At 43.4% G+C, this 104,444-nt stretch overlaps 1 protein-coding gene across 2 annotated transcripts; it reads left to right on the top strand.

Annotated features, from left to right (window-relative positions):
* Positions 1–33,388: 33,388 nt before the first annotated feature.
* ZNF366 (zinc finger protein 366) lies at positions 33,389–95,350 on the top strand (the record flags this gene model as incomplete). Of its 2 annotated transcripts, none has more annotated exons than XM_081088580.1 (5): positions 33,389–33,444; positions 75,252–76,603; positions 79,920–80,111; positions 88,470–88,644; positions 91,348–95,350. In XM_081088580.1, 4 exons carry the CDS (start codon positions 75,266–75,268, stop codon positions 91,923–91,925), a joined length of 2,283 nt encoding a protein of 760 aa, XP_080944706.1. In that variant the 3' UTR covers positions 91,926–95,350. The 2 variants fall into 2 exon arrangements, with proteins under 2 accessions (XP_080944706.1, XP_080944705.1); XM_081088579.1 differs by lacking the exon at positions 33,389–33,444 and adding an exon at positions 39,435–39,582.
* Positions 95,351–104,444: the final 9,094 nt, after the last annotated feature.

Below are 104,444 nucleotides of genomic sequence, written 5' to 3'. Positions count from 1 at the left end.
CATCTCAGTTGATCGACTGAAGTGAAAAACTAAATGTTTGTTGATTTCCAAAACAAGGTTTCCACTCTGGGTTCCCATTGCTCGTATGTGATCACATGCCTTGTTGTGAAATTAAACTAAAAAAGAGAGTTCCTACTCTCTGGATGAATTCCAAAAGATAATGTATCCATGGTAGCCTCCTAGTCATCACTTTGTTAGCCACACAACTTGGAATAATTGCTTCCGCGTTCACTTATTAAACCTATACCTCTGTTTCCATAATGGATCTGAGGCAGCCCTTTGGAAAATCAATAAACATCTATCTCCACCTCACACCTGGAACAAAGCTTACAGTGGTACTAATGTTTTTATTTAGAAGGTACCTAAGTGATTTTATCTAAAGCTAAAAAATTACCTTTTTAATACATTTTAAATAATTTAAAACTAGAGGCCTGGTGCACGAGATTAGTGCACTTGGGGGAAGGGGCTCCCTGTGCCCTCCTCACAATCCAGGAGCCCTTGGGCCTATGCCGTCAGTCGGACATCCTTAGCACTGCCACGGAAGTGGAAGAGGCTCCCACCACCACCACTGTGCTCTCCAGCTGTGAGTCCAGCTTCTGGGCTTCTGGTTGAGTGGTGCTCCCGCTGTGGGAGAGCACTGACCTCCAGGGAGCAGCTCCTGCATTGAGCGTCTGCCCTCTGGTGGTCAGTGCACATCATAGCGACCGGTCATTCTGCCGTTCGGTCAGTTTGCATATTAGCTTTTTATTATATAGGATAATCAAGTATAATTTTGTATAATGTTATGTTTCTGAATATTATAATTCCACAGAACTTGAAGTTCACAATTTTTGAACTTCACATTATCATGAATGAGTTGACCACATGGTTCAGTTCTATGTGAAAGCCAGCCAAGGTCACGGTCGCCACTCCTTCCCCTATTGACTTGTGTAGCAGGTGTCACTTTGCATCTCACTCATAAGCATCAAGTACTGAGGAGAAGCTTATCAGTTGTCTTTCTAGTCAGCTGGTTGGCATGGATTCTACTTTAATTGGGACTCCATCATTATATTCTCTACAAGCCAGCTTTCTTTCTCATCAATCCTCCCTTTTTTGGGATATTTTCCCCAAACTTACCTTTAGCCCACCTATCTCTTTCTATGTGATGAACTATCTCTGAAGTTTTGTCACAGTTTTCCACTGCAGCTTCCAAGGTCATTTGAGATCTGTGTGCTAGTGACTATTACCATTCTGCTATCAATTGTAACTCCTTTTATATTGGCCTTTCTCAAACCATATTCCACACAACACTAGTTCCTCCAAATGTTAACATGTATTATAAAGAAAGAATCCATTGTTAATATGATTTGCAAAACGCTGGTGATTATTACACACATTAGTATTTTAAAGGCTCAAAGAAGTCCTACAGTAAAGAAATTTGCTTAATTGGCTTAATCCAGCATTTCCCAAAGTTATTTGTCACAGACACTCCCCCTCCCCCAATACCCCCCCCACACACACACATACTGCTTTAATGAAATACAGTTTGGGATATGAATATTTATGAGTCCTGCACGGGGTAGACAGCTATTATCCAGATAACATAGCTGTGGATATATTTACATGCTGAGATAATTTCTATTATGACCCCAACTTTGGCTGGAGGTTGGAGAATATTTTCCCAAGGATGTCACTCTTTTGCTGAGACCTGAATGGTGAAGGAGCTGGCTACCTGCTGGTGGGGTGGAGAGGGGTGAGGAGCTTTCCCTAGGCCATGCAGTCCATCCTTCCGTCTCAGTGCACTGGCTTCTAGGCTTATAGGTCTGCCCAGAAGACAAGGATTCAGAAAAGATGTTTTATTCTCTGACATATGGCCATCCATTTTAATCGCTGGTAACACTGAGATTTCCTTAGAGAGAGAAAAAGAAAGAATAGAAAAGCCACTAAAGCTTTTGGGGGAAACAAAAACCCTCATAGGATTAGGAGACAGCTGGGGTGTGGGAGGTATAGTTGGAGGCAGTGAGGAGGGAGACGCCAAAGATAACACCCATTTTTATAACAAGACTTGGTTATTTTTGCAAATAATTGTATAGATTGTTCAACTGTGGTCTATGAAACAGAGAATTCACTCATCACTAGTTATAGGATATCATATAGTATAAACTTCAAGAGTTTAGCATATTTCCCATCATACATTTGTTAAATGAATGCTGAAATTATCTACCTTCACACATGAATGGACTAAACTTAGTTTGAAAGGATTGAGACCAGGTGCAGGAGGCATTCATAATTAGGGAAGCGATTATGGGTTTATTTAAAGACCATAAATTTGAGTCTTCTTTCTTTGATTAAAAAAATATTTTCTAGCAGAGAAAGCACGAGAGAGAGAGAGAGAGAGAGAGAGAGAGAGAAAGAGAGAGAGAGAGAGAGAGAGAGAGAGAGAGAGAGAGAGAGAGAACAAGCATGCAAGAGAAAGTGCACAAACAAAATACTTAGACCTTGTGTGTAAGTGGAATGGATTATCATGAAAGGATGGGGTCTCCAAGGGTTGAAGCTGAAAGGACCTGGAGCACTGGGAAGAGGCTGTATTGCTCTCAGGCATTGGCACCCCATTGAGCAACATGGGATTCCAGCCTGTACACTCAGTGCCATAGATTTTTCTCATCTCATAGCAAATCCAGTTCTACTAGATTGGCCCTGGGGGCTGAGGAAGCAGAGTCAAAACAGAGTAATGGTTTGCATGGTCAGAGGCAGCCCTTAGAAATGAACTCTCCCATCCCGTTTTGATCGGCGGGTTGGCGGCATGGTAAAGTTAACTCATGACTGTGGGTGGTGACAACACGAAGTGGTAATCATTCTCATGGGCTTGCTCTGGGGGAAACAAGCATCACTAATTTGTAGTTGAAGTTCAAAGAATCTCTGTGTGACTTAACTGTCAATAAAATAGGTCTTCAGAGTGTGGGTTCTGGAATCAAATGGACTAAACTTCCAATTCTTACTCAGCCCCTTAGTAAATGCTCTGTCAGTTAGGATCTGTTCAAGAAAACAGAGCCATTTACTAGGTGAAATTTAATATGGAGAACTAATTACAAATGGAATGAAAGAGCTAAAAAGCTACACAGGAGACAGCGAGAACACCCAAACACTAGCAAAGGAAGGAAGCTGTTTCACCCCTAGGACTGGAGGGTGCAAGGGAGGACGGGGCTTCCTGGTTGGTACCGGGGGAACATGGGAGAAAGGCACTCTTGTGGGATCTGAGACACGAAGAAGAGGCAGTTATTGCCAGAGATATGAAGCATGGGGGAGCTTTTCTCCCTTTATTCTGCTATTAAATTTCCTTCCAATGAACCTCTTGGTGAGTCAGAAGCCAGTTGGCAAAGGAGCCTGGGAAATATAGTTTGCACAGCTGGCAAAGCAAAGAAAGGCTGGAAAATAAATGTGAGAGCAAATAAGCAAATGACCAGCCCGGAGCTATGCAATTTTGCTTCTTAATGTCCTGTAGCCTCAGTTTCCCCATTTGTAAAATGGGAATATTATTCCTACCTCTTAGAGTTGTCGGGAGGATTAAGTGACGTTGTTAACATATGTTTCAGCTGGGTTTTCTTGGTTGTAAAGAACAGTCTCATTCAAAGAACCTCAAGAATTGGGGTTGTAGCCCTGACCGGTTTGGCTCAGTGGATGGAGCATCGGCCTACGGACTGAAGGGTTCCGGGTTCTATTCCAGTCAAGAGCGTGTGCCTTGGTTGTGGGCACATCCCCGGTGGGGGGTGTGCAGGAGGCAGCTGGTCGATGTTTCTCTCTCATCCATGTTTCTAACTCTCTATCCCTCTTTCTTCCTCTCTGTAAAAAATCAATAAAATATATATATATAAAAAAAGAATTGGGGTTGTAGAGGGGAGACAATTATAAAGATCCCTGTGAAACCAAGGAGCTTGAGGTCCAAGCCCAGGACCAAGCTTAGTAGTAATTGATGAGGAGCCAAATCAGGAGCTCTGGGAGGAGGAGCAGGAATGAGTGCAGAGCTGGGTCTCCCAGAGGCTGAAATCAGAAATACCTTCGGAATCCGGAGCACTCCTCTGGATCTCAGTGGGGGGAGATGTAGAATTTCACTTTTCTTGTCCACATTAATGCGACTCCAAATTTCTCTATGGGTCTGGTTTCCTCTTGTGGATGTCAAGTGGTATCTTCATCCTCCACTCTAAAGCTTACACATTTTGTGATCTCAGAGTTTCTGCTTCCTCAGGACTGTGTCTTGATGATGATTCATCAGAGACCTTTGCCCCTCTCTGCCTCCAGATCATTCAGCTTTAGTTTACATAGAAAATTGTTTACTTCTTCACATATTTCCTGATCTAATTTCATTGGAACAAGAGTCATTTGGGGTCAGTTCTTTTGCATTTGGTAGAAATTTTCATTCCAGGCCCCTCCTAGGAGCCCCATGACTTGGATGCCTTGGCCCTCGGTCCTGTGAGCAGTTTTGAAGGAAGTAGGACAGGGTGATATGGTCCAAAAATATTGCTGTCCACCACGGTCCCATTAGATGGGGCTGTGGATGAGTAACAGCCTGCGGTTTCACTTCTGTCCCCACCTTCTATGGGGCCTTTTGGTTCCCACAGCCCCACAGGAGTTAGAACGCCTGGTCCCCTCTGCTTACTTATGGATCAGACCCAGTGGTCCCACTCTCCATTTTTTTTCTCTTTCTACTGTAGTACATAGAGATATTTGTCTTGTTCTGAACATGGCCATGCTTTTTTTCTGTTTTACAAATCACAGCAATGCTTTTGGAACAAAACAAAGCCTCATATTTTGAACTTGCAACACCATCTTGACTAGAAATTATGCCAATAATTTCTAAATTTTATGACTAATACAAAGCTGGAAGCTATCAAAATTAAGTTCTTACAAGAAACTCTGTTAAGAAGGATGGGCAACCAAGTGGAGAAAAGAGGAAAGAGTTGAAGATAATCTAGCTCACAGATTGAGAGAACATGAAGATGTTGATATCATGAAGGCAACTGAAAAATTAAATTCGAGTGTGGTGAGGAATATAACTCAGGCACAGGCAGTTTTGGAGACAGAGGTAAATGTGGGCTGCTTATCTTAAAATCAATAACCTTCTCACAAACCAAACCAAAAACAAAAACTCATAAACAACAGTAAAATCAATAAACAAGTGGATGAGTGGATGTGCTGAGTGATGAAGGGAAAATGAGCTCAAAAACAATTTTAGAATTGAGATGAGGTTGAGATATTTTGTCTTAAAATATCAAATCCTACTTGCTTCTACCCATCATGCACTGGCCAGAGATCCCAAAGCAATCAACATAAAAGTCAAGAATAAACCAGGACAAGAAATATATGGAACCATGTGAAAAAATGGACGTGTACATGGAATTTATTGCTAAGTGAATAGGGTCTCTAGGGAGGAAAGGACCACAGCAAAGCATTTCTCAGCGCATCTCAGTTTCTGCAGGGAAGGTGGACAGAGAGGAGAGAGAGGCAGACCTAATCCATTCAGCTCTGTCCCCCACACTTCAGGGTCTACGCAGGTCCAAAGCAGTGCCCCAGACTGGCTGTGAATGAGGACACGGTTTTCCTGCAACCTCGCTATGGCCTGTCAGGACCTTCACCTATTGCTTTCTCCACCAAAGCATTTTGGGGCCCTCTCTTTCTGGAGTTGAGGATAGAACAAAAGAGAAACGAGAAAGGTCTGGCCTTGACAGTCTCAGAGAGAGAAAAGCAAAGCTTTCTAAGGATTAGCATGTGCACTGTGGTGCTTTCCCTAGCCTCACACCTATTTCCACTGCTTGTCAGACTTATGGAATGAACCCAGTTGATTAAGGAGTGAAGTTACTGTCTTCAGGGATAGAAGATTTCTCTCATTGGAAATATTCTGGCTGGACTTGCTGAGTGGAGAAAGAAAGGCTCATTTAGTGCTGCCAGAAAAGAAAGGTCTTGGCTGACATCTATGGGATTATTCTTGTCTTCAGACCAGACCGGAGTATTGACTAGCTGCCTCCTGAACTATTGTCCTGGGGCTGAAGAGTGGGTGGGGCCCTAGTGAACCAGAAGGGACAATCAAAGTGAGTTGGATTTAACATGGAGGAGTTAGCTGAAGAGTCAAGGGTCCTGGAACCCCTTCAGGGTCCCGAGATCCTCTCACAGTGTGGCCTGGATTTCTCTTTCCTTGTCAGCAAAAGGAAGGATTGGACAATATTATTTTCAAAGTCTTTCCAACTCTAGTACTCAATCACATAGGTGGGGTGAGGAATGGGGACACACAGGGCACAGGTTCAGTTGGAAGCTGAGGGTACAATTTAAGTTTAAACATCAAAATGACAAAAATGGTAAAGAGAAGAAAGAACCCAATTCCTCTCCTCTCAGAAAGATCAGGAGATTTTAGATCTGATCTCATCAAAGTTTTTTCCTCTTTTCTCTCTCTCAGGAAAAAAAAAATCACACTGGTTTTCGCATTTAAGGTGGGAGATCTTTATTTAATAATCTTAAAAGTGTTGGTATGAAGCTCACTAATGGCCACACTGGGATATTACAGATACTGGGTGGCTGATCAAATATCTGAGTGATCTGAAAGCCAGCTCCATCATAGTGTAGATCTGGCCCCATGATGCCCTTCCACTGCCAACACCACACCCTCAGTGTTGTAGCCCACACCCCAGTGCCCTCTGGTAGAACCACTGCTTAATGTCATCACATGCCACTTCTGATTACTGACTGAGCTTCTAATTCTAGGTCTGGAGCTTACCTGTGGTTGGTGGAGCCAAGGTCAGGTAGCGATGTCCATGCCCTCGCTACAAGGGCGACAGGCTCAATGAGTGTATGACACTCTTAGCTTCTATGGAGGAGAGTGAGTGATTCCCACCTATAGGACAGGGATTCAAAATGTTAATTTGTCCAAAGGAATGACAAGTCCAACACTCCTGTCCCTTAACCCTTGCATTTCTGCCTGGTTGTGCACCAAATGGCAGTTTGGGGTAAGTCTTCTCATGATTTTTCAATAATGTCAGCAGCAATGGATTATCATTGTTCCCATAGTTATCCACACTACATCCTATTTCCATTGTTCTGTAACACTTTACCTGTTTTATCATTTGAGGCATATTGATCGCCTCCTTCTGCTCCTTTCTTATCACTGTAATTGACAGTTCAGAATGGTGAATAGATGGGGATATTGAAGAGATATGTGGACTCAGGGATGAGTAATAAACACCCTGGTTTTCTCACAGCTGTCAATATTGTGAGATGATTCATGTTATTGAGTGAACCAAATATTTGAGATAAACAGAATTTAGAATCTGTCATTCCTCACTTATTTTAGAGACTGAACAACAAGGCATTGTCACATCCCTTAAAGATCCCTTCTCTCCCCCCCCCTTTTCTATTTAAATTCAGTATTAATAGGTATACAATAACTTAGGAGAAATTCATATGACTTTCAAACTCAGAAGCTAAAATGGACCAAAATCTAATTTGTCATTCCTACTTGCAAAACTGTTAAAAGTTTATATTTGCAGATAGTTATTAGGGATTGGGGTATAGTACCCTCTCCCACGTTTGTTTGATATTATGCTTTCAATTTTTGCTTCTTCCTTAAACCTTTAAAATCTTGTTGAGCTTTTAAAAGACAGTTTCTCCGATAAACTAAACTGGGGAGCTATTAAAAATGCCTAAACCTGGACACACTCAAAATCAATTAAATCAGACTCCTACCCACCCTTCATTCTAATATGCAGCCAGGAGCCAAGAACTGGTAGTCTAGACCTTGGAAACATTTGGATATTGAATCAAAGAATATCCAGGTGGTGGCTCAGCTGGTAACTGAACTTGACTCAGACCAGACATGGGAATATACCAGATGGCCTAAAGATAGTGTAGGCTTTACAGCAGGGAGGGAGAAGGTACTGACTTGGGGCTGTGAGGGGTGAAGTGGTGAGGTTGCAGGGAAAGCTGGCGATTCCTGCCAAGGTCACACAGTTCTATTCCCAAAGAAGAGTTAGAAAGCTCAATTTCACCCAAGGGTGGAATCAACCTTAAACACAGGCAGATAATTGTCTCAAATAAATTAAACAAGATAGAGGAAAGTGAGTCAAAGGGTGGGCTGCCATGACCAGAGAGAGACCGACAGGGAGGATAACAGAGGGAACTGCTAGGTTGTGCGAGACTTTGGTTCCGACGGCAGTGCTGAGAAGGTGGGGTCCTGAGAAGCCTAACTCTCAGAAGCAGCAGCAGAAGCCCTAGTGAGGCATGGCTGCCCAGGACTAGTGGGATCAGCTCTGGGGCCCCGGCCAGCTGCTGCAGCAGGAGGATCTCCCAAGAGCACGTGGTGGTGTAATTTGGGAAGCCTTCCTGGCTTCCTTCCCTCCAGGCCCGATTCCCCAGCCTTCCTAGGATTGAGGTCCCTCAGCATCCCTTAATAAATCACTGTTGTGCTTAAGCCAACAGGGTAAGTCTGTGTTTACAATGAAGGACTCTGAGTGATACACATATGTTCTTATTTAATACTCATTTAATTCAATGGGATAAAAGTAAAAGATATTATTCCTATTTAGTAAAAAGGTAAGTGTGTTTCAATACACATGGATTCTTTCAGTAACTCCCCCCACCCTCCGCCACCCCCAAGATCATGAGTGGATCTCTGTTCTTTAAAGTAAAAAAAGTGGGTACAGAATAAAGACCCTTACTGAGTACTGTGTAGGTCGTCAGAGGCCCGAGGGCTGCAGGGCAGGGGGCCAACTCTGCAGGTCTCCAATCTGCTCTGCTCTTCGGGCTGCACTGCCTTTCCTTGGTTGTTCTCCACGTTTCCCAAGTTCCCTCTCCTCACTCTTAGGGGGTCTATTTCTCCCCGAATCATCAACATTTCTAGGCTTTGCTCTGGCTTCTCTCTTTTTTTGCCACTTGCTTCTCATTTTTTCATCACTTTTTTTCTGTTTTTCTCCCACTTAATTCTCCTGGACTACCAGGTTATGATATTCTCAATGGTTGGTTTTTATAACCTTCAGAGTGTGCCCTGTTGTCTGGGGCAAGAAATGGTTGCCTTGTGTCTTCTGTGACCTTCATGGTTTTAATCTTACCAGAGAGCTTGCTCCCAGAGGCCTTTGGGGATATTTTCAGGTTTGCAGCTGTTGTGGAGAATAGGATGTGCCAGATGTCAGAGTAATATCAGTTGACTCTTAATGCATTATTATTATTATTTTGGAAGTAAAATCTTGCCTTTGGAATCCCTCGCCTATTTTTAAATTAGTTTGCATTCCATGAGCTCAAACTAGTTGAGCAGTGGGGGGCAAATGAGCCAAGGTGTTTGTTGTGCTAAATTCAGGAAAAAGCCAACTTGAATTAAAAATTGACCTCAGGTAATGAACAGCATAAATATTGTTAGATAATTAAGGAATGATAACAGTGCTGATCCTAAAACTAGCAAGAAAACACCTGAACACAGTATAAATAAGCAAAATAGAATAATCCAGAGAGAGAGAGTTTTTAACTTTCCCAAAGCCAGGTAAGCAAATATCCTATCAGGAAATTTCTTACAATTCCCTTTCTTGAGAGATTGGAAAACCTATTATTTGTCTAGTTTTTAGATTCCCATTGGGTCTTTTACATCTGAAATAAAGACCACAGTTTGCCTAATAGCATGAGAAAGTAAAGTGACCCAACTTCTTCAAAACACCATTGTGCATGGTTTTAGAAAGTGTGGAGCAAATGGATCTAGACAGAGCACAGCTCTCTTCCCTTTCCCTTCTCCCACTGAAAACGTAGAAAGACAGCTCTCTCGCCCATCCTGGATCTTACCATGGAGCATTGTTACCCTGGAGTGTAAGAGATTCTGGGCACCAAACAAACAATTCAAGAATGGAGCCTTTCTGAGACAGAGCCACATGACGCAGAGCAAAGAAAACATTGGGGGGAAATATTGAAGGTGCAGCACTTTGCTTTATTCAGAGGAAAAGGTCATCCATGAATCCATCCATCCATCCATCCATCCATCCATCCATCCATGTAGCTTAGAACTAAAATTTAGATGTGTACATGCAAAGAAATGAAACTAGACCACCAACTTACACCATACACAAGAATAAACTTAAAAAGGATAAAAGACTTAAATGTAAGTCGTGAAACTATAAAAATCTTAGAAGAAACCATAGGCAGCAAAATCTCAGACATCGCTCATAGCAATATGTTTACTGATACATCTCCTAGGGCAAAGGAAACTAAGGAGAAAATAAGCAAATGGGACTACATCAAAATAAAAAGCTTCTGCACCGCAAAAGAAACTACCAACAAAAGGAAAAGAGAGCTCACTGCATGGGAGAAGATAGTTGCCAATGTTACATCTGATAAGGGGTTAATTTCCAAAATACATAAAGTACTCATACAACTCAACAAAAAGGAAGACAAACAATCCAATCAAAATATGGGCAGAGGACCTAAATAGACATTTTTCCAAAGAGGACATACAAATGGCCAAGAGACTTTTGGATCAGAATGTTTCTTAACCCAGAGTCTTTGTAATGGTGAAAATGGGCTTCAGTACTTGAGTTCTGGCTAAGAAAGAATTCAAAGCCAAAATTCCAACTCGCAAGAGAAAGTTTATTTATCAAGCAAAGCAAAAGTACACGTGGAGTTTCCAGGGGCCGGCTTTAAGAGCTGCCTCGGGTGTGGGCCAGGGCTCCTTTCAACCTTTCGGAGTGGGTAACTGCTTTCTTCTTGGAGCTGACCTGTAGGGGCCTGTCTGGTCATGTCCGTCCTTGTATGGATTCAGATGAGGCTTTTCTCCGGCCCCCTTGTTCAGGAGGAGGATCTGACCCACAGGACCAAGGACCGGCTAGGGGAGGAAAGGGTGCCCCAGGGATGAGGTCCTTGTTTTCTCAGTTTTGCCCGTAGATAGGCACCTGGGGCTTTCTGCCTTGGTGGCCTTCTGAACCTGGCCCATCGTCCTTGCTCTGCTCATGGCTGTCTAATTGCCAAACACGCCCTTAGTAGTTCCTTGCTGTCAGGTGTTTATTTTTCAAAATTTGGTGAAATGAAGATATTAACTCAAGGCTGATTTTTTTTTCTGCCATAAATGTCCATGTTATGACTGGATCATCTTTTTCAAAAATCCCTAAAATGGATGGAGATAATAATTATACCAACCTAATAGGCTCTTTGTCAAGATTGAATGAGGAAAACAAACAAATATATATATTTCACGGATTTATTATAGTGCCTCTTTAAATATTAGCAATTACTCCATTTTTTGCTTTTCTTAGAAATCATTTACCACTGTTTTTTTTGTTTTGTTTTGTTAATCCTCACCTGAGGATGTTTTTCCATTGATTTTTAGGGAGACTGGAAGAGAGAGGGAAAGACAGAGGAGCATCTATATGAGAGAAATACATTGATTGGTTGTCTCCTGCACAAACCCCGACCAGGGCCCAGGCAGGGGAAGAGCCTGCAGCCAAGGTACCTGCCCTTGACTAGAATCAAACCTGGGACCCATTGGTCTGCAGACCGACGCTCTATCCACTGAGCCAAACCGGCTAAGGCTATTGTTGTTTTTGTTTGTTTGTTTGTTTGTTTATTTTTTTATTGCTTAAAGTATTACAACGGGTATTACATATGTGTCCTTTTTTCCCCCCGCCCTTGACAATCCCCTGGCCTCCCTTACCCCCCAGTGTCTTATGCCCATTTGTTATGCTTTATTTTATTTTATTTTATTTTATTTTATTTTATTTTATTTTATTGCTTACAGTCTTACAAAGGGTATTACATATGTGTCCCTTTTTTCCCCCCACCCTTGACAATCCCCTGGCCTCCCCTACCCCCCAGTGTCTTATGTCCATTGGTTATGCTTATATGCATGCATACAAGTCCTTTGGTTGATCTCTTACACCCCTCCCTCCTGCCCCCCACCCCTCCCCGGCCTTCCCGCTACAGTTTGACAATCTGTTTGAGGCTGCTCTGCCTCTGTATCTATTATTGTTCAAAAGTTTATAATGGTCTTTATTATCCATGAATGAGTGAGATCATGTGGTATTTTTCCTTCATTGACTGGCTTATTTCACTTAGCATAATGCTCTTCAGTTCCATCCATGCCATTGCAAATGGTAAGAGTTCCTTCTTTTTTACAGCAGCATAGTATTCCATTGTGTAGGTGTACCACAGTTTTCTAATCCATTCATCTACTGATGGGCACTTAGGCTGTTTCCAGATCTCAGCTATGGTGAATTTGTGCTGCTATGAACATAGGGGTGCATATATCCTTTCTGATTGGTGTTTCTGGTTTCTTGGGATATATTCCTAGAAGTGGGATCACAGGGTCAAATGGGAGTTCCATTTTTAGTTTTTTGAGGAAACTCCATACTGTCTTTCATAGTGGCTGCACCAGTCTGCATTCCCACCAGCAGTGCACGAGTGTTCCTTTTTCTCCACATCCTCTCCAGCACTTGTCGTTTGCTGATTTGTTGATGATAGCCAGTCTGACAGGTGTGAGATGGTACCTCATTGTTGTTTTGATTTGCATCTCTCGGATGATTAGTGACTTTGAGCATGTTTTCATATGTCTCTTGGCTTTCTGAATGTCCTCTTTTGAAAGGTGTCTATTTAGGTCCTTTGCCCATTTTTTGATTGGATTGTTTATCTTCATTTTGTTAAGTTATATGAGTTCCCTATAAATTTTGGAGATTAGGCCCTTATCAGATATGACATTGGCAAATATATTTTCCCACGCAGTGGGCTTTCTTGTTGTTTTGTTGATGGTTTCTTTTGCTGTGCAGAAGCTTTTTATTTTGATGTAGTCCCATTTGTTCATTTTCTCTTTAGTTTCAAGTGCCCTAGGAGCTGTATCAGTGAAGAAATTGCTTCAGCATATGTCTGAGATTTTGTTGCCTTTGGATTCTTCCAGGATTTTTATGGTTTCTCGTCGTACATTTAAGTCCTTTATCCATTTTGAGTTTATTTTTGTGTATGGTGTAAGTTGGCGGTCTAGTTTCATTTTCTTGCATATATCTGTCAAATTTTCCCAACACCATTTATTGATGTTTGTTTTTAACTTCATTGGCTTAATTCATTTTTTAAAGTTCTTTTGAATATGATTTGCATATAATAAAATATACCCACCCACAATGTATTAGAGCAGTGGTTCTCAACCTTTCTAATGCCACGACCCTTTAATACAGTTCCTCATGTTGTGGTGACCCCCAATTTCATTGTTACAAATTGAACATAATTAAAGTATAGTGATTAATCACAAAAACAATATGTAATTATATATGTGTTTTCTGATGGTTTTAGGCGACCCCTGTGAAAGGGTCGTTCTACCCCCAAAGGGGTCGCGAACCACAGGTTGAGAGGTTTAGTTGCTTCACATTCCTACCAATACACAGTATTTTTCCATCTTTATTTTAGCCATTCTAGAGGGTATGTAGTTATATTTCCTCATGGTTTTAATTTGCATTTCCCTGAAGATCAGCATTGTTGAGAATCTTTTCATGTGCTTATTTGCTGTTTATGTCTTCTTTTGTCAAGTGATTACTCAAATCTGCCTATAATTAGCTGATTACTTGCCTTTTTATTATTGAGCTGTAAGAGTTCTTTATTCTGGTCCTACATCAGACATATGTAAAATGAATATTTTCTCCCAGTCTGTGACTTGTCTTTTCATTTTCTTAGTAATATTTCCTAAAATAACTTGAAGTTTTAATGTTGATGAAATCCAATTTAATACATTTTTTTCTTGCCATAGCCGGTTTGGCTCACTGAATAGAGCATTGGCCTGGGGATTGAAGGGTCCCAGGTTCGATTCCAGTCAAGGGCATGTACCTTGGTTGCAGGCACATCCCCAGTAGGGGGTGTGCAGGAGGCAGCTGATTGATGCTTCTCTCTCATCGATGTTTCTAACTCTCTATCCCTCTCCCTTCCTCTCTGTAAAAAACAATAAAATTTATTTAAAAAAAATTTTTTCTTATGGTTTGTTTTTTTGAGTCCTAAGAAATCTTTGCGTACTCCAAATGTGCAAAGGTGCACTTGTGTTTTATCCTAGTTTTATAGGTTTTGCTCTTCTATTTAAATCCATGATTCCTTTTGAGTTAATTTTCGTGTATAATGTGAAGTTAGGGTTGAGGTTCATATTTTGCCTATCCAGTGGGTTTAATACCACTTATTGAAAATATTATCCTTTCCCCATTGAATTGCCATGGCACCTTTAAAAAAATCTATTTGTCATCTATGTGTGGGCCTATGCCTGATTCTGTATTGGCCTATATGCCTGTTGTTTCACAGATACCAGACTTGATTACTGTAGCTTTACAGTGAGTCTTAAAATAAAGCAGTGTAAATCCTCCAGCAGTGTTCTTTTTCAAAATTGTTCTGGTTCATCTAGGTTCTTTGTATGAATCACCTTGTCAATTTGTACAAAAAAAAGAAAAAAGAAATAATAAAGCCTGCTGGGAGTTTGATAGGAGTTGCAGTGAATCTATATATCAATTCAGGGGAAGTCACATTTCAACAAAGTTGAATCTTGCAATATTGGGTATGGCACATTGCTCTATTTATCTGGCTTTTTAATTTTTCTCAGCAATGTTTTCTAGATTTCAGTGTAGAGCTATTGCATGTATTTTGTGTTTTTTCAAGCCCTCTCTTAGATCTCTGGGGCTTTACTTATTCTTCAGTGCCCTCAGGTAGTGGGTTTTTAATATGCTGTCTGGTGTTTGCAGTTATTTGCAGGAGTGCTGATTCAGTTGGAGCTCCTCGGACATTGCTGGAAGTGGGAGATGTCCAGTTTCTCCAACAATCCAGAGGGCCTGAGAGGAGACATGACGTTAGTCTTTCTTACAGATCATATGATAACTCGTGTACATGTGTGTCTCTAGAATGGCTTCCCTGTTAATTTTTAAAGAGGTTTGAACAAGCTAGTTTCCTCTCAGAGGTCATTTGCCAGGACTCCTTGCTTAATTACAGAAGAATGCCCAGGGATTCCTCCCACAGGCGAGGGCGGGGCCGGCCGAGCCAGCCTTCCAGAACAGCAATCCTTTGAAAGTGTGTCCCCCGAGGCAGAACCAAAAGCTGCCTCTCCTGTATGCTGCGCTGGACTCTCCAGTGGCTGAGAGGCTCCCCGGGAAGCCTGTCTCTCTGGGCCTATTTTCTTGGCCTGGTGATTGGCTCACCCTGCTGGCAGACGCATCCAAACTCTCTCCAAGTGGCAGGAATTCAAAGCAGCTCTCCTGATTAAGGAATGTTACCAGCCATCACAGACATCAGAGAGGGAAAGAAGGACAAAGCTAATGTTCTCAGAATCCTGTACGCTGCTGCGTTGAGATGGATTCTTATCTCCAATATCATTAGACTGAGAAGAGCCCACTTGGAGTGCCGTATTGGCATCTTTCCACCCACAATGAGCAGTGTGACACTTCCTTCTCCCAACCGTCTCCTTTGCCTCTGTTGTAAGAGTATTATTTGTCTTTTAATAAAGGCCAGGCCGCAGGAAGTACACTGAGGGATGGCATCCCCATTTCCAATGTGTAACGCCCAGTCCTTCCATCCTAGTGACACAGGAAAGGCGACCATGATTTACTCCTTGAAGCACACGGCCACTCAGAGGAGGCCGAACGAAACAGGGCTCTTTTGGAAAAGACGAAGGGGGAAAAATTATTGAGCAGACAGTCAACAGCATCAACTTCACCTGGAGATTGGTTATTAAACCGATTTAGATATGAATATGCTTTAATCTTTGTTAAAAACAGACACCATGCATTTCATGACCCACTTGTTCTCAAGGCTGACTGCAGGACGAGATCCTCTGGGGAACTTTAAAAAATGCTCATGGTCGAGCCCCTCCTCCAAAGTCTGGTTTAATTGGTCTGGGCACAGCCTGAGCCCTGGGACGTTTAAATGCTCTGTAGTTGATTCTATAAACAGGAAAATATGAGAACAATCATCATAGTCCATCATTATTTTACACATTCCACATAGAAAAGAAAACTAGAAATGTGGTTGCAATTAAAAGCTAATGTCAATAGCTCCAGACTGTCAGTAACTGATGCTTTTTATCTGCCGTAACTGATATGGCCTACCATGAGTACAAGCAAGGTTAAAACTCAATTTACTCATTGGACAAAATACTCACTAGAGCCCTCCCTCCCATCTGACCTCCCATCCTAACCAGCACGAATTCATAGAAAATGCATATTCCTCTGTAGACCTCCCCGCTTTTTCTGACCTTGGGATTGTCCAAGAAGACCTCCATGGTTTACTCAGCCCAAAGGGTCAGTCCTGGTTTAAGTATCCCACAGAGAAAGAAACGCGGAATTTGTTCACTCCTCCATCATTTCCTGTCATTACTTCTGTTATTGGCACCTGATACCCCTTATGTAAGGGAGGTGTTCGTGCACTGTCTGCTGCTACGTGGATGCCTTTGCTGGAAGCAACAGCAGTAGCTTTTCAGCTATTATAAAAATAATAAAGTTACACTCCCCAGGCACCCCCATGTCTATTTATTCACTCTTCCAAATGTCTGACTGGAAGAAAACATGAAAGGTTTTTTTGGTTGTTGTTAGTTTGCTTTTACTTTTGTTAGCTGGTTAGATGGAACTTAAGCCAGAAAATCTTCCTTTTAAAAGCTGCTGCTGACTTCTTTGCCTTTCTGGGACTCAAGTGCCCCTTCTCAATTATCCAAACATAAGGTGAGTATCTACCCTGGAAACTAAAATGGCATTTATGGCCTAAAAAAGAGGGTGGGGGGAGATCTTACTGCTCATCCCTTTAGCCTTTGTTATGTAGCGGTAGAAGTCCATTAAAGTATTATGCAGTGGTCCATAAAGAGTTAAAAAAAAGTTATAGGGAGGGAGGTGAAGATGCCTTTCCTTCCAGGAAGAGAGAGATAAGATCATCTACATTTTAAAGTTCATTGTGGTCCTGCCTGAACTACAGCAGCAGGGAGAGAATGAGGCCCCCCTCAGGGTAACCACAGGGAGGGAGGGCATCTGGCCCCGCCTGGGCTGAGCAGTAGGCCTGGGTGTCCCTGCGGGCAGAGCTAGCGCAGCTCAGCATGAGGCTCAGGCAGGCTTGAATACCATACCCCCAAGACCTCAGGCAGAAGGGGCTCAAAGACAAGGCTTATCTCAGGAGCCCCAGCAGGGGGCCCTACCTGGTCCATTTCCAACCCTGAACCCAGCAGTGAAGGGCAATGGCAGTCTCCAACACAGCCTGCTGTTGAACCCTCTAGGTCTGCAACCACTAGTACACATGGCTTTTGAGCTCTTGAAATGTGGCTTGTCTACACAGAGATATGTGCTGTGAGTATAAACTGCACAATGGATTTTTGAAGATTTCACATCAAAAAAGAGATTGTAAAACATCTTAATTTTTTTTGTTGGCTGCATGTCGAAATGATAATTAATATTTTGCATGTACTAGGTTAAAAATATATTACTGAAATTAAGTTCATCTTAATGTGGCTACTAAACTTGTTAAATACCATATTTGGCTTATATTGTGGCTTGCATTGATCAACGCTGGTCTACGTGATCCTGTTCTCACTGCCGGAGCCATTTTGAAGCGGTTATTGTCAGTTAGGATGCTTTCATGTTCAGGTAACAGAAACTTCAACTCAAAGTGGTGTAAATAACAAAGAAATGTATTATCTCACAGAGAAAACCGGCAGAGGCTGGGAAGAATCAGGCTTGTTAACGCACTGGCTCAACGGCATCCTTAGGACCTGGTGCGTCTCACTTTTCCACTCTCCTCTCACCTGGCTCAGCTCAAGGTCGATATATATCTGTGGAAGCCCCCAAAGTCACATGCAGACATTTTCAATGTCCAGAAGAAACAACAGGGGAGTTGCTTTTTATTATCTCTCTCATTAGGAGTGGAGAAATCTTTTCCAGAAGTATCCCGCCTGCTCTCATGTCCACTTGGCCAGAATTGGCTCACATAGTTCATGCTGTGCCACTCATTGGCTAAGTAATTGGACACTGAATGGCTTGGTGTTAGCTGGAGTGAGAAATCTGTTAGGGGGAGAAGATCCAGGATAGGAGGAATGGCTATTTTGGACCAAATAACCGCTGATGTTCTTGGACAATTCAGGGAGAGGGCTCAGGTCTTGCAAGGGCCACTCCACATGCCACTACTGCAACTGATTTAGTTTGAAACACAAACATACTGTATATGTTTGTATCCCCAGGCTACTGGAGCTTAATAAAGAAATAACTTTACGTAAACAGACAACCAAAGCAAATAAAATCTCATATCTCAGTGTGGGGAATGGAGAGAACACTGTATTCCAATCAAGAGACTGGGCTTTACTAACACCTTGTTTTGGCACCTGTGGAGCCTAACCTGGGCCTCAGCTGGTTAACCTTTTAAATGAATGTCCAACGATTTTGAGTCAAGATGGCAAAGTGATCACATGAATACATCTCCCTACTGTAATACAAACAGGAATGGTGATATTTATGGAATATAAAACATTAAAAATACATGTCACATTCAGAATCAGAAGGAAAAAAATCTCTTTTTACAATTAAAAATAGCAAATATTTGGAAAGTTGAAGTCATGAGGTATATGGAAAATAAGTTCCGTCAAAGTTCCTTTGGAAATGGAGGCCAGTGGGCTCTATGCCTGTGGCAGGCCGGTTCTCTGCGTTAAGCAGGGAGCTGGGATAGCACTCCAATCAGGGAACTGGGACTGAAATAACTACCTGGTCACCCAGGGTGACTAGACATGTTGCACTTGCCCAGAGAGGCACGGACTGGACCTGGAGCCTGTCTGCCTTCGGAGCCTCTCCACCACAGTGCCCAACCTTTCTTGTCCAAGGACCTTCGGCTGCTCAGTCCCTGGTAGCCTAGGATTCATGCCACCCCCAAGTCACCCCAGAGATCTGGTTTTTAATGCACTGGTTCAACGGCATGCCCAGGGCCTCCAGATATTTCTGTTTGTGTAATGTACCCCCGCTGCTGTCATTTGAGTCAACAGCTCCAAAATATTTGTCTAATTGTTTTTTTATTAATTATATACACAAGCTATCATATTAGTTCATTATAGGACAAATTTTTTTAAATAATGGAAAAAATGTAATAAACCATACTCTTCAAGTTTCCTGCTAATTACGATGAGCCCGTTCTATCATGAGCTAATATCAGCTGGTATTGAGGTTTTCATTAATGAGATAGGGCAGGGGTCCTCAAACTACGGCCCGCGGGCCACATGCAAATACAAATGTTGTATTTGTTCCCGTTTTGTTTTTTTACTTCAAAATAAGATACATGCAGTGTGCATAGGAATTTGTTCATAGTTTTTTTTTTAAACTATAGTCCGGCCCTCCAACGGTCTGAGGGACAGTGAACTGGCCCCCTGTTTAAAAAGTTTGAGGACCCCTGATATAGGGTATAAATCTATATTTCAAAAAAACCTTTCTTGAATTTATTTTTTTCAATTACAGTTGACACTCACTATTATATAAAGTAGTATAATTGCTAAATTACAGAAGAATTAAGTAGTAGACATAGGTATGAAGGGATCCCCCCGTAAGTCCGGCACTCACCTGCCACCATACACAGTTATTACAATGTTACTGCCTATATTCCCTATGCTGTACTTTATATACCAGAGACTATTCTGTAATTACCAATTTGTACTTCTTAATCCCTTCACCTTTTTCACTCAGCTCCTAACACCTCCCCCGCCTTTTATCTGGCAACCTCCAGTCTGTTCTCTATGAGTCTGTCTCTGTTTTGTTTATTCATTTATCAAAAAGCCTTCTTGATAGTGGTTAGTACTTTTAGCAGACTTCTCTGCAGATCTGATTACATTATAATTGTTTTTGCTTTGTAATATGGTTAAAGGAATAGCAAAAATGTCAGGTCTGCTATCTTCGTGTTCTTTGCTTGAGCTTGCATTATTGATACTCTAATTTGTAGTTATTTTGGCAGGAATCTTTTTAAGTCAATTGTCCAAATTGTTAGTTGGCAAAATATAAGCTGTATTCCATTGCAGTACAATGAGAGCCAATGAAGAAATGACAGTATGAGGGTCAACCCCTTCACAGTGTAGAATTCTCCTTTTTCCCTCAGGATAACTTCAGCTCTGTTAGTGACCTGTGGCCATCTTACATATGGACCAAGGAGGGCAACAGTGTCCTTAGGTGTATTAGAAGTTGATAAATCTAAATTTCTTATGGGGGAAGATACATATAAATAGCTTTGAAAGTTCTGCCCATCTTTCTTTAGAGACCAATGAGTTGCATTTTTTATTTGCTAACTCAAATAAATCATTGTTGAAAATTCTGGCATGAGTATACGATGTTTAAGTACGTCCTCTCCACCTCTAATATCTACCTTTTCCATATTCCATATGCCATCTCAGGTATCTTGCCCAGTAGCAGACCCAGGCTTAACAGAATTCAATTTTATCTCAGCAGAGGGCGTCACTTCCTTCTAGGAATGTGACAAGCCCTTAGCAACAAGAGACTATCTTAAGACCTGGGACCTATGGAAAGAGGTCATGAGAGCAGTCTCTATGTCAGTGAGGACTGAATGAAGCTCATATGCTCACTCATTCTCCAACTTAATGTGCTCATTTCCTGGGAAGCTGAAGTGCAGAGAATTGTTCAGAATTCCATGGTTAGCTGAGGACTAAACCAACACCTGAATTCAGGGCTCCTCCCCTCACCCTGTGCACTCTCTCACATTCCTTACCGCTGTCTGATGTACAAGTGTTAAGCAATAGTAAGGCTTAACATCCATTCCCATTTAATGCAATTACTGATATACTTGAGTTTTAATCTATCATCTTGTTTCATGATTTCAATCTCTTCTATGTCCTACCTCTTCTATGATGTTTTTTCTTTTGTTTTCTGACTTCTTTTGGATTGACTAAGATTTGTTTATCATTACTTTTCACCTTCCCTATTTTGAAAGATTTATACTAATTATCTCTCTTTTTTTTAGTGGCTAGCTTACAAACTATTTTTTCTATTAATTTATTTTTAACCTTGCATTGTTAACTTATCCAAATCTAATATAAAGACTGATCTTTATCATTGGCCTATATTATAAACACTTTAATTCCATGTACCCACTATCCAACTCATTTGCTACTGTTGTCAAAATTTAAAATTCTATGTAACTTTTAAGTTCCACAATGTACTTTTTCTTGTTCTTTATTTCTTCTTGCTTCTCAGACTTTCCACCTCGGTCATTTTACTTCATCCTGAAATATATCTTTTAAAATTTCCCAAACATTCTCATTTAAAAAAGTTTTTATTCATCTTTATTATTGATAATATATATGGAATAGAATTCTCAGCAGGCATTTGTTTTCTTTCAGCATGCTGACAATATTTTACTGTCATTTAACATACATTATTGACTTTTAGAAATCAGATGTCAGTCTAACTCTGCATCTCTGAAGGTAATATGTACTTTTCCTTATGGTTGCTTTTAATATATGGTGTATATACAGTTCAATTTCTTTGGGTTTTTGTGGTTTTACTATGATGTGTTTGAGAGTGTTGTATGGCCATACTATATAGAATCTTTGGATTGATGTCTTTCATTAGTTCTAAATATTCTGTTGTTACATATTAAACATTACCTTGGGATATCTCTTTTCTTCAAACAAGAGTCTCTCTCTTCTCCAATCATAGCAAGGTGGTTTTATAATTTGTGGCTAATAATTCCAGCAGACATTATCTCCACTTCTTACAGCCCTATTTAAATTGTCTGTTGTTTCTGCTGGTTCTTACTTACTATGTTTTGTTTCTCTGTATGACTGACAGTTTCTGACAGTGTGTTGGACATTGTATTTTAAATGCTATTTCTTAGAATAATTTGAGGATCAGAATGATAGTATCTTCTTCCAAGGAGGATTTTTATTTGCCTCTGCTAGATGCCTAAAGTGCTACCAGTCTGGATCCATCTCAAACCAAGTTCAAGGCTTGAGGTTCCCTGAACCACTCAATGACATAAAACAGAAGAAACATTTTTTCAGGGATTGATTTATTAGTGACTCACCTTACTTGAAGCTGTAACTCTTTAGATCCCACTTCTGGTAGGTTTGAAGTAGAGGTGGTTTATTAGAATCTCCTCTTCTGGTAGGTTGCAGGTCTTGCCTTCTGCCCCCTGGCCATAGGAATTTGTCTAAAGTACAGCTCAGTTTTGCAGCTATTTCTTTAGGAGTGGCAAATGCCCTAAAGATTTGAATATCAGTCTTCTTCTCTGGGTTCTCCTCTTCTATATTTTGGCTTTCAAACTTGACAGTACCTTTTTAACACTTTGATGCTTTTAAGAAGATGTTTTTGTGTATTTTGTCTAGTTCTTTAGGTTTTCTTAATGGGAGGGTTGGTCTAAATTTCCTAGTCATCAATTATTGGGAATAGAAGTTATAATTTATATAGTTATCAGAGGAAAGGGAATTTTTCATAGTCTTCTATTTCTACTTCCTGCTTATCAATTGTTAGTCCCTATAGAGCACGTTACATATGCCAACGATGTAATATATCCCACAGAACCAAAAGTTATTATGCAACAATCATCAAGTCCTTTTAAAGGACCCCATCTGGTCTGATATGAAATAGTTCATAAGGTAATTTTAAGTCATGACTACTTCTGGCTTTAGGGATTCAATATAATAAATTTGTACCCCCTCATAAAAATATAATAGAAGATCCCGCGATCCATATACAGCCTACATACATAATATCACATCCTACTAAGGGCCCTTGCTTTTCCTACTGAATGAAAGCTTCTTTCCCTTCCTTTGCTTCTTTCAGATGTTTTCTCTATTCTCACCTTCTCAATGAGGCCTTCCCTAAACATCCTGTTTGAAATAGTGAACTACCCCTAATTCTCACACTTCTTAATTTCCTCCCATCCTTGTCTTCACATCCTCTACTACCTTACATATTATATATTATATATCCTGGATCCATTTATCACTGCCTCTCTGATCTTAATAAATCATCTTCACTTCTCACTTCCTTGGTTTCTTTAGATATAAAATTGGATTAAGAAAAGTAGCCCACCATTCTTCATATGGATGTTTCACAGCTGAGTGGGGTGATAGATTAGAAAGTGATTCTAAAAAGCTGTTTTAAAAACAAGAAAGAGCTAAATGAAAATTCTATAACTGAAAGTTATAATATCAAAAAACTTACTGGTTGGGCTTAACAGTAAAATAGAAAGAACAGGAAAAAAATAGTGAACTTTAAAATAGGTCAATATAAATGATCCAATATGGAGGACAGAGAGAAGGGAGATGAGAGAGGGGGGGGAGAGAGAGAGAGAGAGAGAGAGAGAGAGAGAGATCCTTAGAAACCTGTGGACAAGATCAAAATTTCACATTTATGTTCAATGGGAGTCACTGAAGGAGAAGAGAGAAAAATGGGGCAAGAAAGAATATTTGGGAAAAAAGGAAGTTTGGAGAAAGAGAGAAACTTACAGATTTAGGAAGGAGAGCAATCCCCATACAGCACAGATTTACACACACACACACACACACACGCACACGCACACACGCGCGCACGCCCATGCATATTAGCGTCCAACTGCTAAAAATCAATGCTAGGGAGAACAATCTGAAAGAATCCAAAAGGATTTTTTTATAGACTCATTCCACACCAAGTAAAATAATGCAGCCAAAGTGAACTTGAAATATTGGGGGAAATCTTTCAGTGGAGGGAAATTGCTGTTTCTCTACATAGCACATCCTATATGCAAGGAGACAGTGAGTGCTGGGTAAAAGGAGGTGGGTGGCTGGATGGGAGGTTAGCAGCCTGTTGTTTTCACTTCGGTTGGGCAAGGTCTTCTGGAAGAGACAAGATGCTGTAGGCTCTCAGAAAGGCAGAAAGATTTTGATACAAATAGTTCTAAAATCAGGGAAAGAGAGAAGTGAGATCCTCATGGTAAACTTGAAAATGGCCTAACCAGAAAGTATATTGCTTCTTGGAGCCAGGGGATTTTCTGAAGTGGAATTAGAGGGAAGAAATTTGGGAGGAATGGGGAAGACCCAGAAGATTTTGATTATTTGACAGCGTTTGTTTCCTCAGCACGATTTTCTTCCTTTCTCTCACCATCTAGTCCAGTGGTTCTCAACCTTCCTAATGCCGCGACCCTTTAATACAGTTCCTCATGTTGTGGTGACCCCCAATTTCATTGTTACAAATTGAACATAATTAAAGCATAGTGATTAATCACAAAAACAATATGTACTTATGTATGTGTTTTCTGATGATCATAGGCGACCCCTGTGAAAGGGTTGTTCAACCCCCAAAGGGTCGCGACCCACAGGTTGAGAACCGCTGATTCTCAGGGTGGGTAGGCCTCAGGGTGGGTAGGCCTCATGAGCAAGGGCTTTGAAACGTAAGAAGGCAGATACTTTCCCTTCCCTTCACAAGGAAATCGTAGGGTTCTAGGGGCAGCTATCAGTAAGTTGGTTTTCTGGGGGCAGAGTTGTGGTTCTGTTTTGGCGTATGCGGCCTCTTTAGCTGATGGCAGATAATTCTAATGGTCGAAAACAAATAAAATTCCCAAAGGTAAACCCAAAGTTTGCTACTTGTTGTATTTATATTTTCTATACTAGCCTGAAAATGAGGTCATGGTGGTTTTGTTTTTAATGTAAGTCTCTTTTCCTCTTTTTGTTCCCCCTTCCCTGCCCACTTACCCTCCATCCCTCACCATCTTTATGCCTTAGGATTAATATCCTCAAGGGAAGGGAGGAGTAAGTGCAGTACGAGAGAGAGCTGAGGGCAGGTTGCCTGCCGCGGAGGCCAGGGCCCAGTGTCAGTCCGAGGGCTGCTCACCCGCGGGAAAAGGTACAACCACCCGCAGCATCTCAGCAAGTCTTCCAGCCCGTCTGCAACTCTTCCTGTAACCAGAGGCCTTTTCCTGTGTTTGAACTCTGCCAGCAATGGCTGTCCTACCAAAGGTAAACAGCGGCAGTCTGAGCAAACTACCCTTTTTCCAAAAGAAAGCTTTTAACTTTTCTTTTGGAGGAGGCGAGAGGGGGTTGTTTGAGGACGGGATGGAGGAGGAGAGGGTGGTGGTGAGACCAGAGGAAACACAAGTGACCCTGAGCCCTGCCCTGCGTGGCTTTTCTTTCTTTTTTTCTTTTCGCCTCCCTCATTATTTTTGGCTGGCTCCTTTGTGCAGGCCGCCTTCTATTCCCTGACAGCTGCTTTGAACACCAGTCACAACAGGTCATCTGCCAAGCTGTGCGCTTCAGGTCACATCGCGCCGAGGCCTCCCACTTGTCAGCTTCAAAGTGCCTCACAAATGGTGACTTCTCTCCTTCGGGTTGAATATTAAAAGGAGGGGAAGCCTGGACGGCTCATGGCACCTCTGGGATTAAGACTGGAAGCTTCTATCTTATTTCGCAGAAGCAGCAATCAGAACCAAAGAAGATCTGTGAAGCCTACTGCCAGGCTTTGTGGCCAGTAGGTGGAAGGACAGGGGCCAGGTCTGCTCCTGCTTAGCCCCAAAGGGCTCTTCCTGGTCTTTGCACTTAAAACTGTGTTTCTCAAGGAGTCTTCGCCTCCTTGAAGGTGCCTCAGAGATGTTGACATTTGAGAAGGGATGGGGGAACGGAGGGGGAAGGAAGATGCCCAGTGAATAGTACTTCACCCTCCTCCTCCAATGGAGCCTCTTCTCTTTGGTTTCATTCTTTCATTCATTCACTTACTCATTCATTCATTCAACCATGTCTATTGAGCAACTTCCATGTGCTAAGTGACTTTCAGATACTGGAGATACAGCAATGAATCAGCTAAGTCTAGCTTCCTGTGCAACTTATGTTCTATTGTCTGTAGTAGTTTCTAAGTAGGATTATTTTTTTGGTAAAAGGTTTCTGTTATTTTTTTTCCCTTTTAACTAAAATCCAATTTTTAGCTTTCAAAGGATTAACTGGTATTCATCAAACACTCACAACACTAAGTGGAGATTTTATCACCACATTAAGCAGTTTAGCTACTGATCTTACAATCCTTGGCAATTTAAAATCTATCAAGTAAAGATACCTAAAAAGAGAACTTGCCCCAGACAGCATCACCTTCACTCACTGACAAATATGGGAGAGAAATAAGAAATTGATGGTATAGGCGGTGAGCTGAACTCTGGTATATATGTGCCAGGGGTCACTAATGCATTTTCCTCACAGGTGTTCCAGGTAAGAGAGGCTAGGTTTGGGAATACTCTAAAGTTGACCCCCTTTGTTTGATGGTGGTGTGAAGGTGGGTATAGCAGTTAACAGTCTTGTTGAGTTTCAGGGTCAAACTGTGATGGCTACCAGCAAATATTCCCACCTAGGATTTTTCATTTGAAAAATTAAGATCAAAAGTTGTGGATTAGCCTCCCCAGTGCTAACGTATTCATAATCTTTTGGGGGCATAACAAACTACCCCAAAACCTAGTGGCTTAAAAAATTATTATCTCACCGTTTCTATGGTTCAGAAGTTCAAGAACAGCTCAGGATCTCTCATGAGGTTACCTTCAGGATGTGGGAGGGGGTGCAGTCGTCTGAAGGCTTGACTGGGCTGGATGATCCATTACCAGGATGCACTGACAGGGCTGTTACAGGAGCGGTCAGTTTTCCACAGGTTGCTGAAGTGTTCTCATGACATGGCAGCTAATGTCCCCCAGAGCAAGCCATCTGAGAGAGTGAATGAGGAGGAACCCTATGACCTGGTCTCCTCAGTCACTCCCCATTACTCCTACCTTATTCTATTTTTAGGAATAAATCACTAAGTCTAAGTCATTAGATCTCAAGGGATGGGGAATTGGGGAGGAATATCAAAGAATTTAAAATATGTACATGTATTTTTAAACCATCAAATTTAGATTCTCTTTGCATATAAAATTTATTTTTTTTCCTGTAGAACTGTAAAACAAATCACATTTCAGCTGGTAATACTCCCCTATGTATTTTTAGAGCAAAGCCATCACACCATTATCATGCCTCTTCAAATTAATAATTCCTTAATATCTTTTAAAAAGTCTTTTTTAATTCTAAAATTTTAAAATCAAGAGATTTCATATAAAAATCAAGATTTCTGCCTTTTTAAAAAATAAGATAATCTGGTCACCCTCGACCTATGTTCTCACATGGTCACAAGCCACTTCACATGAGACACGGACTCTGATTTGCCATGTTCCCCACCATACCCTCTTTATTAAACATGGGGAGCTGAGTTCTACTTCATTTAATATTTAATTCTACCATTGGTCGAGGTACAAAGAAACTGAAAGTTGTGGCAATGGGGTTGAAGAAGGGAAAACCTAACCCCCTGTGTGGGCTGGATCCTAAAACATTGGGAAATGAGACAAATTGTGGTTTTTTCATAGAGTAGCAGTAACCTTGAGTCTCACCAATATAAGGCTGTAGAGATGACAAGGATAAGGGTAGAGGTCTGGGCACTAGTCAACATGGTCTTAGAAGATTTGGTGGATGCTCCTAAGACAGAAGCTGGCACTGAGGGTGAGCCATGAGCAGAACCAGCCACCTCTGAGGAGACCATGAATCAGCCAACCTTGGTCAATGCTCAGGGCTAATGTCTAGGACTGTGAAAAGAACCAGTGAGCGCCATGAAAAATAATAATATATACTAGTAACTGTTAGCTAACTTTACCAAGGAGCGAGAACTCTAATCATATAGAATTTAATGATATAAAATAGAATTTAATCATATAAAATAAAGTTATTTCCTGTCCTTTTTCTTTGCCACAGACACATACTATCTTAGGATGCTTGGAGAAAACCTGTAAGAAAAAGCCACTCTGGAGGAAGAGTGGAAAAGATGAGCTCTACTGAATTATGAAAGTGAATACCGGAGGAAAATGCTCGCTCACCTCTGACCTGGTAATAAACACACAGCTGCTTTTTAATGCAACTACTGCCATTCCCCAACTTAAAAATACTCATTTGCTTCTATGAGATATTTGGAGCTTAGAAAGCATTTTCTTGTAGAAATTACACAATCCTTGGTGATTAAGTCCACAGGCCAGTCCTTAAGACCCATAATATGCTATAACTAAATTGTAACACTACCAGTTCACCACGGTTAAGAGACTTTCCTTAGAAAATCTCTGCCTGCCTAGCTTCTAACATGGAATGCCGAGGGTACATTTCCTTCAAGCTCTACTCCATCCCGCAAATTCTTCACTCTTGGGCCAGCTTTGAGGATGCCATCAGCTTTTCGGTAATAGTACTGGGTATGTGATAGAGGGAAGCAAACTCTGTTGGGTGACTGTTAAGAAGTGTAGGCATGGGGATACATCTTAGGAGAGTAATAGCAGGGCAAGTAGACCAGGAGGTTGGGATGGGGTGAAGGGAGATAGGTACTCAGTTTTGGAGACTCTGGGACTTGGGGATGGGGTGGGGGCATGGTAGAGATGCTGCCATTCAAAAGTATGAACTTTCATAAGCTAGCTGTTTGTGTACCAGGCACTGCCTATATTCATTCTTCATCAGATTCTTGTCGTACAACATATCCGCGTAGCTCGCAAACTGTATCATCCCATGATCTCTCTAGGCAACTAACATGTCCACCTGCGTCTCCCAAGAGTCCTTACTGGCATGATCAAACTTAGACTAGACTTTACAACTCTTCATCTGATTCTACTCTTGTCTTCCACAATACATTTTTTACATAATTATCAAAATCAGCTTTTTGAAATACATATCTGATCATATCCTATTCATGTGTAAAATATTGAATGATTTCTCATGCATCTTAAGATCAAGTTCAGAATCTGAACTTGGACTCACCAGGCTGCCCCTTGTGTAAACTGCTGCCTCCCCTTCGTTGCCTGGAGCATGCCTACTCATTCTTCAGGTTCCAGTTTGCATGTCCTTTACTTAGAAAGATATTTTCTGATCGTTTGTCCAGATCCTATACCTGACTATAAGTGTTCTCAACTCCAAGATTTCCTCTTCAGAGCACTGGCCACATTGCTTAGATATCCAGGTGTGATTTGTTTAGTGTGTCTCTCCACTACCTGGCAATCAAATCCAGAAGCACGTTGACCACACCTAGATGTGTGCACTGAATGGTTGCAGAATGAGCCTCTGTGCCATACATTTTTCTCTTTTGTTTTATAGAGGATGTTGTTCTTCAATTTGAAGGACAATTTATTGAGTTTTTACTGTGTGACAGGCAGTGTTTGTTTAGAGGGCAGGGCAAATTAGCTTCACAGTTAAAAATTAGGGCTCCAAGCCAGAATACAGTGGGTTTGAAATTTTACTAAATTGTATGGTATTGGGGAAGTATTATAGCTTCTCCATGCTCAGGTGCCTCATCTGTAAAGAAGGGGAGGTACAGGACAATAATCACAGCTGCTTCGTAGGGCCGTTGTGATGATTAAAGAAGGTACGACATGTAGAGTGTTTAGCACAGTGCCTGGCCCATGGTGAGTATATGAAATGTTAGCTATTCTTCTTACTCTTTACTCCTAATACTGTGAAAAATAGGTGTTATGTTATCCCCATTTGCCAAATGAGGAAATTAGATGCAGAAAACAGACTTTCTTCAAAAACTTGTCTAAGTAAATTCTTCATATCATCTTTTCATGCTAAAAAAAAAAAGCTACAAAGGAAGAAAGAAATGAATGTTCTCACGTTTTGAGGGTTGGGACTTGGAAAATATTGGGGTTTGGCAAAGTGAAGAGAATAAATCAAAGAAACAAAGGAAATGTCAAAGCAGTTTCAGGCCTGAGACTTGGCCATCTTTTCTGCACATTAATGTAATGAAACTTAGCCTGTCCGTGAGAAGCCTAGAGGAGGGGGAGAAACCCCTCCCCCCAGAATCAGGAGGGAGCTGGAGAGTCGGTGGAGGGTGACTCGAAGCAGCATCTCCAGGTTGCAGCCAGAGGTGAGAGCAGTGGCTCCCAACTTTTTCCAAAGCTCCACAGGAACTCTGCCGACATCGCCATGTCCTCAAACCAAAGCCATTTGAATTAAAAAGAAAAAAATCCATGTATGCCACGCATCAATGTGAGAGGAAATATGTGCCAAAGGAAATCAAACAAAAGGTTTGAACCACTGGAGTGGGCATCTTCCTGGAGAGAGGTGAGCCCTGCATCAGACTTAAAAAAGACATCGGCAGGAACAGGAATATTCCTGGCAGCCCATTAGAAACAGCCTTGAACTAGAAACAACCCAAATGCCCATCTTCAGTAGAGCAGGTGCATAAACTGCGATATTGCCACAACATGCAGTATTCTCCAGCCACTACACTCAACAAGAGGGGTGACTCTCACAAATATAACACTGAGGCAGGGACCCGGAACACAAAGTCCAGTCCGATGTCATTTGTGTGTGAATTTAATACTAGGCAATCCACATCTAGGTCAGGTGTAGGAGTTAGGATTCCTGTGACCCGAGGGGAGGTAGTGGCTAGAGGGCTGCAGGGGATATTCTGTTCTGTGTCTGTTACACAGACATGGCCATTTTGTGACAGGTCACTGACATGTACACTGTTCAGAACAGATGTTATATTTCAATCCACCCTCGCTCCATGGTCAAGGTCAACTTAGTCCCGGGTGGACAGGTGGAGTTCTGGTTAGTCAGAAGCTGGACCAGTACCAATTAGGATGCTTCGGAAGCGAGGAGCCATGTTGAGTAGAGCTTGTGTTTCTGTGGTTCTGAGTCCGGCCATTGCTTTGGTCGCACTGAATTTTACAGCTGGGTGTTTCTCCTGTCCCCGATCCAGACCCAGGGTCTTGCAGCTCCCTTTCTCCACTCAAATGATCTCTAATACCCACCGCAATGTGTGGCTTCCCTGCTGGGTCAGAGGGGCAGCTATATTCTGTTTCTACCCATGGTATCCTCCGTTGTCCGCATCCATGCCCATGAGGTAGCTGCGGAGGAAGCGCCCAGCTGGAGTAGCCTGATGGAAACCTCTCCTGTGAAACCCAGGGAGGAGTTTTAGGTTCTGGACCCCCAGTGGGTGAGCTGACAAGTATGAGGGGCTGACTGTTCATGTGATGGCAGAACAGGAAGGAGGGAGAAACCGGGTGACAGGCTGTATGAAGGGAACAGCTTGGCACAGGCAGGGCCGAGGCTCCCTTTGGAAAAACTGTGGCTGAATGTCTGAGACCCGAGCTGCTTCCCAGCGGTATTTTGAAAACATGAGACGTCGCCTTCCAGTGTGTGCAGAGGTGATGTCCCCAGGCCCCAACCGGACGCCACTCCGTGACATCGAAGCTGCGCAGCCCAGATGGCATAGGCCCCTTGCAGGCCTCCTTTGGGCGGTCAGCTGGCTGGGAGAAAACAACGCGCCTCAGCGTGACAGCCCCCACATTCTACAGATGTAAAAGGGAATCCTCTGGACTCTGTCTGGGTTCCTGGGGCTCAGCCTGGCCAGCCCTGAGGCTGCAGGAAGAAAAGAACATGGAAGGGGCTGCATGCTGCTGTCACCGATTCTTCAGGTGACCAGGGACTTTTCTGTCCTGCAAGGATTTTGTAGCCCGAGCATCTTTGTTCCTCACATCCCCTCATTGTCACTGCTGGTGCTGCCACAGCACCCAGAGCAGCCTCTCCCTGCTTCTCCCTCCCTCTCCCTTACTCCACCTACTTCCACATTTTATGCTACATTTCAGCCTTTACCTGAATTTGCTTCTCTAACCTCACAATTACTCCATGGGTTGTCCCAGTATTGCTACTCTTTTAAAAAGGCTTCCTTGCTGTCCCTTCCCCAGTTCACTCCATTCTCTCATGCTCTTCTCTTGCTTTCTTGGGTTTTCATTTTCATTTTCCTTCCATGTCTACAGAGGCAGGATATAGAGAAAGGCCAGCAGAGGGCAAAGAGCGCTGAGCTGCACCCGGAGACAGAGGAGCATTTTGGTTTTTGTCCCTGTTGTGTGACCTTGGGCAAACCCTACAGACTCTTCTCAGGGCGTCAGCTTTCTCATCGGCAGATGGGGTTGGGTCAGCCACGCCAGAAACCCATGTGTTGTGCCAGTATAGGTGCCATGGGGAATGCAAAGAATAAGACTCTGTCCTGGCTCTTACTAACCTTCTGTTCTCTCTGATACATAGACTAAATCAGCGCATAGAGAGATAGATAGATAGATAGATAGATAGATAGATAGATAGATAGATGAATATAATTAATAGGGGGAGTAAACTGTTGTGATAAAAGAATAATCTTATAAGACCATGGGACCCAATAAAAGTCCCACAGAGAGACTGAATCAGAGTCCCTCTCTCCCTGCTATTACTTTAATTGCATTTTGTGATCAGGTGTAACTCTCCACTCCCTTTTTTCACAACTGAGTGAAATAGGGAACTACCTTAAAGCTGGTTTTTCTTTTGCTGCCACAGAGGTGCACATAACTGCTGGTTCCTGTTGGCGGTGAAAATGGTCTTGAGCAAATGAATGAAGGGCACAAGACACACAGCACAAGTCAGAGAATTTTAAGCCAAGCTCATTCCTACTCGCCTAACCCTGGTTGGAGCTCATGCCTGCCCCCTGAACTCCCAAGCGCCCCTAACTTGGTAAAGGATGTTCCCTCCATTTTCTCTCTCCTCCTGTCCAGCCTTCCCACCCCTGAGGCTGGCGGGGCTAAGGCCTACGCTGCTTCAGGGTATGTTGTGAATCCAAGAAGCATTAAGAATGTCAAGGCTAGGACAACATAAACAACACTTCTGAGAAAACTATGTCCAGTACCCGTGTGGTAAGTTGCTTTTTAAATGCTTTTTTTTTTTTTTAACTATCAGCAGAGACGGAAGCCTGGCTTGTCCAGGGCATGAAGCTCAGTGAGGTGCAGACTGTGCTCTTCGGTCCCGGGGGGAACGCTGCGGGTCCGAGTCAGCTGCGGTTTGCAGCAGCGCTGGTGTTTGCAAGGGCCTGGGAAGGGCCGTCCATCCGGCTGACGGGCCGCCCGGCTCTTCCAGGCTGCAGGTCTGCCTCAGTTAGCACAGAAGACACAGCTTTCCTTTGCTCCAAGTCACCGGGGGACGATTTGTTCCTCTTTGGCTGTGTCAGTTCTGCAAACCAGATATCAGACCGGCAAGCTCAGGAGAGCCTCCTTCTGGAACCCCCTTTGTTTGGACAGGCCAGGCCTGTGAGGCTTTTCATCTCTTTCAACCTCCCAGGGCCCAGAGCATTTTTGAGGAATTCCTTTTTTCAAAGGTTTTTTTTTTCTCTTCTTTTTTTGCCCCTTCCAACATTTTGTTTAAGAGAAAATGAGATGTCTATCTTCTGTTTCCTTATTTTTTTTCAGGAAAGCAAAGGGTTGTTGACTTCCTCCCTCTCCCCTCCCTTCCTTCCTTCTTCCCGAAGGTACTCATCTGAGAAAAAGAGAACGAAGTATTGTTCCTGTTCTCTTTCTTAAGTCATTCGAAACACTGTCCCTGCGAGTTCTTTAAGTTCCCTGCACTCTGCACACGAGAAAAGGAGGGAGAGAGAGGGAGAGGCACAGAGGGAGCAGGGGACCAGGTAAAGCCCGGGGGCTGCTGCAGCCACTCAGACTCAGGAGCCGGTAAGTTACCCATGCAACCCTTTCTGCTTCCATTTCAGCGCCCCTGGGATGGCACTGCCGTGGGCGTCTCCCCAGAAAATACCTTACTGGGTGTGATCTGTAATCAAGGGGACGGCTGATGGATGGCCCAGGATTTAAACTTATATACGTATATATTTTTTTTTTTAAAAAAAGAGAAAACTGATTCATTGCAGAGAGGAGGCTGGCCGAACTGGAAAGAGAAGTGCATGGGGCTCAGCAGGACAGTGTGTTCAATCTGAATTTGGGCGTAGGTAACGTGGCTGGATTAAGCAGGAGCCACTGGAACGTGCGAGGTGGCTCATTGGAGAATTCAGCTCCTCCTCGGTGCTGTGCGTCGGGAACCTCACCATGCTGTCTGCTAAGAATTGTGGTTTGCTCTGGGGCTTCTGTGACCCGTTGTCTAGGTTGAGGTGCCCTCCTCTTGTTCTTTTCTTTCCACTCAGCACCCTCCAGAAGAGAAATGCTAATTCATGACTGTTATTCTGCATCACCGAGGTAGGAGGGAGAAAAGAAGGGGATGCCACTTGAATTGCACAGTGTGTGGGGGCTGCTTCTGTATTCGGGCTCCACATGCGGGATGGGTGTAAATTGATCATCCGCTGTCAGTGGAAGATGTCATCTGCCACACAAAAGGAGACAAAGATGTGGGGGCATATGGCTGTAGTTTTGGAAAACACCAGGTAACTGGGATGGGAGGACTGAGATTGATCGCTTGTGTCAGTAGCAGTGAAGAACCAAGCTATAGATGTAACTGAGACATATTCACCCAGAGCCTGGTTTTCCAAACTCCAAATAGGATGACATAGCAAGCCAGTCAAGCTTAAAAACATATACCTTGTTTTTTAAAGTCTAGATTGTTTTAATTAAGTTTGTCAGAGAGGATAATGTTACCAAGAACTCATCATGGTAAAAGCCAGGAGGGAAGCAAGATCACATTGTCAAAAATAGGCCAGCAAGGTCCCTCGGAAAGACTGTGTAAATTTACTAATATTAATCATTTAATTCAGAGTTGTTGAATGGTTGAAAGACAAAAACCATGCAGAGTATATATATATATATATACTCATTTCCATGAAATTTACTGGTTGAAGTCACCTGGGATGTGAAGAGTGTAATAAAAATAGCCAGTCTCTCATTTATAAATTAATTTGGCCAGACTATACATTAACCACAATCAAGTAATTAATCTTTATTCTAAACTTTACTCAAGCCCTAACCGCTTTGGCTCAGTGGATAGAACATTGGCCTGCGGACTCAAGGGTCCCGGGTTCGATTCTGGTCAAGGGCATGTACCTTGGTTGCAGGCACATCCCCAGGGGGGAGTGTGCAGGAGGCAGCTGATCGATGTTTCTCTCTCATCGATGTTTCTAACTATCCCTCTCCCCCCCTCTCTGTAAAAAATCAATAAAATATATTTTTTTAAAAAAACTTTACTCAAAATTTTTATTCAAGAGCCATCCTCTTAATAAGAGTGAGAAAATATGATAGAACTGGATTGTTATGTAGGTCTTGTTCCACTAGCAGCCTTTTTTCTTCTTCTCCTTTCTTCAAGAGACTTTCCTTAGGAGCACTATAAAATGAGCAACGTCAAAGAGACGTGATGAGTGAGTGCCGGCTTGAGGACGCAGAATCATTCTCATCACAGTTGGAAGTGGTTTCCAGCTCCCCTACCACCTGCCCTAGGCTCCCATCTCATAGATCTGCTGGTCAGAAGGTAGCAGGAACTGATTGGATCGGGCACTTTGCATCTTTTATCAGCAATTGTGACCCCAGTGGAAAACTCAGGGCTGCGATCTTGACTTGCTTCTTTCAGTTTCGCTTTTCCTTGATAATGTATTTAATTTTGTGCCCAATTAAAACAACATCACAGAATGCTCTCCAGTTTGGGTTACTGGATAAACACATAAAATGCAACACACTATTTTTAAAAGGTGACAGCAGAGGTGCATTGACTAAAGACGAGGAAGGCAAAAGGTGATATGCCACTGGCACCCACAACAGCCCCCCTTCTAGATGGGTCTCCACTGCGGCCTGAGGTTATGGAGCTCAGGAGATCTTCTTTTCTCTTAAAGAAAAAGATATATTCAATATTTCCGTTTTGTTAAGTCATTTGCCATGAGAATATTTGATGGGGCAAACAAATTCAGCTACTGACAGAGAAAAAGCCACTGACTAGTTTAGTCTGGTTAGTGCCAATCTGTGTTCACTCCATTCCAAGGAGTGAGCTGGCATTTGTGGAAACTTCCAGTGTGTGATTCTTCTCTGGGGTCATCAGAGGCTCTTTTGTGATATCATCAGGGGAACTCCAGCCTGGAATGGTCCAGAATTTGACACACAGAACATGTTATTAATTAATTGGCGCCAAAACTGTACACATACTCTAATTAAATTACAAATATGTCGCATAAATGTGATGTTAGGCTGTGTCCTGTAGGTCTGTGTGCTGGGATGTGGCTCAGAACAACTAAAGCATGGGCTTTGTTGTTACACAAATTGGGGTGTGAATTCCAGTTTTGTGACTTTCTGACTGTGGGCCTTACTCCAGGTGATTCCTAACCCCTTTAAGTCTCAGTTTTCCCAAATGTAGAATTGCACCAACAGAATAGACTTGTTGTGAAGATTAAGTAAGATTATTTGTGCAACGCATTGAACAATGTGTGGCAAGTAGTGGGAGTCAATGTCAGTTGTAACTTTTTAAGAGTCGTGTTATTACTTAAGGGCACTGTATTTTTTTAATGTAGGAATAGAATACACCTATTGTAATTTGTGTCATACTTCTTGATCAATACTATGCCAAGGGTCTATCAGAACAAAAATTATTCCTCATAGGTTTCAAGTTGGGCACACAGTGAGTGAAGATTATTATCCTGAACCCCAAATTCTTGTAAAATAAAGGAAGGTAGAGGCAAATGTTTTGATATTTCCTTTGATAATGGCGGAAATGCCAGATTTAGCCTCATTAAAATGCCATCTGTGTTCAGCAGAGCTCTGAGCAGGGGAAAGTTTGTCTTGGAATAAAAGTTTTCAATTCAGATGAATGTTGGAAGAGACTGCAGTCATGCTGTAGACCTTTCATTCTCCCTTTCACCCACTTCCCAAGCTCTCAAGCTCTGTGCCATTGGTGACCTGGCCGGGGAGGGTTGCAAACACTTCTGTTGGAGACCATCGTGGCAGTTCCATGACAACCAGAGAGAAAAGGACTTGAAGTAACATGTTGCCCCACCCACCAAGGGTTCAGCGCCCTCAGAGATCCTGCCTCAAACATTTTAGTATTGAGCCAGTTACCTTCACACCCATAAACAGAACACAGGTGTCACCATTGTGTGTGTGTGTGTGTGTGTGTTTGGGGGGTTATCCAGCTGCTATTTTTCTCTCACTCTAAACTTTAAAACAAACATGCTGGTTAGTTTGTCAAGTAATAATGGTTCTTTAACTTAGATCTTCGTTCAACTTCCCTCTCCACTTTCCAAAAGCAAAACATACAACTGCAATACCCACCCAAATCGACCACCAATAACCCAAACCCATGAGGTTCTTGAGTTCGAATTAGAGGCTCTGATACAATAGAGATTTGTGTGGACAACTTAACCTTCAGAGAGCAAATGGAAGCTGGGTTGTTCTAGCACAGCGGTTCTCAACCTGTGGGTCGCGACCCCTTTGGGGGTCGAACGACCCTTTCACAGGGTCACCTAAGACCATCAGAAAACACATATAGCATATCAGATATTTACATTACCATATATAACAGTAGCAAAATTACAGTTATGAAGTAGCAATGAAAATAATTTTATGGTTGGGGGCCACCACAACATGAGGAACTGTGTTAAAGGGTCGCGGCATTAGGAAGGTTGAGAACCACTGTTCTAGCAGAAGGTGTCTTCCACCGCAGCTCAGTGCCGGAGACAAAGGCCAGACGGAGTCAGACGTTTCAGTTCTGTTCTGCCACCTCCTGTGTGGGAGACTTGACAGGTTTCTTAACTTGCTTGGACTTCAGTATTCTCACCTATGAAATGATGGGATTGGACCAAACCAGTGATTCCTAAGGTGGTGTGTGTGTGTGTGTGTGTGTGTGTGTGTGTGTGTGTGTGTGTGTGAATGTACCAGAGCTCACCTTCGGGCTTGTTTACACCCTTCTCTCCTGCCCCCTGCACTAGAAGATTTATGAGATTCTGACGCTGACATCCTGCGATTCTCTCAAACGGATGGTCAGTGTCTTGTTGTCGTCTTCAGTGTTGCACTGACAATAAATAAAAGCATATGTTTTAAGACCCATGCTTTTAAGTGGAATTACTATTCTGTTTTGGATGTTCTCTCTAGAAATTAGTTTTAAATATATCAATAGTTATTCTAGAAATCGCATAAAGTAAGGAATGTGCTAGTCAGTCAAGCAATCTGATGAGACTGATCAATGCTCTTTAGCCAGACATATATAAATTGTAAAAAAGCAAGTACTGAGATCTATAAATATTGTGGTTCTGTATGCATGGCTTTTTTTGATTTATACATTTCTGTATTATTTATATCTTATAGTGAGGTTGCCTTCTTTCGGGGATCCAGGATAACACAGATACTACATTTTTCTATTCACTATTTGAAAAATATTGGTAGAGTCAATCTCATAAGTTTCTTTTGGTTTTCCTTTGTCTCTGCTTTGGAAGGGCAAACTGATTATAGTGTTTACTGAAACAACACTCAGAAGTCCTGTTGAGTCTGTTTTAATTATAAGAAAAATCTGTAACTTATAGAGAAAAAGTTTTGATTTTCCTGATTTTATTTCTGCCTAAATCACTTGATATTTTTCCTCCTATGTTTATACGGCCAATAAAGTAAACCACCAACAGACACAGGTCTCCAGCTGACAGGAACAGAGAGGCAACACATATTTTGATGTACACTTTCAGAAACAGCTAGCCAAATGCCAGCTACATCTAGACGAAAGAACGACCTCTAGAGAAAAGAATAAGAACACATCTTCATCCAAAGTTATGTGTAATCTGTAAGCTCACGAGAAAGCAAGTATCATGAGGACAGGGACTTCGTGTGTTCTCCTGAATGCCCAGAGCCTCGTACAACACATGGCATATAGATATAGTAGATGCACAACAAATATTTGTTGAATAGATGACTTAATAAGTAAGTGGGCTGGAGAGTACAATATACTGCCTTTATATACTGACAAATGCAGCAGTTAATAAGTGAAACAGTTAGTCAGACTTTTTTGGGGGTCTGGACAATGCCACGCCAGCTTGCCATATTGGCCCCTCCTCTACAATGACTGGAACTGTGGCTGGTTCCACCATTCTGTGCATGGGCTGCTCCATGCAGATACCGTGCCAGCTTGGGGAGGGTGCCACCCACTTGCTCGTGGAGATAAACATTTATCAGATACACATGAAACACTGTTGGTTGCATTTTATTTTTCATGTGTTTTCTGGGCAGATGATGGGCTAGCAGATTATTTCTGGCACGGGAGACAGAATGGTCATTTTTTTTTTTCCATGGCTAAAAGAGCCGTGAGCCAGGATTCAGCCTTGTAGGAAATGCTCAGCGCTCCCTGTTTTTTTCGGCAGGGCTGTAAACCCAAGTTAAAGGGATGCCACTTGGGCTGAGTTTATACAAACACGAGGGGGTGAGTTCAGGGAGGGAAGTGTGACATCCTTGTGGAGCACAATGCCCTTTCCTTTATGTAATTAGGCCATGGAGACAGCCAAATGACCAGGTCCTGGGTGGAGGCAGTTCTGCACTTATTTGGCAAATTTAAAGTGATAAATATAAATACAATAATAACTTTGGGGGGGGGTGTCTAAGGTTTCTGTTATTTGTGGTAGAAACAAAAGAAGCTGTCTCTCTGTTCACATCGATAAAACCTGTCTCTTTAGTGCCAGGTACCAGGGCGCACACAGGCAATTCTGACCCATTCTCCTATTTTCCTTTGCTACGTTAAGGCCTCACTTAAACCTCATTCTCTGATGGCGACGGGTCATAAGTGTGAGAATGAGATAACCAGACAAGCACCACCACCTTCAATGGCAGCATTTATGGAGGAGTCACTATCACGTGTGGGGCCTGCCGAGAGCTCTGCAGACATCCTTCCACTTAATCCTCCCATTCTAAGAAGTAGGTGCTTTCTTACCCCCATTGTAGAGATGAAGAAAGGCAACCACCTTGCTTAACAGAGAAACTACAAGTGAGTGATGTGTTCAAGGTCACCAGATTGATTTGCTTGCTTGCCGGTTGCTTGTTAAGGAGAAGGTGTCATCTGTAATTAATATATATTTTTAAATTAAGTATCCCTTAAGGCAGTGCTCCTCAAAAGTAGTCCAAGGACCAACAGCATGACGTCACCTGGGGGTTCGTTAGACTCTCAGGCTCCCTCCCAGACCCCCCGCATCAGAATCAGCATGTTAGGGCGATCTCCATGTGATTCAGGTCTGAGCAGCACTACTTCAGGGCTGTGCCCTGATGTGTACACAGATTGATTTTGGAGTGTAGGTCCCTGTTCCAAAGAGTTACCAGGTTAACTTTGACCTTGTCTGAGACAACATCGCTCCCTCCCGGATAGCGGTGTTACTGGACAAGTCTTGGGTCTCTTCAGCTCTGGGCAGCATTAGGCATGATTTCTGTGATCTCACTCAGCAAGTTAACCCCATCCCGAGGGAGCCTGATAATCTCAGAGAGGAAAGGTCTGGGATACTGCTTTTCAAGTGGGTTCTGAGCACCAAACTTCAGAATCACCTGCGGCGGATTCCTAGGCCTTTCCCCAGGTCTAATGAATCTGGGGAGGGGGCCAGGTCTCTGTCTAGTCCACAAAAATATTGGCCCAGGGTAAGAAAGTCTCAGCAGGGGCAGTGGCAAGTATTTTAGGGACATCACCCCAAAAAGATGTTCAGCTTTTTCAGCAGTTTGAAAAAATATTTAGAAGCAACGGTGCAAGGGAGAGTAGCTCAGAGTCATTCCAGGAAAGAGAGAGAGACTGCCAGCTTTCTCCTTTGCGGGAGAATGGGGACAAGAAGCCCTGCTACTGCCTTGTGTCCTCGGGGAGAAGGGGGGGCCGGCTCCCCAGCATCAACACCACGGGGCAGATGCCAGAGCACACACCTCACTCTCCCCAGTTAGCAAACCCTGCGGAAAGAATCCTTCGAGTTTCCTCTGCGCTGGGGACTCACCGTTCTCTCTTGGAACAGAAATCAAGAGGGGGCTATTGTTGGAGGGGTGGGGAGAGGAAGCAGGGCCGGAAGACAGTGAGGGAGAGGACCGGAATCGCCTCTGGTTTGCTTCAGCCTGGACACAACGGGGCCTCTGCCTGGATGGAGATGGTGGCATCTCCCCCTTCGCGGAGCCCCTCTGGTCTTTGTCCACCGGAAGTGAAAGGAGAGGAAAAGCTGCAGGCCTCCAGTGCTGTTTGGTGGAACACCCACCACGACACGACGCCACTTTGTCTCTTGCTGTTTTTCTAGTTCACACAGTTTTCTTTCCCACAGCCTAGTGGAACTTCCTCTCCTCACCCCACCCCTACAGACTTTTCAAGTTTAAAAAAATGGACAAAGAGAGGTCTTCCAGCATTATCCTAAAACCTGTGTATACTGGACACTTTTAAGGTGCTAAGGAGCACTATACTTAATCCATAAAGACAGGGTTTCTGAGCTGCCAGAACTTGGACTCTCAGAGTGAGGAATATGGTAATTCCTAGGTATATCGAGAATCCTGCCCTTACCAGATATTTTAAGAGATATGGGCAAGGAGGGACTATTCTGAGCATCGTCTTGACCGTCAGGGGCCATCAAAGATTGCAGCCAGTAAGTTGGCGTCTCCTCCAACATTATCCACAGCTCTCCTGAACCCGAGTCACATCCTGGCACAGTCACCCACCTCTGGCTCTATGAAGTTCCCCAGGAATGGAGAGTTCTTACCTCCTGGCTGCAAAAAAGAAGGCTAAACTTTGATCCAGGGAATAGAGGTTTAAATGTGCTGGTTGACACATAAAAATATGGCATATCAGTGAATGCAAATGTATACGGAAAATTTAATATATGATAAAATATATCATTGCACTTCAAAGAGGAAAGTTATTATATATTTATTGATGTTGGGACCCCTATGTAGCTATTTGGGGGAAAATAAACTTATATCCCTATTTCTTAAATTAAAATAAATTCCAGATCAAAAATTTAAAATGTTAGAAACAAAAATACTAGAAAGAAATGGAAGATGTATTTTTTTTTTAATCTCGGGGTAGGGGAATTCTTTCTAGGTTAACCCAGGCTTAGCATTTATTATACATTTTATTACATTAAAATAAAATCTCCTATGGGGCCTAAACTCAATAAATAAGGTCAAAAGACAGACAAAAAAACTAGGGGAAGCATTTGTAATATGTATCATTAAGAACTTACTATGAACAGAATATGGGAGAGTGACATGAAGCACACATTTCACATAAAATGAAATATACTTGACTCCTAAATGTGTAAACAATAAAGACACTCATCCTACTTCATAAGAAAATGCAAATTAAAATGATGAGATGCCATTCTTTACCTACTCAATGAAACAAAAGATGTAACATTTGTTAGCATACAGTTGGTAGGTGGATAAACAAAGGGTGGTATGTCTATACAACAGAATACTCCTCAGCAATGAAAATAAACTCCTGTTATATGCAAGTTGTGGATAAATCTCAAAAACATCATGCTAAGCAGACACAGTACTACTTAAGGAGCCAGATATACAATACATATTGAATTATTTCATCCATATGTAATTTTGAAAAGCACAAAATTATGGAGAAAGATTAGTGGCTGCCTGGGGCTCAGGTGGAACTGGGATTGACTGAAAATGAGCAAAATGGAACTCTTTGGAGGTGTTAAAATTATTTCAAAATTGTATTTTGTTAATGACTTCACAAGTGTATAAATTTTCAAAAACTCATCACACTGACACTTAACAATGCGTGAATTTTATATTATATAAATTGACCTCAATAGAGCTGTTAAAAAAATTGAAAATAAAAAGAATGAGGCAGCTCTATATGTTCTGATAATGGAGCAATCTCTAACCTGCATAGTTAAGTTAAAAAAAGCAAGATTCTGCCAGTGTATAGAACACTACAATTTTTGTGTAAAAATGAAGCCTATTTTTGACATGCATAGAATATTTGTCTTTGGGCAGAGCATGAGATGGCTGAGATGGGGAAAAGTGTGTAAGGGGAAAATTTTCACTGTATATCATTTTGTACTTGATCAAAAATAATTAGAGAGAGAGAGAGAGAGAGAGAGAGAGAGAGAGAGAGAGTTAGAGAGTTAGAGTGTTAGTTTTGAATCCCACATCTGCTCTGTGATCATGGGCAACTGCCTGAGACTCTATTTCTTCTCTGTAAAATGAAGGAGACAGTTGATCCCTAAGGAAACTTCTGACTTTGTGTTTTATACTCTGAGAGTTTAGTTAAGGGCGATCATCTCACACCTGTCTGCATTCCTCTGGTCCTTTCTTCATCAGCATGCCATCGCTGCCACATATAAAGCCACAACCAATGGCTTTGTCTTTTCTCACTCAGATACCTCTCACTTTATTGACTCCCTGTCCTCTTAACAACATGTAAAATATGGGTGTCAACCAGGGTGAGAAGGCAGCCCAGAAAGTCAGGTATGTGCAAGACAGCCTGGAGGAGAGGTTACAACCCACATCTTAGGGGCAACTGCTTGACATCAAATCCCCACGCCCTTATTTGCCATGGTGTGACCACAGGTAGTTGTAATTTCTCCATCTGCATGGCAGGTATAAAATCGCACCACCCTCTTAGGGTTTGTTGTAAGGATTAAGAGTGAGAATTCATGTCATTGCTTAGCACAGTGCCTGGCAATATTCAATAAATGTCACCCATTTGAATTATTAATCTGAACTCCTCTGCTTATGGACCCTGGAGCTTTCCTGACGGCATCGAAGTTATCAAGCTGTGTACTCATTAACACCATGAACTGGGAGTGAGGAAATGGATTTTTTTTTCTTTTCAATCCACAACCAAAAGGACAGACTGGAGTAATTTCTGCTGCCCCCCAAGCCAATGTCATTGAGGGAAACTTCTTCCAAGATTTCATCCCTTGGAGGCAATTATATCCTGAAAATGTGACGAATGCAGGCTGTAAAATTGCAAGCTTGTGGCATTATGCAGGGGGTTGAACCAGTTAAGCAGCAAGTTTTTATTTGCATAATAAATGTGCCCTAAATTACATTTGAATCAAAACAGCATTAAATATTAATATTAGTGCCATTGTATAACTCCCTCTCCATGGTAGCCATTTAATAAATATGAGTTGCAGCTTCAAACTGAACCAGAAATTTCTATCACCATGAGGTGCACATGCCTGTTTTCTCAACTCTAGCCTCAGTGCAGCAAAGCAAGGGACTATAGTCTACACCAGCAACCTGTGGTTCCTGTCACTTCAAGCTTCTCAGCCATAGGCAGCAGCTCCCCTCCCCCCAGAATATCTATCTATATCTATATCTATCTCTATCTCTATCTCTATCTCTATCTCTATCTAGATCTCTATATATCTCTATATATAGTGCTATGTATATAGTGTTATATATAATGTTTATATATATATAGTGTCCCCCCAAAAAATGTATAAACACACTTGGAATAATTATAAAGGCAGTATTTATTAAAATACATTTCATTTTCAAAATTGAGCTATCAGCTATTAAAGTGTATATATATTTTCTCTTAGTGATAGCTCTTAAGTGAATTGAATTCCTCGTATATAAGGTACCCTTTTGCATGCACTCCCGCTTTACAGATGATCAGCTCACGTTCTAGAACTAGATCCCAAAGGCATGGTTTAGTTTAGCGGGTGGCCTTGCACACATAATTCTTTCATGTGTGTCTGTTCTCCATAACTACACTGGAGCAGTATTTGTCAGGGGCTGGGTTATTAACCATTTTCCTACTCTCCAGAATAAGAGCTGTCTAAATTCTTTCTGGTCCCACGCTAATTCTGAGATCCTCTGAAAAGCCTCTTGCTGTCCTCACTTTAGAAATGAGGAAACTGAGGCTCAGAGAAGATAAAGGATTTGGATCTCTGGGGAGTTGGGGGGGGGGGTGTCTGGAGTTATTGGAAGGAGTCGAGGAATAGGTGTTTAGATGTCAAGTGTCTAATGTTTGCAAACTGACTAAAACAGTATTTTGAAAGTGTGTGAACCTCTGTTTTTCCAATCGGGTTATAGTGCAGTAATTAATAAAATATAAATTAATTTAAAGGTGATACTGAATTCAAGATAGCTTTTGGTTATTTTGTACTTTTTCTAACTTACTGGGGATTTGCAAAATAACTTTATTTTTAAAATTTACAAAGGAAGTCCTCACGCTGAGAGGCCCGGGAACCACTGCAGTAGGCCAAAGCTGGGCTTCACTAATACATTGTAGGGAGGTACTTTGCATAACCGTGGTCTTCTGGTGGCAGCGAGCTTCTCCGTTCTTAAACTGCTCCCTAGAGTAAGTTGGTATGTTTGGTAGAAGTCTAGGAAGCTTCTGGAAGTATACATCATTATTGCTTAATTTCTTCCCTCTAACAACTATCTATTAAAAAAACCTGACTCCTTCCTGTATTATCTGTGTGACTTTGGGCAATTTGCTTAACCTACATGTGTCCAGTTTCCTCAATGGCAAATGAGGAAAAAGGCTACTCCCTACCTCAGGATTCTGTGACAGTCACGCGAGTCGACGTTTTTAACACATTCTTGTTGCGGTGGAAACACGCAGCACATGTTGCGTGTATTGTTGTTGCATTAGGCACCACTTTCCACTGTTTTCGATGCATAATCGGGACTGGCTAGACATTCTTGGAGTTGGTTAGTGAATAAATGTAAACTAGGAATAAAGGGCAATTCTAGATATGTAATTCCTCATCTACATTCCCTTAGTCACAGGCAGGCAGTTGGGGCACCTGGTTTAGGCAAATGCTACACTTGGGAATATTGGCTTCAGTGAGTTTAAGCTAGAGAGATGCCAATGTTTCTTCGGGTCCAGCAAACTTTCCACGTCTATCAACTTTATGTGTTAGATTCATCAAGACGTGTACTTAAGGGATCAGCAGAAAGTGTCTGGGCTTGGAACTGGTGCCAAGTACAGGCTTTATTCCTCAAGAGGAAACGAGGCCAGTAGACCATTAGGTGGAGAGAAGCAATGCTTTCTTGCCACAAACCAAAATGCTGAGGACCACAGTTATAAGAGGGTCAAAGGAAGTTAGGATGACCTTTCATAGCAGGCTCAATATTTACGTAGCTTAAAATTTCACTTCCAGATCATCCCACTGACAGTTCTTGAGCTTTATTACATAACACTGGAGCCGGAAAGAAACTTTTTTTTTCTTCAGTGTTTGCAAAATGTGGTATTGAAGGTAGAAGATAAGTGCATGTTGCTAGATTTTAAAAGATGGCCTGCCCTGAGTTTCACCGCTGGCTGACATGGTTATTTTAACAAGGTCTCAGACAGATGGGTCAATAAAGAGATATCAGTTTCTCAGAATCAGCTTTTTTCCAAGACCAGCCAGTAAAACTCCTGGCAGTTACTGCTGCTTGGCTGTCCCATGTGATGAGGCTCTGTGCTGGTGCTATAGACACGAAAGGGAATAAGATCCAGTTTAAGTCTTCCAGAAGTTTCCAGTAAATTAACGGTTATGGTGAATGGAGATGAATGCTTCCCTTGTCACCTCCATCCACTGGCCCTGTTTCTGCCTACCGGGATCACAGGAAACAAATCCAGTCCATTTAAGCCTCAGCTCTTTGAAGTATTTAAGCATACGCCATCAAGGCCCCAGGCCTCCAACCCACCTCCTTCATGACATGCCAGGTTTCATCAGCATCTCAGTAAGATATGGGTTCACATCTCCTCACCTCTATAAACTCTCTAGTTTGGCCCTCTCCAAATGTTTGACCCAGAATGGCCCCTCTCCCCATCCCAATGGTTCGGCCAGTGCACAGTAGAGCCAGGCTCTCTGAGGCCCATTTACAGGGTTACAGAAGCTGCTGGGATTCTCCCTCAAAAGATCCTGATGAAGAGGCTTGGAGTAAAAAGTAAGGAACTTGGACTGAGAATTATTGATTTGCCTTGTTATTTTTCTATATGCCCATCCCTAATCTTGTCTTAGGTCTTCCTCCTTCCTTTTTACAACCATGAAAATATCTTCTTACCAGTGTTGTTAGGAAGCCCAATATTAGTATTCTTACTATTTATTGAATGCCTTTTTTTAAATACCAGAGGCTTCTAATTTTTACTTTATGAAATCTTGTAATAACCCTGTAAGATGGGTTATTATTTTTTATTGCTATGTTCCATGTGAGGAAATTGGGGCTTAGAGGTTAAAGCAACTTGTCACAGTTGAAGCAACTCCAAAGGCTGTACAGCTCTGTCTCATCTGTATTCCATTCCTTTTTCCTTCCCCTCTTCTCAAAATTTTCAACAATTTGGAGACCCACAGCTGTAATGAATGCCTTCTGAATGGATTAATTGGGATTTACCTTTGAGCAAAGCTCAAAGACATGGCTTTCCAGAGTGATTTTAGGTAGGAACTTTTTCCCTCCTGAGTAAACTTAAACACCCAAAAAAAAATATTAGGTGGTGGCCTAAATGAGTAAGTTGCTAAGTGATTCATTCTAAGCATTTACTCAAAGCAGCAGCAGTGGCCGGGTGGGCTTCTCCTCTCATAAAGCCACAGCCTGCATCAGGTGGAGGAAGGAACAGGCCTCTTAAGGAGCCAGTGAGGAAACAGCTAAAAGCTGAGGTCTGACCATCTTCATCATTCTCACTGAAATGAAGGCTGGTACTAAGTAGAACAAAGACCCCACCTCCCTCCAGGACAGATAATCTGCAAAAGGAGAGTCAGAACTGGGTCCCCATGAGATCCCCGTGCCCTGATCCCAGCTCCACAATAGCAGCACAGTGCTGGGGGGGGGGGGGGGGGGCGTGGAGTGTTCTCATGGTTGGAAATTTTCAGAGTCCATTGGTTTTACTTTCTGGCTCATTTCTTTCATAAGGCTGTTAGCTCCTTTCTTTTTTGTAAATTCCAGAGAACCAGATTCTCTTCCTATCCTGGGAATTCCCAACTGGGCTCTACACAGGGGCTCTCTCAGCTTTTCACCAGGGTATTAGGAACTACTTTAAGAACTCTTGAATTAAAGTTTATTTTCATTTTTCTTTTATTGAAAAAACTCTCTGAAGAGTAGCATAGCTCATGGCTGATAAGAAAGGGCTGGGAAGGATTACAATGTAGAGACATTGGTGAGGGAGGGAAGAACTAACATTTATTTAGCACTTGCTGTGTGCCATGCATATCACCTATTAGGTATCCCATTTTCATCTTTCTCCAGATCCATGAACTAGTGTATTTGTCAGAATAGACTGTTTTATGCTTTAATAACAAACAGACTCCAAAAAAAGAAAGAAAGAAATCAAGGATGTATTTCCCATTTCATCACGTGTCCATTACATGACTCAGCGGTAGCTTTGACTTGGGTCATCCTTTTGGCTGATAGAACAGCTATTGTTGGAAATGCTTGAGGGAAATGTTGCTATGGCAGAGGGAACGAAAATTATGTGGAATCGTAGATTGCTTTTCAAAGATTCCACAAGGAAATGACACATGTCACTTGTGCTCACATTTTATTGGCCAAAGAAAGTCTCCTGGTCATGTCTACATATAAAGAGAATAGAAAAATGCAATCCAACCATGTGCCCATAATAGCTAGAAATATTTAATGAATAAGGTGTTACTATGGCTGAGAAAACAGATGCTTAAGAAAGTTAGTAGGTGGTGGAGCTGGGATTCAAAGCCAGGTTTTCTGACTTTGTCTCTTGAGCTCTCTGCTCTCCAACATGCATGTTACATACATGATGCTGTGCCTTCTCTCCAAATGCCATGTTAGGCTAAAGTGTCCTTGGGGCTTAAGGAGATGCATATGCACGTGTACCTGGGTGTGGGCAGGTAAAGCCAAAACAGACTTACTGTGGCTCAGCCTTTGTTTTATTTTACCCATCCCATTTTCTTTAAAGATCAACACATTCAGTGTGAAATCATTATGTAATAGAAGTTTCAACTTTGAACACATGCCAGATTTTTCTTTTTTTTATTATAAATTTTTTTGATTTTTTACAGAGAGGAAGGGAGAGGGATAGAGAGTTAGAAACATCGATGAGAGAGAAACATCGACCAGCTGCCTCCTGCACACCTCCTACTGGGGATGTGCCCGCAACCAAGGTACATGCCCTTGACTGGAATCGAACCTGGGACCTTTCAGTCCGCAGGCCGATGCTCTATCCACCGAGCCAAACCGGTTAGGGCCAGATTTTTCTTTTTAATCATAATCTCAGGTGTAATAGTTTTCCTTGCTTATTGCTTTTATTTGCAGAGTAATGAGATAAAGACCACTGGGCTCTTAGTTTGGTCAGATTGCTGCCTGATGGATGTTCAAGGACCAGGGGAAGGGATGGCCCAGATTCCCTCCACTGCTAAGAGTCTCCAGGAAAAAAAATTCTTGCTCACAGGAACAATAAAAAATGACACTGATTCCATAAGCCCTAGAAAAATCCATCCCAATATCTCATCTCCCTGGAGCCCAGAGAAAAGACTGTTGTGTCAGTTCTTCTCAGACTTTTTAAATCTACTGCTAAGTACCCCTAATGGGAGAGAAAAATCTGGAAAAGAAATCCTGAGTGGTCTGCCACAGGTGGAATTTCAGACTTTAACCTGTCCTGATTTCTTGCATTCTGCAGCAGAACATATCTATATTTGTTCGCATTTGGAATGTTTTCTGTTACTCACCACCACATAAAATTGATAGACCAGGAAGACACACCAACTTATTCTCTGGTTTTCACCATCCTTAGGAACTTGACCCCATCCATTAACAATATGCTTAGCACCTGAAAGTGGGTCCTAGAGGGGCAGGGATAAGGGTTCCTGTCAAGTTGGGGGTATGGTGGGTTCCCCTTAGCAGGTAGAGTATCCCAGAAACTTGGAGAGGATAAAGGCAAGGAAGAGGGGGAGGAGAAAGGGGAGGGGAGAAGGGAGATGAGGAATGGGAAATGGTATCCGGAGACAGTGGGGAGCCAGTACAGCCAAGGGAGTAAATCACAATATGACTTAAAAAGGCTTGGAGGAAGAACTCAGAACTAATTTACTGAAAAAAAAAAACAGTTGTTAAAGAAGTACTTTTTAAAAAATCAGTTATATTTTCCTATCCATTAAAATACACAAAGTACTTTGTCAGAAGCACAGCTAGCTATAGCCTTAGGCAAATCGTTTAACCTTGCTTTTTTCCCAGCCATCAGACATGAACTCAAGTCCTGCTCCGCCTAATGGAGTGTAAAATCTGCAAAACTCCTTGAAGGTAGAGAGTGTGATTTAAGTATTATGTATCATAAATAAAACGCCTGTTTAGGATGGGAGCTCTCCATTAGCATTATATGTACCTGAACGAGCAGTCAACACCTGGTAGAGTTGGTTGTCAAAATGTTTTTGACAGAAAAGTGTGGGGCGCGGTTACGGTGTTTTGGCCAGGTTCAAGCCTCGGGCTAATGAAAGGACAGGGTCCTCTCATTGCCACGTGCAAGTCCCAACTGGAGGGCAGGGCCCACCCAGCACAATCATAGCCAACGGTTGTGGTTGTAAGCTTGAACCTATGGTCCAAACACGTAACCCCACGTGCCTTGTGCTAGAGTTCAGGTGCATGTAGTTGAGTAGGGTTGAAACAAACAACGTGATCACGCCCCTACTTTGCCTCGTGGCATCTGCTATAAAATAAAGACATGGCTTGTGGGCGCTGGCGCTGTCTCCTCATCAGGGAGCAGCGTCCCACCGAGACCCAACTTTCATTCTCTTATCTGTCTTTCCTTAATCCTTTCACCCCCACCCCCACCCCCTCACACTCAGTTTACCTTTGGCCGCAACAGAAGAGACCCAGGTGTTGATCACTTAAAATAGAAAATAAAAGAACAAAGAAACAAGCCTAGGCAGTAAAAAATGGCATGCACCATTAAGGCACTGGCTTGGTTCCGAGAGAGATTCCTGAGCTAAAGAAGACCTCTTTTACTGGAATGGAAAAATATAGGGCCAGGAAATTGCTCAGAGGTCTTCAGTCTTTTCCTGTGCCCATTCAGAAGCACTGTGTGTTGGCTACTGTTTTGGATCCGAATCTCAGTTTTAGAAATAGCCTGAGTTGTGTCCTTGGAAAGGGAGAGGGTTGTGTAGTATATTGTGTGTGGTGGGGATGGAAGAGGGAGTAGAGGGAGGATGTTGGAAGGAGCATTAAGATGCTCTCTGGAACCAAACTGCTTCCTGGGGCCTCACAGACAGTTGCAGAAATGAGCTGAGAGGTTAAGCAGTTGGTCAGGGCTTAGGGAGCCTCCAAGTCTCCTGAACTGGCTCCAAAGTGGTGCCAAGTCTGTCCCCCTATGAACACAGGCCAACTCTGCATGTTCACGCTTGATGGCTGGGTTCAAGCACACCTATTTTTCAGGTGCGTAAGCTGAGCCTCAATATTTCTATAGTTATCGAGCAACCACTTCCTGGCAGGCACTGTGTTAGGCACTGGGAATATATCAGGGAACAAAAGACAATGTAGGAAGGCGAGAGAGATTAGGGAGTGCTGGGTGGGGGGAAGCAGGGTTAGGGCAGCCCCGCTGAAAAGGTGATATTGAGCAAAAACTTGAAGGAAGCAAAGAAGAGAGCCATGTAGGTATCTTGGGGAAGAGCTATGCAAGCAGAAAGAACAGCGGGTGTAAAGGGCCTGAGGAGCCCAATGCCTGGTGTGTGTATGAAACCACGAAAGGCCAGAGGGGTTGGAGTAGAGTAAGCAAGGGAGATTGTGGTCGGGTATGCGGTCAGAGAGGTAACTATCTCACAGAAAGCCTGGTAGGCTAGTGGGTGGACTTTGGTTTTACTCAAAAATAGAAAATAGTTGGAGGGTTTTAGGCAGGGAAGTGACAAGATGCGACTTACATTTTAATGAAATCAATTTGACTATTCTGTTGAGTAGGCTAAGAGGAGCCAAGGGTGGAAGTAAGGAGAAGAATTAGGAGGCTATTAGGAAGTGATTTTCTACCTATTTCAGAGGAAAAGCCAAAATTCCTGGAAGAAGGTTGTGGCTTGGACCAAGGTAGGGGCAATGAGGTGGTAAGAAATGGAAACAGAACCCATTGCTAATGGATATACGGGAGTACTCAGGTGCTCTGTTGAGTGTGTAAGTGAGCTGTGACAGAATGGTGATGAGGGGTGTTCCCTCGCCATTCAAGAGTAGTAAAGGAAGAGGAGCCAGGATTCTTGATACTCCATCCCTTGTCCTTTCTGTTCATTGAAGGCCTATTATGTGCCAGGCACTGTGCTGGGAGACAATAGTGAATGTGAACTAACAGGCTTGCTGCCCTCATGAGGCAAACAGTGTACAAAGGGAGCCAGGCATTCAGTAAATAATCACACAAATAAAGGTAAAGTGAGCGCTCTGACACACACTGAGTGTCAAAATTGGTATATTTTGGTCAGGCGGTGCTGAGGAAGGGACACTTGAGCTCAGGGATCTGAATAAATAGGTGTCAACCAGGCAAAGAAGGCAGAGGGAGAGGAGTAGTGTTCTAGGGGATGGGAATGGCATGTCTGGAGGTTCTTAAGGGAGGGGGAGCATACTCTGGATGAGGAACTGAAAGAAGGCCCTATGAGTAAAATGCAGAAAGCTTGGGGAACATGGGCAAGATGCAGCTGGAGAAATGGATGAGAGTCAGACTGTGCCGGGCTTGTGGGCCATGTTTAAATTTTGAACTTCACCCTGACACCATTGAGAAAATATTGAAGGCCTTCAGGCAGGGGAATGACATGGTCACATGTGCTGTTGAGAAGCTCACTACGCTGCTTTGAAGAGAAAAGATTGCAGCAGTGCAGTAAGAGTGTGATGAGGAAGACCGCTGATGAGACAAATTCAGCAGCACAGGTGAGACCATGGTTGCTTGGACCGTAGAGTTGGTGAGGATGAATGTAGAGATTCTGAGATGGACTTTATAGGTTGGTTTGGGATTGGCCATGAGGGTTAATGAGTTCAAGAATAATTGCTTGTGTTTTGTTTATACTATTTATATGCAATCAAGCCACAGAAGTTAGACAATTTATTTTTCAACAAATCTTTAAAATAAGATTTACTCTTGGATTATTTTGTTGGAGTCCAGCCTTACTGAAAACAGGAGGTGGGATAGATGACCTCCCCCAGTCCTCTCCAGTCTCATGGCCTGGTTGTATAATAAATTGATGGAATCCTTCATCAAAAACAATCTCTACACCAGCGTTGTTCAATAGAAACATAATATAATGCATGCCATAAATGTAATTTTATGTTTTCCAGTAGTTATGTTACAAAAGTAAAAAGTAAAAAGAAACTGGTGAACTTAATTTGAATAATCCATTTTATGTAACTCAATAAATAAAAAGATTGTTTAAACGTGTAATCAATACAATAATTGTTAATGAGGTATTTTACTTTTTAAATAACTTTTTAAAATCCAGTGTGCCTTTTACATGCACAACATGTCTCAATTCAGATCAGCCATATCTGATGTGCTAAAAGCTACATGTGGCTAGTGAGTACTAAATTGGACAGCACACCTCTAAACCATCAAAGTAGCCACGTACAAAGCACTGGAAATATAGGTCCTTCTATATTTAAAAGATAAGTAAACTTTAAATAGAACCTCTTAAATCAGAATGTTTGACCTCTCACCAAGAATTAGAGAGTAGGTACTCATTCTCACTCCCAAAGGAAGATCATTGTTAGTATCCAGATAAAATAGTGTCTACAAAGAGAGAGAACAGGGCTCAGTCTGAGAATGTGTTCCTTTTGGATTTTCATCAGCCTAAGGAGTACTGGGTTTGCGGTACCAACATATGGCACAAATTTAATTTTAAGGAAAATTTGGCACACTCAACACGTTAAACCATGCTTCTTTCCATACATGTTACTTGGCTATAGTAGTGGCAATACAGTGCCAGGTTTTCTTTAATATCAGGCATTTTAAGAAATGATTTCTCTGAATTTAAAATTATACACACAAAAAATAAATGGAAATGCTACTGAGGTGTTTCTGAATAAAATAAATTTGACCCCTGGGGGGAAATGAGGCAATAGCTTACCAGAGGCCATGGTAGACTGTTGGTTGATGTTCAAAAATCAACAGAATGCTATTTTAATTTCTAGGCAACATATCGTAATTCCATAGTGCATTAACCAGATTATCTGCAAATAATATTCAATTTTCCTTGAGGACTCTTCCTGTTTGTTGATAGAACTCACCTATGCTACCTAAGTCACATGAACAGGTGAGAATTATCTAGCAAAAACAATCCCTCCCTGTGTCTCAGCATACTACAGCCTTCCACCAGCCTCATGATCAAAATACACCAGTAGTAAAATATGTTGAGGTATTTTACTTTTTAAATAACTTTTTAAAATCCAGTGTGCCTTTTACATGCACAGCACGTCTCAATTATGATCAGCCATATCTGGTGTGCTCAAAGCTACATGTGCTCTGGACTTGTGCCTTAGAGCTCTGGACTTGTTCTTACTAAGTTTCCTTTGCCACTTCAGTTTATCAAGTTCACCCCAAGTTTGAACTTGACTTTCAACTTCATTGGCTCATTGTTGTCCACATGCTCTTGGGTTTCTTTTCTGGGTCATCATACACATCATAAAGTGCTTGTTTCAAGATTGCTCTGTCTCTGCTTATGAGTCTGAGTTCATATTTCTAGTTATTGCAAATTCTCATGACAGGGAGAGATTGAATGGTGTACTTTCCAATGGGTTGATAAAACAGTGCAGGGGGAGGAGGAAATTGGGAATGACACATACAGGGACCAGTATAGAGTCAAGGTCACCAGTGGGAAGGTAATATATAAAGTGAGATTCCAGACACTTAGGCTCTAGAACTTTAAAACTCTCATATTCTCTGATTGAAACATTAATAAAATCTGAACAAGGTGATGTCTGAAATCCTCTCCCATGCTCCAAACAGTCTACAATTAATTCTCTTCATCTCATGAGGTTTGTGTGGGGACTAAATGTAATAATGGGTATGAACGTTTTTGAAAACGTTGAAAATTATCTCAGTGTAAGTTACCACAAATAGCATAAAATAATCTCTCAATAAATCTGGGATTATTTTTTATCCCTATTACAAAAATGTTGGCTCAACTCTAGGAGCTTTTTCTAATTTCAGGTGGAAAAAGTAGGTCAAAATACACTTAAAGAAACGAGTAGTTTACGTCTAAATTAAGGTGACCTTTCTGGAAATAAATTTAGCAATATGTATTAAGACCTGAAATTTTATATCCTTTGATTTAGTAATTCTATTTCTAGAGAATCTAACCTAAGGAAATACTCAACCAAGTTTTATGTATAAAGTTGTTTACTGCAGTATTATTTGTGTATTGCATAGAGATGTACAGTAAATAGTATTATGAAAGAAGACATATTCATGAATGTAAAAGACTTGAAAGAAACAAACCAAAATATTAACAGTTTCTCTTGGGGGTTTTATTGAGTATTTTCATTTTCTTTTTAAAACATTTTAATATTAAGTTTTTCAAGGGTAATGTGTTTATATTATCTAAAGGTCATTAAAAATAAATTGTGTAGAGTAGGTCCCCTTAATCTAATCCTGGGGCCAACTAATTTTGTCTTTTTAATTACTTCTTGATCAATAACAGTCAGCTTTTCTCAACTGCTTTCATGATTTTCTTTTTGTTCTTCTGTTAACCATGACACCGTGTGAGCTTTATATTGCATCTGTCATTTGCCTGCAGCCTAGATAGCACCCAAAGAGCTGATTCACCTGTCAGTTTTAGGGTGTCTACATATGGTACTCATTCCTTCCTTAGTTATCCCACACATTCTTTCTTCACATGAAGTTCACATGAATTGGTCCAGGAATTGATACTTCTAGAACAAGATATATCAATCAATATTCTTAAAGTGTGACTTGCTTGATTCTCCCTAAGAAGTTCTTGGGCAGGAACATTCTCTACTCACATTAAATTTTCCATTAATCCATAGAGAATAACTTTTTACTCTGAAAACCTAAAACTTTTAGAAATTATAAGCAATTCCCTAAACTCTAGATTGAATTATCTCATTTTTTTTTTTTACTACCAAGTGGATCTGAGTTACCTCTTACCAGGTGATACCCTCAGTAGAAAGGTGTTTTGTTATTTATTCACTCCATTTTTCACTCATTTGAATTAGAGCCATTTTAAATTAGCCTCACCATTTCTTCACTCAGCACAAATTAACATGAAAACTTGAAGAGGCCATTTCCAAATACCCCATTAAATAATATTATTAAATGTATCCTTTTATAAGAAACTCAGAGAAAGTTAATAATGTAACACAATCAGCCTGTTGCTGGTTGGAGGAGAGGAGAAGTAGGAGGAGGAGGAGGAGGGGGAGGAGGAGGAGGAGGAGGAGGAGAAGGAGGGGAGGGGGAGAAGGAAAAGGAGAAGGAGAAAGGAATAGAAAATAGGCTATTGAAAAGCATTTTTTTCTAACCCTTCCAAGGAAATATTCTTTACTCAGAATCCTCTAGATATAATATTGTAGCATTCAGACTCTCAGAACAGGCCCATGGATATCTTAATTGGCTTTTCCTCATCACCTCATCAATTTGTCACACAACACTAATTCAGTTTAGATCCTGCTGTTTCTGCACACTTTTACATTGATTTGGAAAATGTCCCTCACACTTTGGTTTTGGTCTCTATTCCTGAAATGTCATTTGCTTAAGATGATTTAGTTTCACGAATGGATTTATCCCCAGTGTGATTTGCCTTCGATGAGCCTCAGATCTTGTATACTTCACTCCAGACATTGTTGCAAAAGAAGAGTTTGTGAGGCTGCTTCCATCTTTTCCCCTAAAAATATATACAGCTGACTTTTGAACGATGTGGGGTTAAGGGTGCTAGCACCCTGGCCCTGTGCAGTTGAAAACCCTCATATAACTTTTGACTCCCCCAAAAACTTGACTACTAAGAGCCTACTGTGGACTGGAAGTCTTATCGATGACATAAACAATCAACACATATTTTGTATGTTATATGTATTATATACTGTATTCTTACAATAAAAGAAAATTAAAGGAGAGAAAATGTTATGGAAAAAATCTTAAGGAAAAGAAATACCTTTACTATATTTATTGAAAAAAATCCACCTGTAAGTGGACCACTACAGTTCAAGTCTGCTGTTAGAGGGTTAACTGAAAATATTTCTTTCTCCCTTTGTCCAAATTCTCAGAGTTGAAATCTTGGTTCTATTTGTATATGCTGTTCTCATACACTTTAAATCTGAAATGCAGTCCAATCCTTTTCTCCATTATCATTCTCTCCAGTCATCTGAAATGTCTTAGGCAGGTGCAGGTTTATAGAGAGAGATTACACACACCCCCACACATATGCACATCTTAAATATGCCAGATATAATTCTGCATGTTTTGTCAAAACATTTCCATTACTGGTAATGACATGAGAATTGGGTGTCAGGTGTTACTTGAAACTATCCAAAAGGATTTTTAAAAATTTGTCTTTAGAATTATTCTTGTGCCTTGCCTTCTGATGGCTTTTGCTTTGTTTTTCCACTTTAAGTAGTTACTTTTGTGATTGATTTGTAGAAGCTCATAGATATCAAATAATACTATCTCTTTGCTATATGTTGCAAACATTTCTCCAGTTTGCCATTTCATTTTTAATTTTATGTAGTTTGTAAACACAGGAATTTTGTTCCTTATATAATCAAGCTATTCAACTTTGATACGCTCTCATTTTTAGCCAAGCGTTTTTGAAAGGTCGCATATTTAAGGCAAAGACACATGAAAGCCCGCACAGCCGGTGAGCTGGAGCTGTGGGCTTTGAGTGAAGCGGATACCGCGTTCCCCACCACACTGCTGAAACTGCTGGGCTGGGGTTAGGTCGGGAGAAAGGACTTACACTCATCCCGACAAGAAGAAGCCCATCTGAAACTAGAAGCGTAGAAGCAGGAGGAGAGTCTCTTGGGAGGAAGGTGGTGCGCAGAGGGATGGCGATGACACTTGTGTGTGTGTTTACAAGAGTCATTTATGTGACTAGAAATTGGATGACTATTCTGTAACCTTTTCCAAGTTCCTGAGCTTTGGGCTGATTTCAGGGGATTTCTGGGGGTCAATTCCTTCCCAGACTTGGTCAGTCTGAATGATTCAGTGACTGGGGTCCCCTGGTGCAGGGGAACCCTTTTAGGTGCCAGCAGTGTGGCAAGGAGATGCCACAGCTATGACCAGTTCCCTGACAGATGCCACCATCATACGTGCCTGGAAGTATAAGGATCTTTCACATGCTCCATCTTGCTTTTTTTTATAGCAACTATGTGAAGCAAATCGGATATGCCAAGATTTCTTATTCTCCTTTTCACAGGGTAGAATTAAATAGAATTTCAAATTTAACTGACTTTCCAAGCTCACTTCGTAGTGAGTTATGAAGCGAGGTGAGGTGTGCAGTCCACTAGAAGGGGGCAGTGTGGCTAATGGAAGGTGTACAGGCTGAGAAATTGGGCACATCTGGGGTGAAATGCCACCTCAGCCACTCATTTGCTCTTTGACCTCAAGCAAGTAACTTCCCCTCTGAGCTTCTCTTTCTCATCTCTAAAATGGAACAATGGCACCTTTCTTGCAAGATTGATGTAAGGATTAAAGATAATGCTCCATTTTCTTAACTTCTTTGATTTTGTTGGTGTGTTTTTGAGCGCCTCCTTGAAACGTGCATGGAAGGAGTGGCAAAGAAGAAATAGGAGAGCATGGCGAATCCTGCACAGGACCTGGCACAGAACAGATGCTGCAAAAAAATGTAACTCCTCCTCCACCCTGCCAACCTACAAACGCTTGAGGGCTGAGCTGCACCTGTAAGCTTTCCTCGGAAGGATCCTTGGGTGGTTTATAATCCCACTCATTCAAAAGCCCTTTCCCATCACAACATTCGGAGTGTTGCTAGCACTGAGGGATATGGTTATTTTAAAACCTCAATTATTTACTCAGTAGGCTATTGTATTCGCAGGCTCAATGAGTGTTTGCAATAGCTCATATGTAAATATAAAAGATCTTGAAAGAAGGTTATTGAAATAAAAGAGTCCAGCAACAGGCCTCAAAAGAGAGCTTAGTGTCATGGATAAGAGCAAACTATAGGCCAAATCCAGTCCACAGCCTGTTTTTGTAAGTAAAGTTTTATTGAAACACAGGCACTCCCATTGTTTACATGGCTACTATGACTGCTTTCATTTCAATAGCAGGGTTGAGTAGTTGCAGCAGGGACTGTAGGCCTCACAAAGCCAAAAAATACTTACTCTCTGACCCTTTACAGTTAAAGATTGCTAAACCCTGGCTAACAGCTGACACTTCCAGGCTATGTGACTTTAGACAAATCATTTATACCCATTGTTCCTCAAATTCCTTATCTGTAAAATAGGGATGATAGCAGTGGAAAGAGAGAATCCATGTAAAAGCCGTGCATATGGTGAATCCTCAGTTAATGATAGCTGTCACAATTACTACTCATACCATTGATTTTTAGCAAAGCCCTTTGGGCAAAACACTCACCCTGAACCAGGAACAAAAACCTGATTGTTCAACCCCAGTTTCAAAGGTTCCTCCCTGTGGATAGCAATAGTAGCTAGATCCTTTTCTGCCACAATCATGCTTTCTTAGGGTCAGCCACTTCAATGCCATTGGCTCAGAGTCCAGGATTTTATAAGTATACTCTACCTTTCTCCCACACTTAATGCAGACATTTGGATTAGTGGCATCGAATATTTTCCAATAGTTTGTGTACCCTATCTGGGAGAGTGGAAAATTGAATGCGGCGTTGTGTTGGAATTAAATGTGAAAAGAACCAGCTGCTTCTTTCTAAAAGTATGAGCTAGATATTCCAAAAGATGTGAACCTTCAATCAAAGTATAAGGGAAGATTTTACATTTAGTTGTTTATTTTGGGGGAAAAAAAACTTTTTAAAGAAAACCAACCTTGATAGATGGCATTGAAAGCTATTAAGGAAGCTGAAATTACAGCAGCTCCACTTTGCCTCCTAAATATAGTGGGGAATGCTTTCTCAATGTAAAGAAGAAGTCTTGTACGACAATGCAATCAGCATATGGAGGTGATTTCCAAGAGAGAAGTGAAAAGAAAAAAAAATCCCACAGCTCAACCTTTCAGAAGTATCATAGTCATGCAGGAAGAAAACCATCTTGACCCTCTTCCTCATTGCTAAGCATTGTAGGCAGGGCCTTGAGGGGGCGGGGGGGGGGGGGGGCGGTGTGGAGGCTTGGGAGGAGGAAAAGCGGGGGGGGGGGGGGGGGGAAGGGTCTCCAGTCTAAGACTCATATGCACACAAATGATGCACCACTTGGTACCCCCACCACTCCCAGAGTACAGCATGACCTGTCCAGGAACCTTCCCTTTGTGGATTGCCTGGACCCCAAAATAGCCATTTCCATGGGCTGTGCTTCATCAACTCAGCCTTGGCATGGAGGAGAATCTTCTCACCCCCACACCCCTCACTAGTAGCCTGGTGGGAAAGGCATGGGTGAGTGCAAGTCACAGGGTTTTTTTTTCCATCAGAATCCCTTCTCTTCCATCTCATGCCCATTCATGCTCCCCTTAGTGTATAGGTCCTGTCATTTACATTCAACAGAGCTTTACTGCGTACCTTTCTAAAGTAGTTCTTAACCTTGGGTGGCCATGATAATCACCTACAGAGCTTTTAAAATTCACCAATTCCTAGGCCTCCATCCCCCAGAGATCCTGATGAAATTTAAATCTGGGGAGGCACCTAGGCATCACAGCGTGTGTGTGTGTGTGTGTGTGTGTGTGTGTGTGTGTGTGGCGAGGGTGGGGCAGTGTGGTATGTTGAAAACTTCTCCAGTGATTCTAATGTACTGACCTACTATATTTGGGTCATTCTTCTAGGTGGGTACAACAGTGAATAGCAAAGGCAAGGTACTTGGTCACATAGAGTTCATGGTCTAGCAGAGCAAGACAGAGAATAAATAAATGAATGGCCAAGATATGTTGTGATAGTGCTACCAGGAAAATAAAACTTGGGGCTGTAAAAGAAAGAGCTGGAAGATGGGGAGATTAGTAACTTTAGATTGCATAACTTCAGACAGAGTGGCCAGGCCATCGTTGTTGTGGGGTCATACTTTCCTTCTTTGCTCATGAGCTCTGTTAGCACTCAGATCTAGCAACCGGCTGTGATCAGATGCCTGCTCTTTGTTCACTGTTCCCTAAACCAAGTTTCTACAGGCTGATGAAACATGGCAGACCCTCCCTGATTGGATAGCCCAGATTACCACTGTAACCAGAAGCCACCTCACATGGCGTGCCTTACCCTCAGTGCTCTAATTCAAGAATGCCCCATCCTCTTTCCCTTTGACCTCAGTGGCCACTTCACTCTAAGGTGATATCCTATTGTCAGCATCGTTTATTGAACACAATTTGCTGACTTGTCATAATGATAATAGTAAAAGCAGATTGAACTATACTTAATATGTACAGGCACTCTTCAAGATGCATTGTCTCATTTAATCCACTGCAAAGGGGGAATTATCAGCCTCATCAATTGGAAACCAAGCCTCTGAAGGTTAAGAGAGTTATGACATGGCTTACCTTTTTAGACCTTCTAGGTTCTCTCCAACTCAGAGAATCTGTTATTTTGTGGTCTCTAGCTCATTTCCTCAACTAGGTGGCAAGCTCTGTGAGGAAAGGTATTGTATCTTATACATCTTTGCAGGAGTCTCTTCTCTCCTCACCCCCATAAGCCTTGTTTGTGTTGGGTAATAAGCCAATCAGAGAGCCACCTGTGGAGGCAGCCTGGCTGTCACTCCTGAGTATCTTCAAGGCCCGCAGGCCTCAATGTTGCTGCTCATAGGCTTGGACACTCTTTCCTTCACGTTCAAGGCTGCCCAGTGGGGTCTTCACCACTAAGGGGCCCCAGAGTAACTCACAGACATTTTTAAATGGTTCCTGTGGGCATTTGCCCCAAGTCCTGTCCCACTGAAAATCCAAAAGGAACAATTATTTTACATGTTCCTTCTTTTTGTTAGTTTGTTTTGCTAATTAAATTTTTTAAAAAACTGAGATTAAAACAGCAAATAAAGAAATCATTGCAATTCCTAGATTAAGGATCATTATTCCATAAGGCAGAGTTGTGCTACTTATGATATTAGGAGGGGCTATATCTTTGAAGATAATTCCCTTTTCTTCAGGGTTATTGAGGTATAATTAACAAATAAAATTGTAAGATATTTAAAGTGTACAACATGATGTTTTGATACACATATGCATTATGAAAATATGCCCCTATCTAGTTAACACATCCATCTCCTCACATATTCCCCCTCCATGTTTTTGGTGAGAACATTTAAATTTTTCTCTCTTAGCAAATTTCAATTATACAATGTAGTGTTATCAACTATAGTCACCATGTTATACATTAGGTCCTCAGACCTTATTCATATTAAACTGAGTTTGTACCCTTTTATCGACCTATTCCTATCCCCCTCCCCCCTCCCTGGTAACCACTTCTCTTCTCTCTGTTTCTATGAGTTTAACTTTTGAAAAAATTCCACATATAAGTGATATATGCAGTATTTGTCTTTCTCTGTTTGGCTTGTTTCACTTAGTAAAATGCCCTCAAGGTCCATCCATCTTGTTGCAAGTAACAGGATTTCCTTCTTTTTTAAGGCTGAATAATATTCCATTATATTATACACACACTCACACACACACACACACACACACACACACACACCATCACATTTTCTTTATCTAGTCACCCATTGATGGACACTTAGGCTGTTTCTATACCTTGGCTATGGTGAAATAATGCTGCAATGAGCATGAGAGCACAGATATCTCTTTGAGATAATGATTTTATTTCCTTTGGATGTATACCCAGAAATGGGATTACCAGATCATATGGTAGTTCTACTTTCAATTTCTTGAGAAACCTCTATACTGTTTTCCAGAGTGTCTGTAATTCTATTTTGTTACTATAACACACACACACAAAGAATATAGCAACACTTGTGAGTGTGTGTGTGCATGTATGTGTGTTTATGTTTGAGACAGAGAGGAAGAAAGCAAGGATATGAACGTAGTTATACCTCCCTGAAGGAAGTTAATGTAGAAATTGAGACGTTACATAACCTTCATTTATGAATTTGGATATCCCTTCCCTGCCTGATGTCCTTGTTGATTTTCAGTTAAGTGCCTATGGAAGAACATAAAACTGTCTAAACAAAAGTCCTGTGATTACTTCCATTTTAGTTAAAACCTCAGGGGTTTAATCCTCACTGGCACTTTCTCCTCTTCCTTCTCCTTCCTTCCTTTGCCTTCCAAGGAGAAACCTGCCCTCCAAAGAGGCTTTTGGGCTGATCTGCCTCTGCAGCTGTCCTGCCCGGCTCAGTGCAGGAGCTTGACAGCAGATGTGTAGCCCTTTGCCAAAGCCGAGCCTTTTCATTGGCCTTTGCTCCCTTCTGAGACAGGGAACAATGGACACCAAGGAGTCTTAATCTCATAACCTCTTAATGCTGAAAACCCAGATCTCATGGGTTGGAGGTTGATCTCCAATCCCAGGAAATGCTCTATTAACATGTGAATCCAACATAATGCTCATAGCGATAAAGAAACCACAGTGATCGTGTTTGCTACTGCAAGTTTCTCCCCGTGGAAAATTAATTCATACTAATTCTGAACTGCCAACCAATGATTATATTAACTTACCAGATGGAAATGCAGCCTAAATTCACATGTGCTCTTAAAGCCACAGACAAATCTGTTTTTAAAAGCAAATATAGCAGTGCATACCAACCGAATCCCAACCAGGCAACAGCTCTGTACTGAGTATCTTGATGGTGATCAGTATCTTGCAAGATGCAATGAGAGATAGAAGAGTGTGGATCTCACGGTGGAGGGAGCTTATGTGCCAGTTGGAAAAACAACCTAACCATGAAATAACCAGAGTGGCATACAGGGGAAAACACTGTGTTTAACCAGGATTCTGTGAGATGCTGCAATAGGATTTGAGAGAAAGGAAAGATAATTGGGCATAAGACTAGGGAGGGAAGGCTTTCAGGAAGAAGCTGAATTTGAGTTCATCTTGAAAGAATGGGATGGATCAATGGAAAGAATATTCCTAAAAGTAGGCCAATCTAGACAGAGGCAAAGAGGCATGAACTGAATAATGAAAGCTTGGGGTTAAGAAGACTTTAGAGAGAAGGGGACTTTGAAGGTCAGGGCGAGGAGTTTACACTTGATTTGCTTTGTGTTTCAGGTGGATTTTGTTTTTAGCTACAAGCCCCAGAACTCTGAATACATTTTCTTAACCAAATTCTTAAGTAAAGGATTCATTTTCTTAAATAAGGAAACCAGTACCAAGTGGGTACAGTAGCTCCATGTTGACACGTTCCCTCTTCCCTTCTACCATACCTTGTGGGAGGCATTGTCAGTAACTGTGCTGCTTCCCAGCCCCAATATGATGGTGCCACCCCCAGCCTCATATCCACATTCCAAGCAGAAAGAAGAAAGACAGGAAAGGATAAGCAGGTGGTTTCTGCATTAGGAATGCAAAAGCTTTCTCAGAAAGCCCTAACAGTCTTCTGCTTGCATCTCACTGGCCAGAACTGTGGCAAAGTGCAACCTCTAACTGAAAGGATGTCTGGGAAAGCTAGTGTTTTTGCTGGGACATTCTCACCACAAATAAATCAGGGTTCTGTTTCTTAAGGGAGAAGGGGGAACAAATATTGAAACAGCAATTAGCAATATTAACACTATGTACAGCAGCAGTCTCTACACACTATTATTGCAGGTTCCTGAATAGAATTGTCTTAGAAAGCGTGGTGAATTTTTAGAAAATGGATTTGGCATTGGTATTTGAGGGATTTGGAAGGAAGGAGAAGAAAGATCTGGAAGAGTGGTTGGAAACTGGTGAAAATAATCTAGGGGTGAAATAGTAGCCACTTGAATGAGCGATCTGGATATGGGAATGGGAAGAAGGAGAGAAGCTAATAGTCATTTCCAAGAAACAATGAACAAGATTTTGTAAAAACCATCCAAGAATGAATGGTCAAGGTGGAAGGTGTTGGCAAAGTGACTCTTCGGTCCTTTTTTGTTTTTCTATGCATAATGTTAACATTTGGAGTGAATGGAAGAGAACATACTAGAAAAAGAAATTGATAAAGGACAATCTAAGAATCAGAGACATATTGAAGCAATAATGAATCCTAGAGTACAATTATATTTTAACATAATATGCATCTGAGGTACAAAAAAGGGGTGAGTTAGGTGCAGAGTTAGGGGTACTAATATGAATATGCTCCTTCTTGGGAATGTGAGCATTGCTTTCCAGGGCCATCTCTAAACACAACACATAGGATAGCCTGTAGACTACATCTATGTTTAAAAGAAAGATGAACCAGATCTGAAAACAAATTATGTTCCTTTTGATGACTAATCCTAAACAAACAAAAATGCATTCTCCCTATTTGTTAGAAGGAAAGCAGAAAGGGAGGAGTTTTATCGGCTAGTTATTGTTAAAGAACAGAAAATCATTTTAACACTAAAAAATTACTATAATTTGAAAACTCTTCTTAAAAATGGAAGTGTCAGTCACTGTACATGGCATTAAAGACACAGAAAAGTTTAGGTTTTGTGCTTTGACATTTTATGACTCTGCAGTGTCACAAATAGGTTTGGACTTTTATTTTAGAAAGAAACCTTTAAACAACCCAACTACCTTAGGACCCTAGGGGAAGACCTGACATGGTCTCAAATCCAACAGTCTCATTCTTAGCATCCCAGAGTTTCTCATCAGCACTGGGGAAGTAGTCAAGGAAAAGTTCAGGGATGGGTAGAACAGAGAAACTGGATTAGTTGTATTTGCCATGTGTGTTCTCTAATGTGTAATTATTGTGAATATTCAGATCAGATTCATGATTGTCTGAATTTTCAAGGTTGAAAGTCATTTATTTTTGACTTACACACACCTGGCTTTCCTAATTCAGTTTACTCAGTTGTCAAGTCACCGAAGTCTCCTTCTGTTCTACAGAACACACTGGTAGGGGAAGGGGACGTTTCCCTTGCTTGTCTCACTTTCACAGCTATTGCTTCATCTGTTTTATGTTGTTCTAATCTAGGTTTTAATGACAAAATGGGGGAAAATAGTATCTTGAAAGAAAATATTTTGTGTGAAAGAAATGTCATTCTTCTTGTTCTCTCATATTCAGCAAATCAACATACCTATTCAAGATTCCTCTAGTACAGCTCTTAGGACTTTTTCTGCACGCCTGCTTGTCACTTCTTCTTCCAGTTGGTGAGTTCCTGAGGCCAATGTATGGCTTATTAGACACTGTGTTCCTGATGCCCAGCACAGTGCAGGCACAGAGGAGGCAGCTGAAGTGGAGGCAGGTGAATGCCTTTGTGGAGGCTCCTGCTAGTCAGAGTCTTTTCAGGTACTTATACTTTTTTCCCTGATGATATAAGCATGGGTCATAAGGCTGCATGCCCAATGTACACACTAGAGTGAACTCTGCCAGGGGCACCAAAGACCTTTGGCAAAGAAATGCTTCACGAGAATTCTTTAAAAAAAGAGAACCTAAAACTAATTTTGTCTAAATGTTTGCTGTTTGAAAGCCAATATAGATTTTTTTAAAATACAAGTATTTGAATAGTTAAGTCAGCCAGTGTACAAAAGTCTAAGTTGAAAGGGTATAAAATTACAAGTCTCCATCCAGGCAACTGGACACCCTCCTATAGAGTATGAAGTTGGTAACTCGGCTAATGGGCTCCCAGACTTCCTCTCTCAGCCATACAGTGTTCCAGCCCAGAGACAATCAATATTACCAGATTCTTGTGTGTGTTTGTTTTTCCAGAGATAGGCTATGTGCCCATGTACATGAGGAGCTCAGTACATATATTTTATAAGTATATGTATTTTCCAAGAATGATTTTAGTGAACAGAATCAATAGAAAAAAAATCAACATAAAGTAGGTCAATCAAGATCTTAAGCTATAAAGTGCAAGGGAGAAAAAGTATCCAAGATGAAGAGCGATTACTCATCAGAAGGCAGAAATAGAGCAGGAATTCTATCTACATTAAAAAAAAAAAGGTGAGATCATAGATCCATCTGATAATTAGGGTGGGCATTTCCATGAAGCCAATGGACATTGCCTGGAGGGTCATTGGAGAACTTGCAGTTGTTGAGTGAGAGAAATAGTGGTGTTTGCTATAATGTGGGCATGTTCTACCCTATGGTGACACACTTCCTCAGCGAATTAGTGGCATCTGATCCCCAGAACCCTCCCATATATATTCATATTATTTCAGTGTAATAAGACATTCTACCTCTCAGGTCAAAGGAATATGGCACACACTAGGCAAGGATCCTGAGACAGGATGAAGCGAAGGGGTGGGAGTGGGGGCATGCTTTCTAAAGAGCACTACCCTGCTCATTGCTATGCCTTAATTTAGCTAAACTGTCTTCCTCACTGGAGAGATTCTTGGCAGTTTATTGATGTAAAGTTCTCTTGAAGTAGATTGGAAAAGTCCAAGTCAACCAGTTATTGTTTTTCCCCTGTAATACCAAAATTCTGCTTGGGACCAGGGAGCAAGAGGAAGCCAGAAAATGATTATTTGTCAAATAAATTCCCAAGTAATGATTGGATTCCAAGAACATAGAAGGTACCAGGCAAGTTTCTGATGTTCTAACAGATCCTGTTAGAAATATATGATACGAACTCACAAGGAAAGATGATGAACAGCATGGGATCCTATCAATGAGTGGAACATCAAACAAATGTGATAGACTTCGGAGAAGTAAGGAATTTTCGTCCAGCTCTGGTGGAAAGGAAAGTTTCACCTCTAGGTCTCCGTAAAGCCTCCAGTAGGTGAGGTTCTCTCCACTCCCTGCCCTGTAGACTCCTGGGACAGTCTGGTTGATATACCTAATGCAAAGTATCAAAGAAGAAGGCAGTTGGCTGCTCAGGTAGACTTCATGGGAAGGCAGTGCCTGGTATGGTTGCCATAACTCAGAATTTGGCTTGTGGGTTTGGAGATTCATGAGTTCCATTTTTGTAAGAGCACTCAATTAATTGGGCTTAGGGAAAATGATTCCAAGAGTGATCTGTGAACCTGAATGTCAATGCCAATCTATTGATTTACAATGGGTAGGAGTATATATTCTAATGACCAGAATGATCTTGTTTGCTACTTTACACATTAAATAATGTTGGACCAATTATAGAAGACTGTTTACTGAATGCAATCAGGACCAAAGATTAGAAGACCTTGAAAGATAACTTAATGCACCATCCCTATCTCACGATATTCTTGCTGAATAGAATATATACAAGAAAAACAAAACAAGTCAAAACAAAGTTATTTTCTGCCATTTAAAGTTTCTTCTTTTGTTATCAATTCATATAACCCAGGTCCTCTCTTTATAGGCCATATGCATATTATTGGATGTATTCCATAGATATGAACTGATTAGAGGGTGGAGTCTGGTCGCCTTAACTGTTGTTGTATGTTTCCCAAATATCCTCTATTACTCTTTTTATAATAATGTGCAAAGTAGCATTTTTGTATGTTTCCTTTATATTTTCAACTTATTTTTAATACACATATAATAAAATTCACCCTTTGAATTTTAGGAGCTTTGACAAATAGAGAGTTGTGTAACTACCACCATAATCAAGATATAAAACAGTTCTTCACTCCCCCCCCTCCCCACAAAAAAATATTGCCTTGAGTTACATTTTCAAAATAGATTCCTTCCACAGATGGCTAACCTCTATTATGTGTTCTAACATTTTTGTTTGCAGAGGATCAATTTTCTGGCATTATCTACCAGTTATGAAGCCCATCAGACAAATATGCTGTCATTCCCAGAGATGGATAAAATGAGGTTTTCTAATATGTGTATGAATATCTGCTTAGCTAGCAGTGGGTATATCAAGTTTATTTGATCTGTGAACTTACAAAAAAACACACACAAAAAAATTGACATATATTCTAAGGACATTTCCCCCAAAGAAAGTAGAAGAAAAACTCTAACATTCCAGTTGGAACTCTATCCACAAGAACTATATTAGCTCTGAGGGTTGGGAAAGAGAACTGCTAAGTCATATCACCAATTCATTTCCTTCCTTTAAATGAGTCACGAGGACAGAGGTAACCCCAATACACTAGCAGTTGCTCCAGTGCTCAAGTAATTATATCTACTCCTGCTTTCCAGAAACTAGGTCTAGGCATTAAGAACTTTCCTAAGTAAAACACGCATCCATTTAACTTATGCAAGTTAGTAACTGAATTTATTGCTGTTGTTTTAATAAAGGCTCTTTAAAGTATGCATATACTAGAGTCCTAGTGCACGAAATTTGTGCACTGGTAGTGTCCCTAGTGGCTGCCGGCTGGGTACTCCCTCCCTTCCCCTGGCTGGGCCACCCCCTGGTCGAACTCCCAGAAGAACTCCGGTCGAGGGAACAATTTGCATACTATGCTTTTATTATATAGGATAAATGGTATATATGCATACTCATTATGGACAGTTTAAAGAATGGAAAACTAAACTTGATTTCAACTATATTATATCTTGATGGTATTTAGGAACTTAAAAAAATAAATTATGTGAGTTCAATTAATTATTTCACATATGAACAGGTCTTGTTAATATTTCTGACCACCTAGGGGACTCAGTCCATGCCATAGGCTGACAAATTACTTTTATAATAGAATAGGAGGAATTTTGGCTTATAAATTAAATGGTAGCCACAGGGGTATCCTGAGATCTGGTCACCTCTCCTTGGCTCTACCACTAACCCAGGGAGTGACAAGGCAGTCCTTTCTTTTCTTTGAGAATTTATTGCTCTATTGTCCAGATACTCAGAGACCCTGTATTCCTGCCAGTGCAGGAATATAAGACCAAATGATTATTTGCCAAATACCTGCAGCTGAAGAACTCAGCAGCACAGTTAGATATATATTAAGACAATTATGTTGAATCATTAGAAAATTTAATTCTAAGGCTAAAAGTCTCCTGTTATCACAAATTCAGAAATAACCAGGTGGTCTAATAAAATCCCACATCAGAGGAGTCTTATAACAGGATCCCTTTGTCTGAGCAGAGAGGTTGGCAGTCATCCACGTACTTCCCATCTGTCTTCCTCTTATCCTCCCACAACTCCCCACCCTTTGCTTCTCTTAGCACTGCTTCTCATTCTTAAACTTTTCCTCCACTTTTGCCTCCTCCTGCTTCCATTTTTCTTGAGAGTAGACCACATGATTAAAGTGCCATTCTCTCTCATGGTAAAGTTTTCCAATGAAACACTGGAAATGGTCAAGGAATAAGGAATGTGAGAGAATATTGTTCCATGAATTTCAGGATGAACGGAAAGGAAAGAAATAGGTCTGCCCCTGTCATGCTGACTCACGTGACTCTTCTAGCATTTACTGGAATGACCTTCAATTCAAATGAGAACCACAAAATACCAGTAATTTTATCTGGGGAATATTTATATTTTGGTGCAGTAGGTGAATTCCCAATTAAAGGGCATTATTAGAAGCATTTTTCCCCCAAATGTAGTTTCATATTGTTAGGCCTTGCATTTTTAATTGGTTGTTTTGGTTCAGAGAAGATTTTGTTTTTGTTTTTAAAATCCATTCATTCCCCATTTCCTCATAACTAACTCTCATGGATAATACCTGTTAAAGAAGACATCCTGAGCCCTAGATGTCTCTAACACAGACCAACCCAATGTTTTCCTCCTCCAACAATTTGTTCCTGATCTAGAGCCTATTGGGTTTGGTGACTGAGTATACATGGAAGAAAGTCAGGAATTTAGAACATTCTCTGACAATGGCAATAAAAATGTCTGATTATTCTAAGGACTCTCCCTCCCCACCCCCACATTAGTGCAAAGGGTAAACTGCTACTAATGTCACAAAGGGTGGAAGGGTGCAGGGTGACTACCCACTCTTGGTTTATGTTTCACATTCTCAGTCCAGGGGTCTTTCTACCTCTTACTGCCCATTGGACTTTCTGGGCATCTGTTTTATGACTGGGTTGCAGAACCTTGTGGCACTTTAACGATGGCTCCCTAGCATTAGTGAAACCAGAAACTGGGGCTTACCCCAAATCTGAGGGTCCGTTCAAAGAATGATGCCCTTAGAAACTGAGGAAGGTAAGCAGCAGCACACACAAAGTGTGTATATTGAGGTCTTCCCATAATAACTACCTGAGAATTTGAGTGTGCTCATGATCTAATTAGGGATATCCCCAAAAGTCATCTCCAGTCTAAAAAATGTAAGATAAAATTATACATTTTAAAGCTCCATATGGAATTTTGCTCCTCCCACAAGCAGTTTACTGAGCATCTATCCTATGTGCCAGGCACCATGCTGAGGACTGGAACACTGCAGTGAGTAAAACAGACCCTGTCCCCATGGTCTAGCAGGAATTGCAAAAGCTAGTGTTGACCCAGCACTGTCCCAGTGTCTGAGACTTTGGGTTTGACAAATAGGGCCTCCTGTCCCTAGAAGGTGACCTTTAATATTACAGTAGGGGCAATTCTTCCACTTCCCATAAAATAGCACACAAGACCCCCCCCCCCATCCCCTTTGTCCCCACTCACCAAAGCCATCTGTTATTAACGAAGGCCAGAAATATCTCCATAAGAAAGAAAGCCATAGAGAAGGAATGAGGGTATTCTTTAACTTACACACTGGCCTCTTTGAGTGTGGTCACATTCACTTCTGTGATAGTACCAACTCCGGGTAACTGAGCAAAGCCTTGGTTTTGAACTTGCAAAGCAAAGGCCCAGATGTCAGTTGATGGTGAAAAGAGCTACAGTTTGGGAAACAGATGTCAATCAGCGTCAATCCAGTGATCATCAGCGCAACCCTCTCCTGTCCACTCTTTCTTACTCCTCAAGGACACCATATCGTCTAGTGTTAAATACACTTTCACACACACACTCTATTTTAAAGTCTCCAACAACCCATTGGGGCTTATTTCAACCTCATTTCATAGATGAGAAAATCAAACCTTCCAGAAAACATGTTTAGTTCCCCACAGCTGTAATGCAAAGCCAATGCTCAGACCCAGATCCTCAGGCTCCAAACCAACGTGCTTTCCACTATCCTGTAGCTGTCTACTCTAGTCATTTTAGGTCTTCTTTCTTTTTGCACATGTTTCAGCATGTCCTGATGGGCAACTATCCTACAATCTGCCAGTTTTCTGGGAGCAGCCAGATCACTCCCCTGTTCCCTGTCCTGTCTTGTCCAAGCAGATTAGTGCTGCACCCAAACCTCTTTTGCCTTCCATAGGAATCCCATATCTATCATGGATGTCTGTGGACCTGCTTTTAGAAATAGTGGAGAGCACATGGGTGGCACACAATGAGGTTTTCTAGGAATCTATTAATAGTTTCGCAGAGGCTGCTCAGAATTTTAAATTGACTGATTTCAAGATAAATTACCTCCTGAGAAAGACATTTTTCCCCTGCTCTTCCCTTCAACACTTCTCGTCCTTAATATGGATTTGATTTTTGGGTGCTTTTCTTTTACCCCCTATGGCTTGGCCTTACACCCTGTGCTCAGAAGATAGGGATATTAAGAGGTAGAAGCATTATCTACCAAGAAGGCTGAAGGACTGGCGTGGCTCAGTGGTTGAGCGCTGACCTATAAACCAGGAGGTCATGGTTCAGTTCTGGTTGGGGCACATGCCCGGGTTGCAGGCTCGATCCATGAGCGGGGAGCAGCCAATCAATGATTCTTTCAGATCATTGATGTTTCTGTCTCTCTTTCTCCCTTCCTCTCTGAAATTAATAAAAAATATTTTAACAAAAGAAGGCTTAGGGAAACAGATCTAGCCCTCCTTGGCCTCTGTAGGAATTGGCAGTGCTCCTTAAGACCTTTATGCAGAAAGGAACTGCTGTTTTCAAAGTCCTGGAAAAATGTCCATGGATGGATCCCAGTGCCTTTTTAAACCTCCTGAGTTAATAACTACTATTTTGGGGGTGAGGTATATATGCATAAGTCAGAAACTGGGGAAATTTTTTTTATTTTACTGAAATTAAAATGTACCTATGTAAAGTCTCAGGGTTTGGGGAACATAATTCTGCCTTTTATGTTAAAAAACACATACTTCTGTTCAACAATGTTTATTTGCTTTAACTAGGTCAGTGGTGATAAAATAAAAATGAAGATACTGAAAATCAATATGCTTTTGAAAAGAACATTATATTATAAATGTCACTCCTAATATATTAAGATGAGTCAATTAGTAGACTATGTCATAACTAGAAACAAAAATATTAAACAAAGGTAACAATAATGTGTATAAACTAAAATATCTTCAGTTTCAAAATTAGCAATAATATTACTTTCCAATTAAGAAGCTTTCCTGTATAAGATATAAAATATAATATAAAGATACTAGACATCATTAGCCATGCATTTTCAAATACCTTTGTAACAATAAAATACACCAAAAAAAAATTCAATAAGTTCTGGCCCGTGTTCTGACATTTATATCGGAGAGCTTAGTTTTCCAGTCAAGCTCTGGATTATAAATTAAGAATCAACTGACTCTTTTAACCAGGTCAGAATAAAACAGAGCCATTGTGCGTGTGGATGGGCTCTGCTGTGGTTTGCCATAGTCACTTGTAACGTGGAAGAGTTCTCTCCGGTCTGAGCAGCCCATTTGCAAATAAGACCTCATTTCCAAAGAAGGTATAAAACAGCGGCCAAAATGAAATTCCAGCGAAAGGAGCTGCCATTTTCCCTCCATTCCAATAGGACACATAAGCCTAGTTTAAAAGCCAATTATTTCTATTGGTGCAACAAATTCTTGGGTCAGGCCACCACCTCTCTAATTCTATGTGAGTTTAGGGCTCAGGACTTACTGAATTGCAAGCCAAGAAGCAACCTCGTCAACATGAAAAACCACCGGAGAGCCGCTGCCCTCTGCACCCTGTCCTGGTGCTTTTGACAGTGACAGCACCGCTCCGCTCATTTTGCCGCCCTTCCCACTCCCCTCCCAGCCCCAAAGCTCTCCATCTCATCCTCTGCTAGGCTGACCACTTCCTACAAGTGCCTGGTGCTGGAGGCAGCAGTGGTAGAAGACCTAGCATTTAGCTAATAACTTTAGAAAAAAGCAGGAGGGTGGGACACAGGAGTGGGCCTCTTTTCGCTGGACATGCCAGTTCTCCCTCTTAATTACTAAGCCCGGAGCCCATGGAAAGAAGACAATACAGGGCTATCTTCCCACTCACACAAACACAGAGACCAATGGATGTTATTTTAGTTCACTGACACTTTCACAACACAAACTTAAATAATGCCCAGACGTTCATTTAATAGGGCACATAATTTTTACTTCAGTCGGACTGTCTGTACATGGAATAGGAATACAATATAAAAAGGTCTATTTTTAAAAAACCGTGCTACAGTTCTCAAACCTCTCATAAGCACACATGCGACTTGGGGATACCTAGGTATTGTAAAAACTGTATTTGTCTTACCAAGGGCTACAGAAAACCACTCAAAGTTGTTGGCCTTCTCACCCCTGGGACCCTCAACTTGTACTGTTCAGCAGGCAGCCATTCCTAAGGGCCAGGGCCCTGAGTTAGTCCAGGACCCTATCCCAGCCCTGTCTCCAGTGACCCGAGGCCACTTAGATCATCCCACGAGTGTCCATGAGGAAGATGGTAAAATGGCAAGGAGACATGTGAAACAGAGCACGGCCCCTGGTTAGCATGGCCTGTCCTCAACATGCATGATGCAGTCAACCAGGCTGCAGTAGCTGGCTCAGCAGAGGAATGTCAGGTACTGCAGGAGTCACCAAAGGGCATTTTTCACTCTGACACCTGTGTGAAGGGGGAGATGCCAGTGCAGTTTTAGAGACTCTCAGTCCTGGAATTGTCCACCTGACGTTGTTTCAGGTGTTGGATTAGAATGCACACGTGCTAAGATGACTTTGTAACACTGGGTTATATGCTTTTCTTAATCACACTGACCTCATTCACTCCATACACCCCAGCAGCTCACCTGGCTCAGGGTGGGTACTCAGAAAATCTGAGATCTGAGTTAATCGTTCAAGTCCCCTCTCCCACATGGCCTTGAATATCCCCATCCTTAACAGCAAAGGTCCCCAGACAGAGAGAGGCAGTGGTTCCCTTAGAGAAAAAACAACCCTAAACTTAAACACATTTAAGTCACCATTAGCGACCGTAATTCCATCTCAGGCTGAAAAGTCCCAGCTCCGACTGCTCCGCGGAGGAGCTGTGGGACTTGAGCATGCCACTGCAAATCTGTGGGCCTCGTACCCTCAGCTTAAGTGGGGCCAATAGCCCAGCGAGTTGTCAGGTTTCTTCTTTCCCATGAAGTCCACTCCCACAGCCCCACCCCACCTGCAGCCCCCTCCCAGCTTGGCTCTGTGGCTGAGGGGGTCCTGGAGCCCTAGGGTTCCCCACCAGCAGGCCCGTGCTCTCCACATTTGTGACCAGGTTTGCGAGGGGTTTGGGGGGCGGGGCCCAGGGGCAGGGGCCAGTGATCTTTTGAACAGTCCTAGCATAAATGAGGGTCAGTATTAAGCAAGCATTCCTCTTCATAAACTAGTACTGACATCTAGCCAAAAGCCTTAATGGAAAAAAGGTTCTTCTTTAAACAATAACTTTCTTTATCTTTAAGGAACATTGCCAAGGATGCAGAAGGAAATGAAGATGATCAAAGATGAGGATGCGCATTTCAACCTGGGTGTGAAGAGGCCCCCCTCTTTCCCCCACTGCCTGCAGCCAGTGGTTTCCCGGGGCAAAGCTCCCCAAAGACACCCCTTCCCAGAAGCTCTCAGGGGGCCTTTCTCCCAGTTCCGGTACGAACCTCCTCTCGGAGACCTGGATGGCTTCCCGGGGGTCTTTGAAGGAGGAGGGTCCCGGAAACGCAAGAGCGTGCCCACCAAGATGCCCTACACCCACCCCTCTGAGGAAGCCGCCCTGGGCCTCCACTCCGAGGAGAGCAAACTCCATGGCCACCCGAACTTCCCTCTGCTGTTCCCGCAGCCCCCGCGCCCCAAATATGACTCGCAGATGATCGACCTGTGCAACGTGGGCTTCCAGTTCTACCGCAGCCTGGAGCCCCTGGGCGGCAAGCGCGTCAAGCAGGAGCCGGTGAAGCCCAGCGCCGTGTGGCCCCAGCCCGCGCCCGCGCCCGCGCCCTTCCTGCCCACGCCCTACCCCTACTACCCCAAGGTGCCCCCGGGCCTCCTGTTCCCCTTCTTCGTGCCCACAGCCTCCCCGTTCCCCTTCAGCCGGCACGCCTTCCTGCCCAAGCAGCCCCCCGACCCGCTGCTGCCCCGCAAGGCGGAGCCCCGGGAGGGCGAGGAGGCCAAGCAGAAGGTGGAGCGGATGGACGTGAACGTGCAGATCGACGACAGCTACTACGTGGACGTGGGCGGGGCGCAGAAGCGCTGGCAGTGCCCCACCTGCGAGAAGTCCTACACGTCCAAGTACAACCTGGTCACGCACATCCTGGGCCACAGCGGGATCAAGCCGCACGCGTGCACCCGCTGCGGGAAGCTCTTCAAGCAGCTCAGCCACCTGCACACGCACATGCTCACGCACCAGGGCACGCGGCCCCACAAGTGCCAGGTGTGCCACAAGGCCTTCACCCAGACCAGCCACCTGAAGCGCCACATGATGCAGCACAGCGAGGTGAAGCCGCACAACTGCCGCGTGTGCGGCCGGGGCTTCGCCTACCCCAGCGAGCTCAAGGCCCACGAGGCCAAGCACGCCAACGGGCGCGAGAACATCTGCGTGGAGTGCGGCCTCGACTTCCCCACCCTGGCGCAGCTGAAGCGGCACCTCACCACGCACCGCGGGCCCATCCAGTACAACTGCTCCGAGTGCGACAAGACCTTCCAGTACCCGAGCCAGCTGCAGAACCACATGATGAAGCACAAGGACATCCGGCCCTACATCTGCTCCGAGTGCGGCATGGAGTTCGTGCAGCCCCACCACCTGAAGCAACACTCGCTCACCCACAAGGTACGCGGGACCCCAGCCTGGGGCGGGCCACCTGGCTGCGCCTGGGGTCAGGGGCCAGGAGACCGCGCTGCTCCCCACCTCCGCCAGGAGGAGCGGTGCAGCCCTGCGCCGCGGCTCCCCTCCCCTGAGCCCTGATGTCCTCCCTCACCTGCCAATGGGGAGAATGAGGAGACTAGCAATCAAGTCCTTTCCGCTAGGGTCTGAGATGGGCCTAGAAATAAATAATGTGGACTGTTCGGAGAAGAGGGTGGGAAGGAGGAAGGAAGCAGCAGGTCTGTGTGCTCTGGCTTCTTCGTTTCCCAGAATTTCTAAAATTCTGTTTCTGGAAACGTCATTCAGGGTGCCAGCATGAGTGTGTCATCAGGCTTTATCTACCGGAGACCGGTCCTGTGCCTGAGTACATTCATCAGCGCCTTTTTCTAGAGAACTCTCTTGGTTCCTTGCTGCTGAAGCAGTGGTTTCCTTTCCCCCGTCTTCTCCCTCATCTGTGAGACCTGCTTCATGTGCAGGTGGCTCTGGGGGAACAGAGGCTGCGTCCAGCGGGGTCTGTGCTTCCCTGGTGGAGCCCCTGCGCAGTTGACTGTGGTGCCCCGTGGTTTGTATGGAGGAGGCATGAGAGAGCATCCTCCTCTGGTTAGATTTTATCTTCCCTGAGCAGGGTCTTCAAGGAGAAAAACAGGCCCACAGGTCTCAGTTCAGCCGAGTTTGTAACCAGAGCCCTGGAGTCATCCGGGGTGAACTAAAGCAAGACTCCAGTGGTGTCCCAAAGTCTTACCCAGCTGAGCTGACTTGGGGCTGCTTTGAGCTTCCGAGAGGGAAGGCTTGCTCCACTCACCTTTACCTCACACCTTGGACCTCAAGTGGTTTTCTTGGCAAGAGAGACTTCCAGAAAGGCAGAGTTCCTAAAACATTCTTCAGTTCTGAAAGGTCCATGGAGGACTCTTCCCAGTCAAGATGCCCTTTATATTCTGCCATGATGGGTTTTATCTGATAGGTTAGGACATCGCGCAGGGCATTTCTAGCTCCGCTGCCGCGATCAGATGTGTGGCTGCCTTATGAACACTGTGCAGACAGCTCCTGCCCCACACAAGCACCGGTAGATAGCATCCGGAGAAGAGGGGCCTGCCGAGTGCAGGGACCATCAACAAAGAAACTACACTTCAGCCGCCAAAGAGATAATTTTATGGGGCTCCTACGTGTCTGGATAAGGAATCAAAGGTGCATTTTGAAACATAAAAATTCTGTAAGTCAAATGGGAAAACAGCCTGGTATCTGAAATAAGTCTCCTTTAAATTAAGAAACAGAATGCATTTTAATAAAGGGTGTCAGCAAACAGCAAGGGGTAGTATTAATTGAATGCTTCTGTGTGGCAGCTGCTTTACTTTGCATGTAATCCCCTTCAGCAATGCTAAGAGCTACTTGTCGGTATCATTACTCCAAAATTGCAATTGAGACGCTGAGGCATGGGGCAGCCACCCAGAATCTCTGACTCCAGTACCTGAGCTCTTGAACCCTATTGCCAAGACTTCCCTTCCCCTAACAACTCCACAAACTCCCCCTCTGTGATGCAACTGATCCTTTTAGAGACACAGGAGCTTCCTGTGTCCCACAAAGTTGTGTCCAGGCTCCCATTCACTTGGGTTCGAGGCCACCCCACATGTGAATTTTACTTTTAACACAGATTTCTCTTTAGAAAATTCCAAAACAGTGATAAGTAGATACTTCTTGGTCCCAGCACGACTGGATCATAGCCAGTATAGAGACAATCTTGAGGAGAAAGATCCTAAGTAAATTTTATAAGCCATCAAGTAAATAGTTTTCATTAATTTCATAATTTTAAACTCACTGTTTGAATATGCAACACATATTTTAAATTGAGATATCTTCATTAGCATCAGTCCATACTCCTCTGCAATAATTAGACTAGAGAGCATACCAGGTTCTCATGGCTTACCTCTTCATCTTGAGATGAGGAAACCTTCACCAGGAAAGGCCACAAGACTTGCCTTAGGCCTGTGGTCGGCAAACTGTGGCTCGCGAGCCACATGCGGCTCTTTGGACCCTTGAGTGTGGCTCTTCCTAAGCCTTAAGATGACCCTAATTGAGTTAATAACAATGTACCTACCTATATAGTTTAAGTTTAAAAAACTTGGCTCTCAAAAGAAATTTCAATTGTTGTACTGTTGATATTTGGCTCTGTTGACTAATGAGTTTGCCGACCACTGCCTTAGGCTATGCAGCCAGTAAGTGGCTGGGCAGAGATCTGAACTCACCCTTTAGTGTCACGGGCTCATCAAAACAGAGGAATGGTACTTTCTTACCGTGTCCCAAATTAAAGAACTGAAAATACAGGCAGGGAGAGGCAGAGCTAAGCATGGAACCCCTCCCTCCATAAGTCACCATAAATACCAGCCAAGATGGGATTTATAAAGTACAGTTGTTAGCTAGGCAACTTGATCTAAGCCTGTATTAACCTTAATTTTAATGCTAGAGTTCTCTAAACTTTCCTTCCAAAAAGTCATTCTGGACCAAGATTCCTTGCAAAGGCTTTTACAGGGAAGCACTGGTTAGTCAGGATCAGTTAATATTCTATTCCTGCTATGAGTCCCTAGAAATGCTTTCAACTAAGGGCATTGATGCTTAAGTTTTTCAAACACTTCTCCACAAACAGCAAGGAAACTAGAAAATCTCCTTTTCTAATTCAGAAAGCTATCATCTGTCACATTTCTCTATAGGACAGAAGCTGACTTAGAGGAGGTTCTACACCCAAATCAAACAGAGGTCACTGTGGCCTATAGGAACTCAGGGGACCATCTCAAGAGGTGATTATCAAGTTGTACTTTATGGAAGTGTGGATATAAGTTGTTCTTCTGGGATTTTCAAGTCCATTAATAAGAACTCAAGATATGGGAAATGATATTATCAGTTTGGGAGGTATTTTTCTCATTATCATGAAAGCAGGATTATAGATTCATTTCGAATATCATTCCACAGTGCTCTTACCAAAATCCCGTTAATCCCCAAGAACTGTTACTATAGCATTAACCCCAGCAGCAGCAGGAACAACAAAAGTATTAGCTTTCCTTTTCTCTAACTTTATGTAGTTTATGGTTTTTGGAGAAGAAAAAGATTATGTAATCAACATTTTTCAGGAAAATAGCAATTTAACAAGGCTAAAGCCGCACCATTCGGAACTAAATATCTACCAACAAGTTCATCATGGATTTATGCAGCAGAAAGGAAAACGAAGACTACAACCCAGATGAAAGCAGGGTACCTGCTAACCACAGTTGTTTTGAATCTTGCCTCCCTGCAGGGTGTGAAGGAGCACAAGTGTGGGATTTGCGGGCGGGAGTTCACCCTGTTGGCCAACATGAAGAGACACGTGCTGATCCACACCAACATCCGCGCCTACCAGTGTCACCTCTGTTACAAGAGTTTTGTGCAGAAACAGACCCTCAAGGCACACATGATCGTCCACTCTGACGTGAAGCCTTTCAAATGCAAGGTGGGCAGGGGGCCCTGGGAGAGTGTGGAAAGGGGGGACTCTGAGGGTTGTGCAAACGCCCAATGGGGAAGAGTCTCCAGGGAACCCTCTATTCCATTTCATCAGGACCACAGAAACTCAGAGTAAGTCCATGGCCAACCCCAGGCTCATCTGCTGCTCTTTCTCTCTTTCCACCACACCTATGCTCACACCAATCCTCAGCTTGGCCCTGCTTGTCTCACTGCGGAATCAGTTCCTGGGAGTAAAGGCACCAGTAGAGGAAGGTCTGAGGGTGGAAGGACCACTTGGGGAATGAGGTGGTTCAAGGATGAAGGGATGTGGAGAGCTCCTGTTCTAGAAAGGAGCAATCCAGTGTGGCCCTCTTCCCTGTACAAGCCAATGAGTAGGATACAGAAAGGAGTCAGAGAAGCTTCTAGCACTGCCCCCACTCCCATCTCACCCCTCCCCTCCTGCCCTCCTGATACTTGGGCTAAGTGGCATAACTTGAAGGCAGGTCTTCCAGAGAGGATGACAGATATTCTGAGGCTAGCCCTCAGATGACCTCAGAAATGCTTGCTTGGGCCGAGGAATGAGTGTGAGCACAGTCATCTGAAGCATTTCGCACTTATCCCTAAGGACCTGGAGCACCTTTGTTAAAGTCTCTGTGTCACATTAACTTGCTTGGATTTTTATTTCATCAGCTGAGATAATGTGTGAGCTGAAGATTTGTAAAACCCAAGGCACTGGTGGTGTCACTCAGAAATGCTTGGGCTTCCCAGGCTGTCCCCTCCCAACATTGTTGCTCTTCACTTCTAAGAGGAAAAGTCTTGCTCAGGATTGGGTAGTTTCATCCAAGGAATGTACCAGCATGTGTCATTGAATGCACGTCTTGAGGAGGGAGCTGAGGGGAAGAAGAGGGAAATCACCATGTTCAGCTAATGCTAAGCTTTTCTGTTGGAAATGGAAGTTTCTCTTCTCTCTGTTACTGCATGTCTGATGCGGTCCAAATGATATTCTCAGTCGATTCCTATTTCTGAAGTAGGGTGTTCTGCTTCCAGGGGCTGTTCGTGCATTCATGCCCCTGCAGCATGTCTCCCCACTTGAAGGAACCCCCTGTGAAGCCAAGTTCTTTCCTGTGTTGGCCACTCCTGGACAGGGTGAGAGGGGTCAGGAACCAGAGCTTCCCTAGACCTGTGTGGGCATTCTCCGGAGGTGGGGGAGGGAGATTTCTCCCTCCAGCCCTTTTCCTGCCACCCACTTGTGTTTCCCCTCCTTTTCTTCAAGTTCTAGAAGTTTGAAAGTCAATTTATGTCCATCTTGAGTCATCTGAGCTGGACAGGGAGGAAGCTGCATGTAGGACCTGGTACAAAAGGAACATGTGAGGCCCTTTGTTCAAATGTTAGGAAGAATTTAAGATAGTAAAAACAGAGCATTATGCAGAACTCAGGACCCTTCTGAGTTTGGGGTCCTGTGTGACAGCCTAGGCTGCACGCCTTCCTGCGTGAGCCAGTGGACACCATAGACCAACTCCTCTCTCTCTCTAGGCACTTCTTTGATTTCCTACCCACTTCACTAAGCCCTTTGACCCCTGCACTTTTAATAGAGCTGTTTCTGCCTGCCAGGGTTTCCTGTCTTCTACAATGGAGGTGCAAACAGGAGCTCTTTTCCACGCTTCATTCCTGTGTTGAATTTACTCTTGGACTTCAAGCACTTTCTATATTTTTTATCTTATCAACTGGTGGTAGAGAGCACATAAAGTTGTTACAATATGAACGGAGCCATTGCATAATTAGCCATTGCATAGTTCCCTAAAATTTTATACCTGTCCAGTCCAACCAACTCCCACCTCCACCTCATCAATTCAGGTCCAGAAGTAGTGGTTAAACCAGGAAGAAAACGTCTCTGAAACAGAGGGATATGTCAGGGGGCAGAGCCAAAACAGGAGAAGGGCTTGCAGGCTATGTGTGATTTAGGGCCACAGAGACAGTCCTATTTCTTTATATCAGGGGCCTCAGAGGGGCCTGGAGGATTTCATGGCCCTGGTGGTATCTAAGGATTTAGAGGGTTCTCTCTGGTACCAGTTCATAGAAGACTGTACAATGCAAGTATAAGAAGGGCCCAGTGATGCATTGAGCCAGCCTGGCTTGATGTTTCAGGCCTCCCTTCATAAACAACTGCTCCCTCTTCCCCAGTGATAGGGCACCACACATAGGTGTCTGATGGCTAACTTTATGGCTCAGAAACTCAACTCGACTTCTCTTTGAGTGTGCATTAGGCTCTGGATATCTGGTCACACCATGAGAGGGGGACTTGTAGCCTAAAATGCCAGCTCTGAAACACAGTTTATACTCTCCAAGGGGAGATGGGCCTGGAGCAGGAACTGGGATGGTATCTTCAGGGTCACTTCTTCCTGGGACCTAGGTCTCTCAGCAGCTGTAGGTCAGGAGGCCTAGAAGAGTGCATATACTAGTATCATTAGAACAAAAAGAATTGGATATTAAAGGGGAATTTTTTAAAAAATCAAACGCAGGTGGCCCTTCTCCATTCTTAGACTTTTCTAAAACAAGAACAGGTGTCAGTCACCTTGAATAAGAGCTCTCTGTCTTCTGGAAAGTGCCAGAAACATACCACAGGTTCTTCCTCTATTTGTTCCCATCTCCCTGCAAAGTGCCACCCTGCCCAGTGTCCCCTTCCTACTATCACCCTCCTCACTTCAAAGGCATTTCAGAGCCTGTCTGAGTTCACAGGCTATGTAATGGGCCTCTGTGTGTTGGAAAACTAGCTCCAGATGCCACGGTGAAATGGATCACCTTGAGAGGGTGTCCTGCGGACTTTGATTCCCATCCATGTTGTGCCGGATTCTTGGCAGTCTGGCCCTGGGTGGAGCTTGTTGGGGATTTGAGAGTTGGGAAAGGAATGGAGGGCCATTTGCTCATTGCTGTGTAATCCAGAGCCTTCGGAGAGAAGTGGCTGGCAGGCTACATAGTGATGGTGGAGAACAGGGCCAGGCAACTAAACCAAGGCTTGCTCATGGTGACAGGGCAGGCATTTCCTTCACAGGATTGGCATGGCTGGAGGGGGAGGGTAGCGGAGAAGGGCAGGCCTTGCTCCTGCCATACTCTGAGCGGGAGCTCTGTCTCCTTTACCCCCACCATGAAAAAAAAGAAAAAAGGAGAGTCTTTAAGTAACAGATTCTAATTTCTTGGGAACTCTCCCCACTAAAAATCCTTCCTAAAATAAACCCCTCCCCCTGTTGCAATATGAACTGGTTCTCTTCAGTCCGTGCTCAGTGGAAACAGCTGTCCTCAGCAAGCAGCAAAGCTCGCTCACGGTGGGATTAAGCAGTAACAATAGAATGGAAAATTAGAGGAGAAGAAAGGTTTCCATTCTGTTTCTTTTTCTTTCCTTATAAAAAGAAATTACTGCCCTTCTGGGCTCTTTTGCTATTGGCTCGGCTCCTGGACTCCTAGCTCTTGGAGCCAGCTGGAGCTGGTCCAGAGACCTGCGCCTGTGCACTTAAGCTTGTTTCAGAAAGATGCTTCCCAGATTCTGCGTAAGCACGCGGGGGTCGACTTGGATGCTATCCTTGTAGCGGCCACACTCCATAAAAGCAAAGAACCAGCTGCCGTCTTTGGGAAACCTGTCCAGGAAAAGCAGCCATCCAGAATTTCCGGGACACATTCTCCTTTGAGATGGGTGAAGCGGGAGCTGCCTAAGTTATGAATCACCAGGTCATCTGCAGCCTGGTCTGGTGCAGATGCCTGAAGGCCAAGGGCAGAGCCGCTAGAAGAGGATGAGGTCTCCTTGAAAAGGGTCCCCACCACCTCTGCCAAACAGGCCCCATCTCCCCTTCCGGCCCTTGGATGCCCCATGGGGGAGAAACCATGTGGGGACTTTTAGGGGCTCAGTACTTGGAACCAAGGCTCTCAGGCTGGCATGGAGGGGGTTAAGGCAGTGACCAGATAGCAGCCTTTTGGCAGCAAAGCCCTCCTCGGCAGAAGGAAGGATATAGCTGTATGAACTGCCTGCTTAACAATGCCTCACATGTCCCCAGGGGCCGGCCTGCAAATAGATTTCATCTTGCTTTCTCTTGTACTTTTCAAAGCTTCCTGTTTTCTCACGGCCCTTTTGGACAGTTTACAGTCTCTCTCTCCCTCCCTCCCTCTCTCTCCCTTTGAGGAAAGGAACACCCTTCTTATTAAAAGAGAGAGAGAGAAAAGAATGTAAGGGAAGGGCAGCTTAGCGGAGGCCATTCTCCTGGGCTGCAGGCTGCAGCTCTTTGACCTTTTCTCCCAGAATAGGAAAACACAGGCTTCCTGGCGCATCCCAGTCCTTAGGCTCACACAGGCTGGTTGGCACAAAGCAGGGTGGCTCTTCTTGGCTTCGTGGGCCTCTGGCCCCCGCCCAGCCCCTGCCCCGCTGCACACAGCAGCCTGGGCAGTCAGCATCACCGCTGGGACTCATGGGAAGTTGCCTGAGGCATCTCCAGGCCCTGGGTCAGGGAGGGAAGAGGCACTGGGGAGCTGGAATTCGGAACTCCTATGAAGATGAGGAACAGGGCTCCTGTCAGCTGTTTAGCGGGCTGAGGATCAGGGAGCCAGATACTGGGTTCCCCCAAAACCTGCAGTCTAAAGGAATCTTCTCTTTCCATCCACATTTCCCAGTGCTGGGTCAGGCACAACTGCCTCCATCTCTGTTATGCTTCAGGTAACCTGGCAGGTATTTACACAAAGGATCCCTCACTTCCTTCAGTATTCCCTGCAAATAATTTGCTTTAAAAAGACAGCACCCCCATCTTCAAAGATCTTCCTATTTCTGGAATATAAGAGCATAGTACACAATAATGATAGTAATAAAAACTCATATTTATTAAGCTCTATTTGCCAAACCCTTTACATGAATTGTCTCATTTGATCTTTATAAAAAACTATTACTATCATCGACATTTTAGGGAAGAGAAAATGGAGAGCTTATTCTCTACCCCTCTGAGGTCTCACCATCACCTCTCTGCTCTGCCCTCTCAAAGCCTAATGACCCATGCAACCCACTATTAAAGGACAGTTTAAAACATTTGTTCCAATTTTCTATTAAATGTTGAGGTCCACCTACTTCTTGACAAGTAGGTATAAGTGTGGGCATTGATGGCAAAGCTGAGACTTCATATCAGGCTCACTAATATCCCTCATTAGAGAACTGGGAGTTTAAGAGGGGTGCGCGGTTGAGATGACCACCTGCAAGAGGAACGCTGTCCTCTCCACTCCAGCAGCGTCCCCCTCCAATGCCTGCCCGTATCTGAATCTTCGCAGACCTGGGCGGGAGATGATGCAGCAAGTATTGCCTTGAGCAAACTCGTAGCCTCTCCTGCTGTGATGAAAGGGGGCATTGACATTGACGGCTGCTTTTCTCAGAAGAAGAAACTAGGGTTCTGGTGCTCCCTCTCACCCCGACTTCTTCCTTCTAGTCTAACTTCCTTCCTCTGCCACAGGGACTATGCTTGGAGCTCATATCTCAAACCACAGCACCATCTTTAATGGACCCAGTCTTCTATCTCTGGTCCCCCTTTGCTGGACACTGAGGTTAGCCACAAAGACAAGGAAGGTAGCCCTAGCACTTCTGAAGGTGCTTTCGGCATCTTTCAGAGTTCACATACCTCCACTCAGCCTGGGAGAGCTCTCCGTTGGCGGCCCAGTAAGCTACATAAACCATGAAGGATAACTCTGGTAAATAAAAATTAATTTTTACCAATAGCACAGCAAGCAGTCTCCTTTACCAATTACACATCAGAAAATATAGCTTCCCAGTCATGTCCCACAGTGGACCTTCCCTGAGGCCATAGGCCTTGACTTCAGAGGACAATATCAATGTCCCAATGTCCCCACGTAGCATTGAAATGTCCCAGGAAGTTTAGTCGTGAATGAATTGAGTCAGAAAAGAAACATTAGAATAGAAAAACACACACTGGGCTTTGATAAAGGATCATAACATGTTGCTTGTCTAAGGCCGAGGAAGATTCTAGGAAATGCCCCGTGGTAGCCATTGTGATGTATGCACACCTCTGTGTGTCGGGGGAGAGGGGTGAGGGGAAGAGAGGTGGGACCTTGGGGCAGGTGAAGTGCAGGGTCTTCTCTGACCCTAACGTTATAGCAGTTGTGGCAGCAACAGTGATTGATCATTATCACAGCAGTGACAGTGACCTTGCCTGTGCCTAAGATTGAGGGCGATATCTAAACATGTTTAATGAAAAGACTATTCTTGTGGCAAAACAAACCCCCCAAAAGGGTACTCTACACATTCTTCAAGGTTAGGCTAAAATCCCATCTCTTCTATAAGACCCTTTCAGAAGTCCAGCTTCTAATATCTCGGCAACCATAGATAATAACTAACAGTGGAATTTTGCCCTTCATGGGATCCAAGTGCAGAAGGCACCCATCTTGGGTTGGCCTGCAGGACCATGAGACCCATTTAGGCTTGGACTAGCACAGTAGCCCAACTGATCCTCCAGCCTCCAGCTCCTCTCTCCCTGCATGTCTTCTTGTTGGGCAGCGGGGAGGGGGAAGGAGGTAGAGCTAATTTTGCTGTTTATGAGTCTTCTGCTGCAGCATCATGCCAAATAATTAGGAACCAAATGAAATATACTTTTTCTAAAATGACCATGACTTGAATATCTAATGCAGAATCTTTAGATTCAAAGCTTTTGTTTTCCTGTAGCCAGAACGGAGAACTGCATAAACTAAGCTAATAAATAGATCACAAAAGGTTTCCAGAACTTGCACACATGTGCAAAACTTAGGTTGATAATATCTTAATACATTGTCTCTATTGAAAATAAAAGTAAGCAAATATCCATCCCACATGTAGGGCTCCTGAAGATGTTGAAATTAGACCAACTCTCTCAATCTTTCCCTTCTTGGGTCACCATTTCCAAATGAATGTGGTGTGCACATACTCTGAGTACTGAGTGTGGGAATTTATCTTTGCTAGTAAGTAAGTAAAAAGGGAAAAAGTACTTAAAACTCCCAAATATGAATCATTTAAAAATACAGAACCAACCATTCATTATCCATGTGTGGATTATCTGTGACGAATTTATAACCCCAGGCTGGCTTCCTCCTACCATCCAGCATTCTTTTGAGCTAATCTCTCAAGGTCACCATTTGTTAGGTCTGCCCATTCTGCCAAGGCTAGCTCAACTCTCACCTCCATAGCCACACGAGGAAAACGTTGCCTTCCTTAACAAGAAGTCAATCCAGAATCCCCGACAATGGCCCTGAAAATCCCTCTCAGGAAGAGAGGAAAACTGATGTCAGCTTTAGAGGACGCTGTACTCCCAGTCCTCTCCCCGTGGTATCTCTCACTCCGTACTGGCTTCTGAGGTTGGGGTGGGCCAGGGAATGTTCCTCCCTTGACACTGTGTCCAAGCACACCCAAGGAAGGGCTGGAATCTCCAAACCCTGCCTTGCTCAGGCTTGGGGACAACAAGAGCGAGCAAAGCACACTCTCCCCACCTGCAAACAGTGCCTTGGAAGAGACAGTGTCTCTTCTGAAAGAAGTTGGAGAACCACTGTTGTGGTCCATCATGCATTTGCACTTTAATGGAAATAAAGAGAAATGACAAAGAAAAAAAATGAATAAAACATGTTTACCTCTTTAATACCTGAGATAATATTTTCAGTACTTCAAACCTCTACCCAGAGAAAAGACAATCCTTCCTTTACATGTCTCCATCTTCCTTTTGACTTTGAAATTCATTCCAATAATTAGCACATTTAAAAATTAGAAAAGTATGGTGTGGTGGCTGACCACGTGGCCTCTGGTGTCCAATGGCCTGAGTTCATTATCCCAACACCAGCACCCACTAGCTGTGTGCCTTGGCCAATCTTAATCCCTCAGTTTGTCCATCTGTAAAATGGGGGTGACAACAGTACCCACCTCATAGGACTGATGTGAAAATTAAGTGTGACATTCCATGGCAGACTGGCGATAGTGCCTTCCATATTGCAAATGCTCCATAAATATTAAGCAAGTAACTGTATCGTTATTATTCAAGTGAAGCACACTTTGAGCAATTGCTTTTCAGATCAGCTTTTCTCCTTTTCAAAAGGTGCAAAAGAAGCTTTAATAGCTTTGAGATTTTTACCTCGAGTTTTAAATCCTTTACCCCAGGAACAAAATCTCAAGAGACCACCCCTACCTGCTGCGCCTCTGCGCCTGGGCACAATCCACCCCCTCCTTGACTTCCACGGGGACATTTTCTTTGCAAGCCACTTGAAATGCCCAGATTCAAGCAAAGGGCCTCACAGGGGTCTGGCTGTGGGTTCACCGGGGCGGGGTCCCCTGCCTGCAAGTAACCTGTGTTCTCCTTGTCACTGTCTCCGACAGCTGTGTGGGAAGGAGTTCAACCGGATGCACAACCTGATGGGCCACATGCACCTGCACTCTGACAGCAAACCCTTCAAGTGTCTCTACTGCCCCAGCAAATTCACCCTGAAGGGGAACCTGACGCGCCACATGAAAGTCAAGCACGGTGTCATGGAGCGGGGCCTCCATTCTCAAGGTATTAATCTGCCATGAAGCCCCCATGCCTGTGAGGCCAGTGGGTAACAATGGGCAGTGACCTTGTTTACAGGGGGCTTCGCTTTATTCTTATGATTGAAAAAGGGAGTGTAACTTTCAAGACTACAGCAGGGTAGCAGGAGCAAGCTGGCAATGTTATGATAACAAATAAAATGCTAAGATCTGAAGGCAGCAAGTACAAATGAAGTCTAGAAAGACAACTGGAACAGTGTAATGATGCCAGCTTCAGGCTGGAGGGACTTCCGTTGTCCCCGTTTTACAGATGGGGGAACTGAGGCTTCCCAACATTAATTTGCCAGAAGTTGGTCAACTGAAAACTGGCAGAGCCAGGATTTGAACACCGACCTTTCTGACTCTAAAGCCTGTCTTGTGTACGCTTCGCCACACGGCTGTTAAAGGGCATGCGGTTTTTCTCCCCTTTTGGGAAAACAGGTCTGCAAGCTCTGTTGTCAGCAGAGGTCTGTCTGTAGCAGGCAGGAGCCTCCTCTTACCTGTTCAGGACCAGACAGGCTCAAGGGCAGTTCTCCTGCTCAGTGGGAGCTATGTCTCCCTCCCTGAGTCCTGACTGAATGAATGGAAAGTTATCGCCTTGTTTGTCAGTCCCAGGGCCCCCAGAGTTCATGTTCCAGATCTGCCGAACTTGGCAGGTTGCTCCTTGGTCACCTAACCAGGCAGTCTTTCAATAGGCAGTAAGTGCAGTCCATCCTAGGCATGTGCTCTGAGCCGCGGCAGCAGTGAGGGACGGAGACCAGCTTTGTCCTCTGGGAGGTCTGCGTGTAGGGAGAGAAAACATACATAGAGGTAACTTACATGGTGTTAGCTGGCCGCTCTTTTCTGGTCACTAGTATGATCAAAGCACAGAGCTCATTCCCACAATTCCACAAAGTAGACTGCGTTGTTCTCATGTTATACAAGAGGAGGCCAAGGCCGGGGGGTGTGATATGAACTGCTCAAGGTCAAACATCAAGTCTGAAGGCAGAACTGGGGTTCCAATTCAAGAATTTCTGAGTCAAGCCAGTGCTCACCACACCAGGTGAAAACACAGGTGACTCATTTGTGTTTGCTCTTCCTCCCACCCTTTTCCAAAAGAGATGGTCAGATAGGCACACATATTCATAAACAAGGAGCACACAACAGAATGATTGTGATTTTCAGATTTTTACAATGTGGCCCTGACTCCTGGGCGACAGGGAACTGTGGCCATAAAGCAAGGCCTAGAGTTGGTGCAAAAGCCCTGAAAAATTCTGGTTAAAAAGCAAAAGCAATTTCTCCACCCTAACCATGTTTTTCACCTGAATTATTCTTCACGTCTCTGGTTGCCTGAGCGGCTTCCCAAGTTAGGCCTGGATTTTTCCAGAACGGGTGAAGTGTGTTCAGTCGCCAGGGCTGAGACGTAGAAGGCCATGATGAGACAGGCCTGCACCTGAACGCCTAACCTGCTCACCACAGCTTGTCCCTATGGACACTCAGAAGCCTGGCAGGCACCTGACAACTCTATCATTCTGGAAAAATAAAGAACATCACTATATATCACAGAGCTGCTTTGAAAACTTTTAACAGACTTGCAACTATTTTAATGTTTTCATCTACAAAGTAATTTTTCATTCCACTGTTTGAAATGGCTCAAAATCCAAGGCCCAGATCAAAAAGACCCTCCCTGTGCCCCCAACAAGATTAAAGCTATAGACAGCTTCCTTGCCTGAGGGCATCTTGAGGCTGGCAGCGCTGGACATCAGCTTCCTTTGTGTCTCCTCACCCAGAAGCCTGGTCCTCCTGCAATGCCGACCGCTCTGGCTGCAGCCCAGGCCCATCCCTCCCAGTTCGCCTCTCCAGCCGCCCCCACCTGTTCCTCAAATCAGGTGGAGCCCTGCCACGGCCTGTTGGCTCCTGGGAAGTGTGTGTCTAGAGTCCTTAAACTAAACTAAAACAGTGAGACCCTCTCACATCACTGTACCTGATAGCAGGGACACTTGTAGTTGGACAGAAGGGCTCTGGGGCCCCCAGGGGACCTCTTTATGGGATATCTTTTTTTTTTTCATGGTGGAAATATCTTTATTATTGTTTTATCTTTTTTCTTATAGTAAAATAAATGCTTGCTGGAAAAAAAAAACACACCATTAGAAATAAAAAGAAAAAATGTCAAAAATCACCTCATTTTTTAGATTGTTGACATCCTTTTTTTTAAAAGACAGAGACAGGAAGAGGGAATGAGTGAACCGGGTCTACACTATAAATATACATAATAAGTATATATGTTTTATACTTAAAATATATAGAGAATACCTCTTTATGTTATTAGGTCTCTACATCTCCCACACACAGTTAATTGTGTGGATGCACTATTATTTATTTAAACAAACCTCCACCATTAAGTAGATACATTGTCGCCACAGTTTCATTATTAAAAATGTGGTGATGAGCACACTCACACACAGACTTGTTCACCTGCAAATTTGCATAGTTTAAATTCTCAGTAATTGCTAAGTGTGAGCAAGGCTTGTTTTTAGCTTTTGGTGCCTGTTGCCAAATTCACCTTAGAGGGGTCACCCCCATGTAGATTCTTTCTGGGTGTTTATCTATTCTTAAACTGTAAAATCAAGCTACACTGAACGGCCCTGGGTACCACCAGCCACCCCTTTCCAAAGGCTTTTCCAGGGCCTGAAGGCTGCCTCTGCTCTCACAGGTTTTGGAAGGGGGAGACTCGCCCTGGCGCAGGCGGGGGTCCTGAGGAGTCTGGAGCAGGAGGAGCCCTTCGACCTGTCCCAGAAGCGCCGGGCCTTCCAGTCTGACGGGGAGAGAGCCAGGGGCAGCTCCTGCCACGAAGAGGAGGATGAGGACCACTGCTGCGAGGTGGAGCGGGACAGCCCAGGCCCGGCCCCGCGGAGCAGGCAGCGCTGCGTGCCCCGGGATCTCTCCACCAAGCCCGAGCCGGCCCCCCGGGCGCCCCAGGAAGCCTGCGAGGAAGAAGAGAAGGAGGAGGAGGAGGAGGAGGAGGAGGAGGAGGAGGAGGAGGAGGAGGAGGAGGAGGAGGCCGTGCAGAAGGAAGGACGCCAGGAGAAGAGCAAGGACAGCCATGGGGCAGAGGGCGGCCAGGAGAGAGATGGCGCCCGCAGAGAGGAGCGTCCCAGCCTCAGGGCGCTGCAGAGCGCGCGGCGGGGGGCCTCCTTTTCTGATTACTTGTACTTCAAGCACAGAGATGAGAGTTTAAAAGAACTACTGGAGAGGAAAATGGAAAAACAAGCAGTGCTTTTAGGTATCTAAGTGGAGAGTTTTAGAATTACACTTGGAAAATGAGAAGCAGGCAGTTCAAATATAGCTTTCTGCATGAGCTGTCATTCGCGGGCGACTGGCGACTGGCTCGCATCTTCGCAGATGGCTCAGACTCGTGAGCGGGGCGTCCTCAGCCAGGGAAATGCTTCTCGGGTCATTCCGGGCCCTTGATTTTTAACGTCTCTCCGGTGTTATGTCTGCCTCTCCAATGCGAGACGCTGCGCACATTCTTCTAGGCATCTGATTGTAGGCCGATGCTGAGGTGCTTATAGAAATCCTACTTTTCTTTGACTACTATACAATACAAGGTAAATTTCTTTCAAGTGGCAAAACTATGGTGCTTGACATGATTCCTAATTAATGACTGTTTAGTTGAATGTGTGAAAGTTACAATATTTTTTTCAGATAGATGAAAATATGAGTAGTTGTATATATAAAAGTTGCTTTTATTAAAAAAACAAACGAACAAAAAAACAAAAATACCAGAAATGATACAGGAGTTATTGAAAAGGAGTGTTCTCATATAGTCATTGCAGAAATAAGACAAAGTTTCAAGAGAAAATGAATAATTTTGACTAAGGAAAGCCCAGCCATGCTTAGGTTCCTGCCTGGGTCCGCCTTGCTGGGCTCCAGCCCCCTTCATTGGTGCGGCCTTAGGAGCGGATTTGCAGATGACACCCAGTGCTCGCGCCTGCGTCCGGACTGGAGCTCCCTCCTGGAGCCCTTGCTAACGCAGCTGCAAGAGGAGTTGTCACTCTGTCAGCAGCTGGCTTCTCCTTGGGGCTAGAGCGGGGGCAGTAGGGGAAGGCTTCTCCCTGAAACCCAAGGTCTGACTTGTTTGGAGAATTAGAATAACCCGCAGCTAATCACCAGTAGGGGAGAGGCTGGGCTGTGTTCTCAATGCGCCTGCACATTAGAATCAGCTCGGGGAGCCCTTTTAACAATACCTCATGTGGGTCCTCAGCCTCTGAGACTCTGATTGAATTGGCCTGAGTGGAGCCCTGCTTCGGTTATTTTCTAAATTGCCCCATGATTCTTCCGTGCAGCCAGGGTTGAGAAACACTGACTGGGCTAAAATAGTGACTCCCAGGACCCCCTCCCAGGGACTCCATAAATATTTCTGTGTCTGGCTTCAGACTCATTAGGAGAGAGAGAGCAGGAGACCTCGAAATCATACTGCTGACTTGGGCTTTTCACCTGTTCAGTAAGGGACACACACAGTATGAACACATGCTGTCTATATTTCAAGATGATACCTGAGATGTTTATGGTCACTTAATATGTTTTAAAGTACATAGCCAGCTTATAGTGACTAATCACGTCTTCCTAGATGCTTGAATCGTGATTCCAGTGACTGCCGATGATTAGAATGGGTGGGCTGAGCCCGTAGGTAGGCTTCCCTTAGGCACCGCACCCGAGTAACGCAGTGCAGACAGGATGTCACTTATGTGTAACTGACCATACGCAGGAACCCGCTGGTACTGTGTCTGTGTTTATGTAAAAACTGCCTCTAGGTTGGTAGTTTCAACTCTTATTTGTAGAGCTAGGTACTGTTTATTATTTTGCTTCCTCTCCTCTCAAAGTTCCCGATACATTTCCTTAGAAGACCTGGCCCATCTCTGACTGCTGGGTGCTAGCTTTTCCTCTTGGCCACGGTGCTTCCCCATCAGCCTCATCTCGTTCTCATCACTTACCCGGGTGCTTTGTCAATTCCTGATGCATTTCTCCTGCCACTGTGCCTAAAGCTCCTCTCTTCAGCCCCACCACCACCCAGTGTCAAAGCTGCTTAGGTTTCCTGCTGCCACCCATGTCCTTAGGTCAGAGCACCTGCAAAGGGATGCTGATGGGTGATGTGGTTTCTGCAGTGACAAACACAACTCTGGGCCAAGAATCTGCCCCAAGTCCTCAGGGGGCAACTTGCTTTCCACTCATTATTAATATGGCTCATTGATGCCCTGATGAACTCACCCAGGAGGCGGACCATGAGGTCTGTGAGGTCCCCGGCTCTTAGGGTCCCGGTCCATACTTACTCTTTCAGCAGTTGTGTGTGGAGGAGCTACTATGAGGGCTGCAGACTTCCAGTTTGTTCTGGGTCTGGCTAGCTGGAAAAGGAACCAGGGAATCTAGAATAGCAAGCTCTAGTCCTCTCTGACCAAAATGGGTCATGTGGGAATGCTTGAGGAACAAGGGAATGTTGAGATGGAGAGAGTAAGGTCCAGGAGAGTGGTTTTCACATGGTCTATTGAGGAGCCCCTCCAGGGCTGCTAGGGAGAAGAGGGTCTCGGCCCTCAGGCCCATGTCACTCAGAGTGGTTCAGATTTCATCTGTTGTATATGTTAGATTTCTCAGTAAAATTTCATTTGAAGGGAGAAAGAGGTCTGAGGAAAGTAGTATAAAGTTGTAATGGAGAGTATTCTAAAGCCTGTGTATAGTTCTTGACTCTGAGTATAGATATTTAATTAGATCTAACCCCATGGTTAGTATACAATGGCCTTCTGAGAACCAAGGTTAAAATGTTGGTTTTGTATGTTTTTGAGTGACCAGCACCTGGTTTGCCTCAGACAACCCTGGTTTATACCTATTGTTCCAGGGTAATTACCAGTAGTGTGGCCTAAACTCTGAACATTGTCCCAGTTTGGGTAATAAATTCCAGGGACACCAATGCCTAGTGCAGAGCTCAGGAGAGAGTTAGCCAACCCTGCCTAAGGGAGCTAATTAATCAGAATGAAAACCCATAGGAGAGCCTCCGAGTCCATCCTCAGAGAACCTCAGGGATGAAATCACCCAGGGTGACCAGCACTCCAGGGCCAGGACAGCATGACATTCATCACATTGCAGCACTCTGAAAATAGGTCACTGCCAGATGCTTTCCAGGCTTTTGACCACTGTCACTCTGAACCAAACTACTGACCAGCCAAGTGGCATATTTTTCTTTATCCTTTCCATTCAGGCTTATCACTACCTCCTCTTATTGCCTTTTAAATCTTTTATTCTTTCTTTTTAAAAAAATTTGACTCCCCACTGGCCATGAGACTGAGGCTGACCTTTCATAACCCCGCAAGGATAACTGGTATATTTGCATTTGAGTAGCTACGTGAGAAAGCCCGATGTGCATACTGTATTTATTAAGCCCCAAGGCATCTAATAAAATATTAACATCGTGTTTTGAATCATGATCTTTGTCTGCTTTGCTGGAACAAAATGTAACGGAGCTAACATTTAAAATCCTTCACATATTTGGACAACATTACGCCAAATGTTGATTTTGTACAGAATTCTGGCTTGCTATTTAAAAATGAAAACTCCAAGTATATAGTAGCATCAGGTTGTGAATATTGCTTTCTGCTTCAGTAAAAAAGCAGTTTACCTGAAAAGAGCATGTAGCCTATATTTTGTTAATTTAAGCAAATAAAGACATGTTGAAAAAACTGAGTTAGTTATTTGCAAACACCCACATTTTGCAAGGAAGCTGCCATTGTCAATGCCTATCCTATACCCTCTGCCAGGGGGGCTCCTCTGGGCTGGAACCTCAGCCCAGGGACACAGATGCTGGATTCACCCTCACTCCTTCAGAAAGGATTACTGACCCTCGGCCCATCTGCTGGCAGGTGATATCTTCCTATCCTCTCCATCTTTCCTATTCAAAAAAACTAGTTCTGGAAGGGTGTCATGGGGAAGTGGGAGGTTAGAGGCCGTGTTGCCCATTCTGCATCAGGCTCTTTGTAGAATAAAGTTCGACCAAGAGGAAATGTACTTTAGTGGGCAAGAGCACAGCTTCTGGTGCCAGGTACCTGGATTCAAAGCCCAGCTCTCCCACTTTCAATCTTTGGGAACTGACACCAATTTGTGAACTGCTCTGTGCCTCAGTTTCTTCATCTGTAAAACGGGACCAAAAAAACAGCACCTTCCTCATCAGGTTGTTGTGTGGGTTGAGTTAATATATGTGCGACACTTATGTGCCTGGCTCACAGTTCATTCTACATAATATTAGGTATTGTTATCATCAACAGAGCGGCCAGAAAACAGAACACTCAGCTCTCCCTCCTCATCAGAGAACTCACCAAGCAGTGTGGGCAGGGGAAACTGTCAGTTTCTATGGGAACTCCCTTTTTATTATTAGTATTATTTTATATATTTTATTGATTTTTTACAGAGGAAGAGAGAGGAATAGAGAGTTAGAAACATCGATGAGAGAGAAACATCGATCAGCTGCCTCTTGCACACCCCCTACTGGGGATGTGCCCGCAACCAAGGTACATGCCCTTGGCCGAAATCGAACCTGGGACCTTTCAGTCCACAGGCTGACGCTCTATCCACTGAGCCAAACCGGTTAGGGTGGGAGCTCCCTTTTTAAACACTACAAACAGTTACATGCCGGCCACCGTGCCAAGCATTTACACACTCGATCTCAAGCCTCACACAACTCTGAGAAGAGTTATCTCCATTTCACGGATGCAGAAACAACTTGCTTGAAATTACCTAGCTGGTAAGCTCCTCCTTTGCCTTCAAAGCATTTAGACTGTAGCCTGTTGAAGTTTCTGAAGTAGATGCTGAGACAAATGTGAGTGCAAAGTGCTAATTAGGAATTGGCATTAGTTAAAAGGAAGGGGAAGAAAGAAGACTGAGCAAAGAGAGAAGCCAAACTGTGAGGTAGGCCCAACCAAGCCCCAGCAGGCAGCTCTGGGGAAGGACTGCCCATCAGAGCTGTGCCACCTTGGGCAGAGGTCCAGGCCTTTGCATCCCCACGAGAAGGGCATGACCTCAGGCAGGTGTGACTCCAGCTGGGGCCAGCTCTCCAGGAGCCCGTGGCTGGAGGCTGTGTGCTGATTGCAGTCCTCACAGGTCATTGCAAGTCCTTCCTTGAAGAGAGACTAGTGACTCATCTCTGTGTCTAGCACAGTCCACCCCTTGCACCACGCCCATCCATGTCATGTACACACATGACAGCGTCTCCTCCAGGGTTCCAGGAGGCCTCTCTTCCTGAGGGAAAACTTAGAAGACCAGAGTTAGTGGGACAAACTTCAGCCCCCACTGCGGCAATCAGTGTAAGAGACGACAGATACGCATTGTCTCCTTCCTTGCCTCTGTAGACACCTCTCACCTTTCCAGGTGACATGACCAGATCCTCATCACCAAGGGGTCTGAGCCTCGATCATCACGCTGCTATGGACTCAATGTCTGTGTCCCCCCACTCCCCCCGCCAAAAAAAATTAGGGGTTGAAGCCCTGACCCCTAGTATGGCAGTATTTAGAGGTAGGGTCTTTGGGAGGTAATTAGGTTCAGATGAAATCATGAGGGTAAGGCTCTCATAATGGGATCAATGTCCTTATAAGAAAAGAGAGACCGAGCCCCCGCTGCCCCCCCCCCCTCCACCACGTGAGGACACAACAAGAAGGCAGCCACCTGAAAACAGGAAGCAGGTCCTTGAAGGACACAGAACCTGCTGGTACCTTGATCTTGGACTTCCGAGCCTCCAGAACTAAATGTTTGTTGTTTGAGACATAACTGGGTGCTGTGTTAGCTATCCAGTCTCTGGTATTTGGTTATAGCAGCCCAAACAGACACATGGCCTTGTCAGAATGGGGTTGTTGTTCCTGATCACCTCCAGTCACAAGTGAGGAAAGAAGGACCAAAAGAAACCCAACTGAGTGACCTGGGTTCTCACATATTCCTCCCTGACCCACTGTAACAACAGCCCTACCCCTTCCTCATGATCAGCTGAACAGCAGGAGGGAAAGAGTGATGTAGGTGAGGCTGGCACAGAGAGTCACTGAGCAAGAGGGTGAAATAGATTGACATTTTCTAAAGCTCGTTCTGTCTGTAGTGTGGAGGGTGGATTGGAAGGATGATGCTGGGGGACCATTATCTCTGAGTCTATGAGAGATAATATTGGCCTGGAGGAAGGTGGTAGCATAGAAGAAGTGGACAGTTTAAAATCTGTTTGGGAGGTCCAATTGACTTGTTCTACCAAAGGCAAATTTTAATAAGAAGATAAATGGATATTTTTCTACAAAAAGAAAATGATAATATAAGGTTCATCTCCTCATATGACAGAAAGGACGAATTAGATTTTTATAGCTGCCATAAAACTCACAGTCTTCACTCGGTTGTCAGGAGAGCATATTTACCAAGGACGGAATATAAGCATAATTCAGTCCATCTGGTGTCCCTCAGTTTTGTCCTGGGGTACAACTGGTAAAGAAGTAAACAGCAGAGACTGAAGAGGACACAAGTCCTGGGAGTAAATGGCAGAAGTGAAGACAAGGGGGCACAGATTTAGAGACCAGAAAACCGATGGGAAGAGGCTGGAACTTCAAGACCTTAAGGTGAGGCTGCAGAGCCCTTGTCATCCCTAAGGCCCAAGGGCGTCTCTGGTCCAGCCAGTGAACTAATACATGTTCATGATAATGAACTTGCATGGTCAAAGGACGGTTCATCTCTACCATATTTATTAACTAAATACATTTTCACTTGAAACTGTTCAGTGCTCAGAGGGCGGCAATCCAGTGATCTGGAAAATTTTATCCAGTGCGCACATTATTTTGTAACGAGGCAGAATAAATGAGATGTTGTCATGTCTTAAGTCCTAAAGTGAATTGGCCGATGGCACTACAGACAGCATCTAAAAAAGAAATAAAAAAACAAAATGGGTGGAAAGAGTTTGTTCCTGCCCTGAAGGAACACACAGTTCTTAGCAGGCCTAGGGAGGCTGGCAGGAACATGGCTAATGATTTTTCAAATCTCCTTTCTCCAAAGCTCCAAAGCCTTGAAGCTAAAAACTGTCCTCTCTGTGAAAACCCAGGTGTGAACACAGCCGGTTCCCTGAAGCATTGTGGCATTTCATTTATTTGCACAGCAGAGCTGAGCCAAGAGTAACTTCCAGTTCCATTACAAACTTGCTCGACAAGTGGAGGAAGACATGCTCATTTGATAGCTGGGGAGTGACCCTCGTAGGGTCCCTGGGGACCCAGTATCAGTGGCGCTCACCGTTTCCTCTTCCCTGGATGCAACAATATATTAAGAGACAGAAAAAAAGGAGGTTGGCTCTTTTCATGATTTTCCTTTTTAATTTTTGTTGAAAATGGAACTGTGTTCTCTTGAGCCTTCAAACAAATGGAGGGGAAGTGGAAGCCCAGAAGTTTCTCTTAGGTTCCCCAGAGGGGGGGGTCTGTGTTTGTAGTGTGATGTGGGAAAAGTCCTGTGTATCTGCTGCATTGTCACGTCTTACCAGAGTGATTTGCAGCAGGAAGTGTGGGATGAATACAATTTCTACGTAAGAGAAAGTGATGGAGCCCCAGCCTTTGAATCAAAGATCTCCACTTGCCCTTCATCTGCAAGATGTGCTTCCCCTGACCTCCACCCCCCATCTTTATTAGAGGATGAAAAAAACGCAAGAACTCTCTCTGAACTTGACCCAAACAAAAAGTCCAGCCAGAAATCCTTGCTATTCAGAATGCGCTTGGGCAGGGAGGGGGAGAGGGGGCGGTGTTTGGAAGGACATGCCTGAGATCACAGAGGCAATAGGAGGGGGGCTGCGGAAGCTCCTGCCATCACACCTGAAGAATCATTTCAAACCAATGTTCAAAATATGCATCGTGAGTCTTTTCACAGGGCAGATCCTAAACAAATGGGCTTGGAAGGAGAACGGAGAGATAAATTAAGAGACATCTAAAAGGATTACAAGGATACTTCTTTCATTTTAGCAATTCATCATATTAAGATGCTGGCAAATAATTTTGTTTCTTCCAGAAAATAGTAATAATGAAACTGGTCTCCAAGCTGTGTAGGATGAGGGGGTGGATGGGGTAAAATCTATTAATCATTCTGGACGTGCAATTTGACATTGTTGAAGGACACCTTCCCTTCCAACCTGCAGCAAGTCTAGCAAAGAGAATCGTTTCACTTGGAGTGGCAGGTTATCCAAGTCAGAAAAGTGTTTAAAACCCTGAGCGGTGGCTTTCCAAGACTGTATACATAGAGCATCGAGTGAACTGCCTCTTCTCACTCATGGAAAACCAATGGAAAAATAAAAGAAATATGAAATCCCCAGCAAGAACAAAGTCTTTACAGGGAGAAAAAGCAAAAAATCAAAGCAAGGTGATGCAGAGCCTTAGAAACAGATAATTACAATGCCAGCATCCTGGCAGACATTCAATAAACAGCCATTGAGTATAATGATGCATCTCTGTGAAGCAAGCACTGCCGACTGGGTCTAATCCCCTCAGAAGTCACCCTAAGCCACTATCAGCAGGCACAGGTGATTTTGTGGATTTCAAAGGGCTGATCTTTGCACGAGCTCTGTGTGCCTCCACACTGCTAATCCCCTTACCTTCCTGTAGGGACACTTTACTTTTGATCTCAGGTTTATGTAATTAAATGCTTCCCTTATTCAAATTGGTAGCTCCCTGAGCCAAGGGCTTGCCCACCACTACGCCATCTCCAGCGAGTTTTTAGACAGACTTGAGATCAGATGTGGCCTTGGAAGACTAGAAAAGGGGGATAAGATTGATACATGAATTTACCACGTAGAGGACCTGTACAAAATGCTGCTGTTCAAAAATATGCATCTTTCCATTACGGTCAATTAGAAGTATGGAGAAGGAGGGGGCTTCCCGGATGGTGGAGAGAGAATCCTAGTGAAACCTCACCCCCAGAAAGAAAGCTACTAAACTGGCAAAAATTAGCAAAGACAAACACCCAAAATCTCTGGAGATTGGCCAAGGGGTTTACAACAATTTAAGAAATATTTACTCAACAAAATCTACAGGAACCCAGTAGGATGGTGGAAGGCATGGCTGCCCCCATCCCGCCTACCAGATCCATGTTGTAGGAGATCATTGCAGTGGTCCTGACAGCCAAGTGGCAATTCCCAGTGTCCCAGCTTCGTGCAGAAGACCTATCCTGGGTGGGTGGCCAGGCAATGGTGGCAGTCCCCACCACCAGCCCTCTGCTCAGTAAGGAGGAGCTGAGTAGGGCAGCTCGTAAGGAAAGTCCCTGCTTCCTCCACAGGCCTGTGTCATGGCAAGCGATTCCAGTGGATCTCCAAGTGGCTATTCCAGTGGCAGCTCCCATCCTCCCCAGTTCCTGGTGTAGGAAAGCTATTCTAGGCCTCGGCCAGCGGAGCAGCCAGTGAACATGGGCAGGTCCCGTTCCCCCTGGCTCTGTGCTGTGGAAGGTCTATTCAGGGGAGGTGGCAGCAGCTGGTGGTGATGTTTGTACAACATTGTGAAAGTAATTGATATGTTCTCAGGTTTTATAATATATATTTTTTTACTGTGATAAAATATACATAACATAAGGTGACCATTTAAACCATTTTTAAGTGTGCAATTTGGTGGCATTAAGTACACTCATAATGTTGTACAACCACTGTCACTCTCCATCTCCAGAAACTTTTCATCATCCCCAACAGAAACCCTGTACCCACTAAACAACACCTCCCCCCCTCCCCTCCTCTAGTCCCTGTAACCTACGTTCTACTTTCTGGTTCTATGAATTTACTATTCTAGATATCTATCTAAATGGAATCGCACAACAGTTGTTCTCTGTATCTGGCTTATTTTTCTTAGCTTTATGTTTTCAAGGTTCAAAATTTCATGTGTCAAAATTTCATTCCTTTTAAAAATGAAATAACCCTTCATTGTATACCTAGCTATATCTGTCTCCATATATGCCACACTTTGTTTATCCTTTCATCTGTTTTGTAACGAACAGTTGGGTTGTTTCTTAGCTGCTGTGAGCGATACTGCTGTAAACAGTAGTGTAGAAATACCTGTTCGAGTCCCTAGTCTAATTATTTGGGTAATATGCCTAAAAGTGAAATTGCTGGGTCATACGGTGAGTCTCTGTTTAACTTTCTGAGGAACTGCCAAGCTGTTTCCCACAGCAGCAACACCATTTTACATTCCCACCAGCAGTGCGCAATGGTCCCAATTTCTCCACATCCTCTCCCACTGTCGTAATTTTCCATTTTTTTGAATAATAGCCATGTTAATGGATGTAAAGAGGTATCTCCTGATTGTAATTTTTAAAAAATTTGTCCTGCTGTTAATGCAGATATCCCTATCTAGTTTTATAATCTTGGGTTGTTGTTTTTCTTTTTTATTATGAATACAAAAACAGAAAATAAAAGGTAGACTGGGACTTCTTCCTTACAAATAGCAGCTGAATGCCCAGTGACTTATCTGGTTTAATTCCTGTTGTCTTGCACCTCCCATTCTTCAAAGCACAAGAACCCTGCTTGCGATTTGAAAAGAAGTATTTATTAAAGTTGTTTTATTCTGTTTTATCACTTCATTCGTGGAGGGAGGTGATCCTGTTTTCCCTTGACCCCAAGTTGCCGGGTGACCTAATAGCTATAGCAAGCTGGCTATACCCTTGGTTGGCCCTTGTAACGTTTCTACCAAAAAAATTGGGGTTAGTCTTCCCTGCGGCTTGCGTTGCCTGGGAGGGGAGACTGCATCTTCCACTTGGTGGTGGTGAGGGGTGTGCAGTGCAGAAGAACTTGTATCCAACCGGGACTCCGGTTGCTGGGGACTGTCCATCTCCTCTTCAAGCCTGCATATTTTAAACTGTAAAAAGCGTAAAAAATATAACACCCCCCCCCCAAAAAAAAAACACCTCTATGAGACATTTGTTCATTTGCTTAGAGAGAAAGAACCAATGTGGCTAGTTTAGTACTAATAAGAGTCACTTAATGATCAAAGCCTATACTCAGCCTCTAAAACTATAGAAGTGTTTATTCATCAAAACCTTGACACTTACTCTTAAAGCTAAAAAGGTTCCTGTAGGAATAGCTGACCACTATTTACCCTTTTGAAATTTAAAAGAGAAGGGGATCAAAAACTTTATTTACTGTGGCCTTGGATTTGACTATGAATTTGACTACTCCAGATAACTGTATCTAAATGGAATCACAACAGTTGTTCTCTGTATCTGTCTTATTTTTCTTAGCTTACTTTTCAAGGAATACTCACTAAGCACCTGCTATGTGACAGGCACTGGGCTGGGAGGCTGTGGAGACAGCAGCACGAGCACTACAGAGGCAGTCACTATCCTAAATGGCCTTATGGGGACATTATATTAAAAGGCTATTGATATAAGTGCCCTAATAAGTATCAGTCCATCAGCATATAGAAAGTTCCCCAATTATAAGCAAAATACTTCTGCTCATCCTATATAATAAAAGGCTAATATGCAAAGAAACCCAAAGGCAGAACGACCGGTCACTATGACATGCACTGACCACCAGGGGGCAGATGCTTAATGCAGGAGCTGCCCCTGGTGGTCAGTGCGCTCCCACGACTGGTGAGCTCAGCGGAGGCGATGGGAACCTCTCCCACCTCAGGGGCACCAGGCCTCTAGTGTAAAATAACTATGTGTAATATTAACATCTATTAAGACTATTCCTTAATGGCTACAGTGGTATTTTAAGTGTCTTCCCTGATACTAGAAATTTCTTCTGTGGAGCTTTACAAGGTAACAGTGGAGATGGACTTGCGTGCTAAGTATCCTAAGCACCACGCAGCATGGTTCCCGCCCTCAGCTTGTTTCTATTATCTAAGCCATGAAGTTGACACTTTCCTTGGCCTCTCACAAGATGCATGGGCGAAAAGGAAATTTGAGTCGAGTTTTTATACTGAACTGAAAGTTGTTTAAAGTCCTCACACCTTTAGGGTTGAGCTTTAGAGAACTTAGAAATGTTCCCCAGCTTGCATTGTTATTTTTCTAAAGATACAGGATGATTGATCTGAATCCTACCCCCTCACCCGCCACCCCTGGCAAGCTTGTGCAGAATCAACACTAGAGTTTCTCAGTAGCAGCCCTGGGGCATTTCACCCAACCGTAGGAGCTTGCATTCTTGGAAGAACACATCACCCCTTAAATTATTCCAGGTCACGGTGGGCTTGGGAGGCAGGAGTGCTGAGTGGCTCAAGTGCAAGGACCCAGTGAGAAGACAGACTCCATGTGAATCCCAGCTCTGCTACCTGTTAGCTGTGTGACCTTGGACAGACTACTTACATTTTCTGAGCCAGTTTTCTATCTGCCAAACAGAGATGGTGCAGGGGGTTGGTGACAAGCACAGGCTCTGGGCTTGGGGAGACGTGGGCTCTGGCCCTGGCTCTGTCTTACACCGGAGAAGAAATTATTCTCCTTCTCTATGCTGCAGCTTCTCGCCTGCAGCATTGGGAACCACTAGCATCTGCTTCCCAGAATTGTGAGAATTAAGTGGGATCATGTTTGTAATGCTTAAAGCAAAATAAGCACTCAGTACACATTAGCTCTTATTACACTTGCTACAGTGACCACATGGGAATGTGCCTAGAGCAGGCCTGACACACAGGCGACTTATAGTACAAGGCATGTCAATTTCTCTCCTATCCTCCTGAACTAACCTGAATACAAATGTAGGAGCACCAGCATTGCTCTGAGATAGCAGAAGGACAAAGACTGGGGAGAATTCTCTCACACCCGCACCCCTTTCCTTGCCTTCTCATTGTACTCCATTCC

Source organism: Myotis nattereri, assembly GCF_964212035.1.
Source record: "Myotis nattereri genome assembly, chromosome: 4".
Lineage (NCBI taxonomy): Eukaryota > Metazoa > Chordata > Mammalia > Chiroptera > Vespertilionidae > Myotis > Myotis nattereri.
This window is presented reverse-complemented; position numbering and strand designations above follow the sequence as displayed.